This window comes from Falco biarmicus, chromosome 1 (genome assembly GCF_023638135.1).
Source record: "Falco biarmicus isolate bFalBia1 chromosome 1, bFalBia1.pri, whole genome shotgun sequence".
In the NCBI taxonomy this organism is placed as follows: domain Eukaryota; kingdom Metazoa; phylum Chordata; class Aves; order Falconiformes; family Falconidae; genus Falco; species Falco biarmicus.
Window position 1 is genome coordinate 75,050,241 of NC_079288.1, and position 144,179 is coordinate 75,194,419.

Here is a 144,179-nt window from a genome sequence, read left to right on the forward strand (position 1 = left end):
AGCCATGTTGCACTAAGGATATTTTCTTTTGCTTGGCAATATTTCTGTAAGAGTGTTTTACACCAAAAACAATGAAGGTTCTTAAACCTGCTACTAGATTGTCAATACTGTTTGCAGCTTGGGAAGTTTGATTAAACACGATGTTGTAGTGTGGCATCTTGAGATGGAATTAGAGAAAAGAGTCCATCTGAGTTTGCACAGCTGGAACCCAGGTTCCAGAGACAGCGCAGCACTGGGCAGGAGCGCTAAGAACTGTTATTTCTAGCTGGCTTGAAGGAAAAGCTGAGCAAGAGAGAAATTTCAAAAGATGTGTAGATGGATGTAGTCAGATGGAAGAGAATGAATTTTTATGTATGGAGTGAGGTTTTGGATTAAGAAGCCCCATCCCTGCAGCCACTTTGCAGTGAGAATACCACTACCTGACTGCAAGAAGGTGTATTTTGCTTTTGTTTTTCCAAAATCAAATACAGTATGTCATGTCAATTTAGTATTGTATGAGCTTTTTTCAGTGAGACCTCTGTAGAAAATTACCTTGAAAGAGGATATTTTTCTGTATCCTAATAATTTCATATGCCAACCCATAGGTCCATAATGAAAGGAATGTTTCAGTGGGGATAGCAAATAATGTCTGATAGTTCTAATGCTGCCATAAAGCTGGCACAGCTGGAAAACAGCAGCTACCCCGTGACGTTGAAGAACAGGTGGAAACCGTGACATAATTATTAAGCCAACAGTATTTCACAAGCAGCAGATGCCTAGCCATAGCTATTGCTCATAAATATCCATAGCCGGCATGCTGAGGGTATGAATAGGCATCAGTCAATCGGCTAGTAGCAGGCAATGTTGAAATGCCATTATAATCGATGTAAATGGCATGTTATTTAAAAAAAAAAAAAAAAAGTTTTTTGGAAAGAGGATGTTAACCAGCCTGGCATAGTAAAATTGAAGGACTGCTAATTGTTATTTATTAGAATAACTATCCTGTAGTTTGGAGCTGCTGTTCAGTTCATCTTGCAAACTCTAATCACTTTTGTTTCCAGAAGATGCAGGTAACTGCTGAAGGCTTAGTTTGGGTTTGTTCAGTGCAGAGATATCTGCGTCATTTGACTCCTGCATAATATAGAAAAATTAAGTTATAGTGGTGTTTAATTTTTTGAAGGTGTTACTGTGTTTTTCAGATGATTTCAGTGTGTTAAACCTATACAAAATTTAACCTGCCATTTTTATGTGGGTACGTTTTCTGTGTGTACACAGGAAAACAATATATCATATAATTAAGTCTAAGTTCAAATAACTCCCCCTCCAAAAAAAAGTCCTGTGCTTGAGATTTATGATCTAGTTTAGAACTGAAAATAAAAAGTTGTATAAGGAGGCAGAACTTTAGTAGGAAGGACATCGAGCCATTACTAGGATGTTGCCATCGAACACATACAGTTTTTTGTGGTCTGAGACTTCATCTGCATTCTTTCACACCCATTTTAAACCTGGCCTACAAGATGGTTTGCTGTTTCTTGAATTCAGAGATTGGGGTTTAGAACAGAGCACTTGTGCTTTGTTTCCATGGCTTCTTCGGCAAGTCCAAATAGGCTTAAACTCCTGTTGATAATTTTATAGGGAAGTAATTGCTACACATGAAGTCTTCCCAAAACATCTAAGTGGCATATACAAGAGCAAGCCAAATTTAAGACAAAATCAGTGTGAAGCAAGTAGAACTGGCCCCGTAGGCTCTTTGCTTCTGGAATCCACTTTTTTCTTTCCTTTCATTGTCTTCCCCACCATGGGTAGCTCCATTCAGACGTGGACAGCTGCATTCAATTCTTGCTGCTCACTTCATGCCTCTTACCCACCCCTCATAATCCAGACCAGAGGTTAACATATTCAAGCTCAGTGAGGACAAATGTAGAGGCATATAGGTAGAGTCACGCATAGTTGTAAAACTCTCTAAAAATCTCCGTGTTTTGTGGTATGTGCTGGGATTTTGGATATTTGGCTTTCTTGCTAAAGAGCTTGTTTGAGAAGTAGTATGTAAAACAAACATGAGATGGTCCCGCTTGTACAGAAGACTTAATAGAAAGCAAGCAAATGTGAGCTTTGTGGGCAGATTTGAAGGAGGAAAATGTGATAGCTTGGGAAATATGTTCTAATGACAACTGAAGGGCCTGAGATGCAGATATTTGGCAATTTGGTATGCTAATGACTTCAAAGTGACCTGTGCTCCACTGCACTGCAAATAGATTTCTTTGTATTGGTACACACAGGCTTGTGCTTTCTGGTCCATGGCCTTATTCATTAATCCTTACTGACATCTATTATTGAATTTGCCTTCTCTAAATAGTTGGTTTCCACCTCTGTTATTAAACAGCCATCCTAGGAAACAGCTAAAACTTACCCTTAAAACAGAGCCTAGCAAAGACGCAAGCTAGTGGCTCATTCATTTTTCTGAAGACAGTACCTCTACTGTGTAAATATATATTTTTTTTCTTTTTCCTGTAGTTGATATTCACATGTGTGTTCGGATCTGACAACGGTTTTGTTCTCTCGGTGAGGGAATTTCTCCTGGAAGGTTACAAAAGCCCATTAACACAAGCGCACAATGCAGTGCTGAGGAGCGTGCATGCATGAACTACAAGTCGGCCGGCTTTTTGTGCAGCTCTGCAGGGGGCAGTATTCCGAGAGAAAGCCTTTCAGGCCCTTTTCATGTTGCTCTGACCTTCCACTCTATATTAAACAGATGACTGGAACCAGAAAGATAGGTCATTGTGGTTGCAGTTAATATTTGTAAGGACCAAAGCAGCTCACAGCCTTTGAGGTAGAAGGGAATCATCTTAAGTGTGAAAATGTATCATCACAAGAATGGAGAGGATCAAAGGAAGGCCAGCTGGTGCTCGGACATCTTTTCATAACCTTTATTACAATGCTAGAATACACTAACCTCAATGGGAAGTCCATTCAGTTCGTGTATTTCAAATAGATAATCGGTATTCCGGTGAAACAAAGAAAGCTAAAAAAGCCCCTTCTAAAAAGGGGGTGGTCGACACAAATTTGCCTATGATTTAATCATACTGGTTTTCTAAAATCAGCTTAGCTTTTTTAATGCAAATATATGAATGTATGACATGCTTATTTTAGAAGTGGCTGAAAATTTGTAAATTTAGTTACAAAGAGTTCTAGCTGATTTTACTGTGTTTTGCTTCCATTTCAGAATAAAGGCCCTCCATGTTTTCACTTGCCATACACAAAAAGTAAGGCAAAGTATTCCAAGGGAAAACTATACAGAACAACCATAAATATTAAATCATCCAGGAGGTATGTATAGGTGGAGTCATGAAAAGGCTAAGATTAAGGCTGAATGGTTTTGACAAACACCAAAATTTAAGTTTGGGCTTCCAGGGAACATCATACTACTTGTAAGTATATATGAAATTAGCACGATCAAAGCAGGCTATTGGTGAAGATTGCTGTTTAGCGGTAGGGTGTTACAATAAAGTCCTGTGTCCACAGGCTGAGGGTTGTGCTACCAGATCCACACTAAATGATTAAGGAAAAGTAGTGGGACTGTAAGAATAGATCAGAGGATGAGCATTTCTGCCATGGTGTTTTTCAGATGGGGAGCGCTGGAGATCACTAGAACATCAAAGTTCAAGCTCAAGTGTTAGATAGTTTAGTCATTACTTTCAGATTTGGATTTCAGTCAACCACTTTTTGAATTTGTTCCATGGATCCAGAACAGGGAAAGTATCCCTTCTACTCGTTGAGCAGGAAGGGACTTCCAACCAACTTTATTAAACTTTTTGTTTAAAGATTGACACTTATATGCCATTTTTATGAATTATTCGATGAATTCATATGACTATGAATTACGGCATTATTTATGAAGTTGGGCCTTGACATGATATTCAGCAGTCAGTCTCTTTAATATTGCGAAACACCAAATGGACAAAAGAATATTGCCTGTTCCCACCCAGGAAGCGACATCAGACAGTCATCACATCAGCCGAGTAAGAACTGCAGTCTGTGAAACAGGTCTGATGGGTGCTGAAGTTCTGACAGCTTCAGGACATGCAACATCTTCGTTTCAATTCAAAAGCCATTAAAATAATTCCTACATTCTAAAGCTCAGAAGAAAAGGTATTTAATTTTTTTTTCTCCAAGTAACTTGGATGTCAAATCACTCTCCCTCTCTCACACACACTCCGTCTATCCCCTGTTGGTGATGTCTCTCTCAGCAGCTGTCTAGTCATGAATCACTCCTGTCATCTGAAGCATATTTTTAACACTTCTGGACGTGCTCTAAAAGCAAATGCTGTTAAGCAAACAATTTGCAGTGTTTCTCCATATACTCTTCACTTCCCCAAACCTTTCATAATCATGATTTTAAAAGCTGGGTCACAGGGGAATCAGGTACTGGAAAATACAACCTTTTGTATTTGTGAGAGTATCTTAATGTTACATCAAGTTCTCGTATAATGCAGATCTGTCTGACTTGCAGAAGACTTGAAGTTGCCCGAACCTTGAGAATTTCACTTCATGAAGATTCATATAAATGTTGCTTTTGGTTTCACTCATTGTAGTCTGCACCCTCTCAAGGTCAAACTACAGTCCAAGTTTAGAAATTGAGCATACAAACAAAAATGACCATCACAGTTTAGTTCAGCTGCTGTTACGATAAAGTAGATTAGATTAAGCCATGTTTGCTTCAGAGTGGGTGTTTTACAGCCTGAATTGGAGAACATAATTATGAAGCCGAATAAATTATTTGTCTTGTAATCATGAGTTTCAGAGCTACCAGTAAAAGAACACTGACCAAAAAGGTTTTGATCTTAAAAGCTTTTCTGCTTTTCTCATCTCTTCTTTGGCAGAAGGATGGCCACTGAGGCCTTAGGGCACCAAGGATCTTTGCTAGCTGCCTGGAAGGCCTTTGGAATAATCCAGTAACAAGCTAAATAGGAAGAAAAGTGTATTTTGTTCTTCTGCTGGCTAGTAAGTGACTCTTCTGTTAATTAGAATGTTTGTCAGGAGTACAAATTGTTGAGCTTCAGGTCCAAATGATTACATTGGCACATTGTGAAAACAGGAATCTTGATTTTGCCCAGCTGGAAAGAACTTTCTCTTTCCAAATAAAATGTGGCTTTTAAATACCTAGGACTAAGTTAGTTTTGATTTTTACGAAGCCTAGAAGCTATATCCCTAAAGGACACCTTTGACTGAAGTCCTAATGCAAGTGTTCTACAAACAGTATTTATGACCCATTTTGCATCTGGAACTTCTGTTTTTATTTCTTGCTGCTTTGATGTCACCTTTCCATGTATTTTTAAAGTGCTTGTGTGAGAAAATACTAAATAATAATCAAAGTCTAGGATATAAAATGATATTGTGTAATGTATTTCTGATAAGGAGTGTTCTCATATGTAGACTGCAATATGGATGAACATCTTGAGTGCACTGACTGTCCTTCATGGATCATTTTGTCTTTGTTAGTAACCTGGCTGTAGTGGAATCAGCAAAGAGTTATCACATCAGAAAGTTTTGTTTTAAACAAGGAATCTGTGTCAACCACCATCAGTATCACCACTAGTCAGCAGCTTAATTACAGAATTTGTGCGATTTGCTGTTCTCAGAGGTTCTTCCCTCTGAAGATGTGATTAGGTGAAACCTGCCATTAAAAGGGGTTAGCCCTTGGTATTGCAAGAAAAGCCTGGCATACAGTAAGTGCCTAGAAATCAGAAGACAAAAAGCACTTCAAAATATTTGTAGAAGTCACATTCACGATGCTTTAGGATATACCCACGTGATTTTTGAACGTGTGGTTTGTATCGAGCAATGGGTTCCTTTATCGTCTCCATTATTCCTCCACGAATTTAAGTTAAGCAATTTATTTTCTCCTGTATATCCACCGGACCACATTTCTTTCTGACGCATCATACTAGCAAGTCGGACCGAGTTAACTCCGGGGTGTCAGCGCGTTTCTCCACCGGGTGGCAGTGAAAGCCCGAGTTACACCGGGGCTGCTCCCGCGGCTCGGGCCGCTGCGCCGCGGTGCTGCGGGGCCCGGGGCTCGGGGCTCGGCGGGCCCCCCCGGTGCGCGCCCCGGCCGCTGTCAGCAGCGACAAACCGCACTCCCTTGCGTGGGGAGGCGGTCATGCCTTAGCCGCTTTGCTATCTACATCTTTTAACAAACTGTAAGGCAGTAATTTCTCACCCATAGGCATACCTTCCCAGCAGACTGGAGATCGCGTTGCCCACACAGCCAGAAGATGCCTGTGCCTCAGTCGTGTGGATGTTGGGATGTGTGATACAAGTATCATTAGTTTTATAACGTGCTTTGTCACCATGTGTTCTGTGAACGTGTGCTTCTACCTTACGCCTTAATACTTTACAACTGCTCTCTTGCTGCAGGTTGATACACGAAGTAAACCAGCTCCCTAGCATTCCTGCAGCGGTCCCTTGGGAAATGCTCTGACCCCATGGCAGAGCTCTGTGGGCTCTAGGGACCTCTTCCCATTTCCTGATACTATTTCCTAAAGAAACCCTTAATTAACTTCTTTCACTTAACCTGAAAGGATGCTCACCACACTAAGTAGTTTTAATACTACTTTATTTTGAATTTACTGGTAACCACCTTTTGCCATTCTTCAGTGGTATGATGCCTACCTGCCAACTCACCTGCTAACTTAGCAAGCCATTCCCCACTGATTCTCCCTGCAGAACAAATCTCTTGACTTCTACTTCTGGCAAGGATCTGAAAGTATTGCATAGCTGTACCTATTCAGCCTAAAAGGGCTGGTATCAGAGAAACCAATGAAAGCATAAACAATGAGTAGTGTTCTGTGTTCAGAATAATTAAAATGTGTTTGGAAATTACAAGATTGAAATTGCTTAGCTGTACCCTCCCCAGAATGGGAGAACTGGTCAAAAATCAAGAAAAAAGAATCTGAAAGAGGTTCCTTTAAGACTAAGCAAATATTCTCTTATAAAAATGTACACAACCTAAAATCAAATAGTAAAGTGAAAAATATGGATTTTGGTCCTTACATGTAATTTCCAAGGATGCCTTGATACGGAGTTGCAATGTTTGGCTTTGTGATTTTGGCTGTATAGGTTAGTAATAGCTGCAGATCAAATACTACCATTGGTTTTAAACTTACTCACAGGTCTGGCAGCAACGAAGGTAACAATAAAGCGTTAGGAGTAAAATAGTATGACTTTGTCAGTACTTCAGCTTTACAACCCAGCTACATGTCATTGCTTTACTGTTTGTGGTGAGGGCTGTTAGCACTGTAACTGGTATTGCCATGTTGTTACTACCTGTGCCACTGCCAGCAAAACAGCAGATGGCCAGAACTGAAATAGGGTGTGCATCTCCCTCGTGCCTCGACAGGGATTTTACGGCTATAGCATCTTCAACTCTGTTCAGTAGTATTTTTCCAAGTGAATCAACTAAATGTAAATGTGTTGATTTACGTGTTAGTTACTCTTTGAAAGCCTATTGTTTTCTGTGTTTCCTGAGTGCACAGCAACTGATGATCACAAGCAGTATGCTTTTTTATCGGAAGTATTTTAAGTACTTGGCTCTACCAAAACTGTCATTCGCTTTACTAACAGGCAGTTTTGTTATAGAGATCTGTTAAAATACTGTTCCCCAAAAACATTCTAAAGCAACTTTAATCAATTATTTTGTAGAAAACATTACTTTCCAAATATTTTTTAATATTTTGGTACTAGTAGTGTCTTGGTAACTGGCTTTTCTTTGAGTAATATAATGAGTTATGTACATCGGACAAAGACGTTAAGGATATTCAGGCTCTTTGTTAGATTTGTAAAAGCACCTAGGTGTCTCAGAAAGACACCCTTCTGTACCTACCTATATACAGGTACCCATAGACATATGTAAAAATGTCTTTAAACATTGACCTTCAATTTCCAGCAGAGCTGGACACTGGTGTTCTTTATAGTTTGTGTATACAATGTATGTTAAGTTGGTTAGGCTACTGAAGGCATACGTGAACCTTATTTGCTATCCATTTGTAGTCAATATTATTATTTATGCTTGACCTAATAGTATTTTTTCCCAAATGAGAGGAAAAATAAGCTTCATCAGGATGAAGTGTCTTTATACAAATGGAATTGCCATTGCACTATGGTGTTCTGTGGGCATTATGATACTGTTTTTAAAAAAACCAAACAATCGTGTCCCAAACTGACATAGTTGTAGCCTGAGCAAAAATCACGTTTTGAACAGGCTTAAACTTTCTCTGTAATTCCATGAGTTAATATGCTTATCCTCTAGAAAAATATTGAGTAAGAAAGTAATTGAAAGCCTCTACAAATTAAGATCATACCTTTTTCCCAAAAGCAAATATTAGAGAGTTAGACTTACTGAAGCTCAGTATGATGTAGTTTAAGAAAAAAAGCCTATATGGATTAAAAGTTCTTCCCCTGCAATGGGAAGAAAGCAACCAGTCCCTGCTGCTGCTACTGCTATAATATCCATAGCTGCACAGGGGGACTAGATTGGCAGAGCAGATAGGACAGCTCTTGCATGGCTGATGTCCTCTTCTAGTAAAAGTGATACATACTTTTTTGTCTTTGCTGGGTATTTGCTTATAAAGCACACCTTTCTGACTTCCTAGTAGTTGACATCTACATATGCTAATTGGAAACAGATGAAAACAAGAACAGACTACTGGAAAACTACAAAAATACCCACCTGCTCCTCTCTGTGTCTGGTGAACTGTTGCTTTATGATCTTACAACTATCTGCAAATACTTTTTTTTTTGTTAAAAGCCAGTTGGATCAAGTTCAGCTGAGCAAAATGCAGTTAGGCAGTTGGGAAGGTATTAAAATACACCACTCTGGACTTCTTTGTAAGGATTGTAACCTGGCAATTGTCGTTAAACTACTACTGTGAATTAGCTTGGTCATCCCAATGCTCTTGAAAAATTGTCTTTTTATGTCTCTCAAGCCTCAGGCCTGATTTGCTTTCCTTTTGGAATTCAGCTTTGTCTATAATGGGAAATAGAGCAGGGAATTGTTAGTTCATCTTTGTCCAGTGCTTTGCAAATGTAAAGTATTTTTGGAAGCTGCGTGGTACAGTTGCCCTTATTCTCCTCAGGCAAAGGAATCTAACATTTGCTCTCCACAGCCTGCCCTTAGTCAAGCATTCAAGGAGCTCTCGCTCCCCTTCTGCTCCCACAAGGCAGCTGGATGGTTTTACTGCCAGTTCTGATTGAAGACACTGTTTCTAGAACCCAATTTATGGAGAGTCCTGAATGTGTTTGGCAGACTTCCTCAGCTGCTGCACTTTAATGTTCAGTGGGAACCCTATCTTTCTGGAATTGTTCCTCACTTGTCATTTCTGTTTTCTATTTTTCACTGTGTTTTCATTTTCACTAATTCTTTTTCAAATGTGCACCATGTTTAGAGATTTGATTGAATTAAAATTCATAAATACTGAGTTTAGATTTCTTAGCATCTAGCGTGCATAATATCCTCAGATGCAGTTTCCTAAAGTAACATAAAATAAGTTATTCAAATATAGTGGGACAATGCTGCCTGTTTTACAGAATACAAATAGGGGTTTTTAAGTTCTTAGATCTCTTGCTGTGAAGTACCAGTAAGCCTGTGCTAGTCAACATCTGTGCTGTCTGGATGTAGCTGGGCTTGGTTTTCATTTTTTCAGCTAGCAGAGAAGGAATTATTCCTGCGGCAACCAGATCCTGCAGGGTTAATACTATTTCTTTGAAGTTACTACTGATATTGCTTCGTACATCCTTTTGTCATCATTTTTCAAAGCATCTTCTTTTGCATGGATTGTCAGTTTAAAGGAGTGCAAAATGGGTTACCAGGGTAGGAAAAACTCTGCTGTTTTAAAGCCATGATAAAGCTCTAATCTTACAAATGAGTGTGATATGCAGTGCACATGAGCTGTGAATGAGGTTTTGCTTTTATGGTTCTTAATAACAGGAAAGACTTGTGCCTGTAAAACCCTTTCTATCCAGAATATAAAATTAATAATATCATATGTTAATAGAAGTCAAGAGTGCCCTTCTGATATTAGTGAATTAGTTACACAGTTTCACTTCATTCATTGTGTGGGAATGGCTCAGAGCTGGGCCAGGGGAAGTTCAGACTGGGCATTAGGAAGCATTTCTTTACTGAGAGGGTGGTCAGACACTGGAACCGGCTTCCTAGAGAGGTGGTCAATGCCCCAAGCTTGTCAGTGTTTAAGAGGCATTTGAACAATGCCCTTAACAACTTGCTTTGGCTTCTGGTCAGCCCTGAACTGGTCAGGCAGCTGGACTAGACGATCATTGTAGGTCTCTTCCGGGTCAAATATTCTATTCAATTCCACTCCACTCCGTTCCATTCTATTCTATTCACTTCATTGCCTTGCTCCACCCACCCTAAAAAATATGAATATATAGTAAGCACAGTACCTTGCTGTTCAGTAATATGTTTGCAGGTCATTTTTTCAGTGTACCCTATTCAAAGCTTTAACAAAAAAAAAACGAACCAACTTACAGTGGAAAGCTGCTGCTGTCTAGGCACCCAATTCTAATAATCCATTACTTCCTAAAAGGAGTAATTCCTCCTTTCAGCAAAGGTAGCTGGCTCATTCACGACTTGCTTTGCAGACTTCTTATTTTTCACTTGTTAGTCATGTGGAGTGAGCAGGTGGTTTGTGTATCTCCCTCTCTTTGCTTTCTGACATTTAGGTATCTTTGTAAATAAGGAGCATATTTAGGAGCCACAAAACAACATGTATGAGAACTGCCATAGTCAATAAATGAAATCCTTACAGATTTAGGCTCCTCTATCATTTGGCTGTTTTGGGAAACTTTTCCCATTATGCTGCATCCCTTTCCATTCATTTCAGCAATGTCTTCTCATCATATATTTAAATATTGAACAACTTTTTAAAGTGCTGCCCTGAATTATCAAAAGTGATCATTGATTTCCTATCCCTCAGATTTTAAGCGCTCAAATTAAGAGTGGATCTCAACTAGCTGGCTCCCTTCTCTTTCCCAAAGCCTTTCAGTTTCGCTGCTGAAGACCGAGATACCCCAAAATCACTTGGTGCTTTTGGCAATTTCAGTCAGTGGATATTGAAGTTAAAGTGAAATCTTCTCAGAATTCTATCACAAGTACAAATTTAATGAAAAAGCACAGACACAAAGATACAGAGCTTTGAATTTATGCGTACATTACAAAATGCCTGATTGCTTTTTTTTTCCTCTGGACAAGTTCTATTTGCAAACTGAAATACAGCAAAATCAATGCCATGTGCAAAAACTTAAAGGGCAGCTTTTGAAAAATTGCCCCATTAACCTGATGAGTTTCTAATTACAGTAAGATGTAAAAGCTTTTCTTCCCCATGCAATGTCGGATTTTGTCCTAACAGTTTTTTTAAATCTACCCTGCTGTTAAAATAATTTAACTGCAGTGTTTGAGTGTAATTTGTCCTACATTTCTTTCGCTTTCTCTGAGGGGTTACATAACTTTTTCATTTCTAATGAGTTTTCCCTAAATATAAATTGTGATGTTATATTATGCACCTCCTTTGGCTCCAAACCAATTAATTTGAAGTGGTTCAAGGCCACAAAGAAGCCTAGGATCGCATCCTAGCATTCCTGGTGAAATGGTTTTTTATGCATTTTTTGTTTTAAATAAATGGTTCAGTGGTTAAGTCAATCTTCTGTTGAAATGGATCTTATCCTTTAAATTCATGTAATACTCTAAATTAATAAAGGATTGTTTAGATATCTACATGACCTTGTGTTACTTAGACGCTGTTTAAAATCCATTTGTATAATAGCCAAAACATTATTGTGCTTTCCTAAATCGAGTAACTTCAGCCATTTAAATGACTGCTTAAATCATAAGCAGGATTAACCTGGGAAGAGATCAGTAAAAGATCAACCTCGCTTTACCCCTAGGAGGCTGCTTCCTTGCCTTTCAGTATAACCCAGTACTGCTGTCTCCCCAGATCCCTCTGCCACAGCTCTGCCTCCTCATTGTCGGGACTGTCACCTTTCTGCCACAACTCAGCGAAGCAGTGGGTTGGGTCTGGCAGCTGGGACTAGCGAGAGGCCTGGAGAACAACTTACCTGTCAGTACTGCCTCTCCCTTTCTCCCCCAGACCCAGAGCATTAATCTCCCCTGCTGTTTTGGCACCTTCTCTTCACCAAGAGAAGGTCTACAGATGGTGTGAGGAGGTACAGTACATAATCTGCCTTGCAGCACAATTTCTCCCTTCTGCTGCATCTGCAAGCTCAGGGCAGACTCAGAGCAGTCCTTCTGGCTTTTACTGGGCTGTATCGTATGTGGCAAAAATTGAATGATGTTTGCCTCACCATTTGAGAAATGCTGCTCTTGAGAATCTGAGTGCTTAAGAACTTATCTCAATGTTATTCCAACGTGTGGAATATTTTCCTTCTGAAGAATCTTATTTAGATGTCTACATATGAATTCAGGATGGTTAACATTAGGAAGCCAGGCTTAAAGGACTGTTTGATGTTTTAAAGAATTTCAAGCTTTCTAGTGACCATTTCTCGATTTTCCCCGAAGAAGAATTCAATCTCCTCCTTTTAAGTGATTTTGGAAGTAACACCGTTCCTCAATATCAATACCTTTATTTCCATTCAGCAATTCTACAAATCTGACAGTAACTGGCAGTCACCGAAAATCACAATTTTTTCATATTGCTGTTTTCCGTCATCAACAAGGTATCATTTTTGTTCATGCACAGGTTCACTATCCATTTATCCATTATCCATTTTGGCACCAAATGTAACAATTCTAGAGTTGTTCACACATAAAGGCTATTGCATATACAAATGAGAGAATAAAATCCTAAAGAAGTTCAGTTTTATCTTCATTGCCATCCTGGTGTGGATTTACTGGGCAGAAAGAGGGGACAAAAGGGGCTATATAAACCTTGGCACTATCTGGTGAGGTGAATTCCTGGTTGTACCATGTGCTAGTAGCCATGCGGCTGCTCTACCTGTCTGATTTTGCCATGCATTTCTTGCATCTCCTTTGGCACATCATTTAATCTGTGTTTCCTTCTGTGTTTTGCTAAGAGTTTATTTTCTGAAGATTATTGGCTTGTTAAAATGGACTAGTGAATCATGAGCATTTATAAGGGAATGCTGTTAGTTCCTTTGGTATTTGTAAGTAGCCTCGGATACGGAAGGGATGGACCACTTGATGCTTTAGGGTAAGTAACTGCTGGGGCACCTGACAAACAACAATAGCATTGCTGCTTTACTTCAGCAGAGTTCGTCCCTTTTCCTGAATGCTTATGTTGCACAAGCAATTGCTGCATTGCACTGCATCAGCACTGTTCCTAATCCTGATTTGGAAACATCAACTGTTAACTTGACAAAGTGTGACACATGGTATGTTGAAGTGTTTTCAGCTGCACTAACACAACAAATTGTAATGGCTCCAGAAGAGCCATTTCAGTTGATTGTGTCATAAACTACTATCCACAAAGAAAAAGACATGTGGCCAACCTGAATAAAGCATCATCAAATCACAAACAATAGGTTACAATTTTTGTCCTCATTTTTAGAAAAAGTATTTTGCAGGAAAAAAAACCCTCTAATTTCTTGAGCTTTTGCCTATGATGAATCGTAAGTCCAGCCCTATGGCACTTACCAGTTTACAGTATTTCACTCATTTCCATATGTACAGTGTGTGACTTTATTCTTCATACTTCCGCTTCAAAAGATGGACTTGGCACGTGTTCTTGGTTTAGGTCAAAATACAGGCTGTCCCACGTAATTGGTCTTTCTCCAGCTTTTGTGAGACACAGGCCTATCACTATTTAAGGAAGACTCCTGTATCGTTTCCCAGACCAAGTGCTAGCAGACACAAGCTTAGTGTAACTTCCTATTTTTTTCCTCCATTGGTTAGTTCATTAGGAAGAACTACATCTGCTTGACAGTAGTGCAAGTTTTCCACTTTCATACTTAGGCTGATGGTACACACGGAGTGAATTGTAACCTCACTGAGACCATTAACGTTTCAGAGTAAGTAAATCAGGGTACAATATCTGACTTAATGAGACTAGCCCCTAGGTCATCAATTCTGTGCATTGGCTGCTTTTTCTGTTGCCTATGTACCAGTCAAAACCCACAAGGAGCTATCGTGTTTCCTTAGAGATTACTAACATTAGATAAAGATTGCTGGCCGTGACACTTAAGTGCCTCAGCAAGGATGTGCATTATTTGTTAAGCACCTGGAACTTGAGTGACTCTGTGGAAGGTACCGAGCAGGACAGTCCTTTCCCCAAATTTACAGCCTCCTGAATAACGATAGCAAAATGCCTTACAGCAGGAGCCCTAGAGGAAAGAGGTGTGCTAGTTTTGAAAACACATTTCTTTTCAAGTATTCTTTACGTTAATATCTAACTTTTTGCATCCTTAAGGCAGTAACTTCTGACTAGGAAGCATGCCAGTTTTCTTAGTAAGTTAACTCATTCTTTCTTCTAAAACCATCAGTAGCAAACTATAGTTGGTTATTTGCTATCAGAAATGAAATCCTCTTAGCTGCTCATTTTGCGTACCTGGCAAATAAAGACACTAGTCACGGGTTTTGTGTGTATTTATGTATATGCACATCCACAGGCAAATACGTATCTTTTTTTTGTTACATCATAGTATATGGGGTAAAATGCACTTAAAATGAAAAACAGTAAGCCAAGTATTTGTAGCAGTACTGCATGGCAACAGTGCAGTATCTAGTTGCTTAACAAAAATGCTATGTAAAGATTTTTCCATCGAACTAAGAAACTGGGTAAGACTATGCCTACTTAGCATTAAGTTCACATTAAAGAAATGCACAGTGCCCGAGTAGAGTAACTTACACTGTAGACAGGCCATCTAAAATTCTCTTTCTCTCTACAAGGGACACTAGAACAGAATACCCTGTGAACATGCTCAAATAACTGAAAAAAACCCACCCTACCAGTCAACTGGGGAATTTATATCCATTCATCTTAACCTGATACTGATACTTCCTCAGGCACGCACTTAACACACAATTGCCCACTGCTTTTGACCATCTTCAGCCAACAGAAGGGCTCAAATATAAAATCACAGAAGCTAAAGATGAAAAGACCTAGTCAGCCAATTTGTTAAACCATTTGCTGTGTTATTTTGGCTCCCTATAGTATACTGTCAAATACACTTCTGAACATCACTTGGACTTTTGATGTTATTTGGATTCTGAATGGCTTTGGCTTCACATACAGATGAATGGATTACACTCATCCATCCATGGGTTATTCATCTGTTCTGTTCAAGAAGACTCAAAGACAAGGATGTTGCCCAAATTAAACACTTAAAGTGCTTCTTAGGTCTTCTGAGAAACCCCTTCATTCCCACTTACAGATGCGATTTTCTATAGAAAATGAGTAACTTTTTTTTTTTACTTAACTCGTCTAACTATGATTTATGAACATCAAACACGCAAGACAGGCTTATTTTACACATTATTTACTCAGAACAGAACACTGATGGGAGAAATAAATGAGATAGACAAGATGATCCATAGTCAGAGACATGACTTGCTTTACGCCACAGCTGGGAAGGCAATCCGGGCCTCACGCATTACAGACTGTTGACCTCAGAAAAAGAGATGGAATGCATTTCAGATCGGACAACTGGCACAAGACACACAGAAGGGCTGCTGATGCTGTCATCTGCGAAGAAGCTGGCTGACTGGCCCTAGGCTGAGCACCCGCCTGCCGCCCAAGTCACCTGTTGCGTCGCCGACCGCGCTGTGCCCCCCGCCCGCCGGCAGCGGCACACCTGCAGGGCAGCAAAGCGGGCATGCGGCGGCCTCGGGTGTTAGGAGCCCGCACAGTGAATACCAATCACTCCCCGCCCCGAGCCAGCCGAGGCCGTAAGACGTCCTCTGTCACCGGGGCCGCAGAGCTCTGCAGTACGCGTTTACCTCGAGGTGACTGAGCGCCTGCCCCAACACTCGCGTTCCCCCGCTTTGCCGGCGCCAACCCGGCCTGCCCGCCCGGCAGGCACCATCGCCCTTGCCCCGCCGGGCGCCGGGCGGGCGGAGAGCGGCGGCGCTAAGCACGAAGCCAACGGCCCGGCGGCGAGACCCCCGGCCCCGCCGGCGCCCCCCGCCTCACGCCCGGCGCCCAGACCCGCCGGCAGGGAAGGCCAGGCTGGGGCCCCTCGCTGCCGCCGTATTCAGCGCGGTTTCCCCACCCGGGGCACCGAGTCTGCCCTCGCCGGGGCTCCCCTGGGGCGGCGGCCGCCCGGCCGGGAGGCCCCTACCTCAGGGACAAGGGGCTGCCGTGAGGGGCGTGAGCGGCGGCTCCCGTGTCCACCGCCCGCCCCGGGAGCCGCTAGCGCAGGGTACGGGCAGCCACCGCCCCCGTGCCGTGCGGCTCCGCCGGGGGAGGGGCGCGGAGGGCGGCGCGTCCCGTCCCGTCCCGTCCCCCCGCCGCCGCCGCCTCCACCTGCTGCCGCTGCGCCAGTAGCCGGCTGGGGGGAGCCGCCCGCCTCATCCCCGCGGGGCCCCTTTGTGCTGCTGCTCCAGAGCTGCCCTCAGCCAGGCGGCGTCTGCGACACGGCCCAGGCGCTGCGGCCGCCCAGAGTCACCCCGCGGAGGGAGAGCCGCCGCCTCGCCCCCCGCTCCGCCATTGCTGCGCGGGCCGCGGCGGAACGACGCCTCGCCGCCCCCCGAGGAAGGCCGGGAGCCGCGGCGGTGAGTGGCGGCGGCGCCGCCCGCCAGCCCGGCGGCCGCGGGCGGCCCCAGCCCCTGCCCCTGTGAGGGGAGGCCGGGGCGAGCCATGGCGGGGCGCGGCGGGGGGAGCGTGCGGGGGGCCCTTGGGCACGGCCCCGCTGCGGGGGGCGGGCAGCGGGGGCGCCGGGTCGGGGCGAGCGGGGGGTGTGGCGGGGACCGGGGCCGGGGCGGGGGCCGCCACCGGAGCCCCCCCGATCCCGCGGGCCGAGGGGCGATGAATCGCCGGGGCCGTGCGGGAAGGCACCGCTCGGCTCAGGCTGACGTGCCGGGGGGTTGGGGTGCTTCTGGTTTTTTGGTGGGGTTTTTGGAGGGGTTTTTGTTTTTTAACTTTGACAATAAAAGCCCTGGCTGTCGTTCTTACTTACCCAAAACGTAACCGAGGCACACAGCGACCAGCCCCTAATTTTTTCCCAGCCGTGAGGTATTTGGGGTTCCCCGGCGGCTGGGGACAGGGCTCATGCATTCCGGATTTCTGACATTTTGCGTTTCTGTGCGTGTGTGCCTGTGTGTGCCGGCAGAAAATCCCTCTATCCTGGAAGAATGGTGAAACTGGGGAATAATTTCAGCGAGAAGAGCACAAAGCAGCCCCTTTTGGAGGATGGATTTGACACCATCCCCCTGATCACACCCCTGGATGTCAATCAGCTCCAGTTCCCACCTCCCGATAAGGTACAGTAGGCTTTAGTTTCCACCCTGGAGAATCACACCCAAATCTCAGGCAAACAACAAAAGAATAGGTTACGTGTAATGAGCAGCTTAGAAATGTCAAGAAATACAGGGTGTTTTAAGGCATGCCAGTTCCCTCTGGAGAAAAAAACCTAACAGTTAAGTGAATGAAAATCAGTAGTAGTGATTCACCTTTAAAAAGTGGTTGGAGATGTTAGCAATAAACATACATAGATTTTAGTCCTGCTGTATGAAATATATAAACATGCAAATGCAAGCTTCTCTATGCTCTATTGTTATAGCCCTTCCTGTTCTGTCTTCTTTCTTCTTCTTTTTTTTTTTTTTTTTTTTTTTTTTTTTTTTTTTTTATCTGGAAGGTACTGTGTATTCTCTGTGAATGACATGAATTTGCTCTCTCCAGAAAATGCCCACCTAACGGGGGGATAAAGCAGTGCTTTATTTCTCTGCAAGATGTGCATGGGCAGGCTGGCCACAGAGAGAAAAAACTTCCATGTTCCTTCTGCGATTCCATAGGAAATTAATACTAGCCCCAGACAAGCTGAAATAATGAGATGAGAACAGGCCACTGAGTTTTTGCCTTGGCAACTTAGTTGGTTCAAACCCCTCCAAACAGGCAATTCAGGTGCTCTGTAACTGGAAGGGTATAGTCAGATGTGCTGCTTACAGGTTGGAAGGGAAATGGGCACCCTGCATTCCTCATTACATGGCTTGATTACTAAGGATTTAGGAAGGTGATGTGATAGCCTGTAAATACATTTATTTTCCTCACAATAAAGAATTCAGTGTTACTTACAGGTAAGGCATACAGTAGTAAGATACTTTTTCAGCTATTTCAGTATCCTATTTCACTAGGATACTTGCAAATTTCTTGCTACACATCTGGCAAAAAAGCTTTGCAGTCTTTGAAACATACAGAATTTACCTGGGAAATGGTCAGTAACAGCTTCATGCTGATTTTCATTTTTGGCATTGTGTCTTCTCACAATTATACTTCTAGATAAACTGATAGCTATACGTTCCTCATAGCTCAAAAAAAATCACATCATCTTATTTTGGGTTGAAGAATTTTGGCATGTAGAATTTGCCTCAGCAGAGTGTTGCTTGTAGACAATAAAATAAATTTGTGACCTCCACTTTAATTGCTATCCACATTATTCTGTGTTGTGTGTGGTGACCAGTTGGCAGGCATAAATGCAATAAGCCATAACAGCTGTTAGAGAGCCTGAGGGTCCATTTTCTGCCCTTGGTTACATGGGTGTAAATCTTGTAACCAAGGACAAAACTGCACCCTAAGGCTTTAAAACAAGTTAAGTCTTACTGTGCCTGATGAGCCTGCCAACTGGTGACTGGATTTAACCAATTACCAAGGACCAGTGACTGCAGCGCTAAGCAGGAGTCTGAACTAGGGACCTGTATGGTGCTCGCTTTAACCTGAGCAGAGCTTCTGTAGTGAACCCAGGAGGTTCTGTGCCAGCCCGATTGCTCCTGGTAGAATGGGGTGGAACTCCTCCCACCTTCGCAGCATTTGTCTTGAACAAAAGCAAGTGAGTAACTAGACTGGAAGCTTAAATAAAGGACTTGGATTGCCTCCTCTATGCTATTTGTATATTAGCTTTTCTTTCCTTCTGTGAACATAGAGGGGAAAAAATACGATCATGTATTTATTGGTCCTACTGGCTTCATTCTGTAACTGGTTAGTCATGTCGATGTATATTTACTGGTTGCTGCAGGCTCAAAGGCAGTAGTAGAGCAACTGATAAGAAAAAAGGAAACTAAGTCAAGCTGGACACACAGATCAAATTCTGAAGTATGAAGACACTCATGTATAATGAATAGGAGTGTATACTTCATCTATCTATGCTTGTTACTCACTTACAAGGCTCCAGTGTGGCAGTGAAGCATAACTTCTTGAACAGTAGTGACTACAGTGCTAAGAATTTGATGGTTTTGACAGCTTCTAAATTAAAGGGATGAACTGATTTAAATTCATATTTAGGTATGTTAAACAAAAGAAGACATTACATAACCAAGTAGATAGAACTGTACGTTCAGTGTCAGCTGAATGTGATTTGAGTTGCTTGAGATTATGCAACGTAAAGGGGGAGGAAGGGAAGTAAAATGCTAAAAAGCGTTCCAGAAATCTTCAGGCAGTTTACTTCCTTGATGCTGTTGGGCAGCTGTAAAGTTAAATAGTTAATAATTATTATCTTACTAGTTATAGCTGAAAATAGGTAAAGTAGTTTCTCAACCTGTGTCCTGCACGTGTATGTGTAATGCTGTAAAAGCATTTAATAAGCTTTGTGGTACTGAGTCTAGGTACAGTTACACATTCTAGATACCATTTCAGGGAAGGAAGGAGCGGGGAACCCAAAGCTTTAGTTTCAGTGCCTGGCTACCTGCAAGTGCCACAGTCTTAACTTCAGAGTAGTGTAGCTGCTATTGATACCATGGGCTGCGCTGAAGATAGAATTTGGTTATAAAAATCTAGAAGAGACTAGATTAGAGTCTAGAAGAGTCTGTTTATTCTTTGAAACAACAGAGAAAATCAAGCAAATCTTAATACCACTGTCAATACAACAAGCTGTACCCTGTCTTGAGAGTGATACTTTGAAAAAGATCCTGAAAAATTGCAGAAGACAAAATGAGGCAAATAGGTTAGGTATGTGAAAAATTCGTACAATTAGAATGCCTAGGAGAGCACGAGATATGACTGACGTAATTAATATTTTAGGAGTACAGCAAGGTGCTATGTAGTGTAGCTTGGGGCAGTAGCTCATAGGAAGGAATAAAGTGAAGTTAAAGAGCCTTGGGTGTTTCAAGAAATCTCATTAACTCGAGGGTTTATGTGCATCTTTCTGCTTGCAGTTGGTGAATGAGAAGTTAGATGTTAAAAATAAAGAGTGCCAAGAGCTGTAGTCTAGCACATAGTGAATAGCAACTAGATGGGTCATTTCCTACTCTTAAACTCAAAATCCTGCCTTCACAGAACATGGCTACCGGCAGCATCATCGTCTGCTAGATTTCTGTGGGTACTCTTCAATAATTCTCTCATCCTATTTGTCTCCAGTTTGAAATGCCGTTAATGGGATCTCCTGAAGCACATGGAGGTGGCTATTTTCAAAATGTACAAAAGTGGGAAGCTTCATGATTTGGATTTGAACTGAGTAGATGTTTGCCTAGTATAGCAGCACAGTGCCACCACAGCTGAAAACATTGAACACTTGTGAAACTGTTGCATAACAAGTCTTTCTGTAGGTCCATCAAAACCTGTTTGAGAGATAATTTTGTTGATGATTGCTATGACAGAAAAAAATAACAACTTACAGCTTCCGAAAAAGAATTACACAAAGCGTGTGGGGGAATTCTGTGCTAGATGCACTTGTAAGCAGGTAAAAGAGGAGTTAATAAAATACTTGTGGCTAGTTTCAACTGACAGCTTTTTTTTTTTTTTCTTTTAAAAAAGGTTGTGGTCAAAACAAAAACAGAATATGAACCTGATCGCAAGAAGGGAAAGTTCCGTACTCCTAAAATAGCCGAATTCACAATCAGCATCACTGAAGGGGTTTCAGAAAGATTTAAGGTAAGCAGTGAATGACTCACTTGTGTTCACAGAAGTGCTTAAAATCAATTGCTGATTGTAGTCAAAACTGGGTATAACTAACAGAGTGGCTGCTGTGGGTAGCTAAACATGAGAAAAATAAATTCAGCATTATAATAGTTCAGTATTCAGCAATTTCTTGCATCATTATTGCTTGTAACCCCTCACTGGCAGATGACTTCAGAAAGCACTTCTGTCAGCGTGTGTGTTTCAGAACGTGGCCAGCCAAGGGTGTATGTGGTGGTCTTCATGCAGGTAGCTCTTATGACGTGGATAAAGCTCCTGTTGGTTTTGAAGGACAAGAACCACAAGAGTCTTTATTTTCTTTCTGGTTCTTATTTTTCACTGTGGCCAAACTATTCTCTTAAAAGCACTGTCATAGTCCATTATGTATTTTTTTATAGTTAAATGTATGACTTGGCAGCCTAGGGATGTATACCAGAGCTCTTTGCTATCAGTTTTCCGGGTCCAGCTGTATCTTACAGCTTGGTGACGACTGGCAGTTCAGCAAGAATCTGACTCGGATTTACTCTTTAGTGTCCACACCCCTAATACTCTCTTCCTAGTCCCAGAGGAAAGCTGAGAGTTTTAACTGGTGCAAGGATTGAATTACCTTTCCCCCTTCTCACTGGAGGATAGGTTTTTTTGCTCTGTGTAAGTAAAGCAAAGCAGGAAAGTTGGCACTTCCAGAAGTGGCACTTCTGTGAAGGTTTGGATTCCCTCCTAACCTCTGTTTGCATGATAGTAGTTTTAGGGCACACCCAAAGAATCTAGTTCTTTTGTGCCTGACCAGTGGATCTAAAAGCTGCTTCAACCCAAGCCCACCTTCGACATACACAGCTCTTTGTGGAACTGGAGTGTTCTAAACAAAGTGAAGGCTTGAGCGGTTAGACTTCAGGCTACATTTGCAAAGGGACTTTGCAGAGTGTTGCCAGGACAAATGTTTTAAGTGCAGGTCACCTGGTGGAGTCTTCAGCTGTACAGTGAAGCATGTAGGTTCCCAGTGAGCTGTGCGGGGAACCCCCAGATAGCTAATAAGAGATGTTATGGGGTGTGACAGGGATTTATTAAGGAGGTAAGAAACCTAGTTCCCGTTTTTCTCTTCCCTGATTTAGAGCAAGGACATCCCATCCCTCAAGGAAAATGCTACATTTTGACTAACGTTTTCTCCTGCTGGCACCATAGTACCAGTTCTTGAGAGTAATCCCCTTTTTCTCAGGTGAGGGTTGTGCACACTGTTGCTGTAGGGTAAGGTGCAGATGGACAGCTCAGAACAAGGAGGACTTAGGTCTGGCTGTCTTTTGTTCGTGTCTTGGTCACGCTAATGTGATCTGAAAATGCTTAACGATGTTGTAGAAGAGAAAGGGGAGAAAGTGTTTCATTCAAGTACCCTGCTAGGACTTTCATTCCAAGCAACTGAGCAGAACCTATACCTGAGGAATTTTGCAGTTCCCCACTAGCTGTAGGGACTAAAGGATTTCATCGCTCAAATCTTAAATTGTAGATAAGGAAGGGTTTTTAATATCTTAGTCACATCTAAATGTTTTGTGCATCCCTTTGTAGGTCTGGGTTCTTTCCGTGTTTGTTGGGAGGGCTGAGCAAATGAGACCTTGGTGAACAACAAATAAATAGTTTGTGCTGTTGGGTAGTCTTGTGTAATTTGTATAGCTGTACAGTTAGAAGCCTGAGCATTTTTTCGTTGTGTTTTTATATACCTTTGGATGGCATAGTTAAGTATCTTTTAGATACTACTTTATGATGATCATTCTGGGATTAATCTCATGCTACAGGGTTGCTAGGTTTTGCTGCTAGGTAACTACTGCATCAGAGAGAGGTTTCAGTAAGATTTGGCATCTCTTGGGAATTGCAGGGTGATTCACACTGTGGCTGTAAGTCTAGGCTTCTAAAGAAGATCGTGGGGGTTGATCAATTAGGAAAACTGTGGTTCAGTTAATTGAAAACAATAGTTTCATGCAAAACATGCAAGTCCTAAAAATGTCCCTTAATCTCTGTGTAACAGTTTTAGAATTGATTTAATCTGCTTGCAACATTTTAAAGAGAACTGACTGGTTCTCCAGCAGAGATGATTGTCATATTCACCACTCCCAGTAGTAAATATTACATGAATAATTGATGAAATTTCATAAATATGTAGATGAAAAGTACTGATTGTGTGAGGTTTTTCTCCTGGGTCCTTATTAATTGTGAACCATCATGGTAACTGCTGCTGTTGATTCTGAGAGAGCAAAAGGATATTTGTTTGAAAATTAAATATTTGCTGTAATTATTAAAGGCATTATTTAAATGGTGGGATATTGACTTTGGCTTGTGTTCATGAAAAAAGCTTCAGATGCCATTCTAATGACTAATATTGTACATCATCAATGCATAAGCTTGCCACAAGACTTAGCCCAAATGCTGTGCTAAAAATAAAAAAAAGTCAGTCAGTCATATTTACAAATAGTTCACATGTGTATTCTAAGATGTATTTCTTAAATAAGGACAAAGCAGATTGCATTTCTGGGATTCAGCAGTGCAGATCATCTAAAGCTGTTCTTTTTGAGAAATTGTACATCATAACAAATGAAGCAACTCCAGCATGTGCATATGTCATGTAGATCATTTGGTGTTTTAGCAGCTGGGTGAATAAGAAATTGTAAAAACGTATTTTCTGCATTCAGTCCACATTACTACAGTTATTACAACAGAGCTGAGAATGTTTACAAAGAAGACTGCAAGTATAATTTTCCTGTATGAAGCCACATTCTGAATTCAAATCAGAATCGGTCAGAAGAGTGTGAAGACTTCCTGATTCTGAGAACCCCGTCTTAATTTAGTTTTATGGCACTAACCACACCAAGGAAGATATGATTTTTCACTGAAGATTATTTTCGATTGAGAATTAAAGTCTTGCTTTTGTTCTTTGCATGGCATAGGCTAGTGTGGGAAGTTGGTCCTTCACATCTGGAAAGCAACTTTGAATGGGGCAGGTTTTTCTGTCCTGTAAATTGTCTGCTGTACAGAATAACACAAGGGTGGACATACCATTTCAAAGGAGTCCTATGAATCAGAACATAGGAGGAAGCTATTGCAGGAGTAAATTGATGGTATCAGTTGCCCAAGGCCAAACCTTGTTTCCCCTGTTGACAGAGCAGCGTTTTTACAAACTCCACTTGGATTTTTGTAGTGGGATTTCTGTTCCGACACCCATTGAACTGGGCTACAGTTGACAGTTGTGCACAAACACACCAATTTATAAAAATGTCTGTTGTATGAAAGCATGAGATTTTTTCTCTCTTTGGGGAAACCTGAATAAGAAACATTCAGCATTATTTTGAAAACAAGTATGTTTCCCGATAAATTTCAAACCCTTAAATACACTCAAGCTGTAGGATGCTTTCAACCATTTGGTTTATTCAAAGCAGTTCAATTCTTCAGAGTTTATCCTTGGTATCTCTACGTACAAGTAACTGCAGAGCCAAAGCCTCAAGGTTATTTCTGTGGTAAGACCATATGGTGCAAGCCACGTACTATCAAGCAGCAACAGCTGTTGAAATGTCTGCATGAGGTTACAGAAAAGGAATCGAGACTTCCTTTGAAAATCAGTTCTCGCAGTTTTACCTGGTTGTTTTAAGACTGAAAAAAATGTATGCAACATATATTTAAATATTCCATTTTGTGATCTGTCTTAAAGGGGCATCCTTTAAAACTTACTTCTGCCTCAAGACTTTTTTACCTGTTCTTAATAATACCAGTGATTATTATTGCTGCAGAAATAATCAGAGACAAGGAAAATACCTCTCTCTGTTTCTGTGTGTTTACTCTGTGTGTTAAATAGCTCTCTTTGCTTCCTCTGTTAGGTGCATGAGATGTCAGCTGATGTCTGTAAAGGGTATCACTTCCTTAAGTATGTTCTGTGTCTGTCACTTAGTGCTGGAAGAGTGACAGGTACTTACTACCATGAGTAGTTCTGTTTTCTTCAGTAGAACTACTCACAGGGCTGAAGTTGCTCACAACTATAAGCACTTGGCAGGCTTTTAGTTTTTCTGTTGTTATTCACACAAGAAAATTAAAGGGAGATCCTTTCAATGTAGCTGCTATTTTATTTTTAAAGTAATTGAGGTAAGTAAAGGCACTGCATGGCAACTGTCATTTTCCAATTTTTTTAAAATGTTTGATAGTTCACTGATATGACATTGACAATCCTACTAAATTTTTGGTTAAAAGGAATTTTTTTACAGTCAGAGCTGGAAGATTTAAGTAAAGTGGATGCCTAACAGCAGCTCCCCTGCTTTAAGTCAGATGTCCTCTGTCACTGTATCCATTAGAAATCCTTTTCTTGGAGCAGAACCAGTGACACTGGTGACACAGAAAGCATTTTGGGTCTCTCCAGATGTTAATTAACACTTCCATAGCCTTTCCTCTTCTGTAGTAATCTTTTCCAGCCTTTCTCCTGGCCTCAGTAGTACCTTTGGGATTTGTATGGGAAGGTAACAATGTTCTTATCTCAGGGCCACAGGGTTGTTGAACTGCTTTCTCAGGTCTCAGTAGTTAAGAAGCTAATACATGGTGCCATGTGATGGAAGATAATGGCAACGTTGTCATGAACAGCTGTGTTAAGCCAAAGTGCAAGACTCTCAAGGCCACTGCCTTGTTATCTGTTTTTGTTAAGCCATGGTGCTAGATGTTCAAGGCCCTGCCTTTTAAAGTGTTTTTGTCTAGCAGTATCTCCCTCAGGTTTCATTAACAGACTCACTTGCAGGCTGCTTCTGTTGTCTTGCACTGTCGCTGTTAATAAGCACTGGGTCTGTAGCTTTTTTTCAGTTACTGTCCTTCATAAATTTGTCTGCCTTGCTGCTACTTCCAGTCATCTCCAGGTAAGCAGCCAAACCAGTTCTCTCTTCCTCTTTGTCATCTCTGTTTGAGGACAGTCTTTTATTTCTCCTGTTTTTTCTGTACAGTCTACCCCAAAACTGTAATTTTCTTTGAGGACAAAGGTTTGATAGCAATGTTCTGGTGAAGAAGTTAGTTTAATAGATAGATACGAGTCATGTAGCTAAGTGTGACACATGATGTTAGAAATACTCTTCTGAAATGAGGCACCTGGTTGTCTTTGAGTCACCAGTCATCTTGTGTGTGTATGTATGTATGTATGTATATTCCTATAGCAAGTATGGGAAGTTGTGCCGAGTTTTTATGTATAATTTGGATTGCTTCACAAATGAATACGAGTCAAATGTGTATGTAGATGTGAATGTTCCTTTCTTTTTCTTTCATGTTACCATTTGCTTCAAATTGAACATTTCTTAATCCTTAAGTGCATTGTTTCAGGCGAATTTTTCATGGCCCAAGTAACAGCAATCAAGAATGTAATTTTGGAAAAGCAGGAATGTTAGGGGAAGTGGAGAGCTGATTTCAGTGTTCTGTAACACACTGGTAGAGGGCATTGTGCAGCTGGAGATGCAGGATTTTAGTGGAGAGAGGTGAAATGGAGGTCACGGCCATTTGCAGGGAAGTCAATGGGATGTTTTACAAATTTTATTCTGTGGGATGCAGCCAGATGCAATCTATTGTAATTACAGCCTGCCTGCCTAAAATTCTCTAGTAGTTTAAATTGGATAGCAATAATCTTAGTTTCCTGTCCTAAATGGTTGTACAGAGTTGCTGTATTTCATTCCAGAAGGCTTTGCATTTCACTGGTGAGCAGAGCATAAGGTGGTTGTAAATCACTTCATATGAAAGATGCTCTATAAATGTATGTCCTCACTCTTGTCGTTTGGTGCTAGCACCAAGTCTGTGCCTAGCACTTTACAGACAAATCAGAAATGAAAGTTGTGTTCTCAAGAGGCTGCAATTGAAATAGATAACGCATAGATGTAGAGCAGAGATAAAATGTGACCAAGTGCCAGTGATTGAGCAGTGAAAATTACTGCCTGTCTTCTTAGTTCCATTTAGTTCCACTTCTCATAGTAACAGGAATGCTCCTAGGTGGGTTGTGTGCTGAAAGGTGCGCAATGGAAGGAAAAGTATGAAGGAGGGCGGTGCAAAGCAGCACAGTAAGAGTGGGTTAATGAAAGAATTTCAGGCAAGAAGAGGAGACATGATGAGAAAGGTGGAAGTGAAGGCAGAGGAAAACCAGATGGCACCCAGGCTTCAGTAGGACAGTGGGATACTGGCAAAATGGAAGGAGATGGAGGCTTTAAGACGAGCAAAAGGGGAGACTTGTGCATGCCTTGAAACATGGCTTGTAATTTGTTCTGAAAGGTACAGGAGCCAGGAAAGAGTCTGAAGAGAAGCAGGCATAGTTGGTACAATTGATGCATTTTTCTGTAGTGTTCCAACTTGAGCACAATAAATGTTAGGGAAGTGAGGAAGGAGGAGACTGCAATAGCCAGGCAGAGAAAATAACATCTTTCAGTGTTTTGCCACTGTAGCAAAGTAGGGTGGACTGACTGGGGGAGGATCTAGCAGATGTTGATAATAAGGTCTTACCGTGATCTGTTTATATGTTAGTATAGTTGTCAGATCTGGTGAGTTTCATTTGTTCAGCTAAATGCTTACAGAGTCTGAAGATGGTATTTTTTTGCTGTGGGTACACTTAGTTCATTCATTAGTCATCTCTCGTTTTGATTACTGTAATGGCTTCTGGCTAGACATTGTCCTTCTTCTGCTCTTCACTTGCAATCTATTAAAAAATCTGCCACATACATAATATCTTGTCATCTTTTCTGTTCACTTAGTTTTGCTGCCAGATCCCCTTAAAACCAACTTGAAAGGACACTGTCAAGAATGAAAACAAAACCACGCTTTTGGTTCCTAGTTAAAATAAATGATTTGTTGTGCTATCTTGTAGTTATTTCATAAAAAGTATTTTAAAAGCTCATCATGTGGTGTGACAGTCACCTTGGAGTTCTGCAGGATGTACATGGCAGTGAATGATCATAGCAATGCAAAAGACTTCTGCTCCCACTGTGTGGGGCCCTGCAATCAGCCCGTTGGCTACCACAAAGAGAAGAGATTCAAGATTTCCTTCCAGAAGAGAGGGACTGGTGATTGTGCATGCACTGCATCCTCTCCTGCCACAGAGGAAGAGGGCAAGTTGCTGCTAGTGCCTCAGTAGGAAGAAGAGAATCACTTCTCTTTATTCTTTAGTGGATGTTGAAAGTTGCTGTGAAAGAAAGCATTAAAATGGCAGTTTTGGTAGTGCTTATGGTCTAAAGAGCACCTTGTCGGCTTCCCTTTTTCCATGCTTGTATTTCTGAAAGGCATCTGGGAGGAGAGGGCTCAGAAGGTGAGGCAGAGAGGTAGAGGCAGAGAGGTAGAGCTGTGTTACTGGTGGGGGAGGGAAGCTGACTGCCTCAGGCTCAGAAGTGAACCTGGGAGTCTGACAATTGTGGACCATCAGTGGTGGGGTTATGAGAATGAAGGAAGATGGCTGTTAGAACTAAGAGGAGGATTTTCAGCTTGTAAGGGAGAAGTGGTTTGGATTAATAGGTGATTGCGATCACCTTGGAATCCCGTGATGGATTTCTTTCCATCTGTGTCATTTGTGTGTGCGACTGTCCTTTACTTAAATAAAAGTTACTTGTATCCTGAAGGATGGTAACAGAAGGGAGCTTCTCTTCTAATAGGAAGGAGACAAGAGCTTACTTGATTAGGGATTTGCAAATGGAGTGTGATTGCAAATTATTGGAGATAATGAGAGTAAAAATTTACATTTTAATACCAAAATTAATAACATTAGGAAATAGTGTAACAGAGAGAAAGATTCCATCAGAATTCTGAACCAGGAGCCCTGAGAGCTCTTTCTAGTGGCTTACTGTGTGGCAATGGAAGAACCATGCTGGATATGACCTGTACGAGCAGTGAGAACTCACAGCTCCACATAGGTCACTGAACCAGCTAAATGCTCCATGTCTCAGCAAATCAGCTCTGAGGTTGTCAGGCTCCAGCAATTCATACAATGTTGGGCTTTTGACCTCTTTCAAAAAACACAGTTACTTTCCAAAACAGTTTCAGAGCCTTGGAGAGAGTGATTCTGCAGTGATTGTGGAAATATAAATCTTTTCCTATTGTCTATCTCATATTTGATCTCAACTACAAAATTGCTCGTTAGCTTTACAGTATGGTCCTAAAGCCTCATCTGTATGTCAAAATGGTGACAACTGGGAAATAACGTTACAATTCTACTATCCCCTGCTAGTAGGATGGCCAGGGAATAAGACTAAAATGCTTTGAGATTTGAGGATATTTTCCAAAGCATTTAAACTGTTTACTCCTATCTGTGGAGGAGACAAATGTGAGCTCAATCGATCTGAACCATAGCAATCGTTCTGCTTGGTGTCCGCATCCCGTGACACAGGGCTGTGCGGCTGGAGAGAGCAGCCTGTTTCAAAGGCTGTGTGGAATATATCTTGTAGGGCATGGGTAGCCTCAGCAATAATCCCATCTGGATTTTATCTTTTCTATCCCTACTTGCTAGTCTCTCTTTGCTTTCTTCTGCAAGGGAAAGAGCAGTGACTGTCAGAGCAAAAGGAATGGTGTACCTTACACCTTGAGTCAGTGGGAAGTGGTGGGAAGTGCATGACCCAAAACCTGCAACTTGGAGCAGGCTCTGTGTGTGTTGTAGAGCTGCTGGGCAGGGTGAAGGCTTCGCCCTCCTTTCTGGTTCCTCATCTTCCCAGGCTGCCCAGCAGCAGCTGGAGCTCCATGGGGGAAGGCAGCCTTGGGCCCATGGCCCCGCGGGCAGCCAGGGCTGTGGACCTGCACTGGGGCACAGGCATGGTTAGGGCCCCTTGGCCTGGTGGGGCGGGAGGACCCTGGGCATCTGCATGTGGGAACAGTGTGACGCAGGCAGCGCATGGGACTTAGAGATACCAGCAAGGCATTAGGGAGGTGGGACAAGGAGCCCCAAGTGGGAGCGAACTGCGGGCTTAGAGGGGAAAGGTCGGTTTTTCTAGAGCCTGGAGTGCAAGGAGAATTTTGGGAGGAGAATAGACAATAAGGTGGTTACAGTTGTGGGGCGTGGAAAACGCTGGAAGATGGGATACAAGGTTTGGGCCAAGCCAGAGTGTGAAGGGCCCTGGCCATGTGTGTGGGTGGGATAGCTGAGGAAACGCAGGCAGGGGCCCCAACCAACCATAGAAGAAAAAAGGGAGAGGCCTGATTAGAAACGTACGAGAAGGGCTGAGCTAGGGCATAGCTTGGTCAGGAATGGGGCGGGGGAGTTACCTTGTTCCTTACTGAACTGAGCCACAGAAAATGACCAGAAAAGAAAATGCGCTTTATCTCTTGGATTCATGCAGCACATACTGAGACATGGACACGTGAGCAGGAAATACGAGGTTGGCAAGACAGAGTGATCTATCCATGTTAACTTCCATGTATGCAAACGAGTAATAAACTTGGGGAAAGACTAACTAAATTTGAAAATGGATCTCGGTGTGAGGTTTTTGGATGGTGATTAAGAATATGGTTTGGTTGTGTTTATTTTTTGTAATCTAGTGATGTTCTGAGAACGTTGCTATTAACCAGAAAGGTCCTTTTCTCCATATCTCATTTCAGTTGGCATTGTTACATTAATATATATATTTCTTCTGCTGAATTACTTTCTGATCTGCAGTTTTTCTTGTTTCTCCTCTGGCCCTCCTTTGTTTTGCTTATTTTCTATCTATCAAAAATCCTTACAAAATCTTTGGCTTCAGCAGCACACGATACTTACCAGCCTTGTTTCAGCCAGGAAATGTAGCATTTGCTGTTGTCTGCCCATGGTGAAGTTCCCTTCCCCAGCCTGAGCAGTCCCTAAAAGTTCATCTCAGTCCTTCATTGTACTTCACTGTCCTGCTGCCACACACAGTTTGCAGTGTTGCAAATCCTGTTAGTTCTGGGGTTTAGCATAAAGGGAGTGTGCGGTGGATTTTTTTAACCAAGAGGGATAGCTACAATTTTTTGTTCCTTTCTGAAATACTAGATTATTCTTGTTTGCATAATTGACCTTGATGTGCCCACGTTCTGTTTTTAGGAGATATATACAGCTGGCTTACTTGTCTTCCTTTAAAAATTAGATCATATTATACTTTAATTAATTAATCACATAATCTTGTTTGTTTCTGTTTGTTGTAGCCCATGCTGGCTTCTTTCTAACTTGCCCCCCAGAAAACAAGTCAACCACTCTTACTCTGTAATCTCCTTGAGCTACTCATTTCTCTGTCAGTAGTTGCTTTAAAATAATAAAACCACACACCTGGGACGCCCTCCTAGGTAATTAATGCTATTTGCTGAGCTCACTCTTTCCAGAAAAATGGGTCTGAATTAAGAGAGCTTTGCAATTTAACTGCTAGGCCAAAATCTTGGGCTTTCTCTTGTCAATGGGTAAGTTAATTCTAGAGGTAATTCTGTCTCCCATCTCACCTAAAAGGCTGTGGGTCTCCAGCTGCTTGGTTTATTCCCGGGAAAGGTTAGCTTGATACTGACACTGGCTTCAGATTCAGCTTAAGGTGTGTCTTGGATTTTCCGCCAGACCGAGTTCGGGACCAGAGAGGTGCTTACGGCCACAGTAAAAAGTCAGTGCCATGTAGTGCAGTCTGTAATGGCTTCTCTGTGAGCACTGTGGAGAGATGTGGAACAGAACTCCTCGAGGCTAGCCCTGTGTTGAACATGGTGTATTCCCTTACGGATCTGGCAGTGAACTACTCCTGTACAATCTCTGTGTGATGAAGAAGTACTGTTTCAACCTATAAATCAAGGGGAATTGAGCAACCAAGCATGCAGACTACTGATGTAACTGTCCATACATTCATAGCAGGCAGACATTACTTTTTCCATGCCCTGCCAAGAATCACCTATGCATTATCTGGATGACACCTGTGCTAACTTACTGTCACCTGCCTCTATTCCTGGACAGGCGCAGGGAAAATAAACATGCTTATCAGCTGACATAAACTAGACTTACACTTACATCATCCAGATACTGAAGAAGCGGGAGACCCAAGCTACCTCTGCGTGTCCTGGCCCTGTGTGCACTGAACAGAAGAAATGCAACCAAAAAAGCCTTTGCCGTACAGAGGCAACGGGCCACTGACCAGATGATCTGCTTGCCTTCTGAGAAGGGGGAGGTAGAGGCACTTAAGTGCTGCTTCCTTGTTCTCCCTCAGTAATTAAGAAACCGGTTTTATCTTTTGCTTGGTTTTACTGTAAAGTGCATTCATTGCTGGCTTCTGCTGCCTGCAGTAACAAACAGCAATATACTAAGCAGTGCATTACTAACATAAGCATGTTTTATTTTTCATTACAGGTAACTGTGCTGGTTCTTTTTGCCCTTGCATTCTTAACCTGTGTTGTATTTCTGGTAGTCTACAAGGTTTACAAGTATGATCATTCCTGTCCAGAAGGATTTGTTTTCAAGGTAAATTGCATACACATTCTAGAAAAATAGGAGAGTATGTAATATTCTTCACGTTGTTTTCTGCATAACCTTGATTAAGTCATGCTGTATTGCATAGAAATTGGTGTTTGTTTTCATAGGTTACTGTGCTTCCTGCTATGTTTCTTTCTACTTATTTTATAATTGAAATTATACTACTGCAGTGTTTTCATAATGTTCTTATTTTGCTAATGCTTTAAACATTGAAAATACAGCAAAAGTCCCAACACCAGCATCCTTCAAACTTACTTCATATGCAGTTGTCTGGAAAAAGCTCTCATTTATTGGGGTATATGGTTTAATGTTGCATGTTTGTCCCAATTCATGTGTGTTAGGAAAGCAGAGAATGTTAAAACCTGGAGAAAAAAAAATTACTCTGGAATATGTGTCAAAGAAACAGTAGAGTGATGTTCTCATTAAGAGTAGCAGAGTTACCTTAGGGTTATTTTTGTAGAAAGAACTTCTTGTTCTAGAACAGTGACCTCTGAGCCCTACTGCCACAGGCCAGAAGTGATGCCAAAAAAGGGAAAACACATTTATTGGAAAAACTACTGGTACTAACTGAAAGGGAGGCTGGGGCTCACATCATTCACGCGAGATGGTAGTGCAGGCTCCTCAGCGATGACCTGGGCTGCAAGTCAGAAAAGTAACATTGATTTCTCAGTTTAAATTTAGCAGGGTTGAACTTGGCTGTAATTAGATAAGTAGCAGTGATGATGGTGTTCTTCCCTCTTAATTTTTTAAGACTATTTGCTCACGTAATGAATCAAATGGGTACCTAGTATGATCTTTGAAAGGATTTCAAAAGGAGTGGCTCCCGCAGCACTCCTTTGACAGTCCTGTTCAAGACTTTTTATTCTGTCACTTCAGGCACGTAAGTATCTTACAAGAAGCTGGTGCAAAATTAGTGATGCCCTGCTGGATTAACTTAGCTCCAAGCATTCAGTTTTAGGTTACTGCTTTCCCTTAGTTGAAGGGCAAGAGATACTGTAGTTAGAATATTTGGCTGTAACTCAGGAGATCCAGCTTTTGCTTCTGCTGTTGTTTTTTTGTGTTGTCTCAGAAAAGCACTGAAACTCCTCTGTGCTTGTCTCATGGGACAAAGCCTTTTTTTTCTCCTAAGCTTTCTCTTGGCTTTGAGCAATTTGGAATATGGACTGTATGTTGCTACCGAGCCTGTCTTGATGTTATCCTGACTTGACAAGAATGGCCAGTTATTGTGCTCTTGTTGTAATCCTGGTTAACAGTCCGCTGCTTCCAGTTCCTTTCATACCATGTTGTTCCCTGCTTTGAATTGCAGCCTTCTGGCTTCTTTTGTCTTGTCTTCCTAGTGTCGCAAATACTTAAGGAGAGGATGTTTTCTTAGCTGTATTTCGGTTGCACTGTGAACAGTCTGGTGGGCTTCTCTCCTTAGGGCCCTGCATTTGAAATAGAAGTCCCATAGCTCATGATTTGTTTTTAAGGTGCAGCACATACACAGGGCGGCGTCGGTGTTACTCTCCCGGTGTTGGGTGCCAGGAGACACAGCATCTTTAGTCATGTAACTCCTCAAGAGTTTTACAGGATAAACACATCAGCAAATGACACAAGGCCTGAAGTTACTAGTGTTCATGTGAATTCATATTTTTTGCCTTTGCATCTTTTTTGGGAGAGTCTGTAATACATCATGGCATAGCTTGGCACAGATGTCCTAAGAGACATGAAAAAGTCTTGTCACCTTGTGACCAGTGTCTCTGTGGACTGGCTTTGTCCTTCAGGTGGACTCAACAACATTCCCTGGCCTGGATCTCCCCAGACTTTGGATGCTGGTGTGATTTCCCCTGGTTAAGGGCAAAGGCGTCCCCTGCCTCAGGAAGCCTGGTACCATGGGAATCTCCGCATAAAGGCTGAGCTACCGCAGCTCTGAGTCAGACTCACTCTTCTCTGCTTTGATGCTCTCATACATGGAGCAGTTCCAAAGGTTTCAGTGTTTTCAGCCTTTCTGCTGTCCTACACACCCAGTACTTGAAGCTGTGCTTAAAAAGGTGCTCATCTTCCTTGGTATAGCAATCTTAAACTGCTTGAGCCTTGAGTTTGTGCTTGCTGAAGCCTTCTGAGACAGCCCTGGTACTGCTGTTGTGTAGATCACTCCTCTGAAGTACTCATTACAGGGTATTGGTGAGACTCACCAGAGCTTTCCTCAGAGACCTGAGTGCACTTACACCCTGAAGGAATTTCTCCAGGGCATCACTGTGTTCCATACTCTTAACCTGTTACCTGTTAGCTTTCGTTGCCACAGCACTTCTGCTCTGTCAGGCTTGTGGACAGTGCAATGAAGTAATTTCAGGGCATTAAAGACAACACCATCATCTGTTAAGTTTGGAATTACTGACCCAGCAGACTTAATGTGACAGAAGATACTATTTGTAAGTGAATACCACTGGGGTCTTCATGTCAAAGGGACAGAAGGAGTCATCTTAATACAGTCAGAGACTGGCAGCCATGATTTTCTCTGGCATCGAAGTCTTTAACCCGTAACTAATTTCTGAAATAGAAAGGTTGTGAAAGAAACAAGAGACTGGCAACTCGCTGTGGAGCTCCTTGTGGCCTTCTGTATTACTTCTCTCACCTGGGAACCATGGAAACAAATAAAAAGGATGGAGAGAAATACTCTGCATAAGCTGAAGCTGTCAGGCAGGCGGCAGGATGAGAATCGGCACCAGTTCATGTCGCTCAGTCACCCCCGAGTGCTGCATAGCTTGCCTCGATTAGGAGCTAAAGTGAAGGGGGCTGTCCTTGGGCAGAACAGAAGGAGCAGTGAGTAAAAGAGGAGGTTTTTCCTGTCTTCTCTAGAAACATGAAATCCTGGCAACAAAAATGCAGTCAAGATGGAGACTCTGCTGTGTGTTTCTTTAGGCTGTTCTGTCAGATGTTGTGCATGTTTGTGAATACAAGAAATAACATTACTGAGTCATTTTACCTCTTAGAAAGAAAATTGCTTTTAAAAGGCATTTTTTGTAAGCTGGCAGTAATCTTAGCTTGTCTTCAGCACTAATAATTGTATTTGCTTGAATCTCCTTGGCAGATTTCATGAGATCAGTGGATGGTATTCCTTCCCCCATTTTAAATATTTAGAATTGTGACTACATCCCGTGACTGGGTGAAATAATCACTACAAAGATGTCTGTGTCTAGGTACTTCTTAGTCATTTTATTACATCAGAAGTAGTGTCAGTTATCCCAGATAAAGCATGGATAATCCTTCCAGAAGATGACATGGTTGCTGTAGGTAAACATGCATATCAAATAGCTCTATTCCAGATTCCTGGATGATTATTTTTTTAATCTAGGCCTCAGTCTTGCAGCTGGTATATACGATGATTATGACCATGGGGAGACCTCTGTTGACTTACACAGTGCTGAACAGGCACAAGTGTCTGCTTAGCTGGGGTTAAATCCCATCTGCTTTGTAGTGCTACTTCAAACAAAACTGTGAGGGAAGATTTGCCCTGGCTGCTGTGTTAACGAAAGGTAACAAATAGACGGGAGCTGGATGGATGTGCTAACTTCGAGCACTGCTGTGAGTCCGACACATATTGAGGCTTCTGTCACAGGCGGGTTAGAGCCGATGAGGTGTTAACTCCGTGGGAGGGCTGTTGGTCTTGTAGCAGCGAATCTTCTCACAGCAGCCAAATTTGCCACAAGACGCTATTTACTGGCGGCAGGCAGGTTCGTAAGACTACCCGTAGGCCTGTTGTTTTGGCAAGTCTTCCTTTTTTCTTTCGTACCTTTTGATGCTTTTTTTCACTCTTTTTCACATTTTTAGGATGCAAAATTTGTATTGTCAGGAATTTTTGCTGGATCTTCCCCCACTCATTTTGTGCTTTATGATTTAAACCACTTGAAACTGTTGTTACTGGTGCTTATTTATGCCACTTTCCTTTTTTTTTTTTTCCTGACAAGGACAGGAGTCAACCCAAAAGTAAATGTGGACATGTTTGAGATAAGTGTCCGGTCCTAAAAACTATTGACATTTTTGCATGTGTTTTTGTGGTCAGAAATTTACAATATTAAATTTTGCTTGCCAACTGCTATGAGAACAGTAGCAGTTCAAAGTTGCTGTGCTATAGTGTTATAAATTCTAGACTTCTCGTGGAGGAAGACCAAACAGCCTATTCTTTTTAAGACTGCCATAATAGAAATTATTAAACTTAATTTTCCTAAAGATGCAGCTACTCATGGCTTGTATTTTAGAGGATCAATTCAGTCATCCATACGGCTGCCCCAACACTGAGGTGTCAGGCAAGACTGCCTGGGCTGGCAGATATGGCAGAGGACCTGTGGAGAGACCCGTGACCTACTGGAGCAAAATCTGAGGGGGTCGCAGGATCCAGCTGCGTCATTTTTTCCTTCAGTGCAGCTTGCTGCTTCGTAGGCTTGTGCCGCATCGCTGCTGGAACGGTTGCTAGATGATACCTGCTGACTAATGCACTGCATGTGTGCATTGACTTTGGTTTTTAAGATGACAGCAAAGTTTGGATCCCACTTAGTATTTAACTCTCTAAATCATGTATTTCCCTTTCAAAAGCTCTGAGCTTCTAGCAGTTTCTATGTAGTGCTCTTACACTTCTGGGAAATTAAATAATGTAGTCCCACAGCTGAAGATAGCTTTTGAAAAGCCTTCTGTTGGCTACATCTTTTTGACAATCAAGAGTCCAGTATTTTGTACGTGTGTACACACTGGCCACCCATGATGTTTTCCCTGTATGTCTTCTTATTTACTGGGCTACAGAACTGTTCATACCTTGGCAGCAAAACACATCTGTATTAATTTCTGTCTCTCAGACTGAAACCACTGTATTAAAGCGCCTGAAGCGACTCTGACAGTAGGATACAGACATCTGTAATCGCAGACCAAACAGGTGGAATAAGGTGGGGAGGAAAAACCAGCGAAATATGGCTGGAACTAGAGATTGAGTGCTTTTAGAAAAAATTCTAGGCAAGTATGTTTCGTGTATGTTAATTATTCTGGTGTATAAACCTGGATTGGTCTTCCTGGCAAATCACTCGGTAGTTTTAAGGATGGCAGGGAAGAACACTTTAAGCACAGTAGGACAACACTGTAGTTAATTGCCCTGTGTTGTATGTCAACTCACAGAAATTGAACGTTGGCTGAGACTAAAAGGAAAAGAAGAAAAAACTTAACCTCCTTTCTGTGTGTATGGGGCTGTATCTGTAATCTAAGTAATGGATTTTCTTTTCAGAATAATCAATGCATTCCAGCTGGGTTGGAAAACTACTACTCCGAACAAGACTCCAGTGCTCGAGGGAAATTTTACACAGTCATAAACCACTACAATCTGGCCAAACAAACCATCACGCGCTCAGTGTCCCCGTGGATGACAGTACTGTCAGAAGAGAAACTATCTGAACAGGAGACTGAAGCTGCTGAGAAATCAGCCTAGTATGATAAGCTAATTATTAACACTATGTCATTTGAAGGTAACTAAGGGACTTTAAGGAACTTTTCATTAAATATAATCATGGATAATTTAGAGGTTACTCATGTTTATGGTGCAATTGCTTCTGTTTGCTGATACTGCTTTGCAAAAAAAAAAACCAACCCAAAACTTGCTGCAGAACATTCATGGGCATAAAACAAGGTGCATATCAGCATTGCTTTAGAGCTTTGACACCATTTTCAATGTTAAAAAAAAATCCGATGTTAGATATGTTCTTGCAGTTTATTGGATACTGACAGATTTCTTCAGTGGATTTTCAGGGCTTGGACCTTAGAGAAGTCATGTGTTCTGTTGTCTGAATTGATACTTTATTTATACATTTTCTTACTCTTTGTCACTTTGCAAACTGAAACACCCCAGCCATAACCAGAGTGATCTCTTGTTTAGCTGAAAGTTGTATTTAGTATTTAGTTGGCTGAAGCAAGAATAATAGTCAGCATTGATGGCAAAGGCATAATGTAATGACTTGTACGGAGAAAGAAACTTGGTAGCATTTTTCTTACATTTTCTTTACTGTTGTTTATTTGTAAATGATAACAAAGTTCTCTGCAACAAGGCATGCTCAGTGTTTTGTTATTGCTGTCAACAGGATTTAACTGCATTTCCACTTTGGCTTTAGCATCTTGGTAAGGATGTGCACTGAAAACACTAACTAGCTAGACATTATGGAAAACCACGGACAGTTTTAGTGATGGATGTTGAGGATAGCGTAAAAAAAATAAACAGTTCAGGCTGTTCAAATGAGAAATGACATCTTTTGGTCATACTTAAGAGGCAGAAAGCCCGTTCACAGTATGTGTGGTCCATTATGTAATCTGTTGGATACAACTGAGGGAGTAATATGTCTAAATTTTCTCTTCTGTTGCATTAACATTTTCCCTTTTTCTTAATTAGAAGGAGCTTTCAGTTGATGTATGCTTTGCAGTTGGATAGTTCTTAAAACACAGAGCATCACAAGTGAAACAATAGCATATTAATTAACAGCACTGGCTGTTCTAAAGCTACATGTGAAACAGAGCGAAGAGTAGAACTGTTTATGTATGGCTTGGGAGGGGGAAAGATGTAGAACATAGTATTGTGGATGCACGTTAAACTTCCATTGCAATTACAGACTTACCTATTCTTTGTGTGAAACCATGTTTTCATTTTTATTACAAATCTTAAATACATATTACAAAAGACATCTTAATTTAAAAGCTGGACAAAAGTGTGTGAAGCATCTGGGCAAGTCAGTCACCTTTTTGTTCATGGAGAGGTTGAATGGGACAAGGTGCAGTGGACATGTCAAAAGTTTGTTAGGTGGTTTTTTTTGGTAGAAACTACAAAAATGAAGGGAAAAGATCAGGGATTGTTTCTCAAGATCCATAGTAGAACAAGTATGGTCAGCTCTGATTTTATTTTTCTCCAGTAGAACTGCTTTATCAACAACCTTTCCTACCCATACAGCAAAAATAACCATTACTGCTGAATTTTCCAGGTTTGATATGAAATGTGCATTACACAGTATATCTGTAAAAGGCTTTATTAAGTCATTATGGTATGTGGAATGCATAAAAAGCAATAAATTATGTGCCAAATTTTTCTTTGCATTTAAAAATTTCAGGCTTTTGTTAAGAAGTTCAAAATATACCATGTTTGCATTTTCTAATAGGGATATGCTTTATTGCATGTAATTAATTCATATGTAACTTTGACATTTTCACTCTTTGCAGAGTAAAGATTAAGGAGGATGCTGCTTGTTGCATATAATGTATAGAAATATACATTTCAGAAGAGAGATAGTAAAAGACACATTTCATATCAACGTATTTACAGAGGACATTCACATTCTACAAGATGGAAAGATCTGTTCCCCGAGACTGTCCTACATAGAAACTATTAATGATACACGTCCTTCCCTTAAATTCAGGACAATAAAAACTTTAATGCACAAGTAAATACTGATGAGAAACAACTTATTTCTCTCTCTCGTAACAATAAACATTAAAAAATACTAAGCTTTATCATCTAGGAGAAACAGATTGCTTATGCTTCTTGAAGTCAAAAGCATTTTTTTTTGTCTGCTTTAAGAGGAGGCAGTTAATTGATTCATGTTTACAGCTGGTTTTGAGACTTTTCATTTTAGTTATCAAACCGCTCCCAATTTTAGTACTTGGAAGTTTGGCTTCAATATTGTCTATCCTTTGGCTTTGTTCCAACATCCCAGAACACCCGTTTCACTGCACAATCTGTATTGTTATTCTCTCTTTTCATCTAGAAGTAAAGCTCTTTAGTTGACTTTTTATCATTAGTACTACTATTAAATCAATGTGATCTCTGACTCAAGTAGTTTGAAAGGATTTGAAGTAGAGGTCATACATGTGCGAAGTGTTGGCTCTGTACTGAAGTGGTATGGTTAAATAAAAGCCTGAGGCAGCGTAGATGCTTTTGCACAGTAACAGTTTTCTCTTGATCTGGTCTGCACACTGGGAGCTGGACTTCAGACATCACAGATGTGTGGGTGACTGATGCAACCATTGGTTTTGTTCTTCTGTTGGCTGTCGTCCAGCTTGTAGCTTTCTTACCAGCTCTTTCAAAGGTTTCTGTGTTCTTTGCAGGATTAAGTGTGGTTTTATGTTCGATAAAGGGATTTAAAACAAATGCTATCAGCTCCCTCTGCACCAATGGATATATACGCCTGCTTATTTATTGGAAAATATGCCCATCGTAGCAGTATGAAAAAAACCCATAAAATATACAGATATACCATATATCCTACTCCACTGGAAAAAAAAAAGCTCAAAAGTTACAAACAAAGCATGTAGGCAGTGTTATATTTGTAATTAATTATCGTACCAGTCCAGGAAAAGCAAGGAAAATGAACACATCACAAGGAAGAAGAGGATCCATACTCTAAATCCAGCGTTGTTTTTGATGGCCTGTGAGGAGAAGGTTACCTCCGTTACCATCACCAGTAAATATAGAGTAGAATTTCAACAGTGTCAACACAGGATGACTTCTAGTGGCTTCACACTTCCCTCTGACAACAGAAAGAACAAAACTTGCCCCCAGTTTTAAGTGAATAAAAGTCAGGTTGGCTATACCTTTTCAGATTTATCACACTAAAATTTATCTCAGAATCTTAAAAACTGGTCATATAAAAAATAAACCAAAAAAGCCCCCCCTAAAATCCCACACAGTGGAACTCAAAAACATTAAGAACTACACCAAAACGTGGATGCCTAAAGGTCAATTTTAAGTTCCAAAACTTAAATTCTGTGATTAGAAATAAACATTCTAATAAACATATTCTGACTAAAAAAATAGCCCCAAAACCTGACAACTCTTTCTGGAAGTTGATTTAGCACTATCAGTCATGTATTTCAGTCTTGGAGCAAGGATAGCAAGTATTTTTCTGGGATTCTCCTTCCCAAAACTGAGACTGGCATATAACAGAGGATTTCTTTTTCCCCCTCTCATTTTTCAGATTTACACATGGAATAATTTTTTTAATGTGATACAAACAATGTGAGTATTGAGGTTTTGTATTTTTCACCTTTCTCTACTGTTTCTCAGCGTGGTTTCAGATGTGAAACCTACAAATGTGAAAAATTAAGCAAAAAAAAAAAAACCCTTCATGCCATGTTTGTTGCACTTTTTACGAGAGCTGAGCAGCAGGTAACTTTAAGTTATATATTCTATGTGCTTTCAGGAGGGAGAAAAGAAAAAGAAGAAAAAAAGAACTGAAGCGATTCACTCACTAGCCTAATTTAGGAACTGTTTTTATTGAAATCTCAGTTCCTGAAAGGAAACATCATTTCATTCTAATTAGTGAAACAATGGGGTAGATTTGTTTACTAGCAGCATGGGTACTGTGCTGAATGCAACTCAAAGAGACTCTTCTGGTAACACTCAGCATTTAACTCCAGTTTCAGCAATTTCAGCGCACTTTTATTCATAGTCTGCAATTTCCGCACCTCCCTTTTTTAATAAGAAAACTTCACATATGCTTAAATTCATGCCAGGTGACTTTCATATTTAAAAAATAGGCGAGACCAAGATTTCTGCAGACCTGTATAGCTACTGAAATCATGGTTAGCGAGACAAGCAATGCTAATACTGGGAGCCTCAGCTAATTAGGACAATTTTTCCAAAATCATGCCCGGACACCCCAACACGCGCTGCACTTGTGCCATGGGTGAGCTTGCACATGCTGGTTAAAGCAACACTTGGGCAAACCTGAGAGTTAAGAGAAACAAGCAACACAACTTTACCTCTCTTATGTCTTCATTGCCTTCTTTGATGTTCTCTGTTGCGCCCACGACTAATTGATGGATATTGTCAATATCAGTTTCCTGTTAAAAAAAAACAACCCAGCATTGAGAAACCAATAAATGTTAAGAAGAAAAGGACATGGGAAACAAGCAGAACTCAAAATCTGGTATTGTTAACATCTATGTTTCAATGATGCAAAGGTATAGAGACAACTAAGTTGTAATTTCTTTGCCTGTGGTTTTATGAGCCTGAATGGAAGCTATCAAGATCAATGGGAAGTCTCCCATTTATCTAGAATCAAATCTAACCTGGCTGATGCTTGCCAGCTCTTTCTGGAAGAGGTGCCACCATTTCCAGAAAAGGTGCTGTTAACTAACACATTTAACAGGACACAAGTTCCGAGGCAGAGTGATCATTCTAACACATACGTTGCATTTTTCATTCCCAGTATGCACTAGGAAGTAACAACAGTATCTTGATTTTGCATTTGAAAAAAACAAACAAAAACAGTTTCCTTCACATTTGCATCAAAGATTCATTATGTTTACGTCTTGCATGCAACCAAGACCAAAATCCCCCCAAGAAAATCTTCAAGCTGTATTTGCTGCTGTAGCATTAAATTATACTAACCTGTTGCAGGACTTTTTCAGTGAATATCTCTTGCAGTCTGGAGATTTCCACTACTTTTCCTTCAATTTGTCTGGGCAAAGAACAGAAACACTCCATTAGAAACCACTGCAAACATTTCTTGCTTCTGCAGGTTCAGGTTCCCAATGTGGTAAGCAGGCTATTCAGAAGGCTGCTATTTTGTTAGCTGCTGTTGGGCAGCAGTAGCCAGTGCCCAGTGCTCAGACAGTCCATGGCTGGGAGATGACCAGCCCACAGGGAAGCTCTGGGAAAGGCACCACCCGGAAATTCTCAGCTAGCTGCCTCCACTGTGAGCGGACCGCCTGTCTGTCTGCCGCCTTCTAATGTAACAAAACCCACGGTGGACCCTAAGTAGTTAATTGTGACATACCCTTTTTACAGGCTAATAGGAAGCGTGGAATTCGCCTTGCCTAGTACTAACCCAAAAGTAAATTTCCAGCTTGAGTTAGCCGTTCAGGTTTTCCGCGCAGCAAGCGGCGAGCAAACAACCCCGACGCTGCCATGAAGACAGGTCTGTGCACGGGGGCTGGGGGCTGCACCTCCCTGCCCTGGCTGCTTGTCTGTATATGCAGCAGGCAGTGTGATAGGAATGGAAGACTTAACTTTGTAAAACTTCGGTTAAGTGAGACAGAACGTAACCTTCCAAACGTAACCAGTCCTGTGTTGGACAGTTTGTGCATCACTCAGAACCATCTTTACACTGTGGGACAGCACAGTTAATGTAACACAGTGCATTTCATGGACGCTCCTGTTTTGTCCCTCCTACGACACCTCTGGAGTTCGCGCAGCTGCGTGTCGTGGTGGGTGTTGTCCAGGTTACAGGACCAGCACGTGCAGCGGTCTGTTAATTCACAGAAAACTGTACCTGACTTCGTCAAAGAGATTATTCATTTCCCCAACAAGTCTCTGGTTCTCCTGTTCAAACTGGAAGAAGGGAAGAAGGAAGTCACACACGTGAGTTCACATGCTTGGATGCTGGGAACTTTCTTCAGCCCCCACCCTGATCAATCAGTTTCCACCTTTCCTGGCAATCCATTGACAGTACATAACTAAAAAGATCTTTAAGAATTACTAACAGCAGCCTAAATGAACAATATCGATTTGCTTATTTGTAACCAGTCACTGTAACAGTCGTCTTTCTCCTCCAATTAACGAAACTAACCCCCAAATAACTTGAAGATTTTGCTCACGTTACTTCACAGTAACAAAAAAATACAGTTGATGAAATCTGTCCTTTTTTATTATTTTAGAACTTTGAGTGCGGAAAGCTTTCATGCTTGTGAAAGCATGATTCTCTTCATGACGTCTTTGCACTTTCCTTCACATTATTCATGTACTGCCCATGGCATGAAGAGCTTTTAGATTTTGCAACGGATCTAGTACTTTATACTTTACAAATCCATTGGCTTTAGTTATTCCAGTAGACCTCTTCCATTTAAAACTCGTGAGTAATCAAGGAAACGTTTAAATAAACTTCTAGCACTACATTTTTCAAATACAAGCATAAGTAGAATTCTTTATACAGGAAAATATGCTTTGCCTGTTCAGAGGTACTTGTCAGGTCATTTGGGATTCATTACAGAACAATTGATCAGGCAGCAAGTACAATGACATGATTTGCTGAAACAAAACCTGCACAGCCACAACACAGCTGAGAAGGGTGTCCCATGTCACAGTGGAGCCTGTTGGAAACCGCATTGTAAGGACTCTGTTTTAGAAATAACCCTTTAGGACATACTGAGCTGGGATTTTGTAAGTGCCTGAATGAGCCTGACCCTGCAGCCTGGCAGCTCCCGTGGGTTCCAAGCCCGAGGGGGGCTGCAGTGTGCCACTGCCTGCCCCACAGCCAGCCGGCTCCAGGCAGTACGCGCTCGGGGAGCTCTGTGGGCTGTTCCAGCTGAAAGGCCCCTGCCTCGGCGACACCAGGGCACCTCCTATCAGAAGGGTCAGAAGTCCTGTTTCGGAGGAGGGAGGGAGCAAGCTTATTCAAGGCATTCTGCCAATTAATTCTACACAGCCAAAGCCTCGTTAACAGCTGGACCTTTGCGGTATGAACACAAGTGACTAGGTCTTTGCGCTTTTCTCAAAGCTGGGAAGGACCTGGTCTATGCAGTTATACAGAAACAGCACACAGGAGATATATTTCTACTGAAAACCTTACCTGCTACATGCCTCTGACAAAGCCAGGTGATGCATGCAGCAGCGCGAAACACCAGAGAACAGGGCTCAGAATGCAAAGAATTTGACACGAGCTGTGCAAGACAGCAAGCCCTGTTCTAGTTCAGTTCACCTCCTTATTTTGAACTAGCCTACATAACTCCATGGGATTTTGGCATAATTCAATCACATTATAATTCCATGAGCAGTAACAGTGCAGCAGTCCTCTCTGCCACCTTGCAAGGTCTCATTATCCTTCTTAAGACAGAGCAGTGTGTTGTCCAACTTGGTTTTGCTCGCTGTCTGAGCAAATGGCCAATGCTTAAGCTGGCAGGAAAGGGAGGTGTTGCCCAGAGAAGACAGTAAGCATTTGAAAACCGTGCAAAAAGCAAGGTAAGGAAGGAGAGAGAAAAGGTCTGAATCACAGAGAATTACCGTAAGAGTGAGGGCCCTGTTACATCAGTGAAGGCAAATGGGCATCCTGCTTTTAAGGGCAGGGCTACTGAAACAGCTGAAAACGAAGCACTTGGTATTTCAACACAGTTTGTCATTAAGATGCAACATGAAAATTACGACGTACAGTTCATCTGACCCATAGCTTCTTTCACAGTCACGTCTGTAGGAGTACATACATTTAACATCACTGCGCTGCCACGTTTGGTGATGATCTTTGGCTCACCACTGTGACCCCAACCCAGCCCCAATCATGCCACCAGCATCTCCATTCCAGGTCTTTTAAGATTTTCCTTATACAGATTGTGTAACTCCTTGTGCCCATTGCTTCAGAAGCAGATATACCCTTTGAAATGATCCGTGATGTTCCAGCTGGAACTTCTGCCCTATCAAGTACGTTCATAATACGAACGCAGAGAAGAAATAGAAGTGTTTATACTACTTAGGATGCAGTGAAAAAGACTTAGTGCAGCCACTGAGGAATCTGTCCTGCTCCTCTCTCTCCCCTCAACATAATACAGTCCTAAGCAAATGCTGCTGCCCATCTCATTTCATGGTAGGACATTTTAGCTCACTAACCACCTTTTCCTCCTGAGTTTTCTGGTAGATTAGTAAACTGAATCCCACCACAGGACCAGATGATAGGGTTAGCTTAAGGGAGAGTAGAGAGCAGGAGCTGAGCAAGACTTTTGCACTGCCACAGAGCAACACAGAAAAGCAAGAAAATGAGAAAAGGCAAGCCATCTTTCATACCCTTCACCTTCAGTCCCTCCTCCTCACTCCCCACACTATTGCCGCTGCCCCCCACGCTTCGTGCTGTAACATTTTTCATCTTGCTTCAGGCCCATCAGGGCCTCAGAGAAACAGTACCTGACTGCCAACAGCAAATGAATTGTCAGGCTGCATGACTTAGGGGGAAATGGTTACTGGGTTAAAAATCAGGAATCTGTAGGTTTGATCTGGCAGAAGTGAGTGTGAAATGACAGGCATGTTTAAAGAAGGGTAACCGTGAATCTCACAGAAAAAGGTTTACTCTTATGACATAGGCAATTTATGTCATGAAGAATAATGAAAAATGATTTTTTATTTCTTTTAAAATACAAATTTCTTTTTGTAGTAGAGGTTCACTGTCTACCTGATTGGCAAGAACAGCTTTCTCTCCTTGGTTAAAGGACTCCACAGAGTCACAGAAGAGGAGGAAGGCTGTTGGGCACTGTCACATCCACTGTGGGGTAGAGGCCTTGAGGAAAGAGCCTAGCTTCATGAGTCGAGAGGCAACAGAGAGGAACATTCTGCACAGCTCCCTGAAGTCCCAGTGATTTCCACCCTAAAGGTCCAATGGTTTTGTTGAATAAACAAGTATCAGTGTTGCAATACATTTAAGCGTCATTGTCACTGCTGCCTGCAGTGTCCCCTATAGAAGAAAGCATTTGTTAAAATACAATTGACTAATATAGTGATACTTACTTAACAGCAGTGGATGGTTAAAGTTATTTTATCGCTGCAATCCTTTATGTTCACACCACCCTATGTCTCCGATTTTAGTGGAGTCACCTCAGAACAAAGCCAGGGTGCAAAGCAATGAAAGAGCCACAGGATTTAGCACTGAGCCAACTGGTTGGTCCTTAAGTGACTAAATGGGGCCACCAAGCTGTAATTGTTTTTCTCACTTCCGTAAGGATAAGTATTTCGGCACAAATATTCAACATTAAAAAAATCCCTATTTTGCTGCCTTAGTATAACTGTGAAGATAACTAATTTAGAAGGCAAATTTTCAATAAAGAAACAGTGAATGATTTTAATCCCTTACAAATAGCACAAATCCACTTGAGAAAGTATTCTTTAAAAATTCCCTTTGATATTTAAAACCCTCCACTGGCACAGACTGCCTTTTAAACTGCTCAATGATCTTTGCAATTTGAAATCATGGCTGATGGACCGCTTGGCGCAGACAGCAGTAAGATATGCTAAAACAGTCAATTGAACGAAAGGTTAGAGCACAGAACACATCATATACCAGTGTGTCACAAAGGGATTTACATGATGGGAATATAAACCAAACCAGCAATCAGTACAGCTCAGTGATTTATGGCTTACTAAAGTAGCCTCTTTTATGACAGTGAAATATTCTGTTACCAAAGTATTGCATTAAGTGACAAACTGCTCAAGATATGGCTAAAAACCTAATGCGTAAAAGAAATAATCACAGTTCTTTTTTGTTATCCCATGGGTTAAGTCATTATATGTACTGTACCTGAACTTAAGACAAAACCCAACAATAAAATCAGGGAAAATTAGCTATTTTCACAACTCAAACAGAAAAGCCAGATTTTTTTCCCACTCAATGCAACCACAAGGCATGTGCTCACAATAAAAACCATTAATATACCTGTACTCAGGGTTATAAACTGAAATTTACTGTGCAAATCACGCAATAGCCTGCAAACATTCTGAACAACGTAAAGCTCTCTCCTGTGGGTAAAATACTGATAGAAATTCCTGCTGTAGTGATATGATGGGGATTTAATTCCTTATTTTACCCACAGGAAGGATCGTGGAACCACGACTGAAAACTGTTAAGTGTGATTTGACACAACACATTCCAATTTAAAACCAACACAGCAGTTTCTACACTGTAATTGGCCCTCTTCTGAAAACTGCTGGATTTCCCAGTATTTTAAATGCGGTCGGTCCATGCTTCACAAATCAAATGTTCAGAAAGTAGAAATTCACTGCTCTGTAACAGCAAACATAATGCAGAGAAGAAATAATTAACTGTCCTTTAGTGAATAAATTAACTAAAGTGGTGAGGGTTTGTTATGCATTTGTAAAGACCCTTTGATTCCTGCGTTAAAAGTACAATGAAGTCATGAAATATCAAGTTAGTATGAAGGATTTATGTGAGCAATGAAAAAAGCAATGAACATTCATATACTCAAATTGTTCCCCAGTTACACCTGTATTTACACCCTGGACCCAAATTTACCTGCAAATTAGAATAACAGATCCAGTGACTTTAAAGTAGGTTAAGAGTGAAATTCTGCAGTATCCAGCTTTTACCAATAAAGGCCAACTCTTAGCTATAAGTTTCGTCAAAAATGCACTGGAAGAGCAATTTCGCAGTGGAATAGTCACCACATACATCACTAGCCTTTAGTAATTAGCTAATTACAGTGTTCATAAAACAAACACACACCATACCCCCAAAAAATCACGTTAGGTCCACAGACCAGAGCAATGGCTTGCTCAGCCTTGAGCATCAACATATCAGTGGTAACGTTTACATTTGAAACCCTGCTGTGCACATTTACATATTATATAAACATACAACACACTGTTTACAGTTTGACAACTCCAATAACATGCAATCCAATCCAACGGTAAAAAAATTACCTGGCAAGAAATGACCCTCACTGGGGGGCATTAACTGTAACTAGAAACAATCGGCTCGCTTTCTACTTGACAACTGGCGGAGAAAAGAAAAAGATGCCTGTATTAACACTGCCATACATGCTGACTCACTTCTCCTCTAAATCATAATAAATGTAAACTCCTACCATGGCATAATGTGGAAGTAACTGATGCTTGTTAATTTTTAGGAGAGGTAGAAAGCAAGCCTGTATTTCTTCACAACAGTGCCAGAGGCATAGACTCATAGTGTGAGAAGAAGCTGAGATACAGACAGCCCTGACTACTGGGGTTTGTATTGTCAGCCTGCAGCGAGGTGCAACAGGAGGGAGCAGCAACTGGGGAGATCAGAACCACAGCAAGACTGAACAGGAGATTCAGATACCCAGTCCAGAACCAGCTTTCTGCAAAACTTAGAATAAATTATAAGCGGAGAAGTGGCTTTTCCAGCATTAACTTCCCTTTGTATGCTTTTTTCAATTCTAGGTTCCCAATATCAGTACTAAAACACAAGTACTGAGAGTACATAGAAATTTTTTTAAAATTGTAAATTCACACATGGAAATTTAAGAATAAAATATGGCACAAGAGCAGCAATCATATTTCAGTGTATTAACATATATATACAGGGCTTCAAAGAATGCTATTTTTATTTTGGTAGCATTTTGATCTTCTGCTTCCCTAAACAGACTAGTAAATTTGTCTCTCTTTTCCCATGAAGCAGATTGATAAACTTAAAGCTGAGATCTGAAGTTTCCAGCACGTCATTTTTCTAGGCTTAATCATGGCACTGACATCAAGGCACTGTCATACACTATAACTTTTCTTCCAAAATATAGGCAGAATATATATAACTAGGAATAAGGACATATTATAGCCTGTCTGAACTAAATTCGTTTAATTTGGAGCATCAGCGTTATTTTTATACCCCTTTTCACAGGAAGCGCAACTCCTGAAAGCACAACAGAAGTAAGTCAGTGTAAAACAACCAATAAAAGTTAAAAAAAATATACAATAATAAAAAAGAAGCATAGCACAGGAAAGCTCTGAATGGGTAAAGAATAATAATGGGTTTTAAAAAAGATGTCTTTTGGTTCTCCCCTAGGAAGAGTTGTCCGAATGCCTAATAAGAAGCAGTTTAGGATTGGAGATTTAGGAGTCCAGAAATCCTTCAAACATTAAACTATGAACATCGATTTTTCTCTTATCTGGGGCCTTACTCTAAAAAGTATAGAAGGATTGCATGAAAAAGAAATGTGCTTATTCCCAAAGTACCATGGCAAGGGTTGTAACGTGTTTAAAACTTAATTACAGTGTAAGGCCTGCAAAAAGCAATCCAACATTTAGTAGTCATTTATTAGTAAGCCCTGTCAGAGCCATCACTTCTGATGCTTGTTTCCTCCTGATCCTCTGGAAGCTTACAGCAAGGGGGCTAATAATATTGTGCCTAAACACAGAAGAATGAAAAAATACAAAGAATTCTCTTCAACAAGAAAACAGAAAGCAGGAGTAATCCTTTAGATTTCAGACTGGCACTCAAGAACAACGTGAGAGCATCAAGAGCAGCCTCTGAAGAACCTTTTCTCTTTGACAAACCATACCATAATTATGTGCAGCTTATGCATCACTTCCCATCAGAGATGAGTATTGTGTTTGGGAACATCTCTCATCACTACCAAGGAAGCTTCACATATTCATACTGCAGCAACCCTCTGCCTTAGTAAAGCTCACCGCTTCAAAAACTGCACATCTACTAGCTAGTTATAAATCTGTTTTTCTTTCTTTATATAAAACAAGGAGATGCAAGCTAACGTAGAGAGGTTTTCTAAGAATTTGGAGCCATGTGCAAAATGATAAATTTTAGGAATATCAAAAAGTCTAAACAGATAAGTTGTCAGCAATCATTCCCATGTCAGAAATTCTGTATTGCATCAGTTCAAATGTAAGTAGAACTGGATCAAACAATATGTAAATGTGCTGATAACAGGGAAATGCAGAAAAGGTGAAGTTAATGAGATACTGTTGTAACAGAAAGCTTGTGGCTATTCCTTCTAGTAAACCAATATTAATTTGATAATCCAAAAAAATAAAAAAAGAATACAATGAAGTATAACTTCATAGCTATACTTCCATAGAATAACTATTTAAGGTGTGTTGTAGAAATACTCCAAGGGGGGGAAAAAAAAAAAGTGCAACTCTTTATTCTTTCAGAAGTTTCATAATGCTTTTTCTGATGTTGCCTTGACTACTATTGTTTCCTGACAAAAAAAGCAATTCGTAATTGTAATTTTATAAACAATGTTAATTTCAATTGTTGAAAAATAGTTATTACTGCTTTCGTGGCTCCAAGTTAAGTATTTTGTAGCAATTTTCAATATTACTTGCTACCAGAAGAACCAGGAAGCCATGTGCAAAAGGTCTACCTTATTATGGTATTATTCTGCATGAAATGAAAGTTGAAAATTAATTTTTATATATATATAATAAAAATATAATAAGATTGACAATAAGACACCAGATAGACTTACCATTTGTATTTCTTCAGGTGACAGCTCATCTTCACCTTTGCCGTCCCCCCATAATCCAACATTACTTTGGGCATCAGGCAGATTCCTGTCTGTAAAACAACCAGCAAATACTTGAGACAATGCAGGGCACTGAACAGTAAGGTGAAAATCATTTTTCATCCATTTCAGAATGATGATGAAATTGTTATATTTAATTTGTGACTAACTGAGATTCACCCTATATTTTCAGCACAAAATTACCAATAACCTTTAACTTCTAAACTGAGACAAAAGTCTATGCATTATGTTTAATCTTCTGAACTATGAAGAGTTGCACTAATATATTGACAGTGAATGGTGTAAATCAATTCACATTGCACTAAGACTTGTTACGGCACAAAATACTGTAGAATTTGTGTTTTAACAGAAGAAAACACATTGTTTTCAAAATGACAGCCTATATGCAAACTATTACCTTCCAATGAGGCTTGACAGAACCACCACCTTCCAAAAAAGCAAAAAGAGATTCTCAAACTGTTTCCTCATGCTGTTCAAACTGCCTAGCACTGTGCAAATCCCACAGCACACTGTGCAAGGGGCCTTCCTGCACATAACACGAATCTGATCTGATCCCATAAACTAACCCGTACACATCATAGCTGCTTCATTGATTTCCATAGTACTTGCCCTTTGATTAAAGCTAATCATCCACATAAACCTTAGCAGGAGTTGGGCACAGATCCTGAACAGCTATTTCTGGAATATTCCCTTCTGGAAGATTTATTTTTAGGCTTAATTATGTACTTCTGATTATAGACTAAGAAGTCAGAATGAGAAAGAAAAGAAACTATGCTACAGGAACCTACTGTTTCTGAATCTGTCCTAGCATCAGTGTTTAAAATCCTAATGATACAACTGCACTCTTGAGAAGGCCTCTCTTCTCCTCAGTGGCTGTGACATTTTTATAAAACCCAAGGGAGATGTGCACTACCCCACAGCAGATCAAACCTGAACCTGCATTGACTTATCATACGCAGGCAGCAAATTAAAATACAGAAAGATTTAGTTTTCTTTTTCATAGATTTCAGATATTTTATTTATTCCAGTCAATTTTTTCAGGAACTTATATTTTCATTTGTTTTGTTATAACCCTCTAAACCTTATTTTTTTTTCAATTGCATAAGCAGAACTGATGCATCATCCCTCATTCAGATCCTGACTTGCCTTGGGAAGCCTCAGAAAGGAGCAGTCCTATTTATAAACAAATATATGAAAAGGATTGTAAGGAGAATTTTTCCCCTTTATCCTTCACTATGATACTTGTGAAAACTCTTGAAAAATAAATATTATAAAAAGGAGTATCACTGTGTACGTCTCCTTTATAAATGTATATTTTGCTTCTCAACAACCCAACAAGGATGTACGAATAATGACAATGTTATGAATGAGGGATGTGGATAAGGAATATAGTAGGTTTTAAAAAATTCTTACAAGTAATAACAAATAAGAATATATTTAAAGATTGTTTAGAAAGGATTTAATTCTATGTCTTCCATGGGGTATCATCAAGTCTATTTCACAGAAACACAAAACTTACTTGTTCAGGTATCAAAATTTTAATTATTTACTGGACTCAAAGAAAAGAAGATAATTAGTTTATGAAGCCAAGGAAAAAAAATATTCCTATTTTATCCCAGAGGAACCAATTACTTTCAGGCATTGTCACAACTGTTAAAAAAACAGCATCTGTATCCAATGTGGTTGCTAATAAGCTAATATGATAAGTGTTAAGTGAGAAACACATACCTCCCTGGGGTTCCTCCTGTCACTGCAGGATGTTTTTGGCTACTGGGAAAGGTGTTCTGCAGCTTTCATGGAGCTGACATTAATGCTTTTCTACAATTCATCCAGCAAAAGCCAAACTCCATTTCTTTTGCAGAAAGAGAATTAGCTAACACATGACAGAGATACAAAGTAATGATCAATCCTCTGAACCCTTTTCCAAGCTGAAAGGAGACAGACAGCTGTTAAGCTTGTGGACCACTTCAAAAGCTACTCATTATTTAAATTTATTTCCATAAACTAAATGTGAAATTTGTAATATGCAAATAAATACTGTCAGCATATAAAAGCACCTCCAGAAAGACTATTTTGCTGCAATGATGCATGTCCAATATAATTCTAATGTAAACAGGTGCTTTGCCTCAGAACAAAAGTAACCACATTTTGCTTTGGTTTCTGCCAAAAAACCCAGACAAAACCCAAGCTGTGCTTCAGCACACCAAGTAGGACATTCAGCTGTCCATCATAACATTCAAATTAAGGACATGGCCACAAGCTCCTCTTGGAACTATCTTTACAGCTGAGATATTTAACACAAGGGGCCCAGGTATGCTGATGATAGCTAATTCATAAATACAAATGATCACCATTCTCTAAACCACCCTGAGGATGAAATAGTTACTTCTAAATGTGGCAATTTCTCCAGTTTCTTAAAACTTTGAAAAGTTACTTAAAAAAAAAATAATTAATCAAACGCTTTAAGATTTAAACTGAGCTTCATTTCCTAGTCATCTTGTTCATGCTATTTCCATGCTATAACAACCACCTACCAGTGAAGTCACAAGGCTGATTTCTATAAGCAGCAGCAACCAACACTTACCCTTATGTGAGGAACCACAGGCTTTGCGTATTTACAAACTGTTTCAGACAGATTTATTCTGATATACACGTTTCATAGTCTTCTCAAAGACTATTCAGGAATCCCTCATAAGTACTGCATCAGCATCACATATGTGACAGACCCCTACTTTCTTGTAAAATTTAAAGCATAAACTAATAAAAGCAAAAACTGGAGTAATCAAAATTAACGTGCAATAAACAAAGTTTCATTTCTGTTTATTGCAGGGGTTTGCTGTGCCCAAGGCAATCAAAGAACAGCATTTTCCACAGTGTGGCACAGATTTTTGGAGCTAAAAATTACGACACTATGTGTGGGAGTGCACACGTCCAGAGACTGCAGAGACATTCAGCAACAAGGAAGAGCACAGGCCAGTGAAGATGCTACTACACGGCTGTTTCTCTGCTGGTACTTGCTCACAGCTGCAAAACACTGATAACATGCCAAGGCGAAACTCATCTATGTGCCTGTGTGCTGCATCACTTAAGACATACTATAAAAAAAGTAGTAAGCACTAGAAATGACACATAATCAAAACCTTCACTTCTTACAATAAATTCAGGGGGGTGGGGGGGTTGGCAGCAGCAGGGAGCATAGTGATAGGGCTGCAGAAGTATAAACTGGTTAGGAAGATAAGCAATGCCCTATCAGAAAATGAAACCGCTTGCACACTGTGAGGCAATTCAGTATTAAGAGTCTTCACCTAGAAATGGAGTACCCACTTCACATGAATCCAGTCTTTGTATGGCCCTAAAGTCACCAACCCCAAGAACTTTACTTTTTTAATAAAAATCACCAAAGAAACAATAACCAATTATCAGAATAATATGGCTATCCAGCAGGTTTCTTCTATCTTGATGAAGTACTATGCTAATGTAATGTCACATTTCACACAGTTTTTGTTTCTCTCTCAAAAAAAAAAAAAAAAAAAATTACACATGGTATATCACAGGGTACCTTTGACTCTTCTAGACAGCACAAGCAGGGGAACTCAAGCCAGGGAAAGCAACTCCAGAATCACAGAACAAGATTCTTCTCTTTAGGTATGAAACCTGAAATTATCTGCATAGTGGTGATACTCCAAAATGCACTCTGCAACAAAGTTCTGCCAGCGTATGCATCCCAGGACAAACCGAAATGGCCAACAGAAGGGACTTAACATTGCTCAACCTCAGAAGCAGGCCACCAAGGAATCAGAAGTGATGTTCAACAAGTTCTGTCAAGAATAGCACCTGCTATTGACAGTGGGGTCAGAGATACTGCTTTGGATTTCTGGCTGCCCCCTACCCACGGAAAGATGAGATGCAATCCTTCCAGCAGGGACACTCAGTGCTGTGGAGAACATCATCCCCAAAACTACTGGATCTGGCCAGCCACTAAGCTCCCCTCTATGACCATATTCTGCCTTTGGGTTCATACCATAGGAGTGTCCAACTCAAGGTCTCTGTGCTTAAAGACTAGAAAATGTTCCCAGAAAGTCACTGAGCTACTTTCCAATTCCTTGCCATCAGTGACAGGAACGTGGAAAAAAAATCAGACAGATTTGAGAAGATATGTAAGTAGATGGATACCGATAAAAATAAAAATGGAAGAGTTCACACAGAGTTTGAGAGGATGAGGAATCTAGCAAGGCCTGAAACTTTTTTAGCTGGTTGGAAAAGGCATATAAAAAAGTTTAAGATTTTGCTTTCTCAGTCTCACAATATGCTTCAAAAAAGCCTGATCAACTAACAGAAGATGAAAATAGAGAAGGTGCAAGTCACAGGAACAGGCCCTTGTAATGGGAAGGAAGTACTATTGACCAGACAGGCCTTACCACAAAAAGTAAAATTTAACTACATTTTTTTTTTTACCTTTGCTCTCCTCAGCAGAAAGTTTTTCTTCAGAATCATCGAAAGGATTCAGTGAAGATTTTTCAGGGAAAAGAGGTGATGTGGACACGTTGCTCTGCTCAGGTTCAAGCCTGGATCTAGAAGCACAAGAGCCTACAGTTTAACTGGTATTACAAAGCTGAATTGCTCTAAAATGAGAACAACCAACAGATTATTAAATTTAACATGAACTTTTGCAAACTTCACATTAAAGATTTCCCAGTCAAGATACAAATTATACTTAGCAACTTTCACTGGAATACTATCACAAAAGCGAAGAAAGCATGAGTAGTACTCCTGAACAGAACACAGTACATGTTCACAGTTGAGGAGAATTTTGAAAGCTATAGCATAAAAACACACACATTTTATGAAATATCTTTTAAAAACCCCTGTATTACTGTATATATTTTTTAAAAAAAACCCAACCAACAGCATTTTGGTCATACTGAAAATTCTTTTTAGTAGGAATAGCCAACACCACTACGTCATTTTTTCCAAGTAATAATTACAACTTTATATTGTCAGTTATAATAAAGGAAAAGTAAAAAAATACAACAGAACTAGCTTTTTCCTGAAACAAGTATTTTTATTTAACTAGGTTGAAAGAGTAGTTTAACCAGGATGACAGTGATCCTTACCTTGGCTGCCAGAGCACTAAACAGACCATTTAGAAGCAAGGGAAAGAAAAAACGTATGCAGTGGACAGATACATACTACATTTAAGTCCCTGCTATGTAATTTTAATACAAAGGCAATGCAAAAAATCAGAAGCATATTCAGTGATTATATATTAAACTTGTCAAGTATGTTTCATTATGACATAAAAAAAAAAAGTTTAGAAGTTAGTGGCAACATTTTTTCCCAGTAAACTTATGTGGTTTGTTGTTGTCTACAGTGAATTCTATAACTACTATGTAGTAGACAGTTAATACTTGGCAGTTATGCTGTTAGAGAAGCTAAAGAACAAAAAATCAAAAAGCAATGAGGTGAATCACCTGCTGTACCACCTTCACCACTTCCTCCCCTCTCAAATATAATCAACAGTTAATCTCATTACCATCTGCAATCTTCCCCTGCTGCTTAAAGGAAGGTATTGCATTTTGTGTTCCTTTCCTCCTTTATATTGTGTCTAAATTCTAACGCATAATTAGAAAATTCTGAGAAAAACCAGAATATAATGCGTTAGTCATCACTGAGTGACTATGCTATTTAAACAAGAAAAACAGTAACGGGAAACGTTTCTTAGTTCTAAAAACTCTGCAAGTACTGGGCTTTTGGCAATTTTACAAATAAGAACTCTTCTCTCGCCTACTCCCTCTCAAGTCCTAAATTTGCCTAATAACAAGGGAAAAAACAGACTTATCTGGATGTCCATGCAGTTCAAATAACAGTTCTGATGCTAATAAAACACCAATTCCCCAAATAATAAAAATACCAGCTTGAGTAACTGCATCCATAAGTCACAAAATATTCTAATGGAAAAATAGGTTTACAATTGAAATGAAATATAATTTTGAATATCAATAAATATAAAACCTGAAAATCACAAAAGAAGTACCTTTACAGAAAAAAAACCTGCTTGTGCTTCCATTTCTTACCTTTTCATTCTGGGGAACTAGTTCTACATAATTGGCAGAACTTTTTGATCAAAAAATATGACTAAACACACAAAAGCAGCTTGCATAAGAAAACTGTAACACTCAGGTAATTTGCTGAAGAGCTTAGAATGGTGATCAATATAAAAGGAAACATGATGAAGTATATTTCTATTGCAAACCTTTCAATATTGTCTCATATGCACATATTTTAAGTTGACTGAATCGCAGGAAAGATGATCTGCACTAGGATTAATTTACTTTTAAAGAAATGTATTCCTTTATTGTTTGTTGTCCTTAGTTTGCACAGTATGCTAATGTATTAAGTTTTCAATTAAAAACTAACAAAATGCCTGGGGTGCACTATTTAAAGAATGCCTAGTTCTTTTAAGTGATGGAACATGATCGTATTACCACATAAAGCATCTCCTGAAATCCTTGGGGAAATTACAAATAGCTCGTTGAAGGCATATGAAAAAAGACAATTCTTCTTCAAGTCATCATAAAAATTGGTTTATGCCCCATGATTTATTTAAATTGAATTTTAATCCAAATGACAATTTAGCCATTATATCACATCTGCAATGCATACAGACTCCACCTGGTCAAAATCTGTCTTCTAGTTCTTATGTCTGTAGATAGAGGCAAAGAGGTGGTAGTCCAGTATTCCATAGAAGGACTGCATCTTCTGGGTTATTTTTTAATGCCTCATTGCTCTTTATTTAAGTGGCATTCTAACTTCTGAAATAGCTTTTCATTGCGTCATGTTTAGCATACATCAAATTGAGTCATTTTCTCTGTTTAGTTATCTGGGAAATCTTGAATCTAGGATTTCACATGGAAACAATAATATAAGAGTACAACAAACAGAAGAGCTGGTATTTGTTAAGCCAACTCTGTAACTGCAGGAACCATGCCATCTTTCTTTGAAGTCCTTCAGTGTGAAGAATACTGATAAGGTTATGTATTTTACACATGACAAAATACCACGCAGTTTGTTCTGTATGCTTTTCCTGAAAAGTTACGAGTTACAAAAATACCAATGCCTCACTTTTCTCTCATTAATTCTTACCAAATTTCAGAACTGGTTTGGGGTATTTAGTAGTATAAGCCAAAACCAGGTAAACAATTTATGTCTCAGGAGGATATATCTGAGTGAATCTAATTGTGCTTAATCACGCTGAATCACTCCAAATAAAATGTACTTACGGACTTGTGAAAACATCTCTCTAGTTTCAATGTAAATAGCTGATTGAGCCAAACACCAAACTGATAAAGAAGCATTGTCAAGCCTTGAAAACACATTCAAGAATTTATTTATGGAATTTATTTATGTTCTAGATTTTGTTATTTTTAAAATGTACATAATAGAACTCAAGGTTAGTATTTAGATAATGCAGATTGAGAAGACACGGAAAGCCTTTCAGGTATTAAGTAAATTGCAAATGTGTTCACTCTCCCTATCATTCTTATACCTAGGAGTGTGCAGAAAGAAACTGTAAAAGTATGTTTCTTGATATTTGACAAAAAAACCCAAAACAAAACAAAAAAAAAACCCAGCCCAAAAAGGCAGCAAGCACATCATCTTTAACTTCTCCTAGATATTTTCACCTCAACATTAGCAGCCTGAATGCATGCCATGATAGGAAGCAGAAACTCTTTTGTTTCAGTTTAAAAGTTACATTCAAGACTTATTTTTTCCGCTTGCCATGAAGACTTGCCATCTCAAGAAGCTGTTATTCACAATATATTCACTTGCTTTAGCAGAAAGACAGTGGCTTAATAAAAATAATCTATCTATATATCTATAAAAAGAATGAGAATGGGAGAGTAAAGCGAACATCCCTTGTGTACCTAAGTAGACAGTATCCTAAATAGCATCCTTGAGACATATTACCAATATGCAGGACTTCATTCTAAGATACTTTATGGAGAATACTACTTAATGGGACACGTAAAAATACTTTGTTGCATTTGTAGAAGTCAAATAGATTTATTAACCCACATTTTACTGATTTGGTGCTTTATTCACTTCCATAAATGAGAAGTACAACACTATATTGGCAAGCTGCCATTTACAGACTTAACGTCACATGCCAGAAGTGTTTAAGAGCCCTGGAATGCATGTGCTGACAGCAGAAGTTGCTTGTCCAACTACAGATTTCTATTAAAACAATCTCTCTAGAATCTAAACATGAATAATAGTTTTGTTGAATGTCCTACAAATGAAAAGCACAGTTAAACTATTTTTTGACACTACTCACAGTCTCTTTTTATCTATCACTCGCTTAACTCGGATGGCTCTTTGTTCAGAATACAGCTTACACACTCCTGTTGAAGATCACAGTAAACAAAATTTCAGGTTAGAAATGCATTTCTTTCTTGGAAAATACAATAATTCATTTTTAACTATTTAATAAATACTAAGTACTTTTTAAGTAATCTTCAATGAAGTCCAAGACAGCCGTTCTGTGTTCTTTTACTTGAGCAGACTGGACACCCTTGTGTGCTGAAATAAAAAAGAAAAACAACACAATCTTTTAACTTTTTACTGAATTGCACAGAAGTTTGTGTTTTCAGTTGATATGCAAGCTATATTCAAGAGCCTATTAACTTTTTATATACATTATGTATCTGTATTTATTTTAAACATAGCTATATTTAAATACAGGTTCTGTAAAACGTGTCATTACAACACAAATCACTACAACAACCCAAAAGCTGAAAACAACTGTGTCTTACAATATTTATGTTATTGACTTGTTATACATGCCACTGAGTCATATTACGTCAATTACATTTCTAAACAAGAACAGATGTCAACAAGCTAACATAGGAGAAGAGATCTAGAGATTTATCTTGCTTAAAATATTGAACATTTAACATTTTAAATCCTTCAGTGTGCAGACTATGTGGAAACCTTTGGGATTTATTGTGTGAAGCATCCTTTTAATTCACATATATTAATATTTCTTATTTTGATACTATGTAATTCCCCTGCATGACTGACTTTCAGTTATTCTGAATAATGCTACAACTATGCTTAGATGGCATTTTAAAGCTGATGAACATCTTTATTATATTGAGATACACACACACACAGAGCAAAACAACTTGAAAATGGCAAAACAGAAGTTCTCTCTAAAGTATTGTAAAAGTAGGATCCCACACTCAAGCTGTCCAAAACACTGTTACTTTACCAGAAGTCTGTTAATTAGTTATCTCAAACGTGGAAAGATTATACTTGTAATACCTTTACAGGTGGACAAGCTAGAAAGAGACATGTAGTGAGCTTTGGTTCAGGCCTCTGTGTCACAGTGTTAAATTACTATTGAAATAGTACATATTAAAGACTACCTTTTTAACACTTGCTAATTAGTGTATCTGAACAAATAAATAAAATTCTGTGTTCTGGCTTCTCCTTCTACTAACATTAAAGTACACTACTAATTTGCCAATGGGATTACACAGATGCAAACAAAACACCAATGAGACTCTTTCCAAAACACCCATCTCTTTCCAAAAGCATTTCAGATTCGCCATGCAATATTCAGCATTATATATTAGCCTTTTAAGAAAAGACATTTAAGAGTTGTGCAGTTTACCTTCAGTTCTCAGCTGATGAATGGCATCGGCACACGTCCTCATAAATACCTGAGCATCTTGATCTATCTGATCACGCTCTGTATCTGTCATCCTCACATATTCAGACATAATATGGCTGAGAAACAAGACAAACTGTCACTTAAGAAATCCCCAACATAAAAACCATGAGTACACATCTTAGACCTTCTCATTCACCACCTCCACAGAAACTTTTCAACGTGGATGTTCATTCACACTAGTAGTAAAAAGTACAATAACCATCAATGATTAAAATGCCACTTCTATAAAGCTGAAAGGTTTTAAAAACATTTTTGACAAGTAAAAGATGTAGAAAAAGCAATATATCCTATAATCTCATACATTTTCAAATACTGAGCAGATAAGGAGAAAATACAGCTAGAAAACGTATCATTAGTCTCAATATTCTGTATTTCAATTCTAAAAACACAGAAACAAGTAGGATAAAAGAATAGCTTGAATGTTGAAAGAAGTACAAAATATTGGAGCTTATTTCATTTAAATAAGTTTTCATTATCCTAAAATTCTCAGGCTCATGTTTATAGTAGATATACTATGAAAGCTGTGAATCCAAACCAGAGTAAAGAATAATACTGGAAAATAATGCACATAGTCAATCTTACCATTCACTTGATATTAAATAAAACCTGTTCCTGTTGTTTATTTCTATTTTAGATTATACATTATGTATTTAATAGTTTCTAGATAGGATTGATATATCTTTTTGTTACCAAACTAATAAAAATGGAGGCCTGTCAGTAAAATATCAACACATTGTAGATAACCACCAGAAAAGCATACTATATAAAGGTATTTAACAGTGTTTCCACAGCCACAGATGACAGGATGATAGAATTTTGCTACAGCAGCTTATCCTATGTTTATCTTGAGTTTCCTGATGATACAGTTATCACAGCCTACTATATTTGCTTTTTTAAATAGGAAAGAAAACCTTAACACTCCCATTTTAATTTAGATTTTTATTTGTATGTGAAAATTTCCCCACTTCTTCAAGGTATGTATAACGCAACTATATTAATGCAGTAACACAAGCAAAAAGAAGGGATCTTCAATTTGCAAAGCTAGCCTGATAACCTTAGAGATAGATCTCTTACATGCTTCACTGTAATAATGCCAACTCCTCCCTGCAACTGCTACAATCCCTGCCACAGGAATGCCTACAATCAATTCACATCACCCCAACCTCACCATCTCTCATCACATACAAAACCACCAATGCCTTCCTGCATCTGCAACGTACTGTCAGCATGGGTCTCCCAGATCTCCTCCATGTTTGAAGTGTACTCTAACGTCCCCTAGCATTATACCAAAATGTCTTCATTCCCATCCCATGTGACTGGCTGCACATGAAAAAAGCAGCACATGGTTCACGTGGCCTGAAAATTACTTTCTGCTTACTGGCTAGCTAGTACACAAGCACAGATTAGCCAGCAAACAGTATGGAAAACTAAGTAGAAGCAATGAAGTAATAGTCTATTGTTTTATTTCCTTCTTTCCAACACTGGCATGCATTTGACATCGAAATATCAGGGCTCCCCCAGCAGTTAAAACTATTCTAGCTCTTATAAAGTTATTTTTTTATAACTTACAGGAAACTTGCAGAAAAGCAGCCATATATGGTGTTTCCATTTATACTGTACTAGCTGAACTGCTCTCCTTTGGTCAGGCCAGACAGCTTCATAAATTTGTGGCAAACACCCTATTACAGCTGTAATCAGTGGTCTTCTAAGCTGTAACTCCAATTTGCACTCTCTGAGAAAGCAGCTTCTGAATGATGAAATATTTGAAATTGTCTCATTTTAGAGACATCTGATGGAGAGGCTTTCCACAGCCTGGTTACGATGATATATTGATAGTTACATATGCAATGTAAGATAAGTCATATTGTTAAATATATTAGGACACTCCTCTCTCCCACTCCCTTGACACAGCTTAAATAGATGGGGCTTTTTTATTATTAGTCTGTGGCATAAACAAGTTCTCAGCATGTGTAAAGCCAGAAAATCCATTCCTACATCCATCTCCACACAGGCCCTGACAGAAAGATTAAGATCATCTGGTATGGGATAATGCGTAACATTGTTCAGCGAGCCCTGCCTAGAGAGTTACTTGAGCATGTTAACACACAGAGATTCAGATGGAAAATGAGGGTGGAGTAACAGTTTCATGATGGCCCCCTGATGAAGCAAAAAAATCTCCACTCTATTTCAGATTACAATAATAAGTTCTGGCTGGGCTGCTACTGAACAGTATAAAGTTCTTGTCTTTATATGTCTATGTTCTTGTACCCTATCCAGCTTTGTGGTATTTGCAGAGTTCTATGCTTTCCATGCACTTTTTAACATTACAGGGCAAAATAAAGATTACAAAATGCAAACAAGAATTTCCTTTTAAATCAGAATTAGAAATACATATACAAAAACTGCCTCAAACATGCTTTATTTTTTACTAACAGTGTAACTAGTAGTAATATAGTGACACACTGAAGATAACTGCAACAACATTGGGAAACAAGTTGCTCAGTTGCTTTTCATAGTTGCCAATACAAAAATATGGTAGATCGAATTCTTAAATAGGAGTTTCACAGCTTCAAAGGTCACAAAATGCTGCTTAATCCAGTAAACAAGAAATAAAATACTTTTCCTTTTATAACTGTTTACATCTTACATAGTGTTTGGACCAGCACTTCTGAACAAGAGCTGGTCAAGCCACTGGGAGGCAAGGATACTTGAAACCCAGTTTCCTTGGGAAGGCAAGAATGAAGTCATACAATCACATCCCATTATGTCAAAACACGTGGCATTCAACTAGTACTAACAGGATACTGAAGTCCCTGTTGCACTGCCCAGTAAATCTGCACATGGAGATTATAACAAAAAAATTCATGTAATCACCATCCTTTAGCCTTACAAAAAAAAAAAAAAAAAAAAAGAGCCATTCATCTAAAAAGAACAGGCCAAGGAAAAACAAACACAGAAAAAACTGAACAAAACCCAACTACACAAAAAACCCCAGCTGTGTCCTGTATGTCAGAGATACAAATACCTGCTTGAAATAGAGCGGCAGTATCACGGCAATGGACTGATACATTACTAAATCAAGAAAGGTCAAACAAACCAGGTTTTTCAGAAGCGGTCAGAAGAATTAGCCAAGACACACACTGGCTAATGCATGCAGATAAAGAAGGGAGAAGGGGGGAAACTGTCCTAATCAATAGGAGAAAGCTTCATGAGAAACTTGGGCTGGAAGGCAACTTGGGTTATTTGTGACTTTTAAGAACATGGATGAAGAGTAAGAAGTAGGCAGACTTCAGTCATCTAGAAAAATTAGTAGGGTAAATTGCATAGAAAAGGGAAACCTAAAAAGGAACAGAAAATAATTCAGGTGAACTAGTTGTTTTGATATAAAAATTACACTATGATAATTTGCAATTCTGCCCTTGGTGAAAGGGAAGAATAGGCAATACAGTAAGAGATCATCTTAGCTACTTCATGACCTCTAAGCTCATCACTAAGCTGAAACACAAAGAGCAGAATACAGAAAGTGCAAATTAGGTCTGATTGCTACTGACAAATCTAAAGGAACACAGCATGGAGGGGCACAATCAGGAAAGGGTCAAGCGCAGCATGAGACACAACTGGCAAGGGATGTCAATGATAACAAGAGCCTGCTCTGCAAATATTACTATGAGAAACTCCCAAGAATGTGGTGTTGGCTTGTTATTAAGTAAAGAAATAGAATTATACACAGAGTACGAATAAATTCTAGGTGTTTATTGCCTTTTTTCCTCCCCTGCGTTAAGTTTCATCACAAAGATCACTTCTAAGCTGCAGTTACTATTCCCTTTAGCTTACTGCTGCTAAATCATCAGGGCCCAATTTACTACCTCTGCCATTAACAAAAAAAATAAATCATAATTATTTGTTGATATTTTCATCAATAATAACAAGTGTCAGAAGATATATTAATAACAGCATGCTGAGTGAATAGTGTATGAGAAAGAGTGCTAGGCGAACAAGGTTATGGCATGAGTGTACCTCAAGGTGCAGTGCCTCCTGGGGTAATGCTGAAGGTAAACTTGATGAAGTATATATCCCTCCTGTTTGTAAGCCAAAGGTGTGCTCCTGAAGGGAACTAACTGACCTTCAAAAAAGCCCAGGGTGTATGTACATCCCTATAGCATGCAGAAAGAGAAGAGGCCTGGGAATAAAACAAGTAATGCATCAAATAAAAGGTTGCATCCTCACTGCCCAGAACTAGGGGAGAATAAGCAAGTCCTAGGTTGATGGGAAAGGTCAAGTGTAGCAACTATCTTTAAAAAATACGTTTAAAGAGGAAAAAAAAGCAGAGGACTTACAGACCACTCGGCCTAGGAAAATATAGGAACAAATAATCAAACAATTTTTAAGTGCTTAGGAAACAACAAAACCAGTATTATCAGATGTATCAAGAATAAGTCATATGCAGTATAATTTATTTCTGGGATGCAGTTAACAGGTCTTATGGATGGATGAAAAGCTATCATTGCTATATACCTTCTCTATAGCGTGGCTTTTGTTACCATCTCACATGACATTCTCAGAAGCTACCAGTGAATAAATGCATTAAAAGAAACAAGCACCATACAGATGTGAAACTGAATAGCTGGACTCGGAGTAGTTATATATCAAAACAGAAGGACACACAGAGTTGTGTTCCTGGGAGTTTGTTGTGAATCTGACACTAATAACTTCACTAACAACTCAGACACTAGAATGGAGTATAAACTCACTAAATTTGCAAAGGCATAAAAGCTAAGCAGTTTAAAACTGTATCAAGAGAACTAGACTTCAAATCAAAACAATACTGCCAACTTGGAGAAATGACATGAAGAATTTGAATAAGGCACGGTCAGAGGCTCTTTGTTGCAGCAGGAACAATTATCTGAACCCACAGAGAATGAGGAACAACTGATGAGGGACTAGTTCTCCAGAAAGTCATCTGGGATCATAATTAGGTCATAACCCAAACATAACAACATGTTATTGCATAAAAAGTCATCATTACAATGGGATGCATAAACGCAGTAGCATAATCCATTACAAATTTAAGGTGATCTTTCTGCTATCCTTGGCTTTGGGCAAGGCCTCAGCTGGAGTTTTTGTTTCGTTTCAGCACCTCACTGCAACAAGCAACTGGGACAGTGTCTGAAGGAGAGGAAAAAGTACAATCAAAGGTTGAAGAGAACACCTGTGAGAAACCAAAGATACTGTAATTGTTGATTCTAGAAGAGACTGAGGCGTTACCGAAGTAAGTTAGTGTAAAAAAAAAAAAATAATATTCTAGTATAGGGAAACAGGATAAAGATAAGGAAACGGGAAAAAGAAGAGGGATCTCCACTGAAAAAAAATATTTAAAAGCAAGCAAAACACAGTGGGAGAATGACCTAGTCATTCTATTTTCTAATGTGTCAACCATGCTCCTTCCAGCCTATCATTTCTAAGATCCTGTTTTGCTGGCAAAGCACAAGGAACCAGAGCTGATGAAGGTGTTACATCAGGTTTTGGAATTAGTAACTCTTTCTGCTGGTGTACAAAATATTTTCTGCTTACTGATTCAATAAAAGATAGCAGATCAAGCAGACAAACTTCATTTGCCTCCAACAACGTATTACAAAAGAGAGAGAAGCAATAAGCTGAAATAAATCAGTTCTAAAAGACTGATATGTACTGTTTTAGCAGAGATGTGCCCAACTTACCACCTGCAGATACTGCCTTACAAATATATACATAAACGCTCACACACACAAGTGTGTAGGTATATGCATGTATGTACATGTATGCATAATCTTAGTTGTAAACACAGCAGACATTTTAAAACTTCTTCCCCTTGGGCATCTAGTATGATTTAAATTATTTTACTTCTTATTTAACAACAAGATTTAAACATGTTTTATTATGTTTTGTGTGTTTTTATTTACTGCCTTTTTCCATCCAAATGCTGTCTGACAAATCCAAGGTAACAACTTGTCTACTCAAATGACAGAACATTCCACAAAATATTTAAACAGATTTTTTTTAAGTCTGTGGAGAAGCTTCAGCTACTAGAACAGGCAGTACAGGCATACCTGAATTAGTATTTTGTTCTGTAAAATATTGCTGAGAAATTCCAGAATGCTACTATGAAGAACTAGTATTTCTAAAAAGTGATATATGAACTTAGTATAATCAAAAAAGAAGAGAAATAATTTGAAAAGAATTCCCTGGAGAACAAGAAAATACTACACACTCCTCCATGAAGAAAGTCCTTACAGACCATCTACATGTTTTACTCTCTTAGTACAACAAAGAAAGCCTTGCTTCTTGTAAAAAAGCAATTAAGTCAAGGCAAGAAAGCATTCCGGCATTGTATGGGACCCGGCAAGACACTTTTTAGAGTCCTTTAATGGCTACTTCTTTTCTTTTATTGGTTAAGCCAAAGGAACACTCCACAAAAGATGGGGCAATCATTCAATGATTTTCTATTAGGTGACAAACATAACTGATTTACTGCTACCTCACATCAGCTTTACTAGGTAGACAAATGCTAGGGCAAGAGGCATAACTACTGGGCATCAACATTCTTTTTTAAGACAGAAAGATAATTTGTTACATTTTTTTCCTAAATATATAATTTGCAATAAACAATATATGAAATGTTTATAAACACTTAACAGCACAGAAGGACCACAGAAACATGTAATGAACACAGAAGCCACCCATCCAGCATTTCCTGGGGAAAAAACATTATTTCTACTCAGAACCAATCTACACTACACTGATGAACTACACAAGTATCTCTGCAGTTGCAAAAGACAATAAATTACATGTCTAATAACCCCAGATGGAAAGGGAAAGGTCTTTCAAAGATTTTCCTTTTAAGTATGAAGTGTTCTGTGGTCAAAATCTAGAATTCTCTCAATTCCTTTCCAATGTCTGCTTAAAGCAGTAGGAATAACTACTGGTCTTTAAACTTTCTAAACCTTGAAAGATCCTTCAGAGAAACTAGAGGCTGTGGAGGAATCCCAAGAGGACCATTTTAAATCCCCAAGTGTCAGGGCACTACAGCTAGTTCCTTGAACTTCATTTAACAGAAACGTACAAACTACCTTGGTGGTTCAATAAACAAAAACATGAAGGAACCAATGATGAAAGGCAAAGGCAGAAGCTGTTCACAGACGAAACAACAGACAATTTACCAAAGACTGAAGATAGGATCTCACACAGTGCAGTGCAGAAAGCAATGCAGGAATGCATTATAGCAAACTGACTAAGAAGAAGAATATATAGAATGTGTAGCAGTCATACACTAAAAATGGGAAGGTAAGTAACAATTCTCATCTGAAAGGAATGATCATAGTCTGCTTAATAAGTAAAAATAAAAAAAGCACCCACATCTTGTTACATCTTCAGGAATCAAGAGTCTTTGCCTTCTTTCCAGGAAGAGTGACCAACTTGTTCTGCTGGAAACAGTTTATGGCCAAAGGCAGACAAAAGAAATAGCCACCTACCCTCACAGGTAAGTATCTACAGAACTGAAAAAAGGAAAAGTACTATCCATTCTTCTTCTATGCCAACATATAAGAAATTATTCCAGTAAAGTCAATAAAGTCTTAGCATATCACTTACGAGAGAAGAATCTGATATTCAGACTTTATATAGAGTCAGGAACAGACTTTATATTTTTCTTTTGCCTTTTTTTATTTTTTTAAGGTATTATTCATCACTAACTCACTAAAGTTAGTTAGCCAAATGCAACATTGCTAGGAAAGTCCTTAAAGGTGATAATTTAGCAGGGATAATTTCCTAATATATAAATGTCTGGTGTTTACCATATTGATTCATCAATTGAAGATTACTTTTGTAATTATCTAGTAAGCTTATCTTCAAGTTCATCAGTTCTAAGAAGTCCTTGGTTATTTTTCTTACACATTGCCTGAAGGACTACACCCCATATATGCTTTCTAAACACCATTATGAAGCTTAATAAGCCTACTTGAACAAGTTGGTGAAGAAGTCCTTGAGATAAACATAAACCAGATATGAACAAATATCCAAATACTGTTTACTGTTGCTGTTTTACAGTATTGTCAGAGCATTTTGCAATAAAAACTAATTCATTTTCAAATGCTCTGAGATGCCCTAAAGCATTTCTTGACTGTTGAGTTTTACTTCTCTCCAAAGATTCTTGGAGAGAGACTGCAGTTAACAACAGCTCAGAGGGCTACTATCAACAGGGACAGTGATGATGCAGGGTCCCATGATTTAGCTACATGTTTCTTATAAAGTACCCTGCCACTGACTGTGTTCACTGATCATAAGTATGACACCCAAAGGCCTTCATTAGGTTTGAAATGTGTATACAAAGCCAGCAAGAATATAATTAAAATTAAGTTGCTTTTCTTTAAGACAAGGCTTTAATGTTAAATAAAAGCAATAATGCGTATAAAGTTAATGGTCCTTCCCTTAGTAGGTGTAACCAATAACAACATGTCTTTGCTAGTCATTCAAGTTTTCATTGTTTATTGCTTTTCCTTAAAATGTGTGTCACAGAGAAAGCCCAAGTTGTCACTATTATTGCCAGTACAACCCCCAATTTTGAAGCCAAATGAAAAGAAACAACCATACATTTGGAAAGAAGTCTGAATAAGGAGCTTCTAGATGTGTCCCTCTAAATCAGTCTTCTAACAGGTTGGTTTCGTGTTTCTTTCCATCACAACTCATGCTGTCAGTGGAAGATGATAGCACATCTCTGAAGCTCTCAGAAGTTCTATCCAGAGGAGAGAATCATGGTAGACAGAATAAAACAGGCAAGAAGACAAACCAGAAAAGTTCCTTATCACAGAAAACCGAAAATTGGTGTGAGAAAGCAAATGAATCCTGATAAACAGGACCGAATGAAGGTGCAATGGCCTGTAAGTCAGCAGGCTTAGATTGCTGCATCACTAGTTTCATATGTTTTGCCATTCACATATTTTAGAGCTGACAGTCAAATCAAGAAGAAAGAAGGTAAATAAGCAATTACTAATTCTTGAGCTTTTTGGACTCAATTTAGGTATTTCGGTCAAATATTTAAAGTTTGATAAAATGGGTCAGGGCCTTTGTTCCAATTAACTCTTCCTCTAGTTGTCGTTACTCATTGCTAAAAATCTTCCTCTAAAAATGAATTAAAGACATACCCTCTGTAGCAGGGTATTTTATGCATGCTAAAAATAAAAATTCTATTATTAAAGAATTTATAGTCTGCAAAAGTAAGGTCAAAGAAGCAATCAAGAGCCTGTATGTAGCACACTATGAAGAAGTTTTAAAAGGCATACAATAATTCAACTTGATAACTCAAAAGCTGAGTCTTACCAACACATGGTGCTATAGTTAGAAAAACAAATAGCAGGATTAACAAAATACAGAGCAGTCAAATTTAATGAACAAAATTAAACGTCCTACATAAATTCTAGTACAGCCTTTTTGTATTAAATTGTTTAAAAAATTTCCCCATAGCTTAACTATTGAAAAGTTATTAAAACTGCTGTCTTCAATGAGTGAGGCATTTGCTAAGGCTGTAAGACTGACAACATAGATGCTATGATCCTCTTTGCACCCACAAAGTAGGCCAGTAAAAGCAATCTAGTATGGAATTTGACAGTACTATCTATTTTAAATTTAACAACAGGATCATCTGCAGTCACATGAGAGATCTGGAGTATTATTTTACTGTTTAATAAAAGAAATTTATATTTTTTTTCCTCTCCTTTGTTAATAACTGAGGTGTAGGGTGGTGAAAAATCACCGAGATTACCATGGTAAGTGCTTAAAATAGACTTTACAAAAAGAACATTAAAAACTTTCAGAAACCAAAATAGTTTGGACAAATTTTTACTCCACTTATCACTTCAATTTTATGCACACAAATAGTACCCAAAATTTAACCGCTACTGACTATTTGCTCTTACTGAAATTATTTGCAGTTTCTCAGCCTGTGCAGTCCCCTGAAGTTTTCACACAGCAAACACAGTTATTTCAGTATTAAATTGGTGGCTCCACCTAGTGGTGTTCATGACCTATTCCAACAGGAACTGAAAAGCAGAGCTAGGCCCAACACGTAGGTGTAACACTGCTCCTGCTTGGAAAAGCAGCTCCTCGTACACCTTCCACACAGAATTGACATCGACACCCTCGAGCTTCATTTTCACTGGCACTGACTGTGAATAGCTCTCACGGCCTTACATGCCAAAATCTTTTGATTTTGTTGTTTCATTTTTGAAACAAAATGCTGCTTTTAAAATCTCAAGGAGACAAAAAAAAGGTGCCAGAAGTCTTCTGACAACTTACTTCGGGACGCATTTTGACATCACTGATTAGACAGTACTGCTAGTACTGTGACAGACCCTTCCAGGCCTAGAAGTTGTTTCTCAGAAAGGCTGTTCCTCCAATATTGACCGAGCCTAAGGAAGAGCAGATGGCTCATCTGTTCCTATTGTCTTCTCCTGGGTGGATATCTGTCTGGATAACACTCCTGTTTGGTATCTCTGAGGCCTTTTGCAGAAAGGCATTAAATTGACTTGGGACTCAGCGTCTTCAACCAAGATGACTTTAGACTGCATTTTCTCTACCTTGGTCATAGCAACTGCTTAGCTTTAGGCAGGGCTGTGGCAGAATTGGAATGCAGACAGGGAGGACTCACCCCATGCAGTCCTGCAGTTATGTTGAGGGACTGCAGAAATACAACACAGGAAATCGTGAGGTTTCAGAAGATCCTTTAAAAGGGAAAGCTTACCTGCACAGTTTCATTTGAATATACCTCACTCGCCTAGCCCCTCAAAAAAAGTGGGTTGTGTGCTTCTCAGATGAGTGTGAGAAAAAGACATTTAGTTGTTGCCACTGTGATCCACCTTTATCACATCAAGAACAACTTGCTGACATGCTCTTTAAAGTGGATGCTTTGCATCTTTATAGAGATTGTATCCCAGTTCTTTAATGCATACCAATTGGGTTTCAGTCTCTATTGTACACACTGTGCATTCTTCCAATTTTTCACCTGGTTGGAATTTTAAAAGTTTTGGTTTTGAACCACCAATCTCAAAATAAAATGGCATCCCAAAACCCTGGAGAACATCTCTTTCCCTATGCATAACCAGGGTGGCAGATCAACCTGTTTCAAATGACAGTGTGACGAAGGCCAGGCAGTTTTGGGGAGCACATTTCCCCACACAAATATACTTCCCTGAAAGACAGCACTCACTATGTACATTATTTTGCACTGTTCATTTATCTTAGATACACCTATAGACTGAGAAGGAAGAAAAGGAATGATTAGTTAGATGTTGTGGGGTCTGCACTGTGCAGACAGGATATCTATTTTTTTCAAATAAATATTTATAGCAGTCGTTAAGTGTGTCACAAAACCATTCCTACAATATGAAATAAACTGGAACTGTTAAACTTCTGTTTACAACAGCAAAGTTAGTTAAATGGTTAATTAGCTAAAAAGTTAGTTTCCTATGAAGTATTTTCTACTTCTGGAATTAAATACTGTGCAACCTCTAATACGACTACTAAGTTTGCACGTAACAAGAGCTTCATTAAAAAGCAAGTTTTCCATTTCTCAAATAGTATGATTGTTTGTACTCAGTCCACCAAAATACAAGTTGCAGTAATATTTAGATCTTAGAATAACTCTAATAATTTGTTAAGAAAGTTAAATCTGCAGATCATAAGATACTCTTATTTTTCCTTTCAAACACCAACCTGTAAACTTGTTTTAATCTTCTAAAAATCCTACTACTAAAGCTATCCGCAAGTAAGCGGATACAGCAGTTTTGAATGTTTCTTAATGGCTGAAGAAAATCAAAACTTTCTCCATACAATAACAGCTACCAGGACTGAAGCCTACAGTTTCTGTCACAGAAAAGCAAGTCCTGTGCTGCTGTCCCCTGGCAACATGTTCTCAAAGGTGTCCTTCACACTTTTCATGTCTGCAGCTCACACTCCAGAACCTGAAGTTTGCATCATTCTCCTCTAGGACCTACTGATGCTACTGACTGTATACTTACTGTTAACAGGTAGGTTTTATGTCACAGAGTGAAAGGGAAAACCTGGATCATTGAAACTATTATCCTGCTGTCTCAGGAACCAGTTCAGACACCTACTCTGCAGGTCCTTAAAAGGTGCTGGACTCAAGACTGGCAGGTTGTTTTGTTTCAGAACGCACACCTAAGAGCCAGAAATCTTCAAATTCTGAGTCTCCTTTTGTGTAGGACCATTTTCTTGTGACAGCACTATTCTTCATCTTAAGTAGCTTACAGTAAGCCAATTAATAAGCAATCTATGTTTTATTATTAGTCATTATACCTATAAAATTTTAATCAGTTCACTTTCTAAATCTGAAAATAAATAAATCTATTTAAACACAATGCACACTTACCTGTAAGCATTAATGTAGTCCTTTCTGTGTTGCAGAAGAAAATCTTTCAGCTTTCCAATATGAGAAATCTAAAAGAATAGAAATCATAATTAAACTTCAGTCTGATAACTGATTACTTTTAAGTTTAAAGTTCAGTATTACACACTTGAAACATGAATTTGTAAAATTATTTATTCTGTAATTAGCATTATAAAATTTGCTCTTTTGTATCACAATTTTCACTTCTTGCAAGCAGTCAATACATAAAAATAAGCTAAAAAGATCTGCTGTATGAAGGTACAATTCAGACAAAAGTAGTAAAAATACATCTTCTATCCAAAAAGCATAAACTAAACACTAAATATAACTACAATATCAAACATTAAAAATATTAAACATGATAATAACAACACAAAACATTATCTAAACTGGAAATCCAGAACCTAATGTACACTTTAGAAAATTAATTCATTTTAGAAGATCATGCAAGAAAGTTTAAAACATTTTACTGAAACAAATACTCAAGTTCAGTTATCAGAACTTGTAGAGCAAGATGCTATCCCTCTCTTTTCTATTTTTGCCATAACAGAATGATCAGTTTGTGCCCAAACTAAAGTAGTACCTCTATCATCTGATAATCATTAGTAAGTTTTGCCACAGCATACATCCCTACCAAATTTCTATTTCTAGATTTCTACTTCACATTACATACATTTTACTATAAATCCACTTGACTTTCCTTATGAAAAGTCTTTACAAAGATCCTTTGAAAAAGATGAAAAAACTCCTGAAAATCTGAAAGAACTTTTGCAAACGTTAGTCTGATCTAAAAGATCTGATGTAGCATAAGACGCTGCTTATTTCAGAGACTAGAAGAACTGCAGAAATCTAGTTTAACTGGCCACAGAAATAAGATGATTACCAATATGACTTCCTTAGCAGGTCTTGAAGGAGACATGATGGGAGGGAGGAGGAAGGGGGAGAATTATGTACATTACTGGTATATATTTTCAAGGGGGAGGGAGGGAGAACCTTTCTAAAGCATATTGTGAAGTATTGATTAATAATTCAGTGTAAAAATGCATGCATGGAATTTTACAAAACAACAGTTGTTTTAGTTTACAAATACAGCAAATGGTTTACTCCATGTATCTGGGAAAAAGCATCAGAAGCTGTTCAAGTCTTAAAATCCTATTTTCATGCAAATGTTCCTTGTAATTAAACAAACAAAAAAACCACAGAGAAAGAACACAGAATACTTTGGATAAATAGAAGATTAATTCCCCCAATTATTTTTTTCAAAAGATCAGCATCTCTTAGAAAAAAATAAGAGGGAAGGGGAAAAAAACGTACTTAGTAAGACTGCAGTGATCTGTACAACTGAAAATAAGTGTTTCCTTGTGCAAATAAATTTCCTTATTGTTATTTGCTCTTTCATTTTACTACAATTCATTGTACTGGATAAGAATTTTCCCAGTTTTCATGTTTCAAGTTTTCCATGTGATTAACAGCAAGGGAAATTTCATCCCATTCATAGCAAACAGAGTTCTGTTAGTACCACCAATATATACCAAGTTTCCTAAAGTACGTTAGCACCATCATATGCAGTAAGAAGGGAAACACTGAAATCTCTACAGGATCAATGAGGCACAAAGGGTAAGCTAAACTATTCTACAGATGTTCCTTCTCATGACCACTGGAACTTATTTTTTGTATAGTGATCTCTTTCTCAGCTCAGATTGGGTATGTCATGAGATTTGCTGAATAGGTAAATCAAGCTTGACTATGAAAGCAAAACATTTAAAACAGTCATACAGTGTTTCAGTAGAACAATAACACTTAATAAGCAGAAAGAAAGTACTACAGAGGACAAAGAGTAGCAATGTAAAATAAGAAACTCATTTGAAAACATCTACATTAATTTGTCAACAAACACTAAACTAGAAAATAGATTAGCAAAATTTTATAAGTAATAAATCTTAATATTACTGCAATAGCTACAATTTAGGAGTGATTAACAAGCAGAAAGAATCAGAATGACAAGCAAGAACACTGTCTTACAGTAATTAATTCATCTAGTCACAAAGAGCATTCTATTTAGGCTAAAATTGTCATCATGTATTTGAATTGCAGTGACCCCACTTTGCCTCTCCTTCATTTGTAAAGCTATGTTCATGAATTTAGAATGACACCATTATGCCCATACTCGCATCAAGCTCTTAGTTCCCAAGATTTGCATCAGAAGTGAGACTTCTTGTCCTACTTTCCCCTCAAATTCTAACAGCATCTTCTGCAATCCTGCACTACTGCTATTTCTCTTTTGCCTTTTCTTACCATGTACTACTGGCATAGCTTCAAATTCAATTTGTCATTACCATATCAACAAAATTAAACATTTTTTTTAATTAGGTCTCAATAGCATTAAAAAGAATGTGAATTTTATTTTTAAAATATTTTTTTTTGGTACAATGCTTAAGCTTCTGCAGACACGAGATATCCCTGATCATACAAATATAAATCTCGAAGATATCTCTAGGGTCATCAACCTGCTATTATTCTGAGGTTATCAGAGGCACACCACATACTCTGCAAAGTTATTATGTTCCAGCCTAAAGGCAATAAAGCATCTCCCTATTCCAAATGCATGGTTTTATTATAATCCTACTGCTCTTATTATGAGTAAGAACCATCAAATTGCCAGGTTTACTGATTAACAACTTTTAGCCATCTGTTCTTGCTTCAAAGTAGTTCTTTCCCTTTACAGCTCTGCTTCCCTGCATGTGTTTCAGTTTTCCATCAATAACCCTATCTCTCTCTAACTTCTGTAGCCCCAAAAAAATGACCCCAAGCTTTTAGTTTCTTCTCACAAGATAGTTCTGAAGTTGCCTAACCCATAACTTTGCAGTTGCTCCAGTTTACATCCATCCTTTTCCAATGCAGATGACTAGAAGGGTATTCGCTGGTGCTAGTTACTTTGTAACTCAGCTGGAAATATCTTTTCTTCCACCATTTTCATTGGTTAGTTTCAAGCTTACTCTTTGGTTTGGTTCTAAATACCCATTCTTCTGCTTAATTTCTTTATTCTCTCCACAACTTCCAGACCCCAGAGTCATTCAGCACTTGCTGTAACGTATCATGCTCCTCCTTCTGCCTCTCAGTATCCCCTCATTAGTAAATTTTACCAATCCATCTTACCCTGGAATTAATTTGAAAACTCATCTTGTTTAGTATTGTGCTTATTTTGGGGAATGCAAAAAGTAATTTCACTATTAAGCAATCTTCAGCCCAACACTTTTTTCAACACAGAAACATTGCTGATGTCACTATTAGTTTCCCTCTGCTGACTTAATTATAGTCAATACATTTGCTTCCCTCTGATCAAATGGTACCATCTTCAATTCAATGCATTTTCATTAAAAACAGCTGCCTTCAGAACCTGAGCTTTCCCAAATCTGCTGTGTCTGAACTCAACCCACAGACTATCTGAAAATCACAATATGACTGCATTACAGTTCTAAGACTTTGTACAAATTTCCAATTCCAAGCTCTGGTTCCCAGTATGTACCTTGCTTTTACCCTGCTGGTCCATGACTTTTTGCTTATTAATTTAGCCTGGAGACCATGCCTAAACTATTCCTAATCTACACTCCAGCTGCATGACAAAACCACTTTTTTGCTAATCCTCTTTTTATTTACATAGCTAAAGCATATTTTAACGTTGGGGATTTTTAATACCATTAGTTAACTTGTGAATTTTCCCAAACCTGACTTTATCTATACAAAGCCTTCCCTTCTGCAACAGTTTTATTGGTCAGTCAGTTTCTCTCTCCCCACTGCTTTTTACTGCCTCTGAGCTAATTTTTTTGTATCTTTTCTAATTAGTCTTTCAAGCAGACCTAGAATAACTTTAAAACCTACTTGCATTTCAGCATATCTATTTGTTCCACTCCGTTTACCCATCCATCAAACTGCAACTTCCTATTTACTGTATATGCCTGTTTTCAAAACAATTATACTACCAGTTGAGACAGTTGTCAAAAGGATAGATGAGAGCAATTTGAAGATGAAGCACAAACACATCTGAGTATTGGCCTCTTGTCATGGTCCCCATTCTCCTGCCTCTGGAAATCAGCTTTCTTCTCTGAAAGTCTGGAGTTGAGAAATAAGCCTCTCTTTCAACCCTGAAATGATGAAATTCTTTCCCTTTTTTTTTTTTTTTTTTTTTCCCCCTGATGGGATAAGAAGGCTTAGAGAAATGCCCTTCGCAGTTACAACACTCTTGCACTACATTTAGTCTTAATGTACCTTATGGGGAAGAACACTACTGAATTTCCTGATATAACTGACATGTTTATGAGAATCATGGGAAAAAAAATAACCTTCCTCCCAATATTGCCAACATATGTTATATCATTATACTAATGGCATGTTCTCAAGCTTCTGTTCACTACCAGAATACAGAAAGTTACATTCTTTCTGATGATGAAAACTACTTAGGAAACTCCAGGCTCTTCCTCTTCTCTTCCCTTTCCCACTGGCACTCCCTTGAGGGTCAATGCCACACACCAGAACACTGAAATGACTTTTTTATTTTTCACATTACTCTTCTGGAAATAGGGGTTAATAATGCTTAAGAACAAATATAAAAATCAGTTGCTTTCATTTCAGCTCCACAAATACCTGTATCAGCACAAGAGAGAGCAGAAGCTGGATAGCACCAGTAGGGAACTTCCTATAAGATGCGTCTGCCATGAAAGGAGGTATATTTAGTTACAACTTAAGAAACTTGACATGATAACCTCCTAAGCTCAGGTAATGAAGCTAGAGACTCCAGATGTTATTTTAAAATTGCCAAGTGTAGCTCTGATCATGAAAAAGCAATTTATTCTCTTAAGTGAAGCTGCAGCAGTTTTCCACTGGGTGGCAACAAAAGTGTCAGCATCACACAAGTAAAAAACTATAAATTCACATTAAAGGCTGTAATCTAAGTTTTTTTGAGTTACTTTAGGTTCCAGTTTGCACTTCACGAAGTTTCTTCAATGTAGACTACCTCTTTAATGCATGTATTTGGGTTTTTTTGCCACTGTAGATTTTTTTAAACAACTCTTATTAAAACATAAAAGCAAATATTGCATATAATGCAGGTCCAACATAAAAGGAAGCTGTGAATGGCTGCCATCTGCTACCACAGGTGGCATGCACAGCTCTATTTATACTTGGGGCCTTCACTAGAAATGGTAGATGTTCCTCTATTTAAAAATTTTTCTTAGGATTTTGGAGCAGGCTATATTTTTAAATAAGAAGAGAAACAGGAAAGCATTCCCTCCAAAGCAGCACCTTCAAAAGATGCATATACTTCTGAATGAAGACACTACGTTTTCTTCAGTATCTTAGCAATACATACAGCATTTCTCTCCACTCCCAACAAAGAATTGATCACTCATGAAACAGTAGGTTCCAATTTGCATACGTTTAACCCACTGCAAGAAGCAGCAGCATTGTTTACGATTAAAACGATTGGAGTAGGTTCCCGTGACATATTGTAGAGAGAACTCCACAGTGCTGAATAATCATTTTCATTGAACAAATGTAGCATTTTACCAAGTTTACTCTTCTACCCGAACAATAAGTATACTACCTTATAAAATTGACTGTTACACTTTGCACTACATAGTCACTCTCAATTTTTAGAAAATGTACTTTAAAGGACACTTTAAAAATACTTAAAACCAAAACATCACAGAAAGGCTCTTGCAAAAGTTTTAAGAGACATGGCATTTACTGTTGATTCGGCAGCACTGACAAGCACGGCTGATGGAAGTGTCTTATTAACCATAAAATTAAAAAAAAAGAAAAAAGTTTTACATTTGATTTTTCAGTATGTCCAAAAAGCCTCATCTACAAGTATCTTCCCTAAATAGATTCCATCTACATATACACAAAGATAACTACATTCTACAACCCCCTCTGCAAACAGCAGAAAGTTTAAGATTGTTATAATATTAATATCTAGACACCTAGCATATTTTTGATTCCAAACAGGCAACCCAAACATTTCCACTGCCTATTTCAGAAGAAATTAAGAATTTCACTAAGACATTAGGTGATGTACAGGGACTGCATGTTTCTGACCAAAAAAATACGGTCTCAATACTATGAGGAGGTACAGTAATTGGTGTAAGGACATAAACTTGTTATTATTACAAAAAAAAGTTTCCAATGTCTAAACTATTTAAAAAAAAATAAAAGAGGAAATTTTCCACAGTTAATGCATGTAATGAAGGCAAGCGTTTTGAGAAATCTGAAAGAAAACTCAAACAATAAATACTATAAACAAAACCTTGATTTATATTAAATAAATTTTAAAACCAAGAGCTTGGGCTCTTACCCGAACTATTACAGTTTGGAAACACTAGTTAGAAAAGTTTTGATGCAGAAATAGCTCCTATGGACAGGTTTCCCACTACAAACTACCTTTGATTACATAAGATTATGAACTTTTAAAAACACAACGCATGAAAGGCCAGGTCCCACACAGCTCCCTTCTAGGTTATATTTTAAACACTGTCAGCCCATTGAATTTGCGCAGACTCCTGAAGGATGTTGCCTAAGAACAGACAAGGTTTTGGTCTTTAAAATACTCTTACCCAGATTCTACAATTCAGAAACTGGAACCTTCTGAAGACAAAATTTTATAATTCTCCAATACAGTGATGAGCAACAAAGATCAAACCAACTAAGTTAAACCAAAGATTAAATTCAGAGCTGGAGCTTCGGCTCTGAATTTAACAGTGTGAAAAGTGTTATTTAGAAGGGTGTGGATGGTGACTTCTTAGTAGGCCATGAGGTGGTGCTGTCCTACCAGAATTCATTGCAGAGGCGCTGTGGCTGCCTCCAAACGTCAACTGTCCAGTTTTCAGCTGATTTGTCTCTTGAGGGCATACATTTGGTTTAGGTTTCCCCAGCAAACGTGAAAGTTTCTAAAATAGGTCACACAGATCAATTGCTCTTGTAATCTGAGACCCAAAGGAGCAAATAATATCTAAACTGTGGCGTGGGGGTGGCCTGACACTGGAAGCGGGTAGCAGGAGTCCAGGAGACAGCCAGCCTGGCTACCTCTAATCTCAGGAAAATTGTGACTTTGTTCAGTTTCTGCTTTACATCAGCATGTATGTTACAGCAGCAGCAACGGGCAAGGAAGCATTTTAATTGCAATTTATTAGTAGTCTTGCATTCAGAGCAAAGGAATTAATATAACTAAGAATGGAGGTGTTGTATTAATAAAATGGGAGAATTTAAAAATTGATTCAATTGAATTAAAAGCCATGAAAATTAAGACTGAGGCATTTTGACTCTTCAGGATAAAGATAGTTCAAAACTTGCAAAAGATTTTAAAAATAAAATGTGTAATATTATCTGTATTTTTCTAATTTAAAAAAATGATATTTTTTTCTAAAACCAAAGTAAAATTTTAAGGAATCACTGCAAAAATTTGCATTAGCCATTATGGGATATTGGAAGATAAACCTGTTTGCAGAATACCACTGGCAGTATTTGGTGATCATTAGGAAACCAATTAAGAAACCTCTAAACTTCATTAAGAAGCAAAAGTGATTTCCTAACTGGTCTGGAGCAGAAAATGTTTCCTGTTACTTAATATCAAACTGGCAGAAAGGAAACAGTAAAAAAATCACTGTCTTGCACCATAAAGAAAAAAATAATTTGCCTTTAAATTAAATACTTTTTGGGTTTTAATTAGCATATATTTGTAAATACTACCAATGGCTTAAAAACTGTGTCTCATTGATTTTTGCTACTGTCAGTTCACATTGGAAATAGCCTCTAAAGTGCACTTTAGATCTGCACTTGGTTGTTTTCATTTTTTATTCACTGTTTATTACACTAAGTGGAAAATTTGGTTGTAAATAACTCACTATCAGCCTAAAAGCTTCACATTTCATCTTACCATGCTTTCCTTAAAAATAATCCACAGCTGGTATAAGATTTGGTCAACTGCATGATGAAGAGATTATTTTTGGAATTTTGTGACACAATCTGATAGAAGTAAAGCAAATGTAAAACCTAAGAGCTCGAAAGCTCCAGTTCCCCACTGACCACAGTGAAGACTGAAACTACTCAGTAATATCACTGGATGAAGGTTTACTGGGGTGTTATTTGGGTGTGGGGTTGTTGTATTTTTTAAAAATGTGTATGGTACTGATAACAAACTCCAACTGTACAGAAAAATTACTCTGAAGCTATGTAAGGGGTTTTTTTTAAGATTGAAATCATCCTAAAGCATATTGTATATTCTTAAAATCATTTTAATGCTTTGTATTTCAAGCATTTATAAATATTTTTTTAAAAAAATCTGTCTTTACAGGACATTTACTTATAAACACTGAATTTCAATTCTGAACCAGAAAACTGCAATACACGTAGAATTTAAGATGAAGGTATTTGCGTTAATTTTGTCACTATTTTCTTAGATCTTGGGGGAACACACTGGTTTGATACCTGCACATACAGAAGCACAGCTAAATACTCTGAAAATAGTATGTGGAGTCAACAACAACATGAAGTGACCCCCAGAAAAAATTAACAGTAGGCTTTCTACAATGTAATGTCACGCTAAATGTTTTTAGTAACCAGTCTTCATTTATTCTCTGTGGCAACAAATACTTTGAACAAAAAAAAAAAAAGCAAGCAACATCTGATTTTAATAAAACTTACTATTTCCCTTTTTCTTGTTTATTGTCCAACTCTAATCATAACTTTCTTTAACGTTTATACTTTCACACAGTCATCCAAAACCTCACTGTCTAAAGTACAAAACCCACAACAATTGTGGGGAATGTTTTGGTTGAGAGATAAAAGTAAATTGGCCAAAATACGTATTTGCAGTAATTGGCCTTTACTATTGCTGTTCAAAACGCTCCATTTACAGCCTTTTGGTGACTGCATTCAACCTTGCTTGTGTCTTTCTGTAAGACGTATTTTGTTTGTCCCTCATTCTCATAGTCTGAACTCATTTAGCACTATGTTTTCTTGACTCATAGATGCTTTACAGTATAGATTTCCAGTCTCATTTAACAGATATACAGTAACAAAAGGTTACTTTATCTGACCATCAGTATGAAATTCAGAATCCAAGTGTTTGCAGTGCAATTCAGAGAGAGTTACGTGTGCTTTACTCTGGGACTACATCGAATCTGCTTCAGCAGAAGCCATCACGGGGCACCAGCTGTGCTGACGAGCTTTCTGCTGAAGCCGCAGCCGGCCTGGACGCGGCAGTCCCTCATTCCTCTGCCAAGCCTTTCTCATTCAGAGTTCTACGTTTCAGTGTATTTATACTAATACACCTATACATGATGCAGCATGAACTGGCACAGCACTGTCTCAAAATCCTAATGCTCTGTCAAATATGATTCATGGGGACAAGCATCATTCTGCTTCCGTGTCTATTTTTTCTGGACTTTCGTCATTGGTGTAACAGTGTTCTTAGCGCAAAAATCGTGTCATTATCTTTCAACACCTTCATTTGAATTATGTAGATGAAACATTACTTTAGTGGTTGCTCTAGCATTTACGCCAAATAAGTTTCTCCTTCACTAAAACACTAAACTGGACCAAGAAAACACCCAGCTGAAAATGAGAAATTTATGATTCCTTATCTAAGGAACACATACAGATCAGGCACACAAGCAAATAAATAAATATACTGGAACGAAGTTAAATCTGAACACATTAAGATTTTCATCCAAGTGCTTTATGGTTTTGGCAGAAAAATTAAGACAAAGCCCCCACCCCACCTTTTTTTTTTCTCCTCCTCCTCATTTAACAGGAAACCCCAAGACCTGGATCATTTGCCCTACATCTTAGGAACTTGCTGGGCTCTGGTCACTCTAAGTCCTTAAATCTAATCCAGAATGATGCACTGATAGAGGCTATTCACATCTTAGGTAAATCTAGACAGAGTTTCTTGATCGGACACATGGACCTCTTCCATTCCAACCCACTTCAAACAGACTGCTTTGCTGCATTTTCTGAGCAAGCTACTATTTTTCTATTACAGCACCTAGGAAGCATAACAAAACAAAAAGTTCCTTCCTCCACCCCCGAGAAGAATAACTCTTCTCCATTATTCCTTATAACAGCAAAAATTTTGGCTAAACTGAGGTGAGGAAAACAACAGTAGCAAAAAAAAATTATAATCCCTTTAATAACTCTTGGACCAGACACGGATACTAACAGAGTCTGAAATCCAGTTTGCTAATATTATCTCATTCCCCCCACCCTGCCCCTTTGTAAGGAACCTAAGTGTCTTACAGAATGGAATCAAGGCAAAGCACATCAGGTTCTCAACTACTACAGGAAGGGCTAGAAGTTCATCAGAGCATAAGCTGGCCTAAAAGCATCACTGAGAACAAAAGCACCTTACCTTGTCCCCACTCCAGAATCTTCTGATATTACCAAAGTCCAGCCGTAACGTCTGAGAAAAATCCTTCCCCTACAGTACATTGATCTTTCATATTTCTAGTAAGTTTACCAAATAACCATTCGCTTCCCAAGGTAACATATGATGTGGCATGAAAAAGTGTCTCTGGACCCCTGCATTTGTTTACCACAACATGCTGTTCGTGTTGGTTTTGATCTACCTAGGGTTATCTGCCAACTGATTTGGCCTGTGAAAAAACTGGTGTCCCCTCCAATCATGGCTGAGAATAATTTCTACTTGAAAAAATCCATGTAGATAGTCATGTAGAAATTTCTCCCGAGAAAGTGCTTTCAGAATTTGGGAGCAGTAAGCTTTAGCTGTTATTAAAAGGGAAATCAATGCTATTCTTTCGCATCTGAGTAATGCTGCCAATTCCAAAGTATATTTTTAATCACTGAAAGCAAAAACTCCTAACAAGAATTAAGTTGTAAAGTAAAGGCACTTTTCCTTTCTCACTTTTTCTCAGCCACGAATCTCAGTAAGATTTTTTAAATGTCCATTTCCTGTAATTTTGGTAATTTTAGAATATAATTATTTTTACATTTTTATGATGCCTTTGGGGTATCATTACAAATATTTTTAAGCATTTAAACTTAGAAAAATAAAATTAAGTAATAGGTTCTCTTAAGGAGAGACTGTCAGTCCTGTTCTGAATAAACAATCCCTTTTAGAAGCAATCTAGAGATTTATATCTGCTGTAACCATAGAAATTAATCTTGAGTTTAAACAAGAGTAAAACATAATTTATTTAATGAAAATCAGAACACAGCTATTGCAAATGAAAGTTGAGTTTCTGGTTTTTTAATTCAGACAGCTTTGTATGCAGTCATAAGATTTTACTTGATGGGCTACTCCTTACAACTTAATCATACTCACTTAAGCGTTTTGAACAAAGCATTCAGATTTCTGCATATTTTAATTTTACTCAAGATAGATGTCAATCAGTAAGATAAAAGTTAAAGACTTTTCAGATTAAAGAACCTGAAGTTAAATGTAAGAAACATTTTTAACAATAAGAGCAGTCATGAGAAACTGTTACGACATTGTGAGGCCAACAAGACGACAGCACACAAAAAATGTGAGTTTTTCATATAGAAAGTCTGGGAATAGCAGAGGAGAAAAAAAGCAAAAACCGGGAAACATTTTTATATGACAGCATAGCTAAAAAAATGACATTGTGTTCAGAAAAAAACAGTGTTTCCTATAGACTAAGAGTATTTACTAGGTTGCATGAAACATTCCTGCATGCAGACCCTCAAAAACTGATAACACATAAAGAACTTCAAGATTAAAATAATTAAATATTTACAGCTCAGTTAAGCAAGAGCTAAAAGAGCATCAGTGTCTGCCATATTTTCAAAAAGCAAGGAAAAGAACTTGAAGTTCATGAGGAAACACTGATATGCTTCACAATATAACATCAAGATAAAAATCATAGCCTAAAAACCTAGAAAATTCTTCACATCACAATAGATTCAAATAGTTTCCTGTGGGAACACCTGTAACAGCCACATAAATTTAACAGAAGTTGTGAAAAAGATGTGAGTATCTAGTAGAAGGAATCTTTATCAAAAGAAATACAACCTAACAGATAATTTCTCTAATTCCCATATGTATTATGATAAACTATTACATGGCACTTCCAGCTATTACATCACCTGCATACAAGGTCTTCTTCTAGAGTCTCCCCAATGATATCAATAGGAAATTATCAGACCATATCAGAAAAAAAAAATAAAATTTAACCTTATTTACCACTACAAAGCTAAACTCTGAATTCTATACTCTAAACCAAATTATTCTATTATACAATGACAGATATATAACTGAAAAAGAGGAAGAAAGAAAATTAAGGTGCTTAAAAGCCAGAAGTTTCTAAAAAGACAGTAATCATTCATAAGCCAGAGTACCAAATCTGAAGTGTTCAGGAGATAGAAGCTTCTGGTCTTGGCCTCCTCCTCTTATCCCTGTCCATAAAGGAGAATGAACTAGGAGACTCAGTCAAACTCAAGGCTCACATGGACGTAAGAAAGCTTGGCCTCCCCATACAAATGAGAATGAAGAGACTCAGTGAAGTGAACTTTCCAAGGCAATACAAGATACCTGAAAATACAACAGTCCATTCCTGTCTTCTAGCTAACTCACCTATTTACTATAATAGGCTACCTCTCTCCGCAATGTATTACTCAATTGTCAAAGCACTATCTCTATCTCTATAAAACCTCAAACTCATAGGAACCAGCAACTTTATATAGTGGGTACCTTTTTGATGGTATGCATCCACAGAAAAGAAAATATATAGTGTGCAAATAGGGAGAGAACAGAGAAACAAACCAAAAAAATCTAAGGCAAATACTTAGCACACACACACAAGAGGAAAGAAAAGGGTTGACTGAAATAAAAGGAAACAGCATCTGTACTGAGACGTACCACCACTGTATACTGCTGCATCAAGTCTAAGGTTTCAGCCAGTAGTCAAGTCCAAAGGGCCTCCAAAAAGAAAGGGCTGAAAACTATGGTGTTATCTCCAAGGCTGCTCAAGAAAGCAACACAGTCTCCATTTTGAAATTATCAAGTGACTATAAATACAACTGAGCACCCAGCAAGCTGTGAGACAATCTTAAAAAGCAAGATTATGAAACACATGCTGAGACATCTTATATTTATTGACAGATTTATGTTCACAAGCACTTTGTAGTGAGAGCACACTTCAGTAACCCATCACCTTAAATACACTGAGATAAGATCATGTTAACTACCAGTGGGAGGAAAGAGACTGTGCTTTTTTGGTAAACTGATGAATCAGAAAAGCTCCGAAGACAAAATCCATTAAAACACTATTTTGAAAAATGAACTGGAGTTCTGACTTGACTTGGCACAATCTTCTAGAAAGAATAAAATGGGGACTGCTTCACGCCCCACCCCCAATTTTTTAAGGTGTATTTTACGGGCAACGTCAGGTTTTCAACACCTTGTGGCACATGAACATTTCAAAGATGTTAAGAGTTTTCATAGGGGCCATATTCTTCACAATCTTCTGCTAATCTACACACGGACATTGCTGTATGTAGGGCAAGAAGGAACCATCAAGTAACTAAACCAACACCATGTCAACACGTAAACACGTACAAATTCTCTACGAGTTTACTGATTAAGTTGTAAGAATTCCTAAGCAGCTCTGTGTTAAGATTCAGTGTCCATTAAGCAGTTTACTGTGTCTCACCAACCTGTTCACAGTGAAGAAGTCACTGTCACTTCTGTGTCTTTTGCCATAACAACTAGATTGCCCAGGTTGGGCCACAGTATCTAGATGCACTGCATTGCAGGGGAGAAATAACAAAAGAACTGGATAGAAAATACTTGTGTTTCAGCAGATACGCATATGTAGAAATAGGAGTATCTATTGTAATATGGATACTGGTTTGTATACAATTTTCACTCAAGGTTAGGGAAAAATGCTACTGCAATCTGCCACACCACTGTTTCACAGCTCCTACCTGAATTCTGTGAACAGTCTGTCACGTCGAGGACAGAGGTGATGGTATGTTTTCCAGTTTTCATTTGGATTAGGAACACCTGATTACAGATGCCATACCACTGGTCCACAGTTCTGCTCTGCGTTACAGACGAGTCAATGTTACTGAAATATCTTTCATCAGTACTTCAGTATTCTGCCCATGCACTGGCATGATGTACTCAACACGAGAGAAAGGTAAACATGAGGTACCTTCCCCACCGGGGAGCTATCTCACAAGCAACTTTCAGATGAAAATTTTAAAGCTATCAATCAGAATTAAAACATGAAAGCTTAATACTGGGAAGAGAATTTATCATAAGGAGACTGGTCAAGATTACTTGATAAATATCAAGCAGATACCTGACTGCATGAGTAGATGTAAAGCTCACTGTGGCATAGAGGTGAAAAAACAAAAGCAACACCAAAGAGCAAAGGAAGGGAAGAACTGATTTAAGAGAGAATAAAAACCAGAGCAGAAGATCATGGTCTAAGGTAAAGAACGAAAAACCCCAAAAGATCATAAGATACATCCTGGTTAAAGCAGTAACTATTTTCAGAACAAATGTTAGATACTAGAGACATAAGACCTACCATGTACTTGGAAGAATGGGACCCTTATGCAGGGTAATAAAACAAAACCCCCCACTTAATAGTGGGAATAAACACCCCACCCCCCTAAACCAACAATTAAATCTACTAGGATGCAAAACATTCTCCTTGAAAGTGCTCAAAATAGCGTAAACAAAACACTGTATGCTATATATATATACATATATGCTGCACAGAGAGGGTTAATATGACCTCATGTTTTTAATAGCATGTTTTACTCTTTGGCACATCAGCATTAGAACCAGAACATCCTGAAATTATAGTTTTTTGCCACAGAAACACATAACAATTTCAAATGCCTGCAGCTCTAATGTTATACCAATGGAATGCAGATTGTTGAATGCACTGTATAACTGTATAGCAGCAGTGCAGACACTGAAAGCCATGATATCTAAACCAGTTTGAAGTGGTTTTTTTCTTTTTTGCCCTGTATGTTCTCCAGTCCCCTTCATAATGATTCAAATGCTGTTTCTGCAATAAGCAACTCAAGCATCTGTCTGACATGAATACGACATCAATAAGTACAGAGGAGGCAGACAAAAATGCCTAACGATAGAAAAACAGAGAAGGAAAATAAAACCCATTGCCTAAATAGAAAGTTTTACTAACGTAACTTTGTTTAGTTATATTTAGTTGCACTGCATCAAATTAGGTGAACTGTGTCTTTTGATGAAGTTTAAGTAATTGAACATGATCTTCCTTTTATTTAAACTGATTTGAGGAATTTGCACTTTAGAAAATAAAAAAAAGGGTAGCTTTAATGACTGCATGCATGTTTTTATTGCTTTAATTAGTAGCCATTATAAACACTAATTAATGATATGAATGGAGTCAAGAAAAGGAAGAAGTGCAAAAAGCCAGAGCTGGACAAGAGAGGGGGGAAAAAAGAAAAAGGAAAAATTAATTATATAGATTAGAACTTCACATGGAGTGCCCTTTTAATTTCTGCCTTATAAGACAAATCAAACAGCAACAAAACGAATAAGCCAGACATCTGCTATAGAAAGACAGTAAAACAACTAACTAGATATTTGTGGGCAACCAATTTATCCTTCCTGCAGCTAAAGTTTTCTAAGCATTTAAATAAACAAGCAACTATTAATACTGTAATATGTGCTGGCAGAAAATCAGGAAACAAATACAGTAACAAAGGAATCAAATGGTGTGCAAACAAATAAGAAAATAATTGTGAGCGAGATTTCAACAGAGAGCTATGATGAAATATGACACACAGAGCCAGAAATAAAAGCACACATTGTCAAAAACAAAAGTAAGAGCTGGAAGTAACAAATGAAGGCAAAAGAAACCTACTCCTTTTAAATGCATGAAACAGAAGAAAATGGGGTGACTCCTGAAGAGCCACTATTTTTTGCAAAGTCAAGTCCAGGGATTATAACATAGTGAATATTCCCTTTAGATTTAAAAATGACCTTTCAAGGAAAATTAAATGTGTTTATTTGACCAATGGCAGTTTAAAGATGTGTGCTTTCTGCCTGGTTTGGAGCGTGTGCTCTGAGGCAGAGGACATACATACAATAAGGGCTGACTTAAGCAATCTGGTTTGAAAACAGTCAACACAAAAATGTCCACTGAGACACAATGGTCAGATACTTTCACCTTTAAAACTTCCTCTTCTGTTAAACTGAAAACAGAGTTTCTTTTTACAAAATAATAGTATGACTGGGGTTTTTTACATCACAAATACAAAGTGTATGCAACGCACATGGCAGAAAATCTATTAGGCAGCGTTGCTGGAATGAAACTAAGTGAAATTTGGTAGTTTCTTACAACAGTCACAACACAAAGTCCTTTGCTAATGGGCAAAAAGGTGGAACTGTACTAACCAACCCTCACCTGGGACAAACAGAGAGTTGATAAGGTCATGAAAGATTCTGACAGACTATAAAAGGGGTTTTTTTCCATTTTTAGTGTAACATAATTTTTGTCTATTGCAGCAAGCATTACTCTCGATGATTACTGCTAGTAGCCTTAGCATTTGGGGTGAGAGGAGATGTCGCTACACCTCAGTATTGAAATCACCTAGATCTGAGGGTACACACTGGAAAATCTAGACTTCTCATTTCAGCAAACCTACAGACTAAATGCATTGCCTTATTTTACTCTCAGAACATACTCGTTTTATCTGTTGGTCTAAAACGCCTTGTTTCTGTAGTTCCATGCAACACTGAAGCCCTATAAAATGAAATGGAGCACAAGTAACAGATTCCACATCCTGGATGTAGTAGCCTTTTCCTATGAAGCTATAACGCAATTTTATTACATGAATGAAAAACTAAGAAATTTGTATCAACCATCCTTACTTTCAATTACAAAGCCTGGTGGTATGTTGAGTGGCAGCATAAACTTTACTAGAATTCCAGGTTGAATTTTTTATTTCTTATGGCCATTATGGTAAAGAGGAGAAGAAAAAAAAGTGCTAGCAGGCTTATCGGAAGCACTCAATGTTTTTAGACAGCATATAGTCCCACCTTCTATGATAAATCTACTAATACAAATCTGATTGTACAACAGAATATAACATTCACCATTAGCAACAGCTGAAGGGTCTTAGCTCCTGATGTGGAATTAAGGCAGGGAGGAAACAAGTTCTCAGTGCTTTTGTGTAAATAGGATTTTGATGAAGGACTGAAATTGAAGAGTGGATTTCCTGACTTCTGAGTGCATGAAAGTTATCCTTTTTTTAAAGGAAAAAAAACCCAGACTGATGTTATATACCAAAACTTGCTACGTTTCCTCATCATACACTATTATAGATTTTGCTTTAAAATTACAACTATGAAAATTTTATCTATTTCCGTATTATCTTTTCAGAACCCTATCATTCATCCAGAAAATACAAAAAAATTGTACTATACACTACAAAAACCAGAAGACAAACGTTAGAGAACTCCTCCCATGCCTATACTGAATGTATTTTGTCTCTATAGTTTTATAATCAATACAATCTCTTGGGCCTCTCAGCTTTACAGTTAACGCAACATTTCATTAGATCATTTTTTTCTCAAGTGTTACAAGGAAAACCAATTAAACATCAAAAGATTCCTGCGTGCCACATCAAATTTACTACTCATTGGAACAGTATGCCTTATTTGCTAAATACGTGTTGACTTGGAAGTGGTCATGAACCACATTCTTAACTAATTACAGCAACTGCTACAAAATGCTGATTACTATTAAGAATCAGTAAGTTAAACTAAACACACCAATTACCATAGCCTTCACTTGCCAAGAGACACTATTCCATCAAAAGCACACTGCATAATTAAAACTTAAAAATACAGTGTTTATTCTGTCCTTAATCACTGCTTCTCCACTGCTACCCAAGAGATAGGAAATGCACTATTGTAACAACAAAAGTCTTGCACACTGGTTGGTTTCTGCAAACTACACACATCTTTATTGCAAAGAACGTTTTTCAAGTGAAGGTTGCACATAAATCATTGGACAAGGAGTAAGAACATTATGCTGGCAATGTTACTATGTCAGACAGTGAACACAGTGCATGATAGCTCTCAGCAAGATTTATATTATGTTCTCTGTTTGGTTGTTTGTGGGATAATATCAAAAGATGCCTGGGCCTCAGCTTGGTGGTCAAAGGGATAACCTGTATTAGCTGCTACAACTTGTAGCTGTATATATACTCTTCAACTCTGTCCGTATGGCTGAATGGATAGTCTGTCTGCTTTAACTGAAATAAATTAATAAAACAGTCAAAAAAATCTGTTTTCAGCATAGTTTTTAATCAGTGTCAACTACTGGTGATATTGCAGTCAGGTAGGTTTGGGGTTCATTTTTCTAAGAGAGCAAAAAACATCAAAGTTGGTGTGTTGTTTTTTTTAATCTGAACATCAAATATACGGATACAAGCACAAAGAAAAAATTACATCATTTTGCTCAGATTCTTTCGTAATTTCATTGTAGCAATATTAAAGACTCAGAAAAGCTGGTTAACCCACTTCCATTACATTTAAAATGGTTTATCCTGTAAACTCTCAGGACTTGGTGTCATTTTATTAACTGGGATAAAAATGTAGTCGTAAACACTGTATCAGGAAGTAAAAACTTTCATGATCTAGCAACTACGTAACAAAATTAATCCTTTAAAATCTACCAAAAGAAGCTAAAAATAAAACTAGATATAAATTCAAGTTTTAGACTGTGGTCAATTGAGGTCTAGACAAAACCCTATGTTTGTTCATTGCCTAGTCTCCAGTCTGCTCCAAGTTTGAAAAGGTAATTGAACTCAGTCTGTAATTACTGGATTAGATACAGATGGGCTCTGTACATTTCAGGGGAGGAAAGAACTGTTTTGATTCATTTTATGATTGCCTGTAAGGTCAAACTTTTCAAAATGTACTTTCATCTGTTAAATGGTTTCTTAAAGTCCCAGGGGGACATCTTCAATAACTGATGTTTTAAGCAATTTGGGTCTATCAGATCCTGTCTTTGAATGTAATATGCTGTCCATTTTCCAGAATTATATATGTGCATGTAGGTTAATTGCTACAACTCGTACATATTTTCAAAACTACACCTCATTGAATACTCACAAGTTTTGCCCAAAAACTGTTATGCATAAATATTTGTAGAATTATTTTGATGTAGGGTACAGAATACATAGGGAAATATGAAGAAATAACACAGATTAGACATGTCCTTACTCATAATTCCTCCCCATTTGTCAGAAGTTTCTGAGAATGTTCTCTAAGGACCCAATTCAACAATGTATGAATAGTGCCAACAAATTCTGTTCACTTCTTACAAAGCAAAAAAAAAAAGCAACGTATTGAAAAAAAAAAAAAAAAAGTCCTAAAAAGCACTTAAGAGACTTCTCTTTTGGTACTGTCTTATTTGAGCCTTCATCCTCACTCTCAAATCACAAGATAAATTACGGAACAAACAAGAAGCATTAAACTTTCACTCTGCTAAGAATTCTTTACAAGAGCTTTTCCCCAATTAAATCAACCATAACTCTGCAGCCTGTTTCAGTACAACCAGGATTTCATCTTGCAGCTTAAAATGTCTTGTTTAGTTAAAAGTTCACATGCTCCATGGAGGATATCTAGTTCTGCTCTCAGTTAGGGACTCTCAGAGCTACCGTAATAGCAATTTAAAGCAGAAAACTCACCATGCAATCAGAAGGCAATATAATAGTTCAGTTCATAAAAGAGGTAGGAAACTTAATTCCAAACAACTTACTATTCAAGAATTTCAGTTTATTTGCATTACAACAATCTCCTTGCTTATAAAATTCCAATAAGAAAGTGGGTTTTGTTACAATATATATTTGTGTTTAATCAACAGTATCTCACTGACAACAGCCTCAGTCAAAGAGTTATCCTTGTAGGATCAAACACCTATACAGTTGTTCTGCCACAGTTTTAATATTTAAGCACCAGTAATAAGGATAATAGGAAATACATTAATATAATCTCCCCCTGTCTCCCAAGTGTGCTAATGAAAGAGGCTTAAGAGCATAGCAAGTTCTCTTGCGTAATTTCCATGATTAACATTTTATTCATATTATTTCAAAGTCCTCCACAAAAGGGACAAAACCTGAAGTCAGAACCAACCACCACAAAGCCCCAGCAGAAAGATGCATGATAATAACTGTTATTTGTATGCCTGCTTTGACAGAAGATTGTACCTATCATCAGGCTGTGTACTACAACTTACAAGTCTCACTGAAAGAAGAAACTTCTCCCATTGTATTTTGAGAACTGATTGATACAAATTGGTATGTTCAAAATAGTTCAATCCATAAAATGCCTGCAAACAAATCATGGGGCTTTGTAATAGTAGCCCTTTTTTAAATGAAAAAGCATCAGTAACAACCATGTATAAACAAAAAAAAAAAAATGGGTCTTTGAAGTAAACTTCTGATTCTTATTAGTGTCCAAAAACAAGCACACAAATTTACTCAAAAGATACAAATCCATGTAATATTTGCATTATCTTCCTTCCCATATCTCTAATGGATGCTTTTAAATGTATTTCTTTAAAATTGAATACTCAAATTAGAATTTTTCATAGGGTACATATGCTTAATTCAGTAAAATAAGACTTGATCTTAACCAGTTATACAGAAAAGGCTTCTTCTCATTCACTATAGGCAAAGAAAATCTACATGCCTTATTTCCCTACAAAATAAAATTATAGTAAGTATTTCAAGTGTATTGTGTGAACCCACAAACCACTCCTAAAACTACTGTTATTTTTCAGACAATAAATTGTGAAGAAGTGGCAAAGTAACAGTTAGACCACAGCACTGTGCATTCTGTATGCCACATCACAGAAGCAAACAAGATATAAAAAGTTATACTAGGTCACATTTTAGACCAACTAATTAACTCTTCGATATTTTTTCCCTTTTTTCTTCACCTTCATATTTTGATCATCTCTAAGAAGTATTTTCCTCTATTTGCTGTATGGTCCTTTACATCATATTCAAAGCCCATAAGAAACAGTATCTGATCTCTTAAGTATTTCCCTTCTATACTTTAAAGGGTTCCACAGTGAGCTAAAATTCTTAGGAATTAGAAACAACAACATTAACAGAAATAAAGTGTATTCTTACAATAAGCTCGTCTCACATTATGGTGTATTGTGTCTTTACACAAATTTTAAAAGACAAAGGACGTACTCAATTCACATACATGAAACTGAGTCAGTATGCAGACTACAGAAATGTAGTAGTATTTAATCAATGAATACCTCACATTGGTTAATGACTTTAAAAAGTCTTTTAAAAAATTCTTTAAAAAAAACACACCATACAGCTCATTTAACTGTCTTTGTACATCCATTCGTCCTCCAAAATTTGTGAGGAAGAAATCAGAAAAAAACCTCCTATCCATTAAAAAGTGGTTGCTTACTTCATGGTAAGTAACTTATGTGGTACATCATTAGATTAAGCACCCTGTGAAGTCAATATGACTGTTTTATTTTAGAAATATGTTAACACATTGTTTCCTGGAAGATCATTTATTATTAAAAATGAAGACAGAACATTCATACATTCACACAGTCTAAGGTCAGATTGATCAGAGTCATAGGTCACTAGAGCAGTAGTCTGGGATTTGGAAAACCAGTATCCAACTCTTTGCTTTGGTATGAAGCAGTGTCCCATATGTAAAAAGGAATTCCTGAGTCATCCCTACGCATTAACTCCTGCATTACTTGTTGAGTCTCGTATGTATTTTGGAACACATGCACTTGACTTAAGAGATTTCAAGTGATACAGAATCTACCAAATCAAGGATCAGCTGAATCTCACCACAAATAATGTGTACTTTTTTCAGCACTTTATCATCTTCTTGCTTTTTCACAAATTGGAGACTTTTTCTTGTGATCATGTCCCCTAACAAAATAGGATGAAAAAATTCACACCACAAAGCAGATTTTTCAGTTTTTAGATTTTTTTTAGCACTTTTACATAAAAAACCCAAACAAAACAACCTACTACCACCACATTTCAGAAAAAGGTTGACATCAGAACCGGATACAACATTTTGTCATTTTAGTATGTTTTTCCTTTAATTGATAATTCCTCTATGTTTCATTAAAACTTCCGTCTTTTAAAAACTGACAAGTTTCTTTATTTTGGTATTGGCTCCTAGGTGCAGTACTTACTAGGAGCTGAAGAGGCCAATTATGCCCTGCCATATCCACAACCAGAATCAATACATGCCCTACTTACACATGCAAAGGTACTATCATGCTCAAGAATCTTTGCATATGTAGTAAGTTTTCTATATAGCTGAATGAGCTATGACTTAATTTAAGCCTACAGAAAGGATCACTTTCACTTTAGTATCACAGCAGAAACTACAGTATACATCACACTGTCCAGCTGAATCGACCTGAAGAAAATAATACAGAACAAAGACAACTGAAGAAAGCAGAATTTAAAATTAATCAAAAATTTGTAGCTGTCACTTGAAAATGGGTATGCAACAAGGTTCTGAAAGAATACCCCAAGAACACACACATCTGTTTAATATTACAAGCCAACTGTCAACATCCTAAGTGAAGTTTTAATTTAATATTTTTTCTTTCTTGATGTTTTACCTTTAGCGAATGCCTCATGAGAGTATCAGCTTTCTATAAAAAAACTGTTAAATATAAAGAAATGTTATTGTAACATGTTTATAAAATCATAGTTCGAGAACTTTTTATTTTTCTAAAGCCTGACCACAACTTAATTATCTGCAGGACATTCCAAGCTTACAATTGCAAGCTCCAGTTCCCAAGCAATTTTCAACAATATCTACTGTACAGGACATACAGTATTGCAAATACCACAACATGGTACTGTTTCCAAAAGTCAGCATTAGAGCCTTTAGACATGGTTTTTATTTTCAGTAAATATTTGCCTCCCTACTAATCATTAAATGGTTTTCATCACCATTACATGTTTGTCTTTCACACGTCATTTTGCTATCACCATTTATTTTTAATATAAATGAACTCATTATAAAAAGGACAGATATAATGTATAACATGCCTTAAGTTATACATAAAGTGTTGTAAGAGTAAGCAGTATGTTCCTCTACATCTCACACAATGTTTTGCTTCTTTTCCAGGAAAGGGCAAGAGTAAAGGCAAGAAAAAAATTAAAATGGAGATAGGTGGGGGTGGAAATGAGACCATTAGCTCAGCCAAAACATCTCAAAGGAAAGCTGGAATTTCTGTAAGAGACATCTCAAAAAAAATGGAAATTCAAAATTTTCTACTTCGTAAGAACATCCAAACCACCTGAAAATAGGAGAAAAAACCACCCACAAACAAAAACCCAACAAAAAACCATGATGCAATTGCATCTATATTTTACACATGTAAATCTGAAAACCAGCAGATGATGCAACACTTCTAGAACAACTCAGAACTCACAAAGCATATTTTCCTCCCCAAAATACCAGTGCTCCTTAGAACACCTTGGTTTCAGCACACTGCTGAAAAACTCCCCTGTCTTCCTTCCCCTTTAAGCGACTTTTCCCTTCCTTGGAGGCTGAGGACTCTTGACTACTTGGCAGTCCCCCGCACACTGCTGCCATGGAGCCAGTGGGTGAGGAGTCCCCACCACATCCATGGTGGGCTGCTGTGCAACCTGGTGGTCCATTCTCAGCTCCTCTTTTACCTGCCAGGCCCTAGATATGTATTTTACTCCAGAAACCCTCACAAATCCTGCAGCAAGATTATTTCTGATCTTCTAAATGTAGTGATATTTTACTTTCACCTGGTCTAAACATTTGAGGACTTTTTTTCCGAAAAAAAACCCCACAACACTGAATGACCATATTAGAATTCTAATTAGAATTCCACTCCATATTAGAGATCTAATAAATTTATCAGTCAAACCAAGACCCTTTCTCTTATTTTCAACCACAGAACCTCATAACATTTAAGAGCTTCTGGATATCCTCACAGAACCTCCACTGACGTTCACTTGAAACCCATTTCATATTTGCTACCCAACTGAGGCAGGGAGAGGTTGCATCTTGTACTACAGAAATGAAATATTCAATTCAGAATCAGTGAGATTACATCCACATTCAAAGTTGTTTAAAATTCAACTAAAAAAGGAAATATTCAGTCAAGCAGTGTATTAATAATGGAAAAGCAAGGACCGAAAAGAAGCAGGATTACATTTAACTGTATCTGGGTTTTGGTTTGTTTGTTTTGTTTTTCAAATGCTGGACAATACCTACATAAATGGAAGAGATTTAAATTTGAGCAGATGCAGTACATCCACTTCTCTATTGCTCTCACCACCCTCCATGAAAAGGAAAGGCAGAGTCAGAATGAAAAGGTAAAAAGGGACAACAAACACCTCAAGGCTGGTACCTGATGACCAATAAAATATCTTTTTTTGGCAGACAGAAAGCTTTGCCACACCACCCTGAAGTCAGGAAACCTTTATTTTCAAGAAAGTACCCATCATTTAAAATTCTATGCAATTATAATATGTAATATTTTCAACACTAAAGAACATTTTCCCAAAATTGCTGGAAATTATTCATAGCTCCAGTTTTCACCCTTTAATTGCTTTCACTGCTGAAGCTATCATACTAGGTTTTAATATTTGCCCGTCTGAAAAAAATATTTCAAAGACAGAGCATATAATTACATAACCTTGCACTGTAAAATTATATCCTTTTGTCTGTGGTGACACACACAGAAACTTAATCCACTCATTACCAAAAATCACAAGGAATCAGCTCAGCGTTAAGCAATAACTAATCATGATGACCAAACCCAGCCCCAATTAGCAAGAACATGTGTCAGTGCTACTCACTGAAAGCAGTGATTGGTAATTGATTTTTGTGAGAATCTGCAAAATCTTTACGCTTTGAAATAGCTGTTCTCTGAAATTAGGTTTAAACTTTTTTTTGCTGATCACATCCTAAATTACAATTTTTCCACATTTTATTAATATTCCGATATACTTCAGAGCTCAAAGCTGTAACGTGTGATCACTCAGAAATTCTGTTTGCTAATTGCCACAGAGAAGAAAACATCTTAGTCCAAGTCTAGATTTAGCAGAAGCTAACAAAAATAGTACTTTTCAAGTGTACAAGAACAGCCCTTTTACCTAACTTATCAAGCAGGAAACAGCATCCACACAGAAAATGAGAACTGCAGGATGCTGGGAAGAGTCACAGGTAAGTTCTTCTCTCCACCAAACTTGTCCTGTTTTCAAAAATGAGAGGGAGGAGGAGTATCGGAACCTTAAAGTTACTAACTTCCAGAAAAAATCAGCTTTGTTTTGGCCTCACTGCTAACACCTGGAAAAATAAATGCCAACAGTTAAATCTCTAACAAATCACATTGATATTCTTTTAAGTCTGTTTATGTTCATTTCTGTCCCAAATAAGAGATTATGTTTTAAAAAAATATAAATACAGAGCTCAAGGCTTCTAGTGATGACAGTGTATCAAAGTACTCAAAATAATAAGCTGTTCTTGCTCCAAAATCTTTTGATGAAGAACTCAGAGAAACAATAAAAAGCATGAATGCAGCGATTAAATTCACTAACATGTAAGTATTACGTTTCACTCTCGCTCTTCCTTCTTCCATTTCCCTTCCTTTCTTTCCTAGTTGGATGTAGTCTATCATAACCTCCGTATCATTCACTGGTATTAATTTTTCTTTTTTATGCATATTTCTACCTCTCATGTTAAGACTGTCTATTCTGCAACCTACATCATTCTGTTTTCTTCCAGCTAAGCCTGCTCACTTTGTTAACAGTCTTTCTGTTCCATTGCATCTCTGCAGCTTTTCAGATGCCACAGGACCCATCACGCTGCCGCTAGCCCACCTTTCTCCTTCTTCAGATGTCATACCGATATAACCTCTGCTTGAGAAAAGGAGGCTAAATATGATAAACCTCAGCTTTCTTCTGCTTTCATATGCACCACAAACTTCAACAAATTTTATGTTTTGTGGCAAGATGACAAATCAAGAACTCACATGAAGTGTCAGTTTAATGGACAACCATAGTCAGGAAAGAGTATGTAGTGACCAGCTACATGATATAACAATTCCTCCAACAACTGTAAGTCAGGGAAGAACCTCCCACAACCTGGAAGGAGGTGAGGTGGAGGAGGAACGCAACATCCTCAAAACAGGAATTTCAGCCTTAGAGACTTCTGGACTCCTCAAGCACCGCATGAGGTTCAGTTACTCAAAACAAAATTAATAGGCAACTAAGGAAAGTCATCTCTCAAGCCAACTTTCAATCCTGCTGTTCAGTTATGTTCAGAAAATAATTCCCATGGAGTTAAGAATGTACTTTAAAACAAACAAACAAAGCAGGGGGGACAGCAACAGACATTTGCAGAGACATTTCCCAAAATGTAAGAGTTCATAACTCTTCCCCCAAGACCAACCTACATGCTCACCACTGTTACGGATGTGAGTTTTGCTAAAACCCAAAGCATCACATGGGGAACATTAGGGATTTGGTATTTAATCCTATTGCATTAAACAAGGTCAGCATTTCACTCGTCTCCAAAAATCTTCTAAAAATTTTTAAAAACAGTCTTGCCTCTGCTATTTCCTTAAAGAGTCTTTTTATGTATTTCTCCTCTACTAATTACAATTATCAACTTCTTTCCTTTCCATCTCTCGGGCTAAATTTCTTCTCTAAAAAGGATGAAGGAAATGAGGAGTAAAAACAATAAATGCTCATAATAAAAACCTAACATTAACCATAATTTGCAGAGGGGAAGAGATAAACCTGAAATATTAAGAAAGCAGTATACTGTAAATCCCCATTTGAAAAGTATAATTTAGAATTGTATTTTCTGCCTAGAACATGGGGGAAGGAAACCCACGTGTATGTAAATGACTACAACATGCAGCACCATCGATGAACTTTGAGGAAAAAAGTGACTGTTCATAACTGTACATGGAAGAAGTCAAAATTAATTCTAATGACCTCAGCTATGGGCCCAATTTATTAGAACTTACCTCTCATTAAAAGTTAAGAAGTGAACTGAAATATCACTTGCTGTCCAAAATTTGGCACAGTCGTTAATTTCTAATAAAGACTATAATTGGCTATACCATAAGCAGTATATATTTCCCTTGCATCCAAATATTCTCTCACAGGAGTTATTCTTATGTAATCATTAGAGTCAAAATGACTGTATAAACTAAGCTTAGTAAATCAGGTTATAATTTTTTAGTTTGAGTATAAAACCAAAAACATTAAAGCATACCATTTTAACCACTTCTAGCCACTTCCCTCATAGCACTGGTTAGTACCAGCTACTCAACTACAACAGAAGTAAGTTTACTACGTGACTATGCAGTCTGATGCACTGCTTGTGTTCTGCCATGGACTTCAACGGTACCACTCTCAGATATGGAATTTTTCAGATTAATCCCCATTCAGGTCTATTCTAGACCTATCAAATACATGTCCCATCTTATAAAAAGTTAATATAGCAAGCTGGCTATTTCACTATTTTGAATATTTCTTGGTCTTTTAAAAAGCTTAGATATAATTTGATATGTTCTGGAGACACCAACCTGAACCTGACTCAGAACCAGCAGCATAGTAATTTTTGTCATATTCCAACAAAACATTTAATACTTGGAATTTTTATTTTCATATAACTTTTACTTTTTGAACAGGGACCGTGTTACTCCCTGCATCAGCAGATCAGTACCAGTCTACTACCAAAGCTACTATTCATCTGAAAGTAGGCAGTGGAAAAGCTTGTGACCTCCCAATCTGCAAGCCGACTCTTTTTTCTTATGATACTAAAACGTAATAAGCACAAGGAATTCTCTGTTTGAAGTCCAGATCTAATAATCTACTAAAGTTTTCCAAACATTTTTTGATTTGTAAACCCCTAGAATTTTTCCAGTGACTGTGCAGACTTGCCTTTATTAGTGCTGTGTACCAGCTACTGATTATATACTGTAACCAGACCTGTTACACAATTTCAGTGGCTGAATTTAATTCTTAGTACCTCTTCAAACAATCCTGAATAGTCTGAAAGGGATCAGAAAGCATGTATGTTTAAAACCACCCACTTTCAATTTTACTATGTCAATAATTATGTTATGCTGTTCAAGGTGGTCCTATATGGTCAGTCTGGGGGACCCAGCTACTGGTTTGGGCATTCCCCATGCTTTTTTTAGGCTTTATTAATGCAGCAACAGTGGCAATGATTAAGCCACTGTGAACACCGTACACAAACACACCTACCCCTTTTTTCTCCTATGAGAATATTCTAAATACAAAACTGCCAAGATGTGCAGGAAGATCCCATGTTTGGGACCAAAGACAAAACATCAACTCTCCACCTCTTCTAATAGCAATGCTATTTTGAATTATCCCATGGGCTGCATCCAAACAATGAGATACGTTGGACTTACGCAGGTATGCATGAAAAGCTGTTTTACTAAGAATATGTGAAATTAAAAACAAACAAACAAAACAACCACAACAACAAAAAAGCAAATCAAAAAACCCACCGCTAACCTATGAGTACCCAGAGCAGTACACTATGAAAGTCAGGTGGCCTTGCAATTAAAAGGTTTGCTCAAAATTTATATTCCATGTCATTTGTTCTGGCTTTCATAAGACCTAGTTTCAGAGTCAAGTTTTATGTGGGGATTTTTCCTCCTCGTTACATATTTGTACAGAGCAGCTGAACATATTTTTGATGTGACTATTGGCCTATCATACCAATTTTTTTTAAGAATCAGTTAATCATTCTACAGAATCCATACACAGAATTTATATGAATAACAGATGTTGTAGCCTCATGAATCTGGCATCCTTATGCGTTCAACAGCTTCAAACACTGACATTTGATCATTCTGAAATTTTGCATTTAACCTTTCAAATTTTCCGTTCTCAAGGATATGTTTTCAGATATGTCTGGTATTGCTTTTGAAGAATTATGCTCCAACACTTAATTTTTTAGCTTTTTCCAAAGCCTTAAAGAAGAAGAGAATCTCCCTTGCAAAACACAAATTTTCATTCATGGCTGCAGTCAAGCCCACCATGAAATTCTGCTTGGTCATTAATTTATGTTTATTTCTGTCAATAGGCTGTGTCAGCCCTGATTCCATTTCTCCAACACATACTGGACAGTCAGCAATGATAAAAAATTCTCATTCCTTCCATATTTTCAAATAACTAAGAAAGAAGCATTATTTGACAGATGATATTCCCAATCGCTCTTACTTGTCATAAAAAAGTAACAAGAAAGGCTTAGTCAGATTTCCTAAGACTGTCCTAAAACAGAAGTTCAAGTCCCAAACGCCTTTCAAAACTGATCATCTTTGAAAATGTCCGAAACTGCAGGTTTAAGACCACAGTGAATCTCTGAACAAATGTCACATAAACTGGGCCTATGCTACAGCTGAACTGCTTATGTTTGTGACTGAACACTTACTTCACACACAATTTTTTAAAAATATTTTTGCTCTAATCCCTAACATTCTTCAATCACTTAGCACATTAACTCACCTTAATCTCCAATCTGATACCTTACCAAAAAACTAATGGTTTGTGTGGCAAGGCTGGGGGGGCTACAGGGTGGCTTCTGTGAGAAGTTGCTAGAAGCTTTACCTATGTCCGACAGAGCCAACGCCAGCCAGCTCCAGGATGGACCCGCCGCTGGGCAAGGCCGAGCCCATCAGTGACAGTGGCAGTGCCTCTGGGATAGCAAATTTAAGAATGGAGGGGGGGGGCGGAAATTTTGCACAAAAAAAAACCGCAGTGGAAGAGAGGAGTGAGCAGGTGTGCGAGCAGCAGCCCCGCAGACACCCGGTGGGTGCAGGCAGGGCCGGAGGGGCTCCAGGCGCCGGAGCAGAGGTTCCCCCCCAGCCCGCGGTGAGGGCCGCAGCGAGGCCGGCTGTGCCCTCAGCCCATGGAGCCCGCGGGGAGCAGGGACCCACCGGCCGCCCGGGGAGGGCCCCAGGCCGGGGCAGGGGGTGCCCAAGGAGGCTGCGCCCCCGGGGGGGGGCGGGCTGGGGCAGGGGCAGCGTGTGGGGACCCTCCCCCTGGGGGGAAGGGGCGGCAGGGGCAGCTGTGAGGGACTGACCCCAGCCCCATTCCCGGTCCCCTGTGCCGCTCGGGGGGAGCAGGGAGAGACATCGGGAGTGAGGCTGAGCCCGGGAACACAGGGTGGGGTGGGGGAAGGTGGTTTAAGATTTGGTTTTGTTTACTCATTATTCTAATATGATTGGCAATAAATTAAATTTTCCCCAAATCGAGTCTGTTTTGCCCATAACAGCAATTAGCAAGTGATCTCTCCCTGCCCTTACCTTGACCCACGGGCCTTTCACTGTATTCCCTCCCCCCTGCCCAGCTGAGGCGGGCAGTGACAGAGCTGCTCTGGTGGGCACCTGGTGTCCAGCCAGGGTCAACCCACCAGAGCTAGGTAAGTCTGCACAAGCTGAAACACAAGCTTTTGTATCACTGTATACTACAATTTAAATAGCCGTGTCACTGTAAAAGTTTAAGGGAAAAAAAATGCTGCTTTTGTTTTAATTGACCAAAAAGCTCTAACATATACATAATGAATCCTGACAGTCTTCTATGAATTGCAAGCAATGGAAAGTCTGTCACTGTTACTATAGCTTTCTTGTAGGGAATCCCTCAACAATCATTTCTTACTTGGTCCTAGTCAATATGCAACTGGTGAACAGGTGGAGAGATGCCAAAAACATTCACCATACAGAGAGCATTAGTCATTTTTCATTACATATCAGACAACGCAATGGCTGTACAATGCAGCTGACAGACCAAAAAACCCAAACCAAATAAACAGTGATGGGTCAACGCTGGAGCAAAGAAAATCCTTTCAAAAGTTCATGGCCATTAACATTTGTCTTCGATTTAGAAGAGCATCCATAGGCAAACAGATTAGTTGTCACAATTTAACAGTATCACCAGCAACAGCAGTCTCTACAACTAACAGTACAATGGTTTGAGATAACCTCAAAACATCCTTGTGTTACCAACTTAATCTCAAACAAAAATACCTTCATCAGCTCTGCACAGACTACAGCAATACAGTACACCTGAGCATAAAAGTCAGCTTTGAAAAAATACAAATTAATACAGAATGTTGGAGCATGGTTTGTGACTAACAGAAATTACAAGAGCACACAAAATATATCCTCCCCCTTCTGAACCAGTTTCTCTACACAACACTGAGGCAAGTCAAAGCTCTTATATTCCACATTCTCTGTGCCTACTTTAATTCATCTAAAAAAATCATGTTAATTTTGAGAATGTAAAGCAGGACTTTATAAATGTATCTCCCAGGTGCAATGAAACTCCACCATAAATTCAGAAGCTCACTGTGCAGACACAGAGCCTTCGTAGGAAAGAAAATTGAAATTCAACAGAAAATAAGAACTATTCCAACTTTGCCAGCCTCTTCTCCACATGCCATGGACCTTCAATCTTTCTTCTTAAAGACCCTTAGAGTCTGTCTACGAAGAAGACAAAAAAATAAAAAAAGCAAACATTCCCAAAGTCCTCATCAGATCCTATTGCAAAACTCATAGTTCTTCAGGGGAAAAAGAAGGAAGAAAATATGCTATGTATGACAAGAGAGTTACATCACTTAATACAGTTCAGCCAAGTGCTCAAAACACATTAATAATGTGATATAAAACCTCAGTGGGATGGGCTAGAAAGAAGAATTCTGATCCTACAGCTGTGTGGCTGCTACAGGCACAGCTGAGTGCCTGCCCAGCCCACACTCCAGCTGTGCTGCCGTCTGTTTGGACCAGGGCCGGCTACTGCTCCCGCAGCTTGGAGCGCAGCTGTGTCAGCACATCTCTGCCTGCAAGAAGCTAGGCAAACCCACCCAGAATATAATAACAAAAGGAGCAGGTCTGTGTGTAGACTGCCTATGTATTCCAATATTTGCATGTCAAATGGAGATCTTCAACTAAGGACTTGGTGTTTGTCTAGTTTGGAGAAAAGGAGGCTGAGAGGTGACCTCATTGCTCTCTACAGCATCATGAGGAGGGGAAGTGGAGAAGGAAGTGCTGATCTCTTCTCCCTGTTACCCAGTGATAGGACATGCGGAAATGGTTTAGAGCTGGGCCAGAGAAGGTTTAGACTCTACATTGGGAAGCATTTCTTTAGCAAGAGGGTGGCCAAACACTGGAACAGGCTTCCTAGAGAGGTGGTTGATGCCCCAAGCCTGTCAATGTTTAAGAGGCATTTGGACAATGCCCTTAACAACTTGCTTTAGCTTCTGGTCAGCCCTGAACTGGTCAGGCAGCTGGACTTGATGATCATTGTGGGTCACTTCCAACTGAACTATTCCATTCTGGAACCAAATACAGCATAATGAAAGTGGTGACTAGGTGTAGGTTTTTCAGAGTCTTCACTGTTATTCTATACGGATTCTGACCAGTATCTTTCACAAGTTTTAAAAACAAACTAGTTAACCATTTGTTATGTTTCTTAAACAATAAACAAAAGACCTATACATAGACATACAAGAATTCACTAGCTTTGGGGGAGCTTTTTGAAAAAGAAATGTTAAAGAACTAATGAATGTATCAAAGATTACATTTGCATGGTCTCGGCAGAAGCAGCTAAATTTTTAATTGTGAGGCTATGATAAATTATTTGAAAAAGAGTTTGGCATATACAATCAAACCAAACTGCATGTGGCTGAAACAAGCAATTAAAGTAATAATTTATTTTACTACAAAGCTTATTCTTCTAGCTGCAGTTTCAACGTTCTATTCATACGTTAAAATGCTGGTCTCTGGTCTAGCAGGTTGTTGGCTCCCTCTCAATCCTACTCATTGATCAGCATGTTGATAGAAATCATGTTCAGACCTGCTTCAGCACACATTTTAAGCCTTGGCTTCTTCTCCAAAGTCATTGTTTATGTAAGTACCACTAATTAAACCCATTCTCCCCCTCAGACAGACTGTTCAGCTCATCCACGTTGCCATTAGGTGTTTACTTCACTTGAAGCTCCTGCAATTAAAGAAGTTACTTTTATTCACATCTTTGTCGTTCTTTCTGTTGCCATGACAGTGCCCCAAGGAAACTCAGAAATGACAAGGAGCTCAAAAAGGAGACAGGGGCCAGCAGGAAACAGTAGCTGTGAATAGGGGAAAACAAAGGACTACAGTGGGAGGAAAAGGACGTAGCTATAGCACGCCATCGCTACACAGGACTATGGCTGGGCAATAAAAATATAAAGGTGCGGCTAGGCTTGAGTACAAACATAATGACAGAACAGTCAGGGTTGGAAGGTGCCTCTGGAGATCATCTAGTCCAACCCCCTGCTAAAGCAGGTTCACCTAGAGCAGGTGGCACAGAATTGCTTTTGAACATATTCAGAAAAGGCAGCTCCACAACTTCTCTGGACAGCCTGTTCCAGTGCTCTGTCACCCCCAAAGTAAAGAAGTTCTTCCTCATATTCAGATGGAACTTCCCATGTTTCAGTTTGTGCCTGTTGCCCCTTGTCTGTCGCTGGGCACCACTGAAAAGCGCCTGGCCCCAGCCTCTTGACACTTGCCCTTAAGATATTCAAATACATTGGTAAAATCCCCTCTCAGTCTTCTCCAGACTTAATAGGGGCAGCTCTCTCAGCCTTTCCTCATAAGGGAGATGTTCCAGTCCCCTAATCATCTTCACAGCCCTCCACTGGACCTTAAGGAAGAAAACCAAAACTGGCAGAAAGCAAAAGCAACGTTGATGGTAGGAAGGGAAGAAAGAAAAACAGACTAGGATGAAGAAGTGGGTGTGAGCCTAGTCTAAGGTCGTAAATTGTTTGGAATAGAGACACTGAAACTGAGGAGAACCCAAAGTGCAGACAGAGACAGTACTGGTGGCAATGGGGTAAAAAGCTTCAGAGCGAATGACCAGAAGTCTGTGGCTGTAAGAGCATCTAGAATGTAACCTAAGAAAACCTCTGGTTTCCTCTTGCTCCCTCTGCTACCACAAACAACTGTGAAACACTTCAGCAAACCATCCAAACACTGTCTAGTGCTAAACCCTTAGAGGGCAACAACCTGCCCTCAGCATCAGCCCAAGTGCTAGAGTTCTGAATAGCAGATTTAAAAGTTACAGCCATGTTGACAACGCAGATAAATGTCAACATGATGCCCTGTGATAGAGTTTCAATCCTTTTTAGAATTCTAGGAATTCACTCACACAAAACTTGTGTTAAAAATTAAAAAGTCCACCCTGTTCTGGGGTAAGACTGAAGGAGTCTGTTCTCTCTAACACTGCAGAATGTGGAATATCTTTAATCAAAATCAGGAGATGGGGGGTGGGGGGGAAGATAGATCTCATTGAAAAAGATCTTGAATGCTTGAATGTAGTTTTGTGGACTGTTCTGATCACTGCAGATAGATCCCTACCACAGAACTCGCAGTTGACAAATCACTTAAATCAGCTTTTTGTAATGGTTAATGATTATGTGTTCATTTAACAGGTACCCAACTTGCTACCCTCTGCTTAGGCCTCAAAGAAATCACTGAGTTACTGAACATCAAACACCAAGTGTTATAAAACACATTAATTTTTAAGTACTCATTCTCAGAACTGGGGAAAGTAGAATGAGCACAGAAATGTGACATTCATATCTGTGCTTGAAAACTAAATTAATCACAAGTTCGAAAATGACCGAACAAGGTCACTTGTGCATTCTTCATTTAGGCCTAAACTTGTATATGTGCTCTGTAAGCCTGTCTCCTCAAAAAGTGTACTGAGAAGTCTTTTTCCCCTAGTTTTTCAAAATATGGTCCAGTGCCTTATTAAACGTGGTAATTCAAACCCTGCTTTGCTGTCAGACTTTTCCCCCTGCTTTTTACCTGCAACGTTTTTACAGCATGACTGAGGATTACTATTAATGCTCGTAAGCCTACAGCTCTGTAACTCCTCAACTTCTCGGTGCTTGCCTTTTCAAGTCTTAAAATGTTCCGATTACCCTTTCACGTGCCATTTGTACAGAACTGGCACTTCACAGCCATACCGCGTGACAGGGGAAAACAACAACACTAGAGACTTCGGTGCAACGTTACCGCCGCTTACGCTCGTGTTTGCTACGGAGGCGCCCTCTGACGTGGCACCGGCATGAGGAACCAGGCGTGTGAACGCAGGCACGGCCGCGGCACAGCCCCCAGGGACACCCGGGTCTGGGCGACCAGGAGCGCCAGTCCCCGCAGGCAGGGCCGCGGCCAGCGCCGCCCCCGGGGGTCCCTGCCTGCCCCGGCGGCCGAGCGGCCCACCCCCGGCCGGGCCGCGCCGAGGGGGCCGCGGGCGACAGGCGGGTCGGAGCCTCCCCCGGCCGCCACACCAGCCGCCGGGCTGCCGGCGCTCCCAGTCCACATCCGTGTGGGAAAGAGCTGCCCCGGGGTCGCTTGCGGGCGGCTCCGGGGCCCGGTCGCTCCCCCGGGCCTCCGGGGAGAGCTGGACGCGGCGGGCCGCCCCGAGGCGGGGGTGAGGGGGGCGGGCTGCCCGCGGCGGCGCCCGGGCGGAGCCGCTGACGGGGGGGCGCCGGGGAGCCCGGCTGCCGCGCGCCCTGTCCTCCCCCCGGGGCCCGGGTGCCCGCCGCCGCACTCACCACCTCCCGGGCCCGGCTGGTGAAGTCGCTCTTGCAGCGGGCGGCGCTCCGCTTCAGCAGCTCGTCCTTGGCGCTGTCACCCGCCGCCACTCCCAGCGCCTTGTTGCGGGTCTTCACCGTCTTCACGCTGGCCTTGAAGAGCAGGGTGATGTCCACCGCCATGGCGGCCCGCGCCCTCCGCCGCCGCCCGGTGCCGCCGCGCACTCTTCCCCGCGCAACGCGGCCCCGGCCGCCGCGTTCCGCCCAGCGTGGGCCGGCGGGCGGGGGAGGCCTCGTCGCCACGCCGCCTTCTCTGCGCGGCGGCGGGGCCGAGCTCCTCGTCAGCCCCCGCGGAGCCCGCCCGGGCCGCGGTGGGGCGCGCAGCGCCGGGCCCGGGCAGCCGGGGCGCGAGTTCGGGGGAAGCGCGTGGCTCCCGCCGCCGGAGCGCGGCTGCTGCCAGCGGGGGCCGGCGCCTCCCGCGTACGCGCCGCCGCGGGGCTGTGCGCGGCCCCTCCTGCCTCACCGCGGCTCTGCGGAACGCAGGTGCCGTTCCAGCCCAACTTGGCCGCCCAGACCACCCCCCCACGGCGCCGTCGCAGGTGTCGCCAGGTGGTGCTGTTACACGCAGTCTTCCGAGATTTTACATCGGCCGCTTAGCCACGGAAAGACACGTTAACTGGAGTTACTAATACATGTTAGCAGGTCTGCACCGGGGTGTGGGATTGGCGCTGGTGTGAGATTCCCGTGGGAAATGATGACACGTGTATGCCCCCTGGTCCCGTGTCCCCGAGCTGTATGGGTGGAGCAGCCTGGTTCACCTGGAGCATGCAGCCATGGTTGCTTCTCTGCTGAGGAGCTGGCCGGCGAGGCCCTCTGCTCTGCCACCCAGCCCGGGACAGTGTCACCCCGGTACCTGGGAGGTGTGTTAGGCGCCGTGGTTGGTGGCCGTGCGGATGCTGCACGAAGCTGTGTGAGATAGTCCGTGTGAGCAAGGGGGCTTCGCGGCCGTGCGCCCTGCAGGGGGCTGGCTTTGTGAAACTGCGTGGCACACGGGAAAACTTTTGACCCTATAACCAGTGGTGATGTTACACACATATATAAGTGTGTATATATGTAACGTAGATGTATGCATATATATGTGTGTGTGTATATATATATATATATATATATATGTATGGCATCTAATGCTCTGGGATCCAGCAGATACCATGCAGTTTTTAACTATCCTTTCACTGACCAGAAGCACGTTCCCCAAGACAGTCTCCAAAGAGCACAGTTTCAAAACCCTGCCTCTCCCCAGTGGGCTGGAACCGCAACTATTTTTCCTATCTACTCCAGAGTACCTGCTTTCTTCCCTTGCGGATTACTACTCTTCTTTCAGTTCAATTCTCATCAATTCAGCCTTAGCTGTACGTTAGTGGTTCCCTCATAGTTATATTGTGATTAGTATTCTTTCATACTTTGTTATTAATATTCTATTTAAAATTGTGTTTTTATTGTGGTACATACATTTGTATTTCTAATTAAAGGGACAGACTGTTTTAAGTCACTGTCCTCGGTGCTGGATTTACCGTGAAAATATATTTAAGGTATTAAAGAAGTGGACAATGATGGAAATTAAACTTTTCATTCCAGGAATGCCAGCAGTATTCAATTGAACTTTGAGCCAAATGCCTTTGCTCTTTCAAGATTAAGAAATTCAGTATAAAGATACTTTAGCAAAAGACTTATTTAACGGGGCTGTGTGGAATTTACACATAGTAAATCAGGTACTTTCAGGTGTGTTTCCTAAAACTGGTCATTTTCCTTTTCTTTGCATTACCAAAACCAAAGTAAACACACAATAAAATTCCAGGAATGTCACACTGACACCCTCATTCTGAAACTCCCTGGAGACACTTCTGAGACATGTTCACCAATGCTATGTGTTAAGGTAATTTTCATATGCTGTGGTTCTGCCATCCTTATGGCAACTAATGCCTCACTCTGCAAACACATTATTTCACAGGCACTTGCACAGGTAACTTCTTGCCAATAGAAATAAGAAATTCACAGCTTAGCCCATGGTAGTATGCTCCTGAAAATGTAGATGATAAAATTATCTGGTTTTGTGCATATTCAGCTGTATAGCTTATTCCAACATATAATGAATTTAACATTTACGCTCCCTTGAAGTATTCCTATTTAAGTGGGCACTGGATAAGAATCTACAGATTTTTGCTGTTAGAGTGCTCCTTCTTTACATTTAAACTATAGATATATGAAAGTTATTTTGAACTTCACCTCCCCTTCCTGCTTTTAGAAAAAACAACTTATTGGTGACTATGTGATCTTATAGTTTACTGACTTTTTAATGAAATTTAGGTACTTTAAAATAACTGGAATACTCTATACATTTTTGGATGAAAAAAGAAACCACAGTTCATTAAAGCAAAGTAAATTTTAACAGACATTCTATTGTTTACCTCCCGACTTTGCAAAGATTAACACACATACTAAACCACTGTGAATATTGTGAATACTCCCATTGGGGTCAACAGAACCACACATGGCACATGCACTTAAGCACATAACCCCTTTACTGGATCAGGATCTTAGCTGGAAATTCTTGGGAACAAGATCATGTCTTTATTTCTACTTTTACTTATTTATTTGTGCTTTAGGTATGTGACCAGTAGTTACTGAAAAACACCCCAAAACAGTAAAAGTAATATTACACAGTCAGTTTTGAACCTCAACAGTCTTAAAACTTCCATTTGGGCACAAGGAAATAAACAGAGACACATTTAAAAAGAAACATAGTATTAAAATTCCATAGAGCTGATCTCATCTGTCAGAAATGGGCTGAACAGTTAATCTGGCAAAGGAAAAAGTTAAAGTACCTTTTTAATGTGAAAGAAGGTTGCTCAAATGGTCTAAGTCATTAGGTATATAATACCCAGGGCCTCTGCTGTAGAGATAAATAGATAGCTTTGAAGATTACAACTGCTTTAAAATCAGTTGCTAAGAACTGGTGCCCAGAGCTTTTATTTGAACTTGATCCTAGCTTCCTGTATACAGTAACTGCATCTACTCAGTAGTTATTTGCACTTCCACAGCCACCTTGTTTTGGAAGTTTAAAGCTTACTTTGGAGCAGATAGGTTTCAATAGTACATGCTGGAGCTTCCTGTAATTGCTAAAAAGACTAACCTTGAAATTTAAGATTTGCAGGTTGGAGTAAAATTCCAAAACACACACAAAGGACTACAGTCCCACCAAAAGCAGTGCAGGTAAATCTGTAAGAACACATACCCTGTGCACTCAGTCATGCCTCAGCAGTAGTATATCTGGCAGAGGAGGAATTAGGAATTTGCAGGCTACAAGTTTTGTGTGCAGTGTGAGGACAGCATGCTGACCATCAGGTCTTGGTGTACCTGCTTAATAGACATGTCCAGTAAAATGTCCTGGACAAATCTGCCAGCAAAAAGGCGTCAGTGTTTCCCTGTGGTTATCAATCAATATACCCACTAAAGAGGGGCCGGTGAGGTTCATCTCTATTCAAAAACAGGTAACTCCTCAAATTGTAATTTCCTTTAGTGTGAGAGGTAAACAAAAGGGATAACGCTCCTGAACATCTTTTCAGTGTGTTGCAGCTACAAAGGTCCTAATTTGGCATGGCAATAGAAAAGTGCATGCGGTCCATTTTATACATTTTATATTTTTTCTGGCATAAACCCAGTGACTAACTTTGTGATGGCAGTGTGGTGAACTGAACAAAATATCAAAAGGAAGGCAAGTTGTTTACAGTGCATATTTGTAATCAAGACAAATCAAAAGGGGAGGAGCGGTATTTGATGACTGTTTAAACTTTTAAGCCAATAGCATGCATACTTATTGGCTTAAAATCTTCAGTAAATGGAAAAACTTTATGCATATGTAAAGAAAACTTCTTTGGTATTTAAAAGTAGGATTGGAAGATAGTACAACCTGTACATAGGAAGTATTGTCACTGTGTACAATGAAACAAAGTTTTGTGGAAAGAACGTGTATGAGCTACATACCTATAGGAACTTGCATTGTCTGTGGCAACAAATATTGACTGCTAGAAACCAGTCCAATTGGCAGTAATGTCAAAGTTCTGTTATTCCTCTTGAAACTAGACCATCACACCAAAATTTACACCAAAAATAATTTTTAAAAATAGAAACCTCTCATGTAAAATATATTCTGCCTTAAAATATATCTGTATATATGATGTCTAACAATAGAAATTCAGGGGAAAAAATGATGACTTGATTTTCTTATTGTTCAGAAGCATGTTTAATTATTAAAGACATTATGTATAAACCCATTCTTTAGTTGTAGTGTACATTCTAACATGATACATGCTATCCAAATTACATAATAAAAGAAGTGTGTGTGTGTTTGAGGCAATTAAGCTTGAACTATGAAAGTTATGCAAGAATTCTCAGAGGTGCCAATTCTTCCTCACATAAATGGAAACACTGTCCCTGCCTTTGGACATTGTGTGTAAAAATTCCATTGCGTGTGAAATTCCAAGTGAGGAAGAAAACTGTAGGTCTTCATCAGAAGAAAATTACCTTATAGTCAAGATTTTATAAAAAAGAGTTACTTGGGTTATATACTTAACCAATGCACCAAAAATAATGTTAGTTTCCAAAGCAGCAGACTTCTGAGGGTAAAATCTTCAGTTCTTAGCTCACAACTCAAATTGTAAACCTGCAGCTTATCCTACAAAGCTCTGAATCTTATAGAATAGTGTGTATTAGGGGGTTTTGGCCTTATCTCTAATGCTTCTTGACTGATCCAACAGCAACAGTAGTTACAGCAAATGTATTTGTGCAACTAATAACCCTGCTGTATTTTAAGCAGATTACCATCTAACTTGGATAGCGCCCAACTAGTGGATCCAAAGCAATGGTAGCTAAGAGGAAGCCTAGAATCAAAGCCTTAGATCAGATTCCTCAAAGGCAGTTAGGAGCCTAACTACTAAAGACATCTGAATCCCATTCAAGGTGTTTATATATCACTTGATTTCAGTGAGTTTTGGGTGTCAGGGGTCACCAACAGCCTTCACTGTCCCTAACCAGTCACCTGTCTTCTGCGTGACCTCCCTGTGGGCTGATGTCAGGGGGTGCTCGATGCCTTGGGCTGGGGGTGTCCCTCTCATGCTGGGGCAGCAAGACAGGCTGCATTGGTGAGGCCTTGCTCTGCTGGCTCTGGCATTGCAGCCAGCTCCCTATCCCTGGGCAAGAAGCTGGTCCTTGCTTTGCCCTGACATTAACACCTAAATATCGTGATTATGACTCTCATAATTAGAACAAATACAGCCAGCAATACCTGTGGCAGTCATTTCCCACAGCCATCATATATGCCTGGAAGAAATCAACAGAGACAGTGTTCTTTGTCTTAAATTTTGCTGAAGAGATTTTAGCTTGCTCAAAGTCTCTCTGCTTTGAGAACTTCCAATACCCTCCTAGATGCTTGCAGACCGGATGGTTTCTTCTATGAAGCTCTGCAGGAAAAGAATGCACCTTACAGAAAAAAAGTTCAGTCTACTGAATTCTGTAGTGAACACTACCACAGAGACTCACAAGCCGTTCTTTCTCAGTTCTTCAACAACATCAGTCAAAATTTGTCTAAGAAGTTGAAAAAAAGCTTGGCCTCTACATATGTGAACAAGGCCATGTGTTGTCTACCAGGCAAAAAGAAAGAGCAATAAAAATGGAGATAATTTTTCAACAACAAAAATTATACACACAATGACAACAGTCATTATTTCCCCATGTACTTGAATAATCTTAGTAGATAGTTGATGAAACAGCTGGATTACCTTCTAATTTTCAACAGTAAAGTAGTTTTTGAGAGCAGCCGCTAAATATTAGCAAGATAATACAGGAAGGCTTGCACTGTCACTACCCCAAGCTGTTATTCTTCATGTTCCTTGAAAATGTTATATTTTGGTCTCCAGGAGCATGCATATTACATGTAAAACATTTCATATTTTATTAAAAGTGTTTTTAGACCTTCCTCCAAAAAAAATAGTTGAGCAGGTACTCAGACTAATTCTACATTGCCTATACAAGAATCCCACATGTCTCTTTGCTGCTAGACCTGCAACATTTGCAGACTTGCATATTCTATGGTTTAACATACTGCTATCTGAAGAGTGTCTTCGTTGGACAAATGATGGCAGTTAGAAGAATGGGAATTTAAAAATGAGAAGCGAATTGTAATGAGCTTAGAGGAAAGATGAAAAGTGGAAGAAGAGATGCAGATAAGATTTCTACTAATTCAAATATTACAATAAATTCAAGCTGGGAGCAAAATGTAATACAAAAAAGTTAAGAGCTTGTAAAACAAATAAAGGACTCAAAGGTCTTGGGGCAGGGCACAGACAATTCCATGTACCTGAATTTTAAGAACTGTGGAAATATATGAGGCAAAACCCCATTCAAGATGAAGTGAACCCTTTGAGCACACTCTAAATGGCACTGATGAATGTTAACAGGCACTTAAAACAACACGTGCTCACAAGTTTCCCTGGGTAGACAAACCCTTATAAATTGAGCAGCAGCCAACACAAAGGAATCTCAATGCAGAGTTCTTACATCTATAATTTAATATAGGTAGTGAAGAGAATTAATATCCCTAACAACTACATATGTGGCTGTCAGCCTATGGGGCCTTAGAAATGGGATACAATGAGCACGAACCAGACAGACCTGGATTTTGCACACCATTGCTTAGCATATGGATGCAAAATGATTTGGCTTGAAAATATATATGCAATAAATATGGTATATGTGGGATGTTCATATTGTCCCACAGGCTTTAAGTTATTGGTAGTAAGAAGAGCCAGAAGTACATATTTGCAAGAGATCCTTTAGAAATTCCCCAAGAAAAATACTGTTGATATGTCCACTGTGAAAAGAGTAGGAGAGAGGTTGCAAAGGAACACTTTTTCGGGAACCATCCTACTATGAGACTGAAAAGCAGCGCAGACCCAACAGTTCCCCATAACATAGTCAAGCTTCAATTAATTTCTCAAGATTTAGGGGTTTTGGAGTGAAACCAATGTAGCTACTCTCTCAAATTCCAACCCCTTGATAAAAATGCAGAAGAAAAAAATCTGTTATAAAATATCGAGATGATCTTCAGTCATGGAATACAGTACAGAGCATGCCAATATCTTGCATTGAAGAGGGACTGTATTTAAACATGTTTTTCCATCGATTACATGTTAACAACATGCAGAAGTGATGGTGGGGTGGCCCTTACAAGAAGATGGTTAGAACAAAAATGCAAAAAGGGTACAAAACTAAAATGTAAGAAGAACCTATTTAAAGAAATGTTTTAAAGGAAGAGGAAAAGGAAAGAGCTGTCTGACGTTATTTACAGACAATGGTATAAGAAAAGGAACTGTGAAATATGGACCATTTTTGTTCAATTTTCTCATAAGAAACTCAAATCGTGGTGTGTACATAACAAACCATGGTGGTTGAATGGGCACTGAGTTTATCTTATTATGAGTACTTTCAAAGTAAAAGGAAAAATCAAACTGGGATTTTCATTCTTTCTCATTTGATGTTAACTGCAATGACTGACCGATATGTCAAAGAAACAATATCTTAATGCCTGAGTGCTCCCCACATTTATAGGGTCAGAAATAACTATAAGCCAAATCAAAGACATTTCCATTGTTGGGATTTGAATCAGGCCCAGCATACATCACTAGAGATCCTACAAAGTCTTTGCCAAACCCACAAAGGACTGGAGTAATTCCATAGCTTCATTCTGACATTTCTGAGGTTAGGCAATGGCTTGCTATCTGCTGAATAGCATGCAGAGTAGCAGTACAGTGGCTTGTTGTAGCGGCTTTCGCAATAAATAAAGCACCATAAAGACACCAAATTAATTGAACTGCAGTACTAAAAATTAAGTTCTCTTTAGTTCTATTGCTTATGACATTAAGCTTATGTATGTTCTCAAAATATTTGCCTAGTTTTATTGCAGCTAACCTCCCTGAACTTTTTCACGGCCCAGTTGCACAAAGCACGAGTGTGGGTACAAGGGAAAGGATGGGAACAAATACCTTGGGGAAGAAAGGGTAGAAAGGGACTGCAATAGCTCCAGCTTATATTGGTTTATTCTGTCAGTGACCAGACCCAAGAAACAAACCAGCAGAAATAAACCAGGCAGACTAACCTTACAGAGAATAACTTTATTCTCATTTGTATCAGCTCAATTTATTAACTCCACAAATCCATGAAAGAGGCATAGAAAATACAGTGTCTAACTATATTCTTGCTTATTTTGGTAGAAGCAAGAGTTAAATTTGATGTAAATACTTGTTAGAGCACTTATGACATGTTTACAGCCTGCATAGCAGCACTGTATGGAGATCCCTGAGCTGGCTCCAAGCAGGCTAGCATGTCCACAGCATGCTGGATTCAGTGCCCTGAATGCTTTCTGCCAGGGTGTAATTGTATCCCCTTTGCCTTTCAGCTTGGACTTGTACAAAGGCATTATTATTGCTATACAGAATGTACCTTACCTGATAGCGTCTTAGAGCCAACTTATTCTTTTCATGTTGAAGACTGAGAGTCAGCGTCCAGGCTTTCCCGGTCATCTCTCTTTTCCAACTGATGAACCTCCAGTTTAGAGCAGAAAATCTTGTTAGCCCCTAAGGAGAAAAGAAGGAAAGAATTGTTATTTCTTAACTCTAAATAATCTCAAAGTTGGTATGTAATCTCAACTCATTCTCTAGACACCTCTACAGCCAGTACTTCTTTTAGCGTAGTGTGCCATTTGTTTTAAGGACTTGTGATGGGTGAGAGGCATCTTTTTTTTGCAGTGACTATTTTTACAATCTAGTTCAGGCTAGACTTTCAGCTTAAACTGGGCACCTAGTTTTGAAGAAGATGATTTTACGTTAGATGAACGCAATCTTTCTTATCATAGTACTTGTGATAAAAATGGAAAATACCAAAATGAAATGATTCAATACTTCCTTGAGAACACTGGAGGGAGCTCACAGAAAGAGACAGGAAAAATAAGAGAAAAGGTGGCAAGAAAAAGTTGTTCCAGTTATGTGAAAAGTTACATGAATATTTACATCTATAGACTGCGTTGCATTTTGATCCATGTACAAATTAGGAAAGAGGTATTTTCTTTTATATTAAATGGTGATAATTTTTCTTTGTATTTGTATTCTGGCATCATTGTAACTTTCTATTTTGAACACGTATACTTAGAAAACATACATAACAGGCCTTTTCTTTTTCATTTAAATTGATGTTTATTTGAGTTCTCTTATTTCTGTTCACTTGGCTTCATGCTCTGATATTCAATCTAAAATGAGGGAGAGGGACTTAGGCAAACTGTAGTTATACATCCCCTAGGAAAATACTATCATCTTCAGTGAACGCAATATAATGAGGAGGTGTCCTATTACATAATTGAGGAGGCATTGTCTTTTATATGCATTCTGGTTCACTTTTCACACTAAATTAATCTTAATAAGCATCTGCTTTGAGTAAAGAGTTTTGTGATATTTCAACCATGACCTCTCTGGAAGTCCAAATGATTTCACTTTACGTTTCAGACTGGAATATTCTTTTGAAACATTTCCCTTTACTATATGATAATCAGTATGTTAACATGAGCTGATTAATCCCATCAGTCCAACACTGATACCATGGCTCTTGTGCCCTTTCCCCAATAACCTCATGGCTGCAAAATCACTGGCTTCTTAAATGAATTCAGGGCAAACCTACAGATTATGTTATACAGGAGGTCAAACTTGATGATCACAGTGGTCCCCTCTGGCATATAATCTATGATTCTGTAACTTAAACTGGAAGAAATACAAATAACTGTACAATAGCAGTAACCAAAGAAATAAAACTAGCTGCTTTTAAGACAGAGCTTGATACATTTATGAAAAAGATTATACGAGCTGGTTGTCTGCAATAGCTGAAGCATGGACTTGGTGGCCCTGCAGTCACTTCCAGATCTATTTTACTGTTTCAATTGCTATCAGCTTGCTCTTGTTTTTAACATTTATTTTAAAACAGTTTTTGATACAGTTACTAGGATAACAAATTAAAGATGGATTTTTGCTTTTTAAAGAAAAGCTCTCTTTCATTTCAGACGACAGCCTGAATCGAGGCCTATGAATAATGCTTGTGTTGACCTGCCAGAATATGTCTTAGCAGCGATGAATTCTCAAATACCCAGGCTGAGCTTATTCATTTTGAAGTCAATGGGAGGGAATGCAATACAGCCCAGTGCTGAATCAGGATGCATTTTAACCTAACAGTGATTATATACTGTGTTTTCTTTAAATAATAAGAAAAGTATTTTCAAAAGCCACATTTGATTTTCTGAGTGCGACTTTTGCTACAAAGTTTATCTGCTTAAAATCATACTACTGTACAGCATGTGTTAAAGAAAATACTCAACATTTGTGCAGAGGTCCACAGTTACAGTTATCTCCTGCCCTAGCAGTTTGTAAGACTTGACAGATTTGCAGCTCAGGGAAGAGCTGGACTGCGTGAATGTGGGAAATGGAGACAGTTTTAAGAAAAGTAGTAAGTGGGTTTGGTGATTTGTTGAGTAACACACTAAGTATACCTAGTCCAATTAAAATAATTTGTAAAATTTATGCTAGCTCAGAGAGAATAAACACAGGGCTATCTTAATTACGCTGGAGATACATCGCAGATGAGACAAAAGGAGATTCCAATTCCTGTTTGTCATTACCAGTTTCATGGCACTTTTTAATAGGATTGAGATTGGGAAAAGGATCATACACCATCATGTCTTTGCCAAATTTCATCTTCAGTAACCATTTTTAACCACCTTAATTTCTTTCCTTAGTTTCCACTATTTGTAGGTTTGCTGTTTTACTACCCCTGCTCTGTTTTCCTCAAGATGTACTTGCTTTCCACTGGCAGGTGAATAGCTCCTGGTATACTTTGCTGCCTCATAGAAAGATTATGGAATTTTCTAGGTATTAGTGAAACACTTAGAGCTACTTGTTTGAGAAAGAGCTTGGAGATTCTGGTTTAAACACATAATCACTGTAAATCAAAAGCATAAAGCATAAAGCAGGGGCATACTTAGTCCACATTCTTTTGTAAGCTTTCCAGTCTTTTTCTCTTCTGCTCTTCTCACACTCTAACATGAAGTTAAAGTATTTAACTTATTAAAAGTTAGCATTTATTGTATTGTTTGTATTTCTTTGCTTATGGGCAAAGCACCAGCAGATTGCTTACATAGCACAAGAAGCAAATGCTCACAGACTCAGGGTGTAGTTACATCATCTCTTAAGGTAATATAAGTTCAGGCTGGTGCTGAAAGACCCATCCTGCCTGTTGTGAGCCCTGGCAGCCTATGCCCATGTGCTGTCATTACCACTTGTGTGGCTGCCCAGTCAACCAGATCACGTTGCATTTTCTGTAGGCTTATATTTCCATCAGATTGGCTTGCTCATGACCATGAATACCAGCATATTTAATGCAGTGAGAGTGCATAACCAGAGGCAACCGGGACATTGTTTCCTTTTTTCAGCAGTGACCTCATGAAAGAGTGACATAAATTGATAGAGAAACCACACATGCAATTTTTAAAGATCACTAGTGATTATGTCTGCCTGTTTCTGGGTATCTAATTTTAAATAGTTTTAGAACGTGTGAAATTCAGAATCCTTTGATAACTAGATCCCTTTGAAGTGCTCAAATTGAGCTCATCCAAAAAACCCATTAATTTCTGAAAGTCATAGCTATAATTCTTTCTCTTTGGGCTTTATTTCTAGGGAAATCTTTCAGACATTACTTGGTTGCTACCTGTAGAGCTGAGCATCAAAAACCCCTTCTTTATGACAATGAGATGCAATAATACAAATAGGCGATATCAAAATATTAGCAAACTCATATCCTAAGGTTACTATCAACTGCATGGATTTCAAAGATACATTAAAAGTCCTGTTTCTAAATTCCTTGCAGTATATCATGTCACATGAATTTTAACATCTCTACTTACAATCCAAATTTTGAATCAAGATTGCTTGAGTGGATTTCAGCTATCAAACATCATCAAACCCATTTATTCAATTCATTGTCCCCTTTCATTTCCAACCCATAGCTGCCTGCAACATACATGCTTAAACTTGCAACTGTAATTCATATGTCAACACATTTCCATTAACTAATCACAAATTATCAACCTCAGTTCGGTAGGTCTGAACACAAGTAAGTTTTCCTTTTGTCCAACACACTTCAGAGCTCAGACAGAGATTTTGGATATGATTATAAGTGATATGTAATGGTACCAATATTTTGTGCTTGAAAGAGCTTTTTTAGACTTGCAGGCTGGTGAATATATTTGTGTTTACCATCTGCATGAACCTCTGTTGTGCATATAGTAAATGCATATAGGGTTATTCAGTGATTTAAAAAAAATATTTAATAACTTTATCACTTAAAAAATAAATTGGATCACATGAGCTATAAATGTATAAGTTAAGATGATTTAAAAGGAATATTATCTGTAGCAGAAGTATAGCTGTGGGTTAGAGTTTGCCTTGGAAAAGAATATTACTTCAGTATGCCCAGGCTGGTCTTTCCTAGCTGATTCCCCAGGTCAGAAGGAAGGTGAAGTGCCTCTACAGCTTGAAACCTCTTCCCCAAAGTTCTGTGGTAGCATTGTTAGAGAAGTCCGTTCTCTGCGGTGCTTTGCCGGCAGAGACGAAGGGGCAGTCAGTCTGTAGGGAACAAGCCCACAGCCCCAGCTCACGGAAAACTCTTGTGTCATTCACAGCTGCCACTGAGGGAGCTCAGCAGAGCTCAGTTAGCTTGACTACCACAAGATCAAGAGCACAGTGTTGGCAGGCAATCATATGTGTTTTCAGCTTTGTGAATTCAGGAACCTTAGGTATCCTGTGTGATCACCAGCAGCTTATGACCGCTGGCGGACACGTGTCTCTGGAGTTCCCTTCTGAATTCAGTAAAGTATTTTCTGTTTCATGTTCTTTATCGAAAGAACTACACTAACTCCTTATTGAGAATTCAGTTTCAGATAGGTTAGGTTGGTCTAATTACTGATATTAATTGTAGCAGAGAGATTGAAGACATAGGTTTCCATACGAACATATAGTATTACTAGACATCACTTATTAGTGAACGCTGTCACAAAACAAAAATGCAATGCAATCAAATAGCTCTAAAACCTTTTCACTGGCACTTCTGTTATATTCCTACATGAACTGCGAGAAATACAAGGCTATCTTTTCTGTCTATTTATAACCTAAATATTGCACTTTTCTCACTGACTTGAAGATAAGAAGCAAGGCAGATATACAGCTGGTAAAAATATGTACATGTGATTGTTTTTACCTGAAAGAGGCCTTATTCTGTAGTTTTTTAAAAGACAGCAATAATCTTGCTTTTCATTTCAAAGGGTTAGATTGCTTTTAAAACAATTTCTGTTTCTCATTTGGTTTATCACAATTATTCCTTATTTGCATGACAGGTTTTACAAGCAAAACAGTTGACTACAAAATACTAAAACCTCTGACAGCTTCTTGTTAAAACAGAGTCAAACCCTGAATCCACTTGTTCAGCTTTTTCACCACCTTTCTGTTCCTGACTCACAGTGAATTACTGAAAACTAGTGCTAAGAAAGTGAATACAAATTGTAGCATTTGTCCCTAATATAGTTTTTATTGTTACATTCCAAATGTTAAACATGCTAACCAGTCCATTTATACACATTCATATATGTCATTTGTACTTTGAAATCAGATTGGTGTAATCCTACAGAATCTCAGTCTTTGTGTGAGACAATTTTGAAGCCATGTCCACAGTTAATTCTTGTCAACATTTAGCTAAATTGGTAAAGGATTGTTAAATCAAAACAACCCTTTTATATCAAGGCAGTCATATTAGCACAAACATGGTCACAGACTATTTGGTCAGATTTGACTGAATTTATGACAGCTTAACTATTTTGACAAGAAAATGTCTTCGTAATAATATAACTGCATCCATACTAAAGGATTATAACAATTTAATTTGTCTTTCTGTTTGTTTGTTTGTTGCCGGTTTTTTCAAATTATTGATTTGGTCAAATTGTTGGGTGCCAAAATTGAGTGTAGATCAGGCCTCAGATCATGCTCTTATTAGCAAACCAAACACTGGTTTTGTTTTTGTTGCTGACGTTGTTTGTTTTCATTGCTGTCTGAATGAGCCTTTTATGGTCTCTGCCTCTGCCTGGCTGACTGCACCCGATTGTATTTAATTCCATTTACTCAGTAGTTTTAGCCGGGATCCCCGGCCACTACCTATCAAGTCCAATCGCTATTATTTAAATCCAACGACTCAGAATCAGAGAATTTATCTTTTACACAGTTATTGCCTAAACATCCAGCATAAACATGCAGAGATCTGGAGGACTTGTTCTGACTGTGCTGATTAAAGGCAAAGAGCAAGATGGATGGAGTCAGTTGTGATCAGCAGGCTACAGCGTCCTGCTGTGCTCCAGTCTCTGCCATTGTGCTGGGCTCTGGGTACCAGACTTGCCATGGTCCTCTCAGGTCTAAAAGGAAAGCTGGCTTTGTTTGCCTGTAAGCATCTGCAAACTGTTCTGACACATGATCTACCCTCTCAGCAAGGCCACTCATTAGGCTGATTATCACTTCAAAGTTTGTATTATCATCCATCTCTAAAGGCAATTAGGAATGGGTGGCTTTGAGTATCAGACACTGGGTGACACTAAGTGACTCATCTTTATTGATTCTTTTGTGAGCAGAGACAGTGATTGAGATGATAGGATTGCAGCCTACCTGCCCCTTTGACTGGTAAATACTGAAGAAAAACGGTGTGTAATTAACTGACAGTTAATATAGGTTCTGTTTAGTGTTCAGAAAGCACAATAGTGGAAGCTGCCCAAAAGGAACAAAGTAATGAAAACTCCTTTGACAAGTTAAACTCTAAAGCCAACTGTGTAATTATCTGACAGTTAAAGGGGGGAGGGGAGGACTTGGTTTAGTATTTATGAGACCAAAGGAATTCCTGCGCCTGAACAATGGGGACAGTTACTGACAATAATCATAACAGCCACACAAAATATTTGTTTGTGCAAGCCTGGCTTGAATTTCAAGCAGCGCTGGCTGGCCGCAGGCTCGGAGCAGCCCGGCAGCGGAGCGCGGCGGTGCGGGGCTGGGGCTGCCGCCGGCCCGGCCGGTGGGTGCGGAGCGGCGCGGAGCCGTGCGGAGCCTGCGCGGGGGCTGCGTTCCGCACCGCCGCGGCTGCGGCCCGTGAAGTAGATGAGCCGAGCTGCCGTTGAGAAAGTCAGACTTGCATAAAAGGGCTCCGGCCTGGTCTGCGCGAAGAAATGTACAGGCAGAACTCGATCCGCCCCGGCGAGCGTTCACAGCAGCTTGTCCTGCTAACCAGCCCTTCGCTTGCCCGGCGCAGCTGTAAGTGTCGCTTTCTGTGTAGTGGCAGAACAAGTCGATCAACACCCATGTAGCTCAGAGGCACACTTACTGGTCCTCCACTGCAGCACGATAAGCTATCCTCCACGTACACACTCTCCCACGATGCAATATTCCCTGTAGGAGCAGCCTGTCCGGCAGCATTTTGAAATCTTCCGCATGAGGATCACAGAAAGCAAGGAAGAAAAAAGTCAAATTCATGTTTGGATATGAACCATACTATTTCGGAAAAGGGTATACTCTATCATTTTCTCCTGGAAGGTGCAAAGGAAAGAGCTACTTACTGTTAAAGTTCATAAAGAAGGAGTCTCATTACTGAAATGAACCTTCTGGCAGGTACTGAAGTACAAAAGAGATGTCAGCGTGTGCTGTTGGAAATGTCAAAGTGCTATCATGGAGTTTCAGAGGAGGTCCTTTCAGATTCTTTAGGGTGACATTTTGTGGACTGAAGGCTGTTTAATATTACTTGTGATTTCATCACCCTGGGAGTGTGCGGGGCTCCTTTTTAAATTTTGTATAAATCGTTAATGAGTAATGCTTTAAGTTTCTTTGTGAACTGAGGATCTCAATCTGCAGACTAAATAAGCCTGAGAATGTCTCCATGAGATGGACAAAGAAAAGGTGTGTCAAAAAAAAGTGTGTCAGCCCTGCAAATTTTAAAAAGTATATGTATACGCGGTATATAAATGTAGAGTGGGTAGCTTGTTGAAAGAATGCTGCTACATATTTTCCTTTCCTCCTCTCTCCTGTTGACTTCCCGTTGACCTTTTCCACACAACACAGAAAGGCTTTGGGGACACAGAAATGACAGCTAGGGCTTTTCATTTTGAGCTGTCTCTGATGTAAATAATTTCCCTACTGTTAGCACTGATCACATTTTGTTGGACATGCTTACAAGAGTGATGAAAAATGATCTGTGGAGTTTGTGGGCTTCAGTGAAGGCCCAAGCAAGGAGAGAATTAGGATGACATAGGGAGCTGTGAGTGTAGGCATGGGAGGGAATGTAACTGATAGTGGAGGGATTCATTTAAATGGGGTGGTTGAATCATCAGTAATATCAGTATCTTGTGGCAGTGAAGAGACCAGCAAGACCGTGTGGACAGAGGTCTGAGGCATGTACAGGTTATCTACTTTTAGTCATCATGGTAAATAACAAACTGAATATGGTATGGCTGGAAGATCTCTGGATGTGTCAGCAGAGGACTAGCCAAACACAAGGAAGATACTGCAACTACACATGGCCTTTCTGGAAACTGCTGCAGAAGCAGAATATTGGACCAAGTTTGGATACTCTTTCTCCTGACAGAAAATACTGACAAGGTAGAAGTATAGAAAAAAGCTGTAAAGATCTATGTGAGGGACTAAAAATCCTAATCTATTTAATTTATCTAAAAGAAGCTTAAGACCACTCAAACCCATCCATTCAGTTGGGAGATTTTAATCTAACAAATACTTAAAAAGGATCAACGTCTTGAAACTGAAACCTGAAAAATTAAAAATAAAAATAAAGCATACGTTCTAGAAAATATACCATTGGAAGAGGTTACGCAGGGATGTGAAGTTACGTAGGGGTGTCGTGTCTTTCTGGTTTTAAATCAACAAGTCTGTCTTAAGTAAAAATTAGGCCAAGAGGAATGGAAGAAGGACACCATAACAGAATTATCCAGCTTGTAGAATGTCAATATAACTGCATTTTTTCCTTTGGATTTATATTTATGAAAGGGTGAAGGGGAGCTGAGGAGAGAGTGAGAAGTGGGAAAATGCATATACTAGCAGCTTGCAGATGCTGCTGAAGCACAACAGATCTCCAGAATCCTGGCCCTGCAGCTGTTGGCCTTTGGCAAGTCATGATGTCCTGCAAGGTTTTTAATTCCCCAGGCATCCTTTGATTATCTTATCTACTTGAAATAAACTCATAAGACAGTGCTGCTTCTGAACAAAACAGAGTCCAATTCTCAGATACAGGTATCATTGCAACACAAACCCAAAGAACTTTAACGTGATTAGCTTCTCCCTTCCAAATCACATCCCAGACAGGTTTCTGAGCCTTCCTGTGAGAAATGTAGGATCAATTTCAAACACTTGCACTGATACAACAGTTAAAACAAATCAGTATGAGAAATGCATAGTAGAACAGAAAGTAATAGCAGCCACTGGAAAAACTGTCAGCAGGCAACAGTGTGACAAAGGGAGCTAACTATGTTAACTTTAATTGTGTTGGATTCTTTCATTCTTCCAAAGACACTTTCATATGCTGCAATAATAAGAGACATTTCACATTCATATGATCTAAAGAATTTCCTTTGGACATGCTGTTATAGCTACCCTCTTCAAAAAGTACGCAGAAAAGTCAGACAAGAGGAAGAGAACCCTTCAAGCACGTTTGCTAATTTGTTTTGACCTTCACTACTCATTTGTAAGGTACGTTCTACTTTCTCTGTCTCTCACTTTTGCCTTCTTTCTAATTTAATCTGATCCAAACAAATTATACATGAACAGTCATTTTCATTTGAGTCTTGTTCACTGAGATACTTAGCAAACAATCAACTGACAAACAAGATAAGGACAGCAAAAGAAAGATAAGCTTTTGTTTAGATAGCGGGGATCACAGATAAAGACCCAAGCAGGCCTGCACAGACTCAAGAACCAATGATATTATCTTTTAAGCTATGGCACTGTGGTTGCTTCCATTGTATTTATTTGCTACACATACCCATAAAGTTAATTTACAAATGATTTTGAATGTATGCAATACAATTTTTTTTTCCTCCCACTCCTTTTGGTTGAAATCGAGAGAGGTAGTCTGAAAGGTATATTATTTGCTTTTGAACCTTTGTGGGTTTTGTCTGGAAAAAGCAAAGAAAAAAAAAAGAAAAAGAATAGAATCACTTGAACTGACAGGAAAAGATGAAACAGAAGAGAAAATATGTGAAAGTTAAAATATGGGAGCCACTCTTCTCATTAGGACCTAGTTGTATCAGTGGTGTTGGAGAGCTGGTACTGTAACTGTAAATGTAGTACCAGTTCTGTGGATATAAACGCCACCACAAGAGATACACTTTGCTTTCAAGCCAAATATTTCAACATACTTTATGAACATTAGCAAAATAAGCCTCATAGCTTTCCTGCAGAGTATGTAAGAGATTAAGCCCTCCTCACGGATGGGCAAACTCAGTTACCAAGCGATTGGGTGCCTGGCCTGAGGTGCAGCAGTGGGTCTGGCAGGGCGATGGTGGAAACCTGACCTCTTGACACATGCCTCCACTCCCCAGCCACAGGCCCTGTTCTTCTTCTGTAATAGTCTCCAGATTAAACCTATAGAAAATTGCAGTCCCTGAAGATATTTACTTGGCACCTTTCACTAACCCTGCAGCCACACAATTATTTTTGATAAGCGTGATCACATTTAACCCACACCGAAAACTACAGCAATTCATTTATTCTGTGAGAAAATACATCTGTACAATTAGAATACAACCAAATAGTTAACTGGTTGAATGTGAACTTTACTAGCAAGTTTTGCTGAGAAGATACGTTTAAATGTTCTGTTGAACATATATACAATATATATTTGCATGAAATGTTGTGGGAATATGTGTATTGTGATAAGTATGACCTCAAATGATATTTAAATATGGACCTACGGTTTTCTTCATATACAAGGAACTTAGAACTTGAGCCTACAGTTTCTCCATGTCAGAGAAATAGGTTTTTTGTGAATTGTTGTTGGGATGGCTTTGTGTACCTGAGATGTTTCTTTCCTTTAGTTTGTGTCATACAGAAGCTTTAAATCATTATTATTTATTAATATATTATTAATAAATTATTAAACACTTATTAATCATCACTGTGCAATGAGAAAGCTGACATTTCCTACAGACAATCTAAAGAGTGGATACACCTGACAAGAACTGTACTGATGCAAACCTTATGCTGTCTGCAAACACTTCACAATTACTGAGACACTCCCAGCCAAGGCACTGCCCATGGACACAGGTGTTCACGTGCTTTAAGGAACTATGAAAAGAGATGTTGTGCTTGTCTGCTGTCATACCTCTTCAGAAGATCAAAGCAAAAGCAGACATAAAAATTTCCCAGTGTTTTGTGCAATAAAACTCAAGGATGGCAATGTAAAATTTGGTTGCTGGGGAGCAGATTGTTGTAACTGATCAATGCAACACAAAAACAGAGAAGCATGGGAAAGGAGTTGAAGGCATCCTGAGGGGAATAAGGTGTGAATTTGATGCAATGGAATGAGAGTAACAAATGAAGGGATTCAAGGTGCCTGTGATGGATACTAAGGTCAATACGGTGAGTAACAACCATAGCAGCAGTGTTTTGAATGGGCAGATGTTATGTAGAACAGACTGGCACAGCTGGGGACAGGAAAGGAGGAGAAGAAGAAGCAACTGAATGTTAGAAAAGCCAAACATCAAGAAAGGAGGTGAAGGGAAATGTGAGCCACCAGAAAAAATTATGCTGTGGAAACAGGGAGAAAGCAATAATACATTTTATCTGCAGTGTAGATGTTTGAAATGAAGAACAGGGACGAGCTGAGGAAAAAATGAAATTTCAAAGGAAAGAAAATAATTCTGAAATCAGATCCAGATCTGGCTCCAGGTTTCAAACATCCTCTACTCTGGAGTTTTGGCTCAGCTCACAAAGAGAGGAGCTATTCAAGACTGGGTTCAGATTCAGTCACACTAAAGATGTAAAGTTTTGGTTTGACACCATCTTAAAAGAAACTGTATAAACCAGCTTGGAGTTAGGTCTATATAGAGGCCAAAATAGAGTATTATGGTGATTGATATTTGTTTGGGAGTCAAATTTGTTCTGCATGAAAAAGCCAGGGAAAGGGTTCCTCTTCTCTGATTCACTGAACAGAAGGTAATTGAAAGATCTCTTTATGGCAGGATTTACGACCCCTGAGCCTCAGTCATTTTGAGCTAAATAATAATGCATTTGCATCCTAAGTGTATCTAATTTGAATTTCGCTTCCTGCCTAAACACTTTGAAAAGATGCATGCCTTGAGGTATCTGCCTGAATAAAATTCCTGTGGAACTGAGGCTAACAAATAAAGTATGTCGTGGTGTGTTAGAATCTGCTCTGCCCTGGAGAATAGCTCCCCCGATAAACTGTCTGATTTATAATGACAACTGCTCCCACTGTTGTATACAAGTATACCTTACAGTAATGGGGAATTAAAGAGGCTTTCATGTGAACCAAATATTTAGCTTTGAAGTCAGTGGGAGCTGAGAGAGCCCAGCACCTCACAGGATTAGTCCCTTGGGAATTAACCTTTTCACCTTACTATAGAGGAAGGATGAAATTTTAAGAAGGGTTTTTAATGGTGTGAGTGTACTGAGTAACAGGAAGGATGAGAATTCATAACAGTGAGTTACCTTCTACTTCAGTGAACACTGGGATCGTTCTGTAAGACTACATGACTTTTTCAGCACCGTATCCCCACCAAGACTTACGCAGAATTAGTTTTTGTAAAGACTGTAGGCTGTAGTCCTTTGTCGTAAGCTCAATCATATTAGAGCCTCAGGAAGGGACTTCATGTTTTAAGTTGGTGTGTTAACTAACACGTCAGCCCACATCAGTTGTGCAAGAGCAGTAACAGTTTTAAAGTTTTCCTGTGAGAGAATTTACATCTGCCTTTTGCCTTCTGTTCGCTGTTTGAATTAACAAAAGTGACAATGGAAATTCAACTCATTCTGCAGTTTCTCAGTCAAAAGTGAGCGCATTTTTTCCAGGTATCCTTTTGTTGATGATGATATTAAAAGTGACTTTTAAATTGACTGTTGTGAAACAAACAGAATCTGCCACTGAGGGAAAAGACAAACTGCTTATAATTAGTTCTGGCAGCTGGAGGATGGCACTCCTGCTGTTTCTGCTGCTGGCACTGTCAAGTACATCATGTCACAATGCATGAATTATCTGAGGTCAGCTCTTCAACGCACCCAAATTGCTACCAATTATTAATTAATTAGTATCATTATGGGACTGCCTTAAGGGCCCTATCAGTCCCCTTGAAACAAATAAAGTGACTAAGAAGGAAAAGGAGGTAGAAGTGATTAGTAATGAGTAAAAAAGGTAATTCTAAGGACAACATCTTATGGGTCTAATCTTGCAAGATACCTAATGCTTCCCAAGTGATCTCAAATGCTCTCCTCATGATCTCCAAATGCATTTGAGTTGCCTGGGAATATAAATCACCTGTTGCATGTTAACGTATTTTTTGTGACTAAAATTTTGCTATTTAAACATTACTGTCCAATTTTATTGTTTTTATTATATCTTTCTTCACCTGCTCTTCCTCTGAAGGCATCATCTACAATACTTTAGGAGCTGTATCTCAGAAGACATGTAGTTATAATGCTAAAAAGTGTTAGAGCTAACATTTTGCCATCTGCCCTCTGAAATGAACTGAAGAACTTAATACTGCAAAGCTTCCCATGCAATTCAAAAGTTAAATTACTCCGAATGGGTTTAAAAGAACAAATGCAATGAAAGAGGAAGAAAGATATAGTTTATTAACTGGTGATTACAGGTTAAGAATGAGCGTGACAGAAAGTCTCTAATTCTACCTAAGTGCCACTTGAGGAGCCTAAATCCTTATTTATGGGAAAACATCATGATCAGCATATACTGCACTCATTGTAAATGTTCACAAATAAATAAATAATGCACATGCCTACTGCAGTGACATCTGGTTGTGCAGAATAAAAGATGTGCAAAATTGGTCAGATTGTGATAGCTTAGTATTATCCAAGTTTTCCAAAAGTCTCTAGTCATTGTAAGGTGCTAATTTTAAAATGTCTGAAAGTATGAGATGATGATGTCTAAAAATATAGTGAGTCAGGTGATATGGGACAAGAGAAAAAGCAGAGACTCTGTGGCTGCATGCTAATTGTATGCTCCCTCTCTACAGCACAGTATGTCTGATAAAAGTGCCCATCAATTGGTGTAGAATGAAGAGGAGGAAAACAACCTTGATTGACAGACATTTATAAGGAGTCAGTAGATAGTTCTTTAGTTCAAGCTAAATGTAACAATGTATTTTTAGGGGATAAACACCTGGATTTCTTCCTGAAAGTATTTTGCAGTTTAAGTCACAACAAACAGATATTAGTAACTTTTACATTTTTCTAGATCATTCATCGCTGGAATATCAGAGGATCAGAGTTTCAGAAAAGCTCAGCACCCACCTAGACAGATAAGTGCAATTTATATTTTCAAAAGTGCTTGGCACACAGCTGAGCCTGGGGTAGAGTTTATGGAGAGGGATCTTCTGCTGTCAAGTGGTGCTGAAGTCTTGAAGATCAATCACTTATTTTGGCACAAAAAGAGTTTATATCTTCCTTAAACACTTCCTAAGGACCCCAGTTCTACATGTGGGAATAAGTAACTAAGAAATTAGAGCAATTCATAGGTGACTGTAATCTCTGTTTTTAAGTCTGCTTCTTGCATGTTTTGCCACAGAACTTCAATGGCAAGTCTATGCAGTTCTGCCTTAAATGTTTTCCAGAAACTTTTCTTGGAAATAGGGGAACATAAATAAGGCAAATAAACTGATCTCAGTCATAAGTGATTTAAACCATAGATGTTCATTATTGTTTCAGAACAGCTGTCTCAGGGAGACGTTTAAAAATATATATTCACTATTATATGTAATTACTCTGGTTGTATTTTGGATCCCTATCCAAGTGAGGAGGTTTGTCAATACATTCTTTTCTCCAAACACATCACAATCATGACGGGCAGAGTCATAGGCAAAGAAGGCCAAAAGAAGAAAGGAGGAGTGAGTTCTGGAGAGAATAAGCAAAAAAAAAGGAATCTTCCAAGTGAGAAAAGAGCATTCCCTGTGGGGATTCCACTTCCCTGAAAATTGGGTTGCTTTGTTTAGGTACTTACAAAATGTGGCTGTTCTCTTACATACAATACTGAAAATGTCAAGCTTAGCACAATTTATCTCCCCCATCCCCAAATCGGCCTCCTATGTTGATTTATTATTTAGTTATTACTTTTTAACTTTAATGATATTTTTGCTTAGAAAGGGTAGTAAGAAATGCATAAGGACTTCAGCATATGGCCTGCTGAAGACTGCAAATGAAAGAGTCTATTATATAATTTTGCCATTCTTCTATTCAGTATGCTGGTTTTGCTTTTCCAGTTTTCAATTTAATTGCTATTCAGTCATGGTTGTGCTCTAGGATGCCTTTCCAGGGAGCAGTTAGACTTGCAAATGTGTAGTTTGACCTGATTATTAAGAATTACATCACCTGAGAGATTTCATTACAAAGAAATATCACAGTGGTTTTAGCTACAGTCTTAAAAAACATATTTTTTAACAGATTAATTAATTACTGTAAAGAACATACAGTTTCTGTGCTGGATTTTGATTTCTGAAATATATGTGTGAGCAGTTCAGAAGCAGTATCTTCCATCAGCAAAATTGCACTGGCATTGGTTCATATGCACATATTAGACAAAAAAGAGTAGATGTGTCTGATGAATGATGACATCAGCTTGAAACTGCAGTGTCAGCAGTCTTCTTATATACCTTCCACAAACACGCAAGATTTTCCACCCATGAGCTATATCTGATCTCCAGTATTGTGATGTGAATCCAAAGCTACTTTTTCCAATACTTGCTAAACTAAATGGAAGAATATATTGTCCTGTAAGGCTGCCCACAGCACAAAACGGTCTTCTAGAACATCTGCTGTCCAAAACAGTCTGAAAGAGATCTTCATTATATTGTGACAAACACCACTAGGGAAGGGGAAAATTTTGGTGACTTTTGTAGAATGTAGATGTTCATAATAAACTTTTCTGAACAGGATTATCATCTGTGCCTTATGTTCTAATGTCTTGTACTTAGAGTGCAAACAACTGCATTAGTCATTCCTGTGGATTATGGTTCCTTTACCTGAGGTCCTCATTGTCTGGCTCTCTTGAATAAACCATCCAATCTTTATGCCCATTTCTGGGAGATCTTTCCAGAACAGCCTTTGGACACCAGTGTAATGCAGTATCTGCCAAACTGCACCTCATGGTGATCATGTTTGGATAGGCACACTCAAAGCACTGGGATTTAAGGCCAATTCCTTCAGGCAAATGTAGACTAAAGAAAAAGCCTTATGACATTCCTGTGGTTTTGATGTGGCACGTCAGGCATGCTTTGTCTTCTCAAGCACTGTGTACATTGTGCCACAAGTAACAGATCCAGACATGAGTGGTAACCTGCTACTGATAAGACCAATATTAGATTACTTTCAGAGGAGACAAAGGAAGAGCCACAGAAGGAAGCATACTTCAAGTCCTGGGGTTTTTTTCTGCATCGAATGCAGTGAAGTTAATGCATTAGCTCTTAGCAGAACCAATATAAGGTCTGCCTTCTTCCTCAAGAAAACAACTTTCACCACAACCACCCTCAACTGAGTGGAAATTAAAAATATGTGACACCTTTCAGAAATAGTAACTAAATAGGTAAAAGAACATTTTGTTTCAGATGGCTTTTTTACAATGGCTGTGCCATGTGGTCTAGGGCCTCAAATTAGGTTTCATGAAGTTGGTTTTTGAAAGACAGTAGGAATGGAAATATTGCCATGATCTGTGCTCATTATAAAGGGAAATGTTTTGCATTTGAACATTCTCTTCCAGTGTTGTGAATCCAGCTAACACTCTAGGAGTGCCTGAGAACCAGACTATGAACCTAGCCAGAAAACAGCTATAAAAACAAGTAACATGGACTACTCTGTTTTCCATTTACATTTAACTCAAGTGGAAGGTAATAATAAGAAAATTGGATTAAAAAATGTTTTGGACCCAATTCTGTCTAGCATTTGTGCCTCCTTGTACAGGCATACACTAAATTGTACCTTCCCCAAAATCTTCAGAGAGACCACAGTCACTCCACAGAAGCTCATGAAACAATATCTGTGCTGCAGACTAGGAGCCAGAAACACGCACTTTAGGGTGTGTATGGTCTTGTTTGTCACAGCTCTATGTAGTCTTTTTATATTAAGTGACTTGTGCTCCTGGAGAAGGAGCCTGTGCATGGGCATGCTAGTTAGATGATTATCCCTACAGCTGCTCTTGTCAGCTGCACCTGATAATCTCAGTGCTCTGATAGAGATGGCCTAAAATGGCACCACCACACTGAGAGCTGTGGCTTCACTTCCTCAGATCTTTTTGTACTCTTTTTTGGCTGTCTAGGGACCAAGAGATTAATAAAAAAGTTCTGCAACTGTGCCCCAGCAACTGTACAGAGGCTGAAACATCTGTGTTCTTTTCTCCCCTTCATATTAAGAAGGTTAATGTGGAAGGAAAACCATGGAGTCCAGAAATATCTCCCAAGTAGTTATGAAGATCCAAGGACTTATTAATAGAAATGACTCAGTTTCTTACCACAAAGTTTTTTCCTATCAGAAAGTGTAATTTTGTTGATCAGTGTCTGTTTTTCCCTGAGAAAATTGTTGATTGAAAGATTTTTACGAGAAAAATATGAGGAAAATGTATTTAATTCCAACATAAAATCCATTTATTGCAGTTCAATTAGAAATGTTTTACATTTTCTTTTAGAAAAGAATTAAACCCTAATGTTTCCTGAAAAAAATATATTTCTTGTTACAAGAAATTTAGAGATTTCCCCCCCCCCCCCGCAAATATATGAATGCTATGTTGACAACCTCCCTATAAACATATACCCTTTCTTATTTACACTGTCACACAAAAATATTGGGACTGACAACTCTTAAATCTGAAAAGGGCTCAACAATGCAGTCTCAGATACATTTCTGAAATGCCAAGAAAACGAAATGTAACCGCATCCTGTTGAATATCTCTGGGTAGTAATGACACTGTGCAAAACTTTAAGAGGATGTGTCCCAATTAATTAACCTCTTTGACCAGCTTCCTTTTGTTCGGTGCCAGTTGCCATATGGAACCTCTAAACGCTTCCCAGACCATGGATGGAGAATTTGCTATGTATGCTGCCATTATTTAACTCAAAGGTAAATCTGAATGTTTTTCAAAAAGATTCTTTCAGGTCCTACTTATTAACAAAATGCATTTTTCAGACATCAGTTTCAAAATAATTATCTCTTGGCAATGAAATATAATGCATTTTACTGATGTAGGGGAACCAGAATGGTCAAAATAGGAATAAATCTGATTTTTTTCCACAAAGCCCAAACTGAATCAACTATTTTCTTAAGAAAATAAATACATAATGATGGTGTGCCACCAGAGGTTTTCTCAGAGGATTTTTAAAGTTCTTGGAATTTTCACTTGTCCCATTTCTCTCTGACTAGAAATTATTTTTAGACTAGTGTTCTGTCAGTCTTGTCCCCATCTCAGCCAAAATGCAAAAAAATCTATAAGTTGCATGAGAACAAACCTGTTTGAGCTCTAGGGCCTGATGTCTTCCCTGCTGAAGTCAGAGAGTCTGTTAACTGATTTCAAAGGGAGCTGGATGAAGTCTCAGTATCAGTATAACTGTTTGGAGAGGTTTTGGGGGATAGGGTTTGGATAAGCAGTTAAACACTTGATTCATTACCTGAACCCAACTGAATTGCCAATGCATAAGGCTCATCCATCATTTCTTTCTGCTTTCCAAGTTCAGAGCTCAGGGATTTATCTGCCCCTCTTTCATCAGTGAATCACATTACTAACACGATTATTTAAAGCAATGCAGAAGCAGAGCTCTCCCCAGCGCTTTTAGTGAAGTCACTTGCTATATGGGTAGATAGAGAATACTGTTGAAGGAATACTGAGCACATCTGACATGAAAGGATCCACTGACTCCTTTCCTCTGGTTTAGCTGAACAGTCTGTGCTGTCTAATATCACCTCAGCAGTCTTGGCTGAGTGTTTAAGCAAAGGACTTCAGACAATCCCTAGCCTGAATCCCCTAGAGTCTGGAAAAGTTCAGACCGGTAACTCCTAACTCCAAGTTTCAGCATTCATACACATGAAGGCTCTTATAGAAGAGCTTTTCTAACAGGAAAATCTGAACTCAGTTGCCCCATTTTTAGAAGTTAGACGAAGGCAAGACTATGTTTAAATGACACACCTTAAATTGCATTTTCAGCGAAGTGAAGCATTTGTAATTTCTGGTTGTTCATGTATGTTCTGCTAGCAATCCAATGTTCTAAGGAGCTTTATTTGTTTAAAGCACTTCAGGTCTCCTTTAACTACAACTATATAACACATGAGGATTCTGTTTCAGCTTCAGATCTCAAGTGTCTTCAGGAACTGGGGACTCTGGAGTCTTTTGAGTTGGACAAACCAACAATCAAGTGAGGCTGTAGCCTCCAGTCCCTGCCAGCCTACCTTCAAAACATCTGTGGGTGCTCTCACACTGCAGTTTCCTCCTCCATAGTCTGACAATGACAGTATAGCCATGGGACTTTCCTTTTTCTTTCCCTGTTCTTGATGCCTCTTTCAGCTTTAAGGCTGCTACACAGTTGTCAGAAGTCTGGCTTCAATGGTCTGAAGGGAGACAGATACTGATAAATTTCCTTTTGATCTCTGCTCTGCAAAACCACTCAGTCAGAAAAAAATAGAGGGGTCTGTGTGCGTAGGGGTTAGAGGATGTGAAAGGCAAAAAGCACCCTCTCATGCCAGACTGAGTATAACTCCCACTTCACATTAGATCTGAAAGATGAATATAAAGAGTTTGGTATACATTTTGCAAATCAAGACAATGCACTGTAAGAAAATGAAGCCAATGAGTAAAATGGGGGTAATGATACTGATCTCCTTTCTGAAGTGCTCTGAGATCAGTTGATGAAAAGGACTGTACAAGAGCTAGGTATTATTATAGTTAGATCATTGCAATTTCTTTTCTCAAAAACCTTATCTTTTTGTTGCATATTCATCAAGACCAGTGTTGAAAGGTTACAGTTTATAACAACTACTTTGTTAGGCTACAAATGAGACTTAAAAAGAACTTTTGTATTCATGGGGCTACAGAAATTCGCACGTATCATTTGAGGATGCATATATAAAGCTGTAGCAGGTGTTTTCCACTGAACTTTCTGTATCTGCCATGATCTAAGGCTGACTGAAGGCAGTGCTCCAGTGATCTGAACACTGTCAAGTGAAAAACACAATACTTAAAATATAAAATGTTACATAAGCTTGGTAGGCACAAGTCATGAGCAATTCATGGGCCATACAACTGCATTAAGGAGCACTATTCCCAAAACACTCTATCTGCCTCTCAGCAAATTAGACCAGCTCAAACACCATGTTGCACTAACAGCTAACCAGCTTTCTGACTACAGCAGGCCTGTAAGCAGCCATCTCAAAAACAGGGCAGAGCATACTCATGTCTGTTGTGTCTGTGAAGGTATATTCGTATGTTCCTTTACTCAACGAATCTCAGTGTTGGTAGAACTGACTAATTTGTCAGAAATAGAAAAGGTGCAAAATTCAAGGGGGAATAAAACCCCCAAAATGATAATGCTCCATTAAGATTACTAAAGCAGCAAAGGGCACCTCAACATGAACTAAGATCCAAGGAAAATGACACAAAGTATTACTATAAAGTCCCAAAACAGCTTTTCCCCCCCACAGTAGCAAGACTGTGACTGGGAGACATGTTATTGTACACAGAGTATGTTCACCAGAATATACAAACAAATGTAGAATTAGAAGTGCAAAGGAAAAAATAAAGCAAGTGACAAGTATCTTTCCTGACAGAAATACATTATGCATTCTTTAACATATCATCATATATTACACTTATAGAATATCTGGTAGTTGTAATGTGCTAATAAAAAGTGACAGCCAAATACTAGCTATGGAATGTGTGGGTAAAACTAACACGACTCTTACATATGGTTTAACAAGGCCTGTACTACATTGTTTATAGTTTATAATAAAGCCTGTGATGTGCCTTTTGTTCATTTCACCACAATATCACATGAAGTAACCATATAGCCACAAATGAGTCTTCTAAATGCAGACAAACAGCAAACCTACAGGTACATGCAAAGATTCTGGCTGGGTTCTTGACAAATTCTGAAATGGAGCACAGTGAGCGTTAGTAAAGGACTTCCTACAAAATTTCTCTATCTTATTGTATTAAAAAATATTTTTCTTACAGCCTTAAAATTGAGATGTCTCAGTGTCTCAATGTAAATGTTGCATTCCCAGTGATCCATGAAAAATCCTTTATGCTTTTGAGTGAAACAGTTTTTCCAGAGGTTTGCAGAGCCAAAATACAAGAGTAGTTTCATTATCTGTTAGGATTTTACAGATCATGTCACAAAATTCATAGTAAATGCATCTGTGTACAGTTCTTAAAAGAAAACCCAGTTTAATAGATGCATTACTGGGACAAGGATGAACTTGCTGTTTGTTTATAATAGTTGTGAGAGGTCATTCAACCCCTCCATGTAGGCAAGCAGCCGTCTCCAGACTCAAAACAGAAATCCACATAAAAACAGTGAAGCAGTTTTGCTTAGCTTGCACATGCATGGATTTATGTGTGTGTGGAAAAAACTTCAAACTGAGAAGTGGAGCAAAGCTCAGAAATAGGTTGAAGACATAAAAAGAACCAATGCTAGCATATGCCCTAGGAGAAGTCTACAGAATGTAAAGCAGGAAATTATTTCTAGGAAATAAACTTTCTCAGAAATAAACAGAAATAAACATCAATAAACATCAAAGAAAATTTACCTCATCAATTTCTCCATCCAATGCGAATAACCTATGAGATCTCAAAATATGGCTACTCAGATCAAAAAGAGTAGCCATGTTTCTCACTATTGTTAATTACAAAGAAGAGTAAATTACTGAAAAAGGCCTTAAATTTAAACAATTCCAATAACAATAAGACTATGTTTTATTAACAGTTATGTGCATTTAGATAAAGTTGAAATTCTGTTAAATCTTTAAGGTATGGCTGTTATTACTGAAATGAAGTGATGGCTTTAGTCATGGACTGAGACCCCACTGTGGGAAGAGTTCTGTGAAGTCTGGATAAAACCCACAATCTTTACTCAAAAATCATCTAAAGATAAGACAAAGGAACAGATTCAGATAAATGAGTACAAGGAAAATTGTAAAAAGAATAGGTAATATTGGATTAATTTAGTAAAAGTAGTGATAAATAAAGGTCTCTGCAGGCCAGTAATGTAGCAATTGCCTGATTATCCACAGACATCAAGGAAATAGAAGACTGTGAAGAAACTGTTCTGTCAACACTTGTGGGTAGTTCCTCCTAAGCATAATGGACAAAGCAGCCAAAGGACTGAAGGTACTTCTTTTAAAAGTTATTATGTGAGTAGAAACTGCTGAGGACACCATTATGTTCCTGTTAATATCTATGACCCAATATTTGAAAATAAGTGAGAGATATTAAGCAGATTAAGGATGCTTGGTCTAAAGGTTTGATAAGATTTTGTCAATCATCATGTTGGCATAATACAAAAAGTGTTGTCTGGAAGTTATTCTATGATGGAAGCAGTGGAGAGAAACTATTTTTCATTCAGTGAATTTGTAAAGTAAAATTTAAATAGGCAAATTGCTGGAGAAAAAAAGGTGGGGACTTGACTCTGGGACAGACCGAAGCAGGATTGTACTGAAAGGAGAAAGTGACAAAAGCTGTAAGGGGAGTAACGGGTAAAATGGAAGAGGGTGATCAAGTGATGGGATGGGGCTGCTGGAGAAAGCAGAGCTCTGAGACAAAGAGAGCCACTATAGCATCTCCACCTCCAGGGAAAAGGAGAGAATGTTGGTGAGGAGAAAAGAAAGCAAGGCAAAGCAGCAGCCTTTGCCGATTTCCTCTCCAAAGATGTCAGGGAGATGTCATTTGAGGAGAGGGAGAAGTGGATACAGGAGGATGGAACACATAAGGAGTGAGTCAGAGATGTGGAAAAAGTTACTGGGATTAAGTAGATTTACTCTGAAGAATGTTACTTAGGAAAATGGCAAAACTGGAGAAGAAAACACATCTATGGTGCGGGAAGGCATCTAGGACACCAAGTCATACTGTGCTGTGCAAGATCTGGAAGAGAGGAAAGGAATAATGGGAGTGAGTTAGAGTTCTGCTGTCAGAGAAAGGATAAAAACAAAATGAAGAGCAGAGAACATGGAATCACAGAGGCAGGAATTATTGGATCAGCGAGAGAAGGGAACAGAGTGCAAGACAGAGAGCTGGATTCCTGCTAGTTTGCTAGTCAGGCTTACATATTGTTCTGGCCTCTGCTCAAGTGGTTCATTTCTGTGAAGCTAACCACATAGTCCTATCATGCAATCAGTCAGACCCTTAATTATTTTTCCCTGAATGCCAGCTCTCAATCATTATTTCTGTAGCACCTTTAAGAGGTCAAAGTTAAAGAACCATAGTTTGGTAAATGGCCATTTGTTGCTGTTTTGTCTAAAAATGTCTAAAGTAATACAGTTAAGCTTAAATTTGGAAGCAAAATTCTAACATCAAAACTCTATAGAAACATAGCAGAGAAAACACACTTTAATAATAAACAGATAATTAAAACCACTTGAAACACATGTATGTGTTTTATTAGTGACTAAAATCAATGGTATGTTGCAATTTAGTTATGCGGGCTGATTTGGTATCATGTTATGTACCAGTTACATAGACATGTGCTACGGGCTTAGTCATAAAAGTGTGGAATGCACCACTAACAAATTCAATTTTTTGCCCTTAACTACTCACAAAACTCCTCTTCTTCTAAAGGGAAACCACACATCATCTCTTATAAAGGGCTCAGTCAAAAGGAAAGCCAAAATAAAGACAGTCCTTAACGGCCCACTGGACCCTCACTAAAACTATGTATTTTGGGGGGAAAACAAAGAAAAGGAAAAACAGTCAGGAAAGTTCACCCCCATTCTCAGAAGAAACTGCAGTTCTTAACAGAGTTCAAATATTGCAATGAGACATCCATGTCACTTGGAAAAGCTGAATGTGTAAGTGTCTAAGAAAATGCTGACAGTTTTTCTGTCATTCTGTTTAAAGAAGCAAAGCACATGGCTGGCTCAGTAGTACATTAAGGATTTCCGTCTTTAGCTTTGTATTGGCAATTATATTTTCAAGTAACCAATTTATTAGGGAAGACATCTGAAAAAACAGGCCTTCCTTTGGAATGCAATGTCACTAATGACAAGAAAATTAAAGCATAGACATTTTCACAGGTATGTGCCCAAATGCCTAGCCTTGGCCTGCAGCCATGTGTGTTTTCAGCTGCTACACTGCCTCATGACAATTGTAGCTTAAGTGACTCAAGCCTTATTCTCCCTCCCTGGCTGAAGTTCCAGTATAAATGTCCTTGAATGCCCTGTGTCAAGCAGTTCCTGTGACACCTTGCCCAGTGAACTAGAAGGGAGATGTGACCTTGCTACATCAGGGAACCCTGACTTCAGAGGAGAATAAGACCTCTCTGAATTTTAACTCTAATGAAGCATTATAGCAGATGTATGCTCACATCAAATTGATCCCTGAACAAAATGTATGGCTAGAAGAGACTTCCTAGGTGTCTGAATACTGTCCCAGCAGCATTTCATACAAAAGCACTGCATAGCTTATCAGGTATGATCAAATACTCAGATTAAAACAGACCCTTAATTCTACAGTGATTGCACACTGATCACAGGCCCTGTCATTCCCCATAGATCACCTTTTTCCATGGGAGAAACCAGACTGTACATTTATGAACAGTGTGTGAAAGCATTACTTTTATTTTGCTTTAAAATATGTTTGCAGGTTAGAAATCTAATGACTATGTAAAATAAATTGCACAGGGAGGGATCACCCTGAAAACTAGTCGTCTAACTGCTGTTGGCTTTTGGTGGAAACTAAGTAATCCAGAGCTACTCATGCATTTGAAAACCTATGATGTCATCAGTTATTACAAGTTTACACTGGGACTGGCCTACACACTTAGGCTAATTCAGACCCTTGCTGTGCAAAAATCTGTACTGACCTGAGAGACGTCAGAGCTATGCTCCTAACTTATGTATGAAAACTAAGCCTATTTTAGCAAAGGTTTGCACCAATGCAACTACATAAATTTGTAAATATTGTAAATATTTAAAATATATTCACTAGGTTTCTTATGTAGGTAAGGTATTATACTTACTCAAATTCACTCACATTCAGATTTCTTCAAATACATGTAGGTGGTACATCTGAAGAGGTTTATAAGTCATGTTTACTCTGATGTGGATAATACTGATACCAACAGAAGAGTGTAACTTCTGTTGAGGCACAGTAGCATGAATTAGAGCACAAGGGGAGTCAGAACTTAAAATATTTAGATTCAATTATACTAGCATGTGATATGTGCTAACAGGACGGAGTATAAATAAAGCATATTTAGCTTTTCCCTAGGCAAAATGTCTGAAATGTATCTCACAGGAAGGTTGTGAGCTTCTTCACAACCTGCAGCATCCATGCGGAAAAAATAACACAGGTTATTAAAACTGCATTATAAACTTTGTATTGCTGGTTTGTTGCTTACTTAGGTGAAAGAAGGAATCCCCCTAAACACTAAAAAGATTCAGCAGTCCGTTGTGAAGAAGTTGGAATGTAACCTATATGGCATTGGGTCCTTTCATAAACCCAGTATTATTACTTTCTATTTCATAGGTTAGGGTTTTTTCTGGGTTTTGTCCTTGAAATAAATAAACATATTTCAGGGAATGGCAGCAGTAATATAACAACAACAACAAAATCCTGGTCAGTCTTTTTTTAAAGGTTTAAATAAATGTGTTACAGTGAAAGCTAGTTTCATGCACTTCAGAAGTTTATTGAGCTTAGGGGACTGGTCAAGTCAGGCTCATCATTTAAGTTGGTGTTTGGATGCTGAAATCATGGAATCCACTTGTAAGTTTCGCTCAGGCAGCCTTTAAGCAAACTTTGACTAACAAGCATTTTGCATGGCAGCAGCAGAGCTGAATCCTGGAATCTCTCACCTTTCTGCTTGCGCTTCAATACTTTCACTGTCAGTTTCTGTGACATAATGGTTACCAGTAAAAGTGATAAGAAAAGACATTTCCTATCTCACAGCAGAAAAAGATGAGACAACCAGTAGTTAGGATCTAAACCTGTCTTATGAGAAAACCCACGTCATGCACTGCTTGAGGTGGAAAGGACTTGAATCTAAAGGAGTGGAGGCAGTGTCCTCCAGCTCAGGCAACACCTGCTGTGCGCAATTTCCCTTTTCTCTGCCAGTGGGAAGATGGGTAAAGAATTACAAAAGCACTGTCACGCCTGTATCAGACAATATCAAAATAATTACACTAACAGTTCCATTTAACTTAACTGGCTTTTTCTGAGACAGCATGAGAATGATTCTTTCC

General features: G+C 39.0%; 2 protein-coding genes across 3 annotated transcripts; one reads left to right on the top strand and one right to left on the bottom strand.

Annotated features, from left to right (window-relative positions):
• The first annotated feature begins 16,431 nt into the window (after positions 1-16,431).
• NSG1 (neuronal vesicle trafficking associated 1) lies at positions 16,432-39,114 on the top strand. Of its 2 annotated transcripts, XM_056337643.1 has the most exons (5): positions 16,432-16,738; positions 17,296-17,446; positions 20,928-21,044; positions 32,356-32,466; positions 37,727-39,114. In XM_056337643.1, exons 2-5 carry the CDS (start codon positions 17,318-17,320, stop codon positions 37,925-37,927), a joined length of 558 nt encoding a protein of 185 aa, XP_056193618.1. In that variant the 5' UTR covers positions 16,432-16,738; positions 17,296-17,317; the 3' UTR covers positions 37,928-39,114. The 2 variants fall into 2 exon arrangements, with proteins under 2 accessions (XP_056193618.1, XP_056193626.1); XM_056337651.1 differs by lacking the exon at positions 32,356-32,466 and having other exon boundaries at positions 16,508-16,738.
• A 247-nt stretch (positions 39,115-39,361) lies between these two features.
• STX18 (syntaxin 18) lies at positions 39,362-109,899 on the bottom strand. Its single transcript, XM_056337632.1, has 11 exons — positions 109,354-109,899; positions 73,644-73,711; positions 61,166-61,281; positions 59,992-60,069; positions 59,825-59,891; positions 55,945-56,060; positions 51,433-51,521; positions 43,752-43,810; positions 42,869-42,938; positions 42,238-42,318; positions 39,362-40,902 (listed from the first exon to the last, which is right to left on the bottom strand). Exons 1-11 carry the CDS (start codon positions 109,513-109,515, stop codon positions 40,807-40,809), a joined length of 1,002 nt encoding a protein of 333 aa, XP_056193607.1. The 5' UTR covers positions 109,516-109,899; the 3' UTR covers positions 39,362-40,806.
• Between the last annotated feature and the right edge of the window lie 34,280 nt (positions 109,900-144,179).

Bases quoted from the DNA above. Each gene is read 5' to 3' on its own strand.
- STX18 (XM_056337632.1), bottom strand. From the start codon at position 109,515: ATGGCGGTGGACATCACCCTGCTCTTCAAGGCCAGCGTGAAGACGGTG. The intron at 60,070-61,165 runs GTAAACTGCACA...TTTTTATTTCAG, and splicing joins TCATCAGCTGAGAACTGAAG to CACACAAGGGTGTCCAGTCT. The intron at 40,903-42,237 runs GTAAAGTTGTGT...TTCTCCTCACAG, and splicing joins GCAATGAAGACATAAGAGAG to GCCATCAAAAACAACGCTGG.
- NSG1 (XM_056337643.1), top strand. From the start codon at position 17,318: ATGGTGAAACTGGGGAATAATTTCAGCGAGAAGAGCACAAAGCAGCCC. The intron at 21,045-32,355 runs GTAAGCAGTGAA...TTTTCATTACAG, and splicing joins GGGTTTCAGAAAGATTTAAG to GTAACTGTGCTGGTTCTTTT. The intron at 32,467-37,726 runs GTAAATTGCATA...TTTTCTTTTCAG, and splicing joins CAGAAGGATTTGTTTTCAAG to AATAATCAATGCATTCCAGC.